The sequence below is a fragment of the Rhinatrema bivittatum genome, chromosome 1 (genome assembly GCF_901001135.1).
Source record: "Rhinatrema bivittatum chromosome 1, aRhiBiv1.1, whole genome shotgun sequence".
In the NCBI taxonomy this organism is placed as follows: Eukaryota; Metazoa; Chordata; class Amphibia; order Gymnophiona; family Rhinatrematidae; genus Rhinatrema; species Rhinatrema bivittatum.
The window spans coordinates 822668177-822791567 of record NC_042615.1 but is presented as its reverse complement, the minus strand read 5'-3'; the positions used below and the strand labels follow the sequence as shown (position 1 = coordinate 822791567).

General features: G+C 45.5%; 1 protein-coding gene across 1 annotated transcript; it reads left to right on the top strand.

Annotated features, from left to right (window-relative positions):
* The first annotated feature begins 40924 nt into the window (after window positions 1-40924).
* Window positions 40925-101916, top strand: LOC115079061 (CMRF35-like molecule 8). Its single transcript, XM_029582074.1, has 8 exons — window positions 40925-41613; window positions 51348-51680; window positions 60900-61220; window positions 66412-66550; window positions 83583-83695; window positions 89190-89242; window positions 96903-97052; window positions 100909-101916. The coding sequence occupies exons 1-8, from the start codon at window positions 41571-41573 to the stop codon at window positions 101050-101052; spliced, it is 1296 nt and encodes a 431-aa protein (XP_029437934.1). The 5' UTR covers window positions 40925-41570; the 3' UTR covers window positions 101053-101916.
* Window positions 101917-123391: the final 21475 nt, after the last annotated feature.

The window sequence follows — 123391 nt, the reverse complement described above, 5'->3', positions numbered from 1 at the left end:
TAAATAAATAAAATAAATAAATGCTGTAAACAAAACACCTGGGGATGCTTTTTATTCCCTACATAATGTGATACACTGACAGAAAAGATATAGAAACACTAGGGATGGTCTCTCTCTTCCCTGCACCATGTGAAACAGTGGGATAGAAGGCAGAGAAATGCCTGAGGATGATCTTTATTCCTGCAGTGTCTGATACAGTGAGATAGAAGGGATAGAAATGCCTGGGGATGGTCTTTATTCCCTGCAGTGTGTGATACAGTGAGATAGAAGGGATAGAAATGCCCGGGGATGATCTTTATTCCCTGCAGTGTGTGATACAGTGAGATAGAAGGGATAAAAATGCCTGGGGATGGTCTTTATTCCCTGCAGTGTGTGATGCAGTGAGATAGAAGGGATAGAAATGCCTGGGGATGATCTTTATTCCCTGCAGTGTGTGATACAGTGAGATAGAAGGGATAAAAATGCCTGGGGATGGTCTTTATTCCCTGCAGTGTGTGATGCAGTGAGACAGAAGGGATATAAATGCCTGGGGTTGATCTTTATTCCCTGCAGTGTGTGATACAGTGAGATAGAAGGGGTAGATACAGTGACATAGATGCAGTGAGATAGAAGGGATAGAAATGCCTGGGGATGATGTTTATTCCCTGCAGTGTGTGATACAGTGAGATAGAAGGGATAGAAATGCCCGGGGATGGTCTTTATTCCCTGCAGTGTGTGATACAGTGAGATTGAAGGGATAGAAATGCCTGGGGATGGTCTTTATTCCCTGCAGTGTGTGATACAGTGAGTTGACAGGGATAGAAATGCTGGGGATGATCTTTATTCCCTGCAGTGTGTGATACAGTGAGATGGAAGGGATAGAAACGCCTGGGGATGGTCTTTATTCCCTGCAGCCTGTGATACAGTGAGATAGAAATGTCCAGAGATGGTCTTTACTCCCTGCAGTGTGTGATACAGTGAGATAGAAGGAATAGAAATGCTTGGGGATGGTCTTTATTTCCTGTACCATGTGATACAATGAGATAGAAGGGATAGAAATGTCCGGGGGTGATCTTTATTCCCTGCAGTGTGTGATGCAGTGAGATAGAAGGGATAGAAACGCCTGGGGATGGTCTTTATTCCCTGCAGTGTGTGATACAGTGAGATAGAAGGGATAGAAATGCCCGGGGATGGTCTTTATTCCCTGCAGTGTGTGAGACAGTGAGATAGAAGGAATAGAAATGCCTGGGGATGGTCTTTATTTCCTGTACCATGTGATACAATGAGATAGAAGGGATAGAAATGTCCGGGGGTGATCTTTATTCCCTGCAGTGTGTGATGCAGTGAGATAGAAGGGATAGAAACGCCTGGGGATGGTCTTTATTCCCTGCACCATGTGATACAATGAGATAGAAGGGATAGAAATATCCGGGGGTGATCTTTATTCCCTGCAGTGTGTGATACTGTGAGATAGAAGGGATATAAGTCCCTGGGGATGGTCTTTATTCCCTGCAGTGTGTGATGCAGTGAGATAGAAGGGATAGAAATGCCTGGGGATGGTCTTTATTCCCTGCAGTGTGTGATACAGTGAGATAGAAGGGATAGAAATGCCTGGGGATGGTCTTTATTCCCTGCACCATGTGATACAATGAGATAGAAGGGATAGAAATATCCGGGGGTGATCTTTATTCCCTGCAGTGTGTGATACTGTGAGATAGAAGGGATATAAGTCCCTGGGGATGGTCTTTATTCCCTGCAGTGTGTGATGCAGTGAGATAGAAGGGATAGAAATGCCTGGGGATGGTCTTTATTCCCTGCACTCTGTGAAAGGGTGAGATACTGTAGAAATGTCTTTGTGTGTTATTGCCTGAATGTTTTGCTTGTCAATGTTGCTTATGCTTCAGTCACAGATTAATGAAGAAAGTGGTATCTTTTGATGCAATTTACATGTTCCTTAATGAAATAAAGAAATTAACTATAAGGGGTTCTCACTATATTTCAAAGCAAACTTTCCATCAAAGATAAATAGTTTAAAGCATTGCTAAGCTTCTGAAATTTACCTTGCTGGTTTCTTCCAGTCCTTGGAGATTCTGGGTTGATTTTCTCCCTCGGTGCCTCTGTGACCCTTAGGGCAGCGTAGGTGACCTGCATGTCCTCCTGCAGCACTGAAGAACCTTCCATGCAATTATTCACAGATTAGAAACATGAACCGTGCCTGGGACTTAGAAATCCATCTGTCCTATGAATACCAAACCAGCGTTTGAGCTCATTTACCTGTTGAGTCAGTTTGTGAGGGTTTGGAATTCTTTGAATGGTCCGTTTCTAATCTTATTTCAGAGTAAGTCACCGCTTCAGCCATTGTGTTTGCCTCTCGATCTGCAACCAGTTCTTTGGGTGAGGTAAAAATACTTTGGAGGTGGACAGGAAGTCTGATGAACTATGCAACGAGATCAAGAAGGAAAGAAAGCACCAATGAACGGTCCGAATGAGCAGTGTCATGAAAAACCTCAAGTCCTGCAATACCCTCAGATCTGGATGTGTCTGCTTTATAACTGCTTTTAATTAAGCAGCCCATGGCCACAAAATGTCTGGTTCTCAGAATAGCAAAATTTACAAATTAACTCCATTTTTCTATCAAAGTGTATGCAAATATTTCATTATGGGTAACGTGAAAATGAAATTTGTCTTGGGCTGTTCATGCCAGTTGTTCTTGGTGCCTCTTTTGTTGCCTTGGGTTCTCTTGCCACTTCTGGTGCTGCTTTATCTCTCTCACAGGGGCCAATGCACAACAGTGCACTCAGCTGAGCGCACTATTCAACTCATGGTCGGACACGCGTTTTTGCAAGTTGATGAGGCTATTAGCCACCCCACATGCAAAGAATGACTGTCTAATCCACAAATTTTTACGCACAGAATTAACGTCTGCCCAGAGCAGGCATTAATGTCTGAGCACCCTAATAGGTTGCACAGAAAAGCGGAAAATCCTGTTTTTCTGTACATTCTCTGATTTAATATTGTGGTGGCATTAAGTTGGAGGAACGAAAAGTTTAAAAGATTTAAAAAAAATTAGAAAATAAAAAAAGAGTGCTGGCGATCAGGTTAGGGAAACGGATGCTCAGTTAACCAACGTCCGTTTCCGAACCCGTGGTTGTGTGTTGGTTAGGAAAACAGGCGCCGATAAATCCAGCATCTGTTTTCTTAACCCATGGACAGCCGACCTCTCCTGGGTGCCCGCTGCCAAGGAGGCGCTAGGGGCACGCAATCGTCCCTAGCGCCTCCTTGATCACGTGACCCCTAATTTAAATATTGCATTGCACCCCCAGGAGAGGTGCCTGTGCGCGCATAAGGAAAGCGGGTGCTGAACACTCAGTGCCCGCTTTCAGCGTATTTTTTTTTTTTTGCATCGGGCCCACGGTGCCTTGAGATGTTGATGCCTATTTTGGGGCTGTTTTCCTTCTGTTTTGGTGCCTTGGGCTATTCAGGCCATTCTTGGAGTCACTTTGCAGTGCTTTTGCCGTCATGGAGTACTCTTCCCTCTACTGCTGATGCGTGCCCACAAGTCTCATTAAACTTGGATAGAAAACCCAACTGCTAGAGCTCACAATAGGATGTATTCCTTCCCCCGTTGACTTTAATGGGAAATGAATAAGCAAACGAAAAACAAAAAGAAATGACAATTTGAGACCTGAACTGAAGATATTGAATCGCCAGGTCAAGTAGTTACAGAGTAAAGGTCTATTTAGTCTGCCTGGCAAGGTGTTGACTCTCCGTACAGGATATCCTTATGGTAAGGAGGCCACATCCAAATCGTAAAAGCAGGTGATGACAAGACATCCCTCTCACAACTTGATTTGTTCATTCTTTCTTGTAGCACACGAGGGACTGCCCATGCCCTATCCTAAACTACCTAATGTTCTTGAACCAGTCCATACGAACTTGGTAACTCACCGGCAGCATTCCTAACGCTTCAGACCACTGAGGGATGTCTGAGAAGGGAAAAGCACTGGTTGGCGTATACTGTTAAAGGCATGTCTGTCAGGACAAACCTCCAGTGCTACTGGGCCATGTTTGTCGCTTTCTGATTCAGCCTTCAGATAGAAGCTTCACTCACGCATTGCTCACTTCATGAAATATGAAATACAGCAAACCAGCACCCCGTAACGGTATTATTTATTATGAATTCCACAGGCGAGATGATAAATCCATGTAGACTGGTGCAAGAATGAAATGTCGGTTTTTTACTAAATGGAAATGATTAATGGCCCATTCTGTGCTTGCACTTGCATTTTCGAGATGCTGGAAGTGTCAGTGAGAAGGGAAACGTGATGCCGTCTGTTTACATGAGATACAGTATTCCTGCTCTTGTTGAAGTCATTATAGAAAGTAGTACATTGGGCTACGAGACAGATAGGTGAAATGGTTACTCTTGGGTCCCTTCCCTATCTGCTTTATCTATTCTCTGGCTTGAGGCATTTTTAATGCCATTAAAAATATTTACTTATGTTTCTAGTTTGTGCTTTTGATCCTACGAGCTCTCACCTTGTCCACATGGCCTGCCCTATGGAGGCGCCACAGGACATTTTTGTTAATGTAAGCATTCCCAGGGCTTGGAAAGGTTGGGAGGCACTGTCCGAAGGTCATCTTAGCAAGAGCTGCGGCTACCTTTGAAGCAGGTAAGGCTGACGTCGATGTTCATTTACTCCAGCCATCTGGACTGCAGACCCCCAAGGACCTCCGGGAGTAACTAACTTACCCGCGACTCACGACTCTTCTCAGGAGTGGAGGAGAATGACAGATGAAAGGGAAACACCACTTTTGTGGCTGTAAGGGACAGCAGAATAAATCAGGGCAAAAAAAGAATCAACTATTTAACGATAAGAACAGTAAGGCTGGGCCAAAAGTCCTAACCTTCTTGTATTGACTCTTTTTAGTGTTTTGTTTTAAACGTTACATGTTGATGTTCTGTAAGGTGTTCTCCGTGTGCTTTAATTGTAAACCGCCTGGGTGTCATTGGCAGTAGGTAAGCTCTCTTCAAATTTAAAGAAATGAATTGAATTAAATGAACTTTAGGTGCCCAAAACGTAGGCTGGGCCAGGAGTGGGGTCAGCTTGTGGGACTTAGGTAAGGCCCCTTAGCTCTTATTTTCAGCGCTGGGTTTGCTGCCTATACTCATCTACTTATTTATGTATTTATGTATTTATTTATTGGGAACATTTCTTGCCTGCTAGCCTGAAAAGTGCTTGCTTCTAGTGGATAACACGTTAAGTGGGCAAGTAAAGGGCAATTTTCATACTGCCCAGCTTATTGCACAGGTACTTTAACACCAATTTTCAAAATAAGATCCCTCAGGCATGGTGAGAATAAACGGGTAAGGGAACCGCACCCAGGGCAGGCAATTTTCCAATACCCAATTCTGCAGGTTAAAAAAAACCCCCAAAAACTGGAACAGCTTTGAAAATTCACCTTCCCAATAGCAGACCTCAATTTAGGAGCCTCATTTATAGACATCTAAAGGTTAGGTGAATTTTCAGCCAAAACTTAGCTGCCTAGGTCAGCTGTCAGCTTTCTTTGAATATTGGCCATAAAGTATACCAAAGGTTTCCAAAAGATCTGACTTTTATAATGTCACTTTCATTCTCTTTCCCTCCTTTTCCTTCTTAAATCCTTCATCCTTCTCCACCTCTTCTTTTTCTCTTCCATATTCTCGTTTACTCTTTTTCTCTTTCCTGTTTCCTTTTACGGATACACTTACCCACACATGGGGAGGGAAACCTTGTTCAAGGTATGCAGAATACGCAGAGATCCGTCTGTAGCCTGCTGAATGGCTCGGGGGTTTTCCGACTGCTAGGTCGGTGCATCTGGAACTTGATCTCAGCCGGCTCCTCCGAGCAAGGAGATATTCTCCTTAGCAGACTCTGCAGGATGCTCGGCTGCCGGAATACTCCAAGAAGCAGGCTTCACAGTCCACATCGTTAGAAACAGGGCCTGATTTATTTACACTTCATCAATTCAATGAAAAGTGCTCGCCACAGGGAGCAGTGAGGCCCGCTGCCCTCCCCTTAAGGTTCTTTGCGCCTTAATTTTGAATTGTGACTTACAGAACGACTGTTGATAAAGTTCAGTTTCTGCCAGATATGCTGCTGGAAGGGAGTACTTCATCATTATCAGACTCTCACTAGTTAACCAATCCGCTCATGAAAATGGAACTTCGCTCCCCCAATATTCTCCTCATTCACTAGTTATCTACACTAATAAGTGAACTGGCTCTAGACCAGACTCGGACATGAATCACTGTAATTAATTTATTTGCCCCCTTAGGGCCTTTCTTCTTCCAGCTGACTCAGATTCCAAGTTCATGGTCCTTGTTTTATGTAACTTTTACTTTTTCACTTTGGTACTTTTTTACTTTTTTGCTTCCTCTGATTATAAAGAGTTGTTACTATGTTATATGTATCTATCCCCTGTTCGATGTAAACTGACCTGATATGGTATTCTTCCTTGAAGGTCGGTATAGAAAAATGTTAAATAAATAAATAAATAAATCATCTGCTAGTTCAGCTTATCTTGTGTGTCAGCTAAAGCTGTGCCAGTGGACCTTGTTCCATGCAGTGATGGTGCTGGAGTGAGGAGTGAGCTACTTCAGCAGAGGCTACTCAGGATTTCCGGAAGAGCTAGCCTTCTGGTTATCCCTCTGTTCTCGCAGTGCCAGGCTTGATTTTCATTGATGTTAGAATCAAGCTAGCAGCTGGGGCTTTGCAGTCTTCACGTTCTGCGATAACAAAAACTTCCCAGTGAAAATGCAGACGCTCGCATAGCCGGGTCTTTCTGGCAGGCCCACAGGAGACCTAGGAGACCACCCGGTCGGGCAATGGCCAAGCTACTGTCGCTGCTGTTTCGATTATTACAGACTCCTGTGTTTAGGCGAGTGCTGGGAGGAACTAAGTGGGAATCTTACATGCACCTCTGCTTCAGATGATGAAGTGCAAATGAGGAAGACATAAAATTGTCCCGAGCAAGGAGAACTCTTGCAGGTGGTCACACTGTGGCTGGCAGCTGGGATGTAGCCTTAGTGTGGACAGAATAACTGGGCAGACATGATGGGCCAGCATGATGCTCTGTTTCTACCATCGTTTCCTATGCCACTATGTGTTACTAAAGGATGTCGCCACCAAAGCGATGAGCAACAGAATGTGTGGAAGGATCAAATCATCATTCATAACCGCTTTATTTAAGAAGATCGAAAAGATATCAGCATAAAGCCCAAACGTTTGACAAGGGTAGAAGGTCCCCTGACACGGGTCGTGTTTCATAGGAACTGCGTCAGGAGGGAACCCAAACTCAGGAAATGCTCTAAACTCTTAATGATTAAGCAAGCATCATTTCAAATTATTCAAACCGGGCATACACTGTTAATGTGGAAATAACCTTGCTTCAAGCAACTGATGTACCGTTCTAGCCTTCGAACCGGGCCCTGCACAGCTGTGCTGATGCAGCCAGAAACGGGATTCCTTAACTCTTCCAGGCCAGGACAGGGATCTATCAGGCTTTCACCTGGCACATATTAATGTTCACACTCAATCCTGGGGTTCTTTCTCTGGGAGTAATCCCTGGATATCTTTTAGGGACTATTTCACACGTCCTTTTAGTGACTGGACCCAGCCACCAGGGATCTCACCACAGGGCTTTACGAGACTTAGCATTCTCACAGAGGCTACCGATTGGTTGTTTCTTTTACAGGTTCAGTGCATCGCTAAATACTGCAGCAATACAATGGACTGCAAACAAGGTAAATATGCATAATACAATTTAACACAGCCAGGGCTCATCTTCCCGAAGTTTAGTGCAACTGAAATGTGCATGTGAGACTGAAAGCTACGCAAAGCAGTGAGAGACACTTTCAGCTGATTGTAAAGGATTAAAACAGACGCAAGTTCCAGCCGAGGCATCTCCCTCTACTGAAGCTGTGAGTGCATCTTCTATCAGTCTGCCTGTACGCCTGGCCCGCAGAGGTTTTCTGAAATATAATAAGCATTACTGCAATGGAAAATTAATACTCATAAGGCAGAAACGAGCAGGGTAAAAATAAACTGCAGGAGACCACAAGAGCCGAGCCCCCAGCTCTCCCGTGGTGTGAAGTGCTATAGCATGAGAGGATGTGAATGACCACAGAGATTTTCCACTCCTCTCTGGACACTGAATACAAGTCATCAACAAACAACTAACTGATTATTTAGATGATCATCAAACACTCTTTCCATCCCAATATGGGTTCAGAAAGTACCACAGCACGGAAACTCTTTTGATATCACTTTCTGAGGTGCTACTAAAAGCTTTAGATGCTGGCAAATCATACCTCATCACCCTTCTTGATATATCAGCTGCTTTCGACACGGTAAACCACAACACTCTTATTACCCGTCTATCTGAAATAGGTATCTCGGGATCGGCTTTACTATGGTTTCAGTCATTCCTGAGCAATAGAACATACAGCGTTAGATGTGGACGAAGTGAATCCAAGCCAAGAAACCTCTCTCAAGGAGTCCCCCAAGGATCTTCTCTCTCCTCCACATTGTTCAATGTTTACCTTACACTGCTATGCCGGTTACTCTCTAAATTGGGTCTTCAACACTTCATCTACGCAGATGATGTTCAAATACTCATACCTATAACCAGCACAATCACAAATGCACTGAGTACCTGGAAGGTAGCTTTATTAGAAATTAAAACAATCCTCACAGACAACCAATTGGCTATAAATACCAATAAAACTGAACTTATCATAATTTCACCTCCAAAAAATACAATACTGATCAACTCTGATATTTCTCAAAACAACTCCACTATTTCACAACAAGTACGCAGCCTTGGTATCATCATTGACAGCAATCTCACGTTTAAAAAATTCATCGCGGATACGGTAAAAAATGGTTTCTTTAAGCTATACACGCTTAAACGTATTAAATCTCTATTATACCAATATGATTTCCGCACAGGTTTACAAGCAACTATTTTATCAAAGATTGATTACTGCAATGCTCTGTTACTGGGTCTACCCAAAGCCACCATTCAACCTTTGCAAATGCTGCAAAATGCAGCTGCCCGCATTATCACCGACACAAGCCGTCATGATCACATCACTCCAGCTCTTCAGTCTTTGCACTGGCTACCCGTGGCTTACAGGATAATTTATAAATCTATGTCGCTGATACACAAAGCCATTCAAAACAGAGAAATGCTCTGGTTCACAGATCAACTACAATTCAAAACGTCTTCCCGCCCAACGAGATTCCAGAATTTAGCCAAACTAAATATCCCAGCACCCAATCTGACTAAACTCTCTAGTACAAAAGAACGATCTTTCATCATTGCTGGATCAACAATATGGAACACCATGCCCTCTGAATTACGCCAGGAACTCTGTCACAAAAAATTTAAACAAAACCTTAAAACCTGGCTATTTAAAAAAGCCTACTATCAATGATCTGAATCCTCAACTACTCTTCCTAACTGCCACAATCTCTCATATATTGCTGATATTCTATTAATACAAAGTTATATACTGTATTGTTTTCGTTTAGTTACCTTGTTATATTGTAAAGCGCAATGCTGAATTACTGTTTGAATGTAAACCGAGGTGATGTTATTTACGTACCCCGGTATAGAAAAATCTATAAATAAATAAATAAATAAATAAATAATAAGTCAGAGGTTCTCATCTCTGGTCCCCGAGGGTCTCAAACAGGTCTGGAATTCAAGATGACTCCAGTAAGCGAACATACAGGTTTCTTTTCTAAATTAATGCAAGCCTCGCTGATGGACCCTCGTTGGAGATATTTTGAAAACAAGAGCTGTTCGTGGGCCTTTCAGCACAGGCATTGACATCACCCTCCACTCCTCCCTTCCCAGGTAATCACTGTTTCTTTATTCTCAGATACTGCCTTATCCATCGTGCTTACACCATGATCTAGAGCAGCGATTTTCAACTGGTGTGTCCCACTGCCCCAGTTGCGCTTCCCTGCCCCCATGGGCCAATGGCAAGCCTCCTCTATTCTTCCTGCCAGTGGGAGTAGGAAGAAGGGAGGAAGCCTCTGATTGGCCAGTGAGGCAGGAAGAAGGGACAAAGCATAGGCTGGGGTGGGGGGTTGGGAGGAGTGGCAGTGTCGAAGCGAGGCCGCCATGGGAGCTCATCCCTGTGGCGTTGAAGAAGCCCGACCTGATGAAGCAAGGCTGCAACGGGAGCTCATCCCAATGGTGGCAAAGAAGAAACTCGACCCCAACGAATCAAGGCTGCCATGGGATCCCATCCCCGTGGTGGCGAAGAGGAAGCCTGACCCTGGCCAAGCAAGGCTGCCACGGAAGCCCATCCCCATGCTGGCAAAAAAGAAGTCCCACTGGAGTAAAGCTGCGGAGGAACTGGAGCGGTTTGGCGGTGAGGCCCAGTGCATGCATGTGAGAATGGGAGCCTGGGTGTGGGTGTGAATGGGAGCCTGGGTGAGGGCTGGTGTGTGTGGGTGTGTAATGGTGCCTGGATGAGGGCTGGTGTGTGTGAGTGTGAATGGGTGCCTGGGTGAGGGCTGGTGTGAGTGGGTGTGTGCTGGTGTGTGTGGATGTGAATGGGTGCCTGGGTGAGGAGTGATATGTGTGGGTGTGAATGGGAGCCTGGGTGAGGAGTGATAAGTGAGGGTGTGAATGGGAGCCTGGGTGAGGAGTGATAAGTGTGGGTGTGAATGGGAGCCTGGGTGAGAGCTGGTGTGTATGGGAATGAACAGGTGCCTGTGGTGTGTGCTGGTGTGAGTGGGTACGTGCTGATATGTGTGGGTGTGAATGGGTGTGTGCTGGTGTGTGTGGGTGTGAATGGGTGTGTGCTGGTGTGTGTGGGTGTAAATGGGTGCGAGAGCATTTGTGTGTGATTTTGAGCTTCTTTATAAGAGAGAGCATGTATGTGATTGAGAGAGAGACTGGTCTGGGAGGTGATGTGTTTCTGGGTGAGAGAGAGAGACTGGTCAGGAAGATGACTGATGTGAGAGAGACACCGAGACTGGTCGTGGGTCTAATTGTGTGTGTGTGTGTGTGTGTGAGTGTCTGGTTGTGGGCCCTAAGGAAGAGGCCTGTGAGGACAGAGCTTCAGCAGCCCTTGCTGCTTCTGGTGAGTGCTTTTGGCCTGCAAGAGAAAGGAGTAGGAGAGTTGCTGGAGAGGGTAAGTAAAGGTGGCTTTTTAAGTTTATTTTTCTTGATTGACTGCCATTTTAATTATTGAGTATTATATAATCTGTCTGTTTTGAAATATTTAATTGGTATTTGGACAATTTTTAAATACATTTTATGAGTTTTTAATTATTGGATGTTATTCTGTTCATCAGCTGTTTTGAAACATTTATTTGTACAGTTTTACAATTATTTCTGTGTGGGACTCTATAGCAGCTTGGCTTATTTTGTTTTCCTAATAGGAAGTACATTGGTGTTTAGGGCCTGCTTTAATATTTGTAGTGTTGCCTTTTCATAGATAGGGTTGTTACTGTTAGAGTGCATGCTATAATGCAGGTGTAACTTTGTGCAGATTAGTTTGTGTGCATTACTGCAGATCCTGGGACTGTGTTAGGTGCTATATTTGTTTCCATTTCACTGCATGCAGAGTGGCTGTTTTGGTTTTCCATTCCAGTTTCTGTCTCCATATTTATAATGTGTAGTCTTTCTGAACTTGGTGAAGGTCAGTTCTGTGTGTGTGACCGAGGTGAGGTATTTAACTAGCATGTAGGCAATTGTATCAATCTTATTTGTTGTGTTTTCTTAATAGGACATGCATTAGTGGTAAATTACTGTCTTTTCATAAGGAAGGCTATTTTGCCTGGTAGTAAACCGGTGCGATATGTATTGTATACAGGAACATCGGTATAGAAAAAATAAAAATAAATAAATAAATAAATAAATAGTAAAGGGAGTTTGTTTTGCTTTTACTGAGATGACATCAGAACCAGAATATCTTTTTTGTATGGTGAGTTGTATGGGTAATGACCTAGTTCTGTTCTGACCCACTGTTGGGGGTCGAGGGGGTTCCCGTGGATGCAGGGTGTATGTTTACATATAGCCCCATGACGGTCACATGATCAGTATGTCACACATGTGAGAACCATCTGTCAGGTGTGTTCCGGCCGAAAAAAGGTTGAGAACCACTGATCTAGAGCAAAGTTTCCCAAATCCTGTCCTCTGGGTTCCCCAACAGGTCTGCTTTTCAGGGTGTACCAAAATAAACAAATTAATCTGCTTACTAAGCAAATGCATATAAAAAGTATCATAAAAATTCATTGTGGATATCCTAAATCAGGATCTGTTGGAGGTCCTTGGACTGACCTTGGGAGACATTGAACTGGGGGAACCGCATCTGGGTGCTAGAGGCAAACTCATGCAATGTGCCTAGACCGTCTCTGGCCTCTGTCAGCACAAATAGCATAAAGATTGTGTCTGTATCCTTTGGGTGATGTGGCCTCCAGAACTGCACACTGTTCCAGATGAGGTCTCATCAGTGACTTATACAAGATGTATTACATCTCCTTTTTCATGCTGCTTATAACTTTCAGTGCACTCTAGCATACCACTGGTTTTCCTGCTGTTTTAATACAGTGTCTGACAGCACTGAGGACATTAGACAGGATTAATCTGGAGTCTTTTGATGATTATTGCATCGACAGCCCCCATCATGTACTTACCCTCCTGCCTCCTGGGTTTCCGCACTGCACATTCACGACTCTGCACCTTTTTGCATTAAATCTTAGCTGCCACTGGCTTTGCTAGGTTTCTTCTGTTTGATTCACTAGCTCTGGAATGTGAACCCTGTGGCTGATCTCAGCATCATCTTATCAAATATCACCTTCCGTTCTAGCCCCCATACAATATCACTGTGCGAGGCTCTATCACGAGGGAAGACACATGACGTACATGGATAAGCCTGGGCATCGGACGAGTGCCTAGGTGGTCTCAAAAGGTTATGCACACCGGTGATGAGAGCCAAAGAATGATAGAGCGCATAGGAGGAGGTCTTGCAGGTAGAAAATAAAAGGAGCTAATAATGCTTCTATAAGGAACATTAGTGAGACCTCATCTGGCCATATAAGCAGAAGGAATCAGCAGCACAGAGGCAATGAATTTGAAATCTTGATTGTGGAGTGAAAATGAATTTTCTCCAAATTGTTTAAATGTGCTACATCCTCAATTCATAGTTACCCCTAATACTTGTATTATCCGAAAAAGTAAATAACAGATTCACATTAACTGTTCAAGTCTTATCATGATTTTGTAGACCTCTATCATATCCCCCTAAGTCACCTCTTCTCCAAGCTGAACAGCCCTAATCTCTTTAACGTTTCCCCTTAGGGCAGCCGTTCCATCCCCTTTATCATTTAAGTTGGACCAGGCTGGCACAGGATAAGAGTGTGAGCCCAGATGGGATCTGGAGGCCCCCATGTTTCCAGAAACAAGGAGCTCCTGACAATCTCTGAAGATTGCAGGTACACTGTACTGAGGTAAGGCAATCTAGCATTGAGTATGAGAATAAAACTTGAAATTGCATTTGAAAAGGCTGAAGTCAATGTGGTTTTCTGCTCCAGCCCTGGTCATTTGCTCAGTCACCCTCAGAGTGGTGTAGTGTTCTTTATCCCGGTCCCTGATTACCCACATTTGAAGGTTGTAGACCGTGATTTATCCGGGTCCCTGTTTTCTCAGATTTAGGTGGTGATACTGATCTTAACTTTGGTGTCTGATTTCTCAGATTTGAGGGGTGTAGTATTCTTTATTCCGATCCTTGATTTCTCAGATTTGAGGGAAATAGTGCTCTTTATCCCAGTCCCTGATTTCTCAGATTTGAGGGGTGTAGTGTTCTTTATCCCGGTCCCTGATTTCTAAGATTTGAGGGAAATAGTGTTCTTTATCCGGTCCCTGATTTCTCAGATTTGAGGGAAGTAGTGTTCTTTATCCGGTCCCTGGTTTCTAAGATTTGAGGGAAATAGTGTTCTTTATCCGGTCCCTGATTTCTCAGATTTGAGGGGAGTAGTGTTCTTTATCCGGTCCCTGATTTCTCAGATTTGAGGGGAGTAGTGTTCTTTATCCCGGTCCCTGATTTCTAAGATTTGAGGGAAATAGTGTTCTTTATCCGGTTCCTGATTTCTCAGATTTCAGGGGTGTAGTGTTCTTTATCCCGGTCCCTGATTTCTAAGATTTGATTGAAATAGTGTTCTTTATCCCGGTCCCTGATTTCTAAGATTTGAGGGAAATAGTGTTCTTTATCCGGTCCCTGATTTCTCAGATTTGAGGGGAGTAGTGTTCTTTATCCGGTCCCTGATTTCTCAGATTTGAGGGGAGTAGTGTTCTTTATCCCGGTCCCTGATTTCTCAGATTTGAGGGGAGTAGTGTTCTTTACCCCGGTCCCTGATTTCTCAGATTTGAAGGGAGTAGTGTTCTTTATCCCGGTCCCTGATTTCTCAGATTTGAGGGGTGTAGTGTTCTTTATCCCAGTCCCTGATTTCTCAGATTTGAGGGGAGTAGTGTTCTTTATCCGGTCCCTGATTTCTCAGATTTGAGGGGAGTAGTGTTCTTTATCCCAGTCCCTGAGTTCTCAGATTTGAGGGGAGTAGTGTTCTTTATCCCAGTCCCTGAGTTCTCAGATTTGAGGGGTGTAGTGTTCTTTATCCGGTCCCTGATTTCTCAGATTTGAGGGAAATAGTGTTCTTTATCCCGGTCCCTGATTTCTCAGATTTGAGGGAAATAGTGTTCTTTATCCCGGTCCCTGATTTCTCAGATTTGAGGGGAGTAGTGTTCTTTATCCCGGTCCCTGATTTCTCAGATTTGAGGGGAGTAGTGTTCTTTCTTTATCCCAGTCCCTGATTTCTCAGATTTGAGGGGTGTAGTGTATTTTTATCCCGGTCCCTGATTTCTCAGATTTAAGGATGCAGTGTTCTTTATCCCTGCCCTGATCTCAGATTTTAGGGGTGGTAGTTTTCTTAATTTTGGTCTCTGATTTCTCAGATTTGAGGGGTGTATTGTTCTTTATCCAGGTCCTGATTTCTCAGATTTGAGGAGTGTAGTGTTTTTTATCCCGGACCCTGATTTCTCAGATTTGAGGGGTGTAGTGTTTTTTATCCTGATCCCTCATTTCTCAGATTTGAGGGGTGTCAGGTTCTTTATCCCAGTCCTTGATTTCTCAGATTTGAGGGGTGGTAGTTTTCTTAATTTTGGTCTGATTTCTCAGATTTGAGGGGTGTAGTGTTCTTTATCCAGGTCCCTGATTTCTCAGATTTGAGGGGTGTGGTGTTTTTTATCCCGGACCCTGATTTCTCAGATTTGAGGGGAGTAGTGTTCTTTATCCCAGTCCCTGATTTCTCAGATTTGAGGGGTGTAGTGTATTTTTATCCCGGTCCCTGATTTCTCAGATTTAAGGATGCAGTGTTCTTTATCCCTGCCCTGATCTCAGATTTTAGGGGTGGTAGTTTTCTTAATTTTGGTCTCTGATTTCTCAGATTTGAGGGGTGTCAGGTTCTTTATCCCAGTCCTTGATTTCTCAGATTTGAGGGGTGGTAGTTTTCTTAATTTTGGTCTCTGATTTCTCAGATTTGAGGGGTGTAGTATTCTTTATCCTGAGCCCTGATTTCTCCGATTTGAGGGGTGTAGCATTCTTTATTCTGGTCCCTAATTTCTCAGATTTGAGGGGTGCAGTGTTTTTCATCCAGGGCTCTGATTTACCACATTTCAGGGGTGCAGTGTTTTTGATCCAGGTCTGTGTTTCTTATTTATTGATTGATTGTGATTTGTTACCCACCTTTTTAAAGTGAATTGTTCCCAAGGCAGCAAAAAGTGTATAAACACCCCCAATTTTGGTCTCTGATTTCTCAGTGAATTGTTCCCAAGGCAGCAAAAAGTGTATAAAAACCCCCAATTTTGGTCTCTGATTTCTCAGATTTGAGGAGTGTAGTGTTTTTTATCCCGGACCCTGATTTCTCAGATTTGAGGAGTGTAGTGTATTTTTATCCCGGTCCCTGATTTCTCAGATTTAAGGATGCAGTGTTCTTTATCCCTGCCCTGATCTCAGATTTTAGGGGTGGTAGTTTTCTTAATTTTGGTCTCTGTTTTCTCAGATTTGAGGGGTGTATTGTTCTTTATCCAGGTCCTGATTACTCAGATTTGAGGAGTGTAGTGTTCTTTATCCGGTCCCTGATTTCTCAGATTTGAGGGGAGTAGTGTTCTTTATCCCAGTCCCTGAGTTCTCAGATTTGAGGGGAGTAGTGTTCTTTATCCCAGTCCCTGAGTTCTCAGATTTGAGGGGTGTAGTGTTCTTTATCCGGTCCCTGATTTCTCAGATTTGAGGGAAATAGTGTTCTTTATCCCGGTCCCTGATTTCTCAGATTTGAGGGAAATAGTGTTCTTTATCCCGGTCCCTGATTTCTCAGATTTGAGGGGAGTAGTGTTCTTTATCCCGGTCCCTGATTTCTCAGATTTGAGGGGAGTAGTGTTCTTTATCCCAGTCCCTGATTTCTCAGATTTGAGGGGTGTAGTGTATTTTTATCCCGGTCCCTGATTTCTCAGATTTAAGGATGCAGTGTTCTTTATCCCTGCCCTGATCTCAGATTTTAGGGGTGGTAGTTTTCTTAATTTTGGTCTCTGATTTCTCAGATTTGAGGGGTGTATTGTTCTTTATCCAGGTCCTGATTTCTCAGATTTGAGGAGTGTAGTGTTTTTTATCCCGGACCCTGATTTCTCAGATTTGAGGGGTGTAGTGTTTTTTTATCCTGATCCCTCATTTCTCAGATTTGAGGGGTGTCAGGTTCTTTATCCCAGTCCTTGATTTCTCAGATTTGAGGGGTGGTAGTTTTCTTAATTTTGGTCTCTGATTTCTCAGATTTGAGGGGTGTAGTGTTCTTTATCCAGGTCCCTGATTTCTCAGATTTGAGGGGTGTGGTGTTTTTTATCCCGGACCCTGATTTCTCAGATTTGAGGGGAGTAGTGTTCTTTATCCCAGTCCCTGATTTCTCAGATTTGAGGGGTGGAAGTTTTCTTAATTTTGGTCTCTGATTTCTCAGATTTGAGGGGTGTGGTGTTCTTTATCCAGGTCCCTGATTTCTCAGATTTGAGGGGTGTCGGGTTCTTTATCCCAGTCCTTGATTTCTCAGATTTGAGGGATTTCTCAGATTTGAGTCCTTGATTTCTCAGATTTGAGGGATGTAGTATTCTTTATCCTAGGCCCTGATTTCTATGATTTAATGATGTAGTGTTCTATATCCCTGCCCCTGGTCTCAGATTTGAGGGATGTAGTATTCTTTATCCTAGGCCCTGATTTCTAAGATTTGAGGGGTTTAGTGTTCTTTATCCAGGACTTTGATTTCTCAGGTTTGAGGAGTATCCTGAGCCCTGATTTCTCCGATTTGAGGGGTGTAGCATTCTTTATTCTGGTCCCTAATTTCTCAGATTTGAGGGGTGCAGTGTTTTTCATCCAGGGCTCTGATTTACCACATTTCAGGGGTGCAGTGTTCTTGATCCAGGTTTGTGTTTCTTATTTATTGATTGATTGTGATTTGTTACCCATCTTTTTAAAGTGAATTGTTCCCAAGGCAGCAAAAAGTGTATAAACACCCCCCAATTATCAAACAATAAATAAACACATCAAATAATCAAACAACAGCAATACACAAACTACAAAAATAACATAATCCCACATACCTTACCTAACGTAATCAAAACATTGAGACATGAGTCTCATCTACCTGTCCTATTCACCTTGTCAATACGCCATAAAAGATCACACAAGATCAAATAAGAGCATTTCCACTCCATAATATATGGGGAGGACAACAATCCAAGTCATTTGTGTGGGTAAAATACTGTTTACCCACATAAATGGCTATTTCTATGATTGCCCACCTTATAAACTTTCCTGTGTATGTCAGTAGTGTAGATACTTTTACCTGGGCATTTTTCTAGGCATTACCAGGGCAGACACTTACATAGGTTCTTTTGAATAATCAAAACTTCCTCTAACAGAGTTTTCCTGCTTGCTGTATGTGCAGAACCAGGCTAGAGGCCTGGTCCGCCTTAAATCCCACAGAGGGAGAGAAAGCTCTGGGGGGGCAGGACCCTGTGAGGCAGGGGAGAGTCTGGAGGGCAGGAAAGCCCGGAGTGGGTTCGGAAGGCCCCTACATCTCCAGGAGAGGCAACTCCTGTAAATCCGTGCTGACCCAAAGCCCAGGGAACGGGGTTGGAGCTCATTCTATTGTGTTGGAGTGCTGCGAGCGGAATAAACTTTTATCTGGCATTAGAAAAGGATGGAGTCCATTGTGGCTTTGTGCCTCCAGCCTGGGAAACTCTGCTCGGTTTCCCACACTACCCATGTATGGCTCTCTGAACCAAGCACCTGCATACAAAACAAAAGCAGGTACACATGTGTGTGGACATTTCTCCTAGGGGGGGAAATCAAAGCAAAACTTACCCATTGGGTTTTGCTTTGATTATTCCGGTAAACTCCACTAGTAAAACTACCCGAGAAGTTAGCTGGAATGTGGGCAGTTTATCTACCCCAGTATTTGCCAACCAGCGTGCCATGGGACACCGACTGATGCGCCACAGAAAATTCACCACTGCCTGATGCTCGGATCCAGATCAGCATCTGGGCTCTGCCCACAGCATCTCACAGCAGCAAGAGATACCAGGAAGGATGTGCTTTCTTTAGAAAGAACTGGGTAAAAACACAAGGAATCTGTGTATTTTTGTTTCATTTGTGAACCCCTGAAATAAATGGAGGGGTTCCCAAGAATGAGACAAAAATGTCTGTCTCATTTGTTTGTTTCTCATTCAAGTCTAGGGCTCATTGAAGTGTATGGCTGTGTACTGCTGAACAAAAAAACAAAACTGATAACTAGAGCAACCAACGTTTGCTTGTGTAACCTCACAGCCTTGTCAGAGCTGAGGTTGGACAAGTTGGCAAGGAAACCACACAAAGGACTAATAACAGTGCAACATCCTTTTACTTAGCCTATAGCTGCTATCGAGATCAAGTGACACTGCCCTCCCCCCACCCCTTCTGTAACCTCTCAGCATCTGCAAGGAGCTCTGGGTTTCCTCTCTACACTTGGAAGAGAAGAATGCATTTGGAGAAGCCTTCTCAGTTTAAAAAAAAAAGTTAGAAAATCTTCAGGAATCGGTACTAGTAAAGGGCTGCTTCTGTCTCACTCACTCACTCTGCCAGAAGGACACTATTGATGTTTTTTATATTTCTCTTCCCTGGGGAAGGGTCAGGGTAGGAAACAGTGGGGAGTTTATAGCAGTGCTAGTGATATTTTTGTCACTGTCTGCCTGGACACCAGAGAGGTAAGAGCACTCTGACAGACTAAAGATAAGAAGAATTCTTTCCAAGCTGCCAGTCTTTTTGGTTCTGTTAGTGTTTAACATTTTTTTAGGTGTGGATTGGAAAAGGAGTGAATCAGTACTTATATCCTTACCACAGTGAAGGCACTGAGCAAAACATGGGTCATCCCTCACTTTAAGAACATAAGAACACAAGAACATAAGAACATGCCATACTGGGTCAGACCAAGGGTCCATCAAGCCCAGCATCCTGCTTCCAACAGTGGCCGATCCAGGACACAAGAACCTGGCAAGTACCCAAAAACTAAGTCTATTCCATGTAACCATTGCTAATGGCAGTGGCTATTCTCTAAGTGAACTTAATAGCAGGTAATGGACTTCTCCTCCAAGAACTTATCCAATCCTTTTTTAAACACAGCTATACTAACTGCACTAACCACATCCTCTGGCAACACATTCCAGAGTTTAATTGTGCGTTGAGTAAAAAAGAACTTTCTCCGATTAGTTTTAATGTGCCCCATGCTAACTTCATGGAGTGCCCCCTAGTCTTTCTACTATCCGAAAGAGTAAATAACCGATTCACATCTACCCGTTCTAGACCTCTCATGATTTTAAACACCTCTATCATATCCCCCCACAGCCGTCTCTTCTCCAAGCTGAAAAGTCCTAACCTCTTTAGTCTTTCCTCATAGGGGAGCTGTTCCATTCCCCTTATCATTTTGGTAGCCCTTCTCTGTACTTTAAAGTGACTCTGGATCAAGGATGTTTCCAACAGTGTCTTCCGTGTCTTGCGCTGCAGATGGGAGAGAGAACCAGGGGGCGCTCTCCAGCGCGGGATGAGATGTGTGCCCTTGCGGTGAAACGTCCTTACCCTGAGCCTTGACCAGACCTGCTCACTTCCTTGAGACCACCAACGCAATGGTGGTCTCTGAATGGTCCTCCAACCATTCCAAGCCCTTTCGGACTGCCACTAGGGAATGGCGGGAAGCAACAGGCCAGGTAGAGAACAAGGCAGGCAAAGACCTCGGACGTGGCGAAGCAGATGAAGACATCAGACATGGTAATGCAGATGAAGACTCAGGACGTTTCAGGGCAGACGAAGGCTCAGGACGTTGTAGGGCAGATGAAGACTCAAGCATGGCAAGGTACGGACAGGCAAGGCAAGGCAGGACAGGGCTAGGCATGGCAAGACATGCATGGCTAGACAAGACATGACACGGCAAGACTAAAACCAATGGTTAAAAGTCCAGAACCTCCAGGCAGGCAATGTCCATTCAGGCGCCCTACTCAGCCCAGCCGGGCAGAGACGCGGACCACACGAGAAGGCATCAGAGCCACGGAAATCCATGGACAGGAATGGACAGGCAACCCGGTCCCTCAGGCGCCCTACACAGTCCAGCCGGACTGGTTGTGGACCACACTGCAGGACAGGACCTGTCCAAGGAAGGACACATCAGACAAGAACATCAAGGCAAGGCAGACTTCAGGGTTACAGACATCAAGGCAGACTGACGAGGGAAGAGATGACTCCTCGGCACCGTCTGATGGAAAGGCCCAGCAGTGCCCTACACACCCCAGCTGGGGTAGTTGCAGACCACTGGGCTACTACGCGCCTTACCAGCTCAGCCAGGCTGGTCACGGACGACGAGGGATGGGTCAGGCGGAGCTGAAGACATCTGGAACAGACGGACATCTAGACATCAGGAATGGGTGGACAACTGGACATCATGGACGGGCAGACAACTGAAATCATGGAACATCAAGGAAATGCAGACACCAGAACATGGAACGAAGACTCGGGAACCCACACAGAACAGAGTGCCTAGGAGAAGCAGCCGTGGAGTCCTAAGGAGGACTTACTCCTTGCAAAGGCAATGAAGGACTGACCTGAGGAGCCTTTTGAAGGCTGAAGAGGCGGATCTGGGAAGTGACATCATCCAGGGCCCACTCCCTCACTGGCCCTACAAGAAGTGCACAGAGAGGGCCCCACACCTTAGGAAAGGCAGGAAGAGGAAGTCTGCAGGACCCTGGACAGTGGCCCTGCAGATGACATTGAAGCAGGGGAGGAGCCGGAGCTGGGCCGTGCAGGCCCTAATGTGGGAGGTGGCTTCCCTGCCACACAGGAAGAACCGAGGGCGGCTCCAGCTGCGAAGAGACACCGAGGACTGTGGCCTCCAGGCCACGAGATAACTAATGTCGGCGGTGGCCTCCGGGCTGCGAAGAGGCACTGAAGTCTGCGGCTCCTTGTCGCATGGAAGGAGACAGGCTCAGCCTCGGATAGCCACAGGAGCAGCAAGATAGTGGCCCCAGGACTGCGGAAGCCGGATCGGAGTGGCTCCATGCCACAAAGAAGATCCCCGGCACGGTTCCTGCTGCGCCGGTACGATTGCGGTCTCCTGCCACTGCAGAAAATCCCGGCACGGCTCCTGCCATGCCGGCCAGACGACATCGGAGGTCGGGCCAGGCTGGCCGAAGAAAAATTTGAGAGAGCCTGCTCGCGGCCCCGCCATGAGCAGGAATGTAACACCGTGGTCCCTTCTCTACATCCTGGGGGGGGCTGATGCTGGCACTGGAGACAAGGTTGAGGGTGGCCCCTGTGGAAAAATGCGGTCCGGAACGGGCTCCTGCTACTGAATCTTGTTGTCTTCGGCCGGCGCCATTTTCCAAAATGGCGCCGAAAAATGGCGGCGGCCATAGACGAACACGATTGGACGGCAGGAGGTCCTTCCGGACCCCCACTGGACTTTTGGCAAGTCTTGTGGGGGTCAGGAGGCCCCCCCAAGCTGGCCAAAAGTTCCTGGAGGTCCAGCGGGGGTCAGGGAGCGATTTCCCGCCGCAAATCGTTTTTGTACGGAAAATGGCGCCGGCAGGAGATCGACTGCAGGAGGTCGTTCAGCGAAGGTTCCGGCGCCTCGCTGAACGACCTCCTGCAGTCGATCTCCTGCCGGCGCCATTTTCCGTACAAAAACGATTCGCGGCGGGAAATCGCTCCCTGACCCCCGCTGGACCTCCAGGAACTTTTGGCCAGCTTGGGGGGGGGCCTCCTGACCCCCACAAGACTTGCCAAAAGTCCAGCGGGGGTCCTGAAGGACCTCCTGCCGTCCAATCGTGTTCGTCTATGGCCGCTGCCATTTTTCGGCGCCATTTTGGAAAATGGCGCCGGCCGAAGACAACAAGATTCAGTAGCAGGAGCCCGTTCCGGACCGCCGCTGGACCCGCAGGTTATTTAAGTCATTTGGGGGGGGGTTCGGGAGGGTGGGGGATTTAATTTAAAGGGTCGGGGGTGGGTTTTAGGGGGTTTTAATGTGCCGGTTTTGCGATTTTACGTTTTTTCGATTTTTTACGATTTTTCACGATTTTTCACGATATTTTACCCCCCCAAACGGCAACAATACGATTCCCTCCCCCTCCCAGCCGAAATCGATCGTTAAGACGATCGAGGACACGATTCACATCTCTATTACTCACGCTCTCAACCTGTGCTGCCTGCTCTTCCAGGAGTTTGCTTTCATCACCATCAATATCATCTAGCTTCCCCATCACCACACTGGATGCTAAGATGCTACTGACTAATCGTCCCAAATTTTCCTCGGCTATTAGCTGTTCAATTTCTGGTTCAGGGATCTAGTGGTCAAGGTTTCAGGACTGCAGGCACCTTTGGAAATGCCTTGGCCAGGGGGGGTAGCTGGTGGGTGCATACGTTCCTGCAGAGTTTGCAGGTGTAAACTCCCCACAGGGAAGTATACTTGGTAAGTTACAGATAAAGACCCCATGAATAGTTCTCCAGGACAGCCCCTCCTCCATCTATATTTCCCGGACAGGGAAAGGGGGGACATTTTGAATGGGCCTTTCTTGGCAGGCAAACGATCTCTCTGAAAAGTGTCCCCTTCATGTTTTGTTTATCAGGATTCAGATTACCTCAGTAGCATGGGGCACTGCAGGCTTTCAGGTCCCTTTCTTCCTGACCCTCTGTGCAACAGATGCCCTAAGTGTTATTCCCAGAGACAGAAAGGGGCCTATGCCATAATCTTTAGCATGAAACAATTTTGTTCATTTAAGAAGCAGATTTTATCTTCTTGCAGCTCCTGCCAGCACCCAATCCTCCACTGAGTCACTTTCTGTGGGCAGAATTCTTACCCAATGTCTGCAAGTTAAAATAATCTCATCTTTTTCACTGGTGGGGGGGGGGGGTGGTGTCTCCCCCATCCGGCCGTTCTGGGCAGGGTTTGCCAACCCAAACTCCAACAGCTCCTGAACAACCAAGAAGCCGACCACAAAGAAAAGAGAAAAAAGGAAGAACACTTGAATGTGTATGGAAATTAAGCACAGGGCTCCACAGTAAACACACCCAGTCTCTCTCTCACCTCTCCCATAAACGTTAGCGAGAGAGAGAATAAAGAAATCCCTGGCCGCCCTCCCTCCAGTAAAACTACTAATAAAATTATTTGATAGAATTCTTCAATCAATCCTCTTACATGGGAGTGAGGTCTGGGGTCTCTCATCAACCCCAAACTATACAGAATGGGAAAGAACCCGCAATAGAAACCCCATATCCCCAGTTCTGCAATCAGACACCCTGTGTCCACAGAAACGCTGCTAAGAATAGGTGCAGAACCCTGCAGAAGAAGGATATTTCCCTTTTTCATTATTCAAATAATAATATTCAAATTCGGGTGCAACCACACTAACAGGACACAAACTCCCTCCACTTCCAGGCTCTCTGTGAAGTAACACAAAACCCTGGAAAAAACACACTCAGCACCAATATAGAAAAACCTACTGTAGCCAACAGCACTAACTCACAGCAGAAGCAGCTCTGCAAATGTTACTCCAGGCCTTAGAACACCAATGCACCTCCCATTAACAGATATAGGGGTAGATTTTAAAAGAAGCGCGATCAGCCTACTTTTGCTTGCGCATCAGACTCAAGCAAAAGTACGCTGGATTTTAGTGGATACGCGCGGAGCCGCGCGTATCCACTAAAATCCTGGATCGGCGCGCGCAAGGCTATCGATTTTGTATAGCCTGCGCGCGCCGAGCCGCGCTGCCTCCCCCCGTTCCCTCCAAGGCCGCTCCGAAATCGGAGTGGCCTCGGAGGGAACTTTCCTTTGCCCTCCCCTCACCTTACCCTCCCTTCCCCTACCTAACCCACCCACCCGGCCCTGTCTACACCCCCCCCTTACCTTTGTCGGGGGATTTACGCCTCCCGGAGGGAGACGTAAATCCCCGCGCGCCAGCGGGCCTGCTGCGCGCCGGGCCGCGACCTGGGGGCGGGTACGGAGGGCGCGGCCACGCCCCCGGGCCGTAGCCACGCCCCCGTACCCGCCCCCAAAACGCTGCCGACACGCCCCCGGAACGCCGCGACGACCGGGCCCGCCCCCCGACACGCCCCCCTCCGAGAACCCCGGGACTTACGCGAGTCCCGGGGCTCTGCGTGCGCCGGGAGGCCTATGTAAAATAGGCTTCCCGGCGCGCAGGGCCCTGCTCGCGTAAATCCGCCCGGTTTTGGGCGGATTTACGCGAGCAGGGCTCTGAAAATCCGCCCCATAGATTGGAAAATAGAACAAGCTGAACTGCTACAGATCCCCGCACAAAAACTACAAGCTAGTAGAATATTTCCCCTCAGTCACAGATTCAATACACAGATACTCTCCAAATACAGACGAAGTGACTAAAATTAGAAATAGAAGTAAGCAAACACAAACTAAACCGGAAGCCCCTGGAAGCCAGACTGTGTGCAATGCCACACCAGAGAAATAGAAACAGAAATGCATTTCCTCCTGGGCTGTGCGAGACAAAGTTATCAGAGATGCAGATTTCTCAAAGCTGACAGAGAGAGTCCAACACTTCCCACAAAAGAATGATTAGGAAAACGTCTCCATAATCCTGGGGGCAAATAGAGACACAGCAGCAAGTGCAACAGAATTAGTGGGCTCCTTCCACCAGGTCAGAAATGAAACCTGACCAGGGGCAATGCAAACCAGCACCAGAGGCTGAAATTCTCCTTTCTGTAATCTGCAATTTTATTTTACTGTTGTTAGCATTATTATCTATCTTTTTTTCTTCTTTTACTTTAAGCATTTAAAACATAAGAACATGCCATACTGGGTCAGACCAAGGGACCATCAAGCCCAGCATCCTGTTTCCAACAGTGGCCAATCCAGGCCATAAGAACCTGGCAAGTTCCCAAAAACTAAATCTATTCCTTGCTACTGATGCTAGTAATAGCAGTGGCTATTTTCTAAGTCAACTTAATTAATAGCAGGTAATGGACTTCTCCTCCAAGAACTTATCCAAATCTTTTTTAAACCCAGTTACACTAACTGCACTAACCACATCCTCTGGCAACAAATTCCAGAGTTTAATTGTGCGTTGAGTGAAAAAGAACTTTCTCCGATTAGTTTTGAATGTGCCACATGCTAACTTCATGGAGTGCCCCCTAGTCTTTCTATTATTCAAAAGTGTAAATAACCGATTCACATCTACCCGTTCTAGACCTCTCATGATTTTAAACATCTCTATCATATCCCCCCTCAGCAGTCTCTTCACCAAGCTGAAAATCCCTAATCTCTTTAGCCTTTCCTCATAGGGAAGATGTTCCATCCCCTTTATCATTTTGGTAGCCCTTCTCTAAACCTTCTCCAGTGCAACTATATATTTTTTTGAGATGTGGTGACCAGAATTGTACACAGAACTCAAGGTGTGGTCTCACCATGGAGCGATACAGAGACATTATGACATTTTCCGTTTTATTCACCATTCCCTTCCTAATAATTCCTAACATTCTGTTTGCTGTTTTGACTGCTGAAGCACACTGAGCCAATGATTTCAATGTACAAACCACTATAACACCTAGATCTTTTTCTTAGGTGGTAGTTCCCAATATGGAACATAATATTGTGTTATTACGGCATGGATTATTTTTCCCCATATACATCACTTTGCACTTGTCCACATTAAATTTTATCTGCCATCTTGATGCCCAATCTTCCAGTCTTGCAAGGTCCTCCTTAAGTTTACTGCAACCTGCTTGTGATTTAACTACTCTAAATAATTTTGTATCATCTGCAAATTTGACTGCCTCCTTTCCAGGTCATTTATAAATATATTGAAAAGCTCTGATTCAAGTACAGATCACTGAGGCACTCCACTGTTTACGCTTTTCCACTGAGAAAATTGACCATTTAATCCTACTCTCTGTTTCCTGACTTTTAACCAGTTTGTAATCCATGAGAGGACACCAACTCCTATCCCATGACTTTTTAGTTTTCTTAAAAGCCTCTCATGTAGGACTTTGTCAACGGCCTTCTGAAAATCCAAATACACTACATCTACTGGTTCACCTTAATCCATATGTTTATTAACCCCTTCAAAAAAATGAAGCAGATTTGTGAGGAAAAACTTGATTTGGGTAAATCCATGCTGACTGTGAACCAGTAAACCATATCTTTCTATATGCTCTGTGATTTTGATCTTCAGAATAGTTTCCACTTTCCACTATTTTTCCTGGCACTGAAGTCAGGTTCACTGATCTATAGTTTCCTGGATCACCCCTGGAGCCCTTTTTAAATATTGGGGTTACATTGGCCACCCTTCAGACTTCAGGTACAATGGATGATATTAATGATAGATTACAAATTTTAACTAATAGATCTGAAATTTCATTTTTTAGTTGCTTCAGAACCCTGGGTATATACCATCTGGTCCAGGTGATTTGCTACTCTTTTGTTTGTCAATCTGGCCTAGGGATGTGAATCATTTTTTGACGATTTAAAATATCGTCCGATATATTTTAAATCGTCAAAAATCGTTAGAGGCGATATTTAATAGGAATTCCCCCGATTTATCGTCAAAAATCGTAAATCGGAGGAAGGGGGAGGGGAAGGGGGAGGGCGGGAAAACCGGCACACTAAAACAACCCTAAAACCCACCCCGACCCTTTAAAATAAATCCCCTCACCCTCCCGAACCTCCCCAAAATGCCTTAAATTACCTGGGGTCCAGTGGGGGGGTCCCGGTGTGATCTTTTACTCTCGGGCCTCTGGTGCATTGTAGAAATGGCGCCGGCACTACCTTTGCCCTGTCATATGACAGGGCAAAGGTAGCGCCGGTACCATTTTGTTTTTTGTCCCCCGACGTCAGGAGCGTAGGAGATCACTCCCGGACCCCCGCAGGACAAAATGGCGCCGGCCATACGCCGGCCATACGCCGTATGGCCGGCGCCATTTTGTACGGCAAAATGATTCGAGTGCAGGAGGTCGTTCCTGGACCCCCGCTGGACTTTTGGCAAGTCTTGTGGAGGTCAGGAGGCCCCCCCAAACTGGCCAAAAGTCCCTGGGGGTCCAGCGGGTGTCCGGGAGCGATCTCCTACGCTCCTGACGTCGTTTTGCCGTACAAAATGGCGCCGGCCATACGCCGTATGGCCGGCGCCATTTTGTACGGCAAAATGATTCGAGTGCAGGAGGTCATTCCCGGACCCCGCTGGACTTTTGGCAAGTCTTGTGGGGGTCAGGAGGCCCCCCCAAGCTGGCCAAAAGTCCCTGGGGGTCCAGCGGGGGTCCGGGAGCGATCTCCTATGCTCCTGATGTCGTTTTGCCGTACAAAATGGCACCAGCCATGGTCGGCGCCATTTTGTACGGCAAAACGATTCGAGTGCAGGAGGTCATTCCCGGACCCCGCTGGACTTTTGGCAAGTCTTGTGGGGGTCAGGAGGCCCCCCCCTCAAGCTGGCCAAAAGTCCCTGGGGGTCCAGCGGGGGTTCGGGAGCGATCTCCTACGCTCCTGACGTCGGGGGACAAAAAACAAAATGGCGCCGGCGCCATTTCTACAACGCACCTGAGGCCTGAGAGTAAAAGATCATACCGGGACCCCCCATCTGGACCCCAGGTAATTTAAGGCATTTTGGGGGGGTTCTGGAGGGTGGGGGATTTATTTTAAAGGGTCAGGGTGGGTTTTAGGGATGTTTTAGTGTGCCGGTTTTCCCGCCCTCCCCCGATTTACGATTTACACGATATTTAAAAAAACAAAACCGCGACGATCCGATTCCCTCCCCCCCCCCAGCCGAAATCGATCGTTAAGACGATCGATCACACGATTCACATCTCTAATCTGGCCTACTACATCTTCTAGGTTCACAGCGATTTGGGGAAAATAATCAAAAGTGGATGCATTTGTGCAAACTGCATGAGTACGTTTACCCCTGGGATTTGCACCAGTAATGAAAGAAATACTTACACTAGTAGTCCTGTTTTGATTATTACTAAATAAAAAAATATGCTCAGAGATCCATGGTTTCTTTGTAGGTATTCTTTTCATGCAAAACAATACCTGTAAATTTGAACTAATCAAATCTATGTTTATTGTTCCTTTCCTGAGGAATGCCTTTGCAGTCCCCCTCATGCATATATAATGCCCCCTTGATCACTTAACCTTGCAGGGTATTCCTGGGTCTGGGGCTGACCTGGCAGGAGCACTTTTTACAGCAGACATCATCATCCTCATGTTCTTGGCACTTGGTGCCTCCATCTGACAAAGAAAGTATTAGTGGGTAGGATTTCCCTCCCTTCACTGCAGGAAAACAAATGGGTCTGTGAACAAGGCTAGCAGTATGTAGAAATATATGCAGGTTTATTAGACTATATAGGTATATACATTTCTACTTGATTATGTACATCACTAATAGGTGTCAATCAGCATATTTATCTACTCATGGTTAATAGTGTCAGGCCACACAACTATGTACATTTCTACAAGATAACAAGAACATTTAATATTTGGCAATTTGGGTGGCTGGCCCTCACAGTATACCACCATATAGAATAGAAGGGAGCTCTTGACTTCCCACTTAATCAAGTGTTATTTTTATCCTTCCCCTTTTTTCCCCAAGTCTTACCATGTGAAAAAATGTAACTGGGCTGGTGGATAGTGTTAACATGGGGGGGGGGGGGGGGGTCCATTGTATCTAAAATGCTGCCTTCTCCTCAATGCAGCTTCTGCTTCACAGAAAGGTCCATGCCAATGCTTGGGATCTGAGTTCACCTCCTGGTCTGTTGCTAGGGTCCATACTCTCCTGGGGACCTAACTCCACCTCCTGGAATGTTGCTGGGGTCAACACCCTCCTGGGGGACTGATCACTCAGCCACTGGTGTCCACACCCTCCTGGGAGACCATTGGATCTGCCACTGGGGGGTCCCTTTGCTCAAGGGGGACTCAGTGTCACTTCCTGATGTGCTTCTGGGGTTCCCTTCCTCCTGGGGGACCACTCGATCTGCTACTGGGGTCTATACACTCCCAGAGACCACTCGATCTGCTGCTGGGTTAAATATCCTCCTGGGGGACCACTTGATCTGTTCCTGGGGTCCCCTTCCTCCTGGGTGACCACTCTACCTCTGGATCTACCACTGTCCTTCAGGTCTTCTCCCTTGGTAGGAGGGTTTTCCCTGGCTTGGGTTTACACATCCACTAGGCTTATGGCCAGTCATTTGCTATTACCCAGCCTGGATGGGTCTCTTTTTCTCAGTCAAAAGGCCAAGACCGAGGTAGGAAAGAAAATTTGTGTACACCCTTCAATCCTGCCTGGTTTTTCTTTCAGTTGTCTGAGAACTGAATATCTAACGGTCTGACTGAGAATACTTTTGCTTCCTAGGACTCTTTTTCAGTACATTTTTCTCACAAATCCCTCTCTCAATCAAAATTCTCCAATATACGACTTTTCCTGTCATAGTTCTGTAATGTTGGATTTTGCTATCCTTTGATTTAAAGTGACATTTCACTGCAAGTTACCAACAGTAGTCCAGGGGGCTGTGACATCCAAATCTCTGACTCATCTATTCATTTAAGCACCTTCACAGTAAGGGGTCTAGCAACCTTTTCAATCTCATTCTGGGCTGGCAGCTCATGTTACGTAGCTGCATTGTACTTTTTTATTCTCTGCTGTAGTTCACATAAATGGTAGCATGCACTTTAACCTCCATCTCCCTTGAGAGGTAGATTTTATATACTTCTACCTACAAACAGGGGGAGCAATTTTTCAAGCTTGGTTTCTGTGGGGAAAATATTTTTTTCATTTTTTACTCACCAAAAGGGCTCTAAAAATGACCTAATTATGCATTACTTTGGAAACATCTGTACAAACTGTCAGGCTAATAATATTCTTGAATCTGAATCTGACAGAGGCAGACAGATGATTATTTATTTAGTGCAAGGTTTTATTAGTTGTCTTCTTAGAGAGAGATCAGGGGTTATTGAAGGTTTTAGAACAAGATGATAGCGAAGGCAGAATAGTGTCAAAGATCAGGATTAGGATGGAGGGAGGCATGATGACAGATCGGAAGCAGAACACATAACGGTCGATTTTAAAACCCACATGCGCGCGTTCATGTGCACATGGTTTTCAGCACGCGTGCATGGATGCGCCAATTTTATAACATACGCATATTGCCAAGCACATGATATAAAATATGAAACATTCATGCACACGCATGCTTGATTTTATAATTGGCATGTGCATGTATGGGTGAGTGTAAACTCTAGTGCGCAACTGGGGGATTTTGTAATCCAATGTGTGGTGACGCAACTAGACCTTCCCCACTTCCCTCCCAGTTCACTCCAATTAAGGGGCAGACAGGGAGGGAACTTCCCTATACCACTACATAACCTGGAGTGAAGGCCTGCACCAAACAACATACAAATAAATAAAATAAAAATAAATAAATAAATAAATTTAGTCCCAAACACCTCATCTGTTTATCTATAAGATCCAATCTTTGACCTCAGTGGTGTTACATCCCTTAATTCTCAGACCTCATACGCCATCCCCATGCTGTCCTCACACTACCATGTTTTCCTTGCACTTTCCATTTGTCATCCCCTCTCCATCCTTCCAGCAGCATAGGGCGGGTCTGGGGAAAGTAAAGCACATTTGGAGATTTTATTTTACAACCACTGTGTGTACTTTACAGAGCCTGCTGTGCCTGTGGGCTGTGTCACCATTTTGTGTAAGAAGAGCTATATACGATGGGGGCATTTACATGTCTGAAAGAATTCCATTCAATAGTCTGGGTGGGATGGGTTTTGTTTTGGCACAGAGAAGTGTAGTGAAATGTCTTCATCCTGAAAGGTCAATGGGCAGTGCACAGTTGTATAATAGCATCTCGTTTCCATGGTCTTCATTTTTCAGGGCCTCTCTCAAAAGCATGAACCTTAGTGAGTTAGCACCTGCTGCAAAGGTGATAATACATAATGTGCCTTTAGTAAATGCTTGGTAAATGGCCTGGAGGGTGAGCATACTCTCTTATTTACCTTACCCCTGCTAAACCCTCATTTGAATAAGATGTCCCTTCATTTGCAGATGTGAACTTGCTAATTTTAGCAATTTTATTAGCCTCCTATCTATTTTAGTGTGTTTAGCACACAAGGGTCTTAAAATGTGAACTAAAGTTTATTACATAGGCCCCAATATCATCTAATAATAACTATTGCAGTAAATAGTAGGGGTGTGCATTCGTATTGAACATAAATGTAAAACGCTACTTTTTTTTTTTTTTTTTTAATTAAAAAAGTGATAAGACATAAACGATCGGATTTCCAACTTATTCAACATAGCTATGTTGAATAAGTTGGAAATCGCGATTGTTGATCCAAAATAAAAATTTAAACCCCTCACCTTCCTTAATCCCCCCCCAAAGACTTACCACAACTCCCTGGTGATCCAGCGAGGAGTGAGGACGCCATTTCTGAAAGCCTTTCCGAGGAGCACGTGACGTCGGCGTCACGTGATTCCCCGCGGGTTCGCACCGGAACGCTCATTCGGCCCAAAAGGAACTTTTGGCCAGCTTGAGGGGGTCAGGAGGCCCCCCCAAGCTGGCCAAAAGTTCCTTTTGGGCCGAACGAGGGTGCCGGAGGGAACTCGCGGGGAATCACGTGACGCCGCGTCACGCCGACATCACGTGATTCCCCGCGGGGTCGCTTCCGGGATCCTCGTTCGGCCTAAAAGGAACTTTTGGCCAGCTTGGGGGGGCCTCCTGACACCCCCAAGCTGGCCAAAAGTTCCTTTTGGGCCGAACGAGGATCCCGGAAGCGACCCCGCGGGGAATCACGTGACGTCGGCGCGTCGCAGTGACGCGGCGTCACGTGATTCCCCGCGAGTTCCCTCCGGCACCCTCGTTCGGCCCAAAAGGAACTTTTGGCCAGCTTGGGGGTATCAGGAGGCCCCCCCAAGCTGGCCAAAAGTTCCTTTTGGGCCAAACGAGCGTTCCGGCGCGAACCCGCGGGGAATCACGTGACGCCGCGTCACTCCAACGTGACGCCGACGTCACGTGCTCCTTGCAAAGTTGGTCAGAAATGGCGTCCTGACCCCGCTGGACCACCAGGGAGTTGTGGTAAGTCTTGGGGGGGGGGATTAAGGAGGGTGAGGGGTTAAAATTTTTATTTGCACATATGGACATATACTCAACTCATTGAATTCTGTTTATGTCCATATTGACCGCAAATGGGACCCCCTTTGGACATATGGACATATGAACTTAAACTTTTGCTCTGCACATCCCTAGTAAATAGGAACATGTAGTGTAGTTGCCATGCCAGTCCACTTGGATATGTAGAAATATGGGTCCAAGGGGGGCGCTATCGAGCAGCGCTGCAAAATGGCGCTTGAACAGCCTGCTCCACGATCCCTCTAAGCTACTTCAGCAAATGCAATAGCGATTTCGGCCCTGATCACCCTCGGCTTGCTCAATAATGATGTGGGAGCTGCTCAGGATGACCACTCGCAAGCGAACAACCGATTTAAAGCAGTTCTCATTTAGTAAAATTCCCCATAAGGTATCAGCATACAGAAATGAACAAACATCTTGTGTTCCCTTTGTGCCATTACAGTCACCCTCCCCCACTTTCACTATTACTACTACCACTACTTATCACGACTATAGTGCTACTTGACATACACAATGCTGTACAAAAGACATACAAGATAGACCTTTCTCCATGACACGATTCACATCCCTAGAGCAAGTTGGAGAAAGGTAAGGATTTGTATTTATTCATTTATTTATGAGCAGTTCATATTCCACCTCTTCCCAAAGATGTTCTCAGGAAGGATTACAATAAATTTGCGTGCACAGAACAATCGAATCAGAATTTGCAATTAGCACAGCATTGGGATCCAGCATAAGAGAACGCCTTTGTGAACAGTTTGAAAACCCAATTGTGTTCCTGTTGTGTATAAGTAAGTCCCTTGTCGGGGTTCAGGTGATTCGGCTGGGAAGATGTGGCCTTAGCTTTCTTTCCTTGAGCCAGGTACCCTGGCTCAAGGCGTAGAGGTAGTCTCACTTTGTTCCAAATTTTTGATGTGAAACCCTTGAAAGCGTGAGTCTTGTGTACGACAATCTGGCAACAATAGCAGAGGAGAGGAAAGAAGAAGCCATTTTGGTGGACCGGAGTTCCCCTGAGAGGGTGTAAGGGGAGAGAAATTGAGAGAGGTTTTCAGGGGCCTTTTTATTCAAGCATAGGAGAAGAAAAAGAGTTTTAAATTTTATCCTGATTTCTACTGGGAGCCAGTGAAGTGATGCAGAATAGGCATAAGAGTTGGAGAGGTTATCAGCACGGGTGCTAAAGTCCCCAAAATAGGAAAAGGGGAAGATGGTTCAAGGAAGAAGGAAATCAAAATCAGTGAAAAAACAAGCAGGGGGATAAGAACATAAGAAAATGCCATACTGGGTCAGACCAAGGGTCCATCAAGCCCAGCATCCTGTTTCCAACAGTGGCCAATCCAGGCCATAAGAACTAAGTCTATTTCATGTTACCGTTGCTAATGGCCATTGGACCATGGATTTATCAGGGAGTCAATAAATGACAGCTACCTGGACAGCTGGTGGGGGTGAATAGGTGGGAGTGGGCCTCAAAGGAAGAAAAAATGTAGGATTGAGGTAGAAGAGCGGGTTGAAACCTACAGAAGAGGAAGAGCAGAAGTAGAGCTCCACCACTGCAGCCTATGAAATGTGTATGGGAGAAAAGATAACCTCTATGACAGAGAGCAGCAACTGAAGAAGAGTCTTTAGGGGAAAGCCAGGTATTCATCAAGGCAAGAATATTAAGAGTATGAGCGTTAACGTGGTCATGAATGTAGGCAAGCTTGTTGGGAATAGAACAGGCATTCCACAGGGAGAGAAGAGAGAGGGGAGAGAGGGATAGGGATGAGATTGGAGGGGTAACAGTTTGATATGTGTAAATCCTATTTTTCAATGCTCACCTTTTCTACCTTGGTGAGCCTTCGGGCTAACTCCTCTATGGTGAGGAACAGTCTCTCTGGGCTGGGGGCAGGATACTCTGCATGCCAAACTGGGCTGAATATACTCTCACTCAAAAATTCCAATGTCTGCTCCAAATGTATGCTCCAAACAAAAAGACAGATTGATTGTAAAAGTCCCAAATAAAACAATGCAGAACCAAAAATAGCAAAAAAAGTATCAAACACTGTCCACATAAAATCAAGAAGATTCCCAGTTCACTTAATAATTCCATTCTTCAGCCTACCCAAGCCCACTCTATATACTCTGTTTTGGGTACTCACAAATATCCTAATCAGTTTAAGGAAGATTGCTGCCTGACTTCTAGCAATGAATTCCTCCAAGGCCCCGTTGCGATCACAGGGGTGCAGTCACTTGCTCTGGAGAGATGTGAGCCCTTGGACCATGGTGCGGCTCAGGGGAGAGCCCCAAGGCACACACCGTGGGAGGTGAGAGTGTCCAAGCACAGGCTGGAGCTGGAACAAGGCTGGATGTGGAACATCACAGGAACTGGTACAAGGCAGGCTCAGACCTCCTCTGGTCCTACACACACACAGGTGAGAACCATCAACGCAATGCTGGTCTCAAGAGTAGCCCTCCAGCCACTCGGTAGCCCTTCCAGACCCATCGCTTGGGAACAACAAGTGTGTGAGTCCAGACGAAGGCAGAAGGCAGGAACATGACAAGACATGGAACTGAGCAAAGACTCAAGGAACTTGGAAGACTCAGGTTCAGATTCAGGATTCAGGCACTAGTACAGGATGAGTACTGAACCGCAGGGTACCCTCTACAGCCGCCTGTGGCTGGTCGTGGACCACGCTGAAAGCAAAGCAGACTCCAGATAAGAAAATGGTCTGGAAACATGATGAAGATTCAGGAGAGGCTTGCACAGAGGTGCGCCCTACACAGCCACCTGTGGCTGATCGCTGACCACGCTGAAGCAAAGCAGGCTCTGGTTTGAGTCTAGGGCATGGACAGAAGCACGAACAATGACCTCTGAAGACCAGGAACAGGATTCAAGGATTCAAGACTCAGGATTCAAGGATTCAAGACTCAGGATTCAGAATTCGGATTCATGAACAGACCTCTGCGTTAAAAGCAAGGGCATTCCAGAGACTTGCGCTGCAGACATGAAGACAGGCCTTGTGCCATGAAGCGACTTACACAACCCCCCATGGGCTGTTCATGGATCACGATGGTGGAACGCCAGGAAAAGTGGACAAGAAGGAAACCTGGAAGCAGGACAAAGAGCCAGAGGCTGGAACATCAGGACCCGAACTGGAACATCAGGAGCAAGGAACATCAGGAACAAGGAACATCAGGAACATGGAACAGGTGATGAAGGAGGTCCGACGAGGAACAAGACCAGGAACATCCAAAGAACATCCAATGAAGAGCCATTTAGACATGAGAAGACCATGGAGGACCTTGACCGGAGAAGAAACCACTGGCAACTGTGAAGATCCAATGCAAAAGCTCTGAGGAAGGAGAAGAGAGCCCTTTTATAGGGCTGAAGGTGAAGCAGGAAGATGACATCATCCGTCGGAGCTGCGGGGCTTTCCCTGCCACTGGCCCTTTAAAGGTAAAGCAGAGGCACATGTGCGTGCCTAGAGGAGCCTGATGCAGGACAGAAGAGGAGCAGCAGCATCAGTTCCAACAGCGGCACCTGGGCTGCGAGGATGGAGAGTTTGACAGCGGATCCTTGCCATGGAGCACGACGACAGCGGTGGCACTTTGCATGAAGAGAGGCGGGTAACAATGGCTTTCACGCTGCAAGAAGCAAGGCAGAGTTGGTGGCATCCCAGGCTGCAAAGAAGATGTAGGAGCAGGCACACAGCTGTGGAGGCCAGGCGTCCCAGGCTGCGAGGAGCAGCAGGAGTAGCGGCTCCCCTGCTGGAAGAGGCAGCATCGGCGGCGGCTCCACGCTGTGAGGAAGTGACAATGGTGGTGTCGGGCAGGAAGTGGCTGCTCGCGAGATGAGCTCCGAGAGTTATGACCGTAACAGGCCCATGGCAAGTTTCTGCTAGGAACAGTTTGTCTCTTGGTTCTGAAGATTCCCACCACAATTAGTAAACTCTTCTTCTCAAGGGTCTCTTCTCAATTCTCAGACACACAGCTTTTCTTCTCCCTCAAGATTTCTGAGACTCGAAGAGTATCCCCACCTGAATCCTACTTCTTCCACTCTTGGAGGGGTAACAGGTACATCCTTCTTTTTGATCTGTGATTCTGGAAAAGTCACAGCCCCACGTGTAAACAAAGTTTTTATATCTTACTCTAACATGTTCCCAAAGAGATTATCACTCACATAGATACCTATCACACCCTCTGCCCTCAGAATGAACCTCTTTCACTGGACCCTTCCCCACAACCCCAATATACAACCTTTATAGGTCTTCCCTTAGGAGGAAATCACAACTTTAATATTATTGTGATGGTTGAATCTAGATATTGGTTCCAGAGGCCAGATCTCAAATTTCTAATTTTAGATGGAACACTGTTATTATGCCAAAAGATGTAAATTCCAGAGTTTCCAATGGGGATTCTCTTTTAAGGCTCTTCACATTGCTATTGGTTATTTCTATATTAATGTCTTTGCATACAGCGTAGATGATAACAGCATAGATGAGCATCAAAGTCATTACTCAATGAAACACATGAGAGTTTTGGGTGGCTTCCAACATTACTCTACTGATAAGGTGCAAAGTGATGAGTTAAAGTATTTTCAGCTGATGTAGACTATTTTAAGATGATAAAAGTGATTTTTATCAGGTTTGTAACTTCTTATAGTCTTTTATAAAGTATAGGATATTAAAGCCAATGGATTCAGTTCTTGATTTTTTCCCTCCCATTGGATAAGGCAAGTTTATTTATTTATTTAAAATGTTTTATATACCGACATTCATCCAGGATATCATATCGGTTCACATTGTAACGCAAAAACAAACGCACGGCATGGCGCTTTACATTGAACAGTAAAAACATGATAACAAGGCATTAACGAGAGGGGGGAACAATAACATGGGAAGTTTTGCAATAAAATTATAAACAAAGTTTGCAATTATATACATATGTACAAAAGAAAGAAAACTATGAGGTTAATTTTAATCAGGCTAGGAGATAAGATGGGGAAGAGAAGGGAGGAGAGCGAGGAAAGAGGGGGGGCAGAGAGAAAGAAAAGAAGGTGGCGGAGAAAGGGGGAGGGGAGAGAGGGGCGGTAGTATGGGAAACAGGGGAGGAGTGTGGGGAGTGGGGACAGTGGTGAGGTATAGTGAAAAATTAAGTGTATGCTTTTGCAAAGAGCCAGGTCTTGAGCTTCCGCTTGAAAGATTTGAGGCATTCTTCTTGCCGTAGTTCAACAGGCATTTTGTTCCAGAGGGTCGGCCCGGCTATCGATAGTGCACGGGCTCTTGTGGAAGTGAGTTTATAGAGTTTAGGAGAGGGGATAGGCATGGTTGCGAGATGTGCTAGTCTGGTGGGCTTATTAGACTGGTGTAAACAGAAGGATTCATTGAACCAGTTCATTTCGGGATTGTATAGGGCTTTGTGGATGAGAGAGAGAGCCTTATATTGTATGTGGGAGGCAATTGGAAGCCAATGTAGGTCTTTTAGAACAGGTGTAATATGGTCATGTCTACGTAAATTGGTCAAGATCCGGGCTGTGGTGTTTTGAAGATTTGAATGGAAAGTTGATGGCTTCCCTCCCAATACAGGTGAAGTTTCAAAGATGGGATTTAAATTACACAATCATTTACCTCCTACCTCCTCAACGATGGCTCCTCTAACTCCTCAATCTTCTCACCTGAATGACACAAATTCTTCCCATTTCCTTTTCAGTATCAGGCTGATACCTTTTACTCCTCCAAATCTCCATTGGCTCTGGATGGGGGCTCATCTCCTCTCCCTTTCCTTCTTCCTCTCAATAGGTGGCTGGAAGTCATCCTTCTCCTTGGATCTTGATGATCATGGATTCCTCTTACATGAAGGGAACCATTCCCTTTAGATTACAGAGCAAACTTAAATTAGCTTAACTGAGTCTCAAGTTACTGGGTACTCCAAATTAAAAATGGATTGGAAGGGTTAAAAGAAACTCCCATCTAAATAATAAACTCCATGGAGGCATCAACTCAATTTATAGAGAAATCAGAGAACTGCCAAGACTTGCTGTCTCTATAAAAACTAAAAGGAATCCACAAAGTAAAATAGTGCTCAGGCTATATAAGGCAGTGAGACCCATCCATTTACAGCTTCCACATGGGGGAGCTGTAAACCCACAGCATTAACACTATGTCTCTCCTCACCCAAATGCTGGTTCCTGTCTATACTCTAGTAGGGGAGTAACAGGGCCCCTACATAACACATCTTCTGCCCATTAAACCTTGCACAACTCTGTGGCACACAGGGGCCACATATGCACCATCAGGGTGAAAGCTGCCTTGGAAGACCAGAATTGGGACTGATATCCCCAGCTTAGAGAAGGAAGAGAAGCAGAAGGATATGGAGAAAAGAGATGTTGGTGAGACCATGAAGAATATGGAAAAAAGAGATGTTGGTGGGACCATGTTGCGATGCTGTCAGGGAGACTGACTTGATGAGAAAAAGAAAACTTTGAAGCTCAGTAGGAGCTTGGTCACCTTCACAGGAGTCTGATCACCTTTTTAAGCCTGCTTGTAACTTTTTGTTGTGATTCTGCCCTCATGGGCAGCCTCTTACCTTCTTTCTGCTTGCCCCGCGGCCTGGAGGCCACAGTTCTTGGTCTTCCTTGCGGCTGGAGCCGCTCCTCAGTCTACAACTTGAGAGCTGCCAACAATGCTGGGACTGTTCCTCGGCCCCACCCTGCTCTTTGGCATAAGCAGCAGCATGGCCGCTGGCCATGGAATTGCACAACTTCATGCTTCCTGTTCCTAAGGCGCGGGCTGCTTCTCTTCACAAGATTTAAAGGGCCCATGGCCGGATATGCCCTGGGCCCCACCTGATGACTGTTTCCTGTCCCAGCCCTATAAAAGGATTTCTCCAACACTTCTGCCCTGCCTTGCATTGGAGTTCTTCGCTCCTGGAAGTCTCATCTTCCAGCGCTCTGTCAGGTCTTCGTTCTTCGTTGGAGCTCCGTATCTCATCGTGCTTCCTGAGTCTTCGTTGCTTCCTCTGGTTTCCTGATGTTCCATGTCTTCATGTTCCGAGGTTCCTAGTCCAGGCTTCCTGATGTTCCACTTCCTGATGTTCCACTTCCTGATGTTCCAAGGTTCCGCTCCTCTTTCGCTCATTCTGAGTCCTCCTGACCCTCCAGCTCCTGTGGTTCTCCAGATGACACCTGGCCTTGTCATTGGAGTTTTGTCTCAGCTGCATTCCCTTCCTGCGCTTGTCCCACTCTCCGCATGGTCCGTGACCAGGTTGTGTAGGGCGCGCAGTGGGACAGGGTGGTCCGCAACCAATCCTGCGGGTGGACTGTGTAAGGCGCCCTGAGAGACAGTGCAATATCTGAACCTTCCAAGCTTCTCATATCGTCCAAGAGTCTTCCAAGTTAATCGTCTCGTCGAGAGTCTTCCAAGATCCTCATCGACTTCCAGAGTCTTCTCATCTCGTCTCGAGTCCCCTGTGTCACAAGGCCTCTGTCTGCCCTCATCCTCAGTCTGGCCTGCTGCTTCTTGCTGATACCTAGCGGCAGGTCCGAAAGGACTGGGAACGATTGGAGGACTGTTCAATAACCAACATAATGTTGTTGGCTTCCAGAAGCATGCAGGTCCAGCAGAGGGTCAGACTTTGTCTTCGCCCATGCTGGGACCCGCCTCGCCAAACCTCAGTGCTGTCTTGGATTTGTCTGGGGTTGTGCCGAGGCCCAAGGGCACACATTCTCCTCAAGTTGGGATTGCTCTTCTAGCGTTCCCGAACATAACACTTTTCCAGGATGACAGGTCATTGCCTCTACCTATTGCAATACATTTCAATGACAGCATGTTCTCCTGGTAACCCCACCTTACCCCTCCCACCCTCACTCCTTGGAGGAGGCAGGGGTACACACAAATACCAAGGAAGGGTGGCATTGTGCCAGATACTTGAAGCAGATGTCATGATGGGCATCCTTAGCATTCACTTGGAACAGAATTGGAAGCACCTGGTCTGAATGAATCTGTCCAAGTGTCCATTCGGAACTAAACAGGCAAGAGACCCCTGTGTATGATTCAAAGAAAACATTCAAAAATAATTCAGTCACACCCCAAAGAAATGCAAGAGGCACTTCTCTTTTTTGAGTTTTAGGAAAATTGTGGTTTTGTAATATAAGATAGAGAAATAGGGAAGTGAGTCAGTAAAAAAAGGAGACTCACTGAGAAGTGCAGTAAACAACAGGGTAAAAATGTACCGAGATCCAAGAGAGATTAACCAGCAGTGACCACCTGAGACCCTGAAGAGCACAGAACTTTCTGGGAGAGATTAACCAGCAGTGACCCATCTGAGATCCAAAGAGCACAGAGCTTTATGAGGGAGATTAACCAGTAGTGACCACCTGAGATCCTACAGAGCACAGAGCTTTCTATGGAGATTAACCAGCAGTGACCACCTGAGACCCTACAGAGCACAGAGCTTTCTATGGATATTAACCAGCAGTGACCACCTGAGACCCTACAGAACACAGAGCTTTCTATGGAGATTAACCAGCAGTGACCACCTGAGACCCTACAGAGCACAGAGCTTTCTATGGAGATTAACCAGCAGTGACCACCTGAGACCCTACAGAACACAGAGCTTTCTATGGAGATTAACCAGCAGTGACCACCTGAGACCCTACAGAGCACAGAGCTTTCTATGGAGATTAACCAGCAGTGACCACCTGAGACCCTACAGAGCACAGAGCTTTCTGGGGAGATTAACCAGCAGTGACCACCTGAGACCCTACAGAGCACAGAGATTTCTGGGGGTGATTAACAGACAGAAAGCAGTCAACAGATGTTTTAAAAAACAAGGGATTCAAATAATGAAGATTTTCCCGGTATGCAGTTTGATAATCCTTCTGCCAGGTGAGAGTTTAATATGTTCTTTGTTTATAGACAAAAAAGGGTTGAGGTTCCAATTCCATCCCTTCAAATGGATTTAGGTTTCTGCCACCCCTAGGCACTTTTGATCTTGTTCCACCCTCTTCCAGAGAGCAGGAAGCAGAAGGTCTCATGTACAGGCCCACTCTTTCCTGCAGCAGCTCAGGGGTAGATTTTGTAGCCAGAATTAGATAATTCTGAATCATGTTGGTGAAAGTTTCCAAATTTTATATTACAGTATAAAATATAAAGTAGTTTTCCAGACTTGTGTATAATTTATTCTGAGATTGATATTCAAAAGCCATTTAGTCAAATAACTGAAAAGGTATCAGGCTGAAAAGGTACTAATGGGCCTTACTGCACACTAACAACCAGTTAGTGCACACTATCTCCACATTAGCGCGCAGTACACCGACCGAGATTGTGCACACTAGCTAGATGTTAATGCGCATTAAGGCCCATTAGTGCACACTAACAGTTTAGTTCGTATGCCCTAATAGAACCTACAGTGCACTAAGTATTCAGTAGTGCACTGTAACTAATGTTAGTGTGCACTAAAAAATGCTACTTAAAAATGAAAAAGTATCAATTCATGAGGAGTTCGTTAGCTAGAGAAACAGTGCACACTAATTGGTATTACTGCGCACTAAGATATATGCAGTGCACAGTAACTCCGTTACTGTGCACTAACACGAAATATAAATTTTGCCGAAAATTCGGCAAAAATCACTTTGTATATCGGTGCTACCAAATCATGACGAATTAGACAATATCGTTGACATTGCCTGATTTATGAAAAACGAATGCACATCCCTAAATTAGTTTCTACCATTTTGCCTGTCACAGACTTCAGACTCACGGGTCTGTAATTTGACCTGTATCAGCTCTTGATCCCTTTTTAAAAATTGGTGTTATGCTGGCAACCCTCCAGTCTTCAGGTACCATAGATGATTTTATTGATCACAGATATCTTGGGGAGGGCAATGGGCGGATCAGGGTGGGGCTACTTATCCAGTTATTTTAAATGGCTAAGTGCTAATATTTGGTTTTATCTGGTTAAGTTAACCAGATAACTTAGACGTGCCATAGAACAGGTCTAATTTAGCTGGATTTAAATCATCTGGCTAAGTAGCATGCTGCTGAATATCCCCTTTAATTTAGTTGGATAAGACTTATCCGGCTAACTTAAATAAACGTTTAATTTTGAATATTGGGATGGGGTAGTGTTGTTGCTTTAGGACTCTTGTGAGGTATTTTATTTATTTATTTATTTAACAGGTTTTTCTATACCGACATTAGTAGGTACATCATGTCGGTTTACATTAAAACTTCAGATGGAAAAATACAAAGACAGGGAGCGGGTGAAGAGGGACAACAAGTGGAACTTAAGCAACAACAGTGTTGCAGTTAGCGAAGGCTATATATGAGAGCCTGAAAGAATCAACTAGATAGGTAACATGTTAACATAATAACATAACATGATCACAGATAACTTAGTGGGCAGGAATTGGCGGTAAGATGGTGAGGCAAAATGGAGTCATGGTGAATTGCGTGAGTCTAGTCAGGGTAAGCCTGGTGGAAGAGCCAGGTCGAGCATTTTCTTGAATTTGAAGGGGCAGGGTTCTAGGCGGAGATTAGTGGGTAAGGCATTCCAATGATTGGGACCAGCAATTGATAGTGCGCGGTCCCTAGTTGAAGTGAGGTGGGCGCTTTTGAGAGGTGGGATGTGCAAGTGCCTTTGAGGTTTGCTCTGGTTGGGCGGGAGGAGTGTGTGAGGCAAAGGGGTTCTTTGAGCCAGAATGAATTGTTTTTAGATATGGATTTGTGAATGATAGTGAAGGTCATGAGTAGGATGCGGGATAGGATGGGGAGCCAGTGGAGGTCTTTTATTGTGGGGGTAATATGGTCGGATTTACGTGCGTTCTTGATGGTTCTAGCGGTGGCATTCTGGAGCATTTGTAAGGGTTTGATAGTGGAGTAGGGGAGGCCTAAATACAATGAGTTGCAATAGTCAGTTTGGATGAGAGGGTGGCTTGGATGACCGTTCTAAGATCGTGGGTGTGAAGTAGGGGTTTTAGTTTTTTTATAATATTGAGCTTGTAGAATCCTTCTTTTAGGACAGAGTTGATATGTTTTTTTAGGTTTAGGTGTTGATCAAGTTAGTACTGCTGTGCTATGGCAGGTTAGCTACACAGGGGCTGAGCATTTTTATTCCAGGATTTTGTATATTTCACAATGTGCCTGGTAGCGGAGGAAGTTTGTGTTTCTGTTACTTGGATGACCCCATCATTGTGTCGTATGGTGAGGTACAGGAGACAATATGCTGCTCCTTCCCCACTGACAGAAGAGGTGGTCTGTGGACACTGAGGATCTATTTACCGATCTGGATTTCAGCCAGGGTACAGTATGTTGGGTCTGATCCCTGGAAGTGCAATTCTTAACCCTTGCCTTATGGCAAATGGCTTCTTTCTGCAGCTGGTTAAGGTGTTACACATACACAGGCAACATAACGAGGTGACCCTGGAAGTGCTTTTTAATCAGGAGAGTGGGGCCCACTCTCTGTATCTCTAGGCCACTTCTTCTTGGTCCCTGTTTGCATCTCTTGGTGCTTGATGATCTTCTCTCTTTCCAGACATGGCACAGAAGAGTCAACTAGTACTGGCATTTCTATTAGTTATGCTGTTTTTGTCATTTTCTCCTTTATCACTATATCTAGCATCAAGAATTTAATTGCTGCAAATAAGTATAATTATAATCTATGATTTATGCAAAAAGTGTATGTAAGGTAGAGATGACATTAACTGTAAAAACATCAGTGGGAATGTGGGCAGAGCTGGTTTGGCCCACCCTAACCAAGAAGGCATTATATTAATATATTACCCCTGAGAGGGAGCCGGAGGGTCCTGGTTGAGAATTGAAGACTCTTTTTTTTTTTTAATCTTTTCATGGGAGTGGTCAGCCAAAGTCTGGGCAGAGAGAGAAGGGGGGGAGTGAGGCGAAGGAAGTCTGAGGAAGGAAGTGGGTATTGCAAAGAGACGGCAAGGGTTGGATGCAAGAGAATGTGTCCGATGGACGCTCTGTTGGTACCATGTATTCTGGTTTCTTGGTGTGGTGTGGCTGGCTATTCCTGCACCATACCTCCTTGATATGCCGCTCCTGTCATCTCATTTGCCCTTTGTAAAGTCATGTTGCCTAGGGCTCTATAATGTATTTGTTTCCAGGTAAGGTTGCTATTGCTTTAGCCGCTACTGAAGTTACTCCCCCCCACACACACACACACTTTTATGATATGGGATTAACTGTGAGGGGAGCGGTCAGCGTTTCAATGAGCTCTTTCAGTATCCTTGGCCTTTGTCCACTAAGCACCGGCTCCTTGTCTAGCCTCATTTGTGTAAGCACTTCCTCCACGGCCTAACTATTTAACTCGTTTTGGGCTCCTGGCCGCCTCCTCCCTCTTTTGTAAATACTGAGCAAAGGCTTCTCAGCCTGTGCTTGTGCTGACCCCTCCTCCTCGCCAAGGCCACTCTTCACCTTAATCTTAACTATTCCCCCTCCAGCTTTCTGTTTCCTCCTCACACACCCAGCACAATTACTTAATAAATCACGGCAGCTAGGAACCAAAATGATCCATCCAATCTGCCCAGTAAGTTCCTTAGGGTGGTGACTGCCACTCCGCGCAGGTCACCCCCGTGCCTGTAATGTTTTATCTTCTCTCCTTATAGAGGGGGCCCACATTCTCCTTTTGGGGGCCTTTGCTCATCCACCTGCTCTTCCTGCCTCCCTCTCTGTGTGTGGGGGGGAGGGGGGCAGGATGTATTATTTAGGACTCTCAGTCATGATCTCCCCCTCCTGCAGCTCTCCAATCATTCATTTATCCACCCTCCCCCCCCCCCCCCCCACACTTCATAACCTCCTCTCCACCACTCGCCACCTCCTCTCCCGCAATATTCTCTCTCCTCGCAACCAGCTGGACCAGGGGTATAGGGGCTGCAGCAGAAGAGGTTTCTCCTTGTGACACCTGAAACAGGAGATTCAGTGTGCGCTTTTCAGTATCCAGATAGCGCTAAACGAATATCGCTCACCCGTAAAACAAATACACGCCACAATCCTGACAAACAAGAAAAGACAACACCCGGTATATAGGGTGAAACGATTGAGCCTAAAACGTAATAAAGATATTCCGCTATGTGTGGGGGCTTATATCTCGTAATACTTGATCAATTCTAATTCTATTCTTGTTCAATTTTTGTTAAATTATTGTTAAATTATGTTCATATTGTTAATGTTCATATTGTTAAATTATGTTCATATTGTTCGCTGTAATTTCCAACTGCTGGTTCGCTGTAAACCGAAGCGATATGTACTTGTACATGATCTTCGGTATAAAAAAATGTCTTTAAATAAATAAATAAATATCAAATGTATATGGGTGTGAGTACAGTGACCGTCATGCAGCGCCCTTAGGTGCTTGTGGCTTTTTTGCTGTAGCCTTTCGGAGCGCTGGGGCTTTCTAATCATAGGTCACGTACTCCACAGTTCATGTATGCTAAAAAAAAAAAAAAAAAAGAGCTATCAAAGTTCATATGTTCTCCTGGCAGGAGCTACCATGTAATGCACTTATCTCTGAATGAATCATCCACAATGCAGCGATGCCTGCTCCGTCCAAATGTAGTCTGCGGTGGGTAAATGTGATAGTGAGCGTGCGGTCAGTTTACTAACGGGCTCGAGCCTCTGTGTACGTTCATGAGACCTTTCGACAGGTAGCTCGCAGCACCATGAACGTACACAGAGGCTCGAGCCCGTTAGTAAACTGACCGCACGCTCACTATCACATTTATCCACCGCATAGCCCCCGAAAAACTGGCCCAAACTCCCCCTGCGCGCTGCCGAGCCTATGTTGAGTAGGCTCGGCAGCGCGCGCAAGCCCCGAGACGCGCGTAAGTCCCGGGTGCTCTCCTGGGGGGCGCTTTGGGGGGCGTGTCGCGACCGGCGCGTCATCGGGCGGGGGCGTCATCGGGGGGCGTGTCGGGGGCGTGACACGGCCGGCGCGTCATTCGGGGGCGTTGCGGGGGCGTGGCCGCGGCCTCCGGACCAGCCCCCGGACCGGAACATGGCACGCAGCAGCCGGCCCGGCGCACGCAAAGTTCCGCCTGCTTTGAGCAGGCGTAACTTGTTCAACAAAGGTAGGGAGGGGGTGTAGATAGGGCCGGGGGGGTGGGTTAGGTAGGGGAAGGGAGGGGAAGGTGGGGGGAAGCCGAAGGAAAGTTCCCTCCGAGGCTGCTCCGATTTCGGAGCTGCCTCGGAGGGAAAGGGCAGGGCGCACAGGGCTCGGCGCACGCAAGGTGCACAAATGTGCAACCCCTTGCGCGCGCTGACCCTGGATTTTATAAGATACGCGCGTATCTTATAAAATCCAGCGTACTTTTGTTCGCGCCTGGTGCGCGAATAAAAGTACGCGCTCGTGTAGATTTATAAAATCTACCTCATTATGGGGCGGATTTTCAGAGCCCTGCTTGCGTAAATCCGCCCAAAACCGGGCAGATTTACGCGAGCAGGGCCCTGCGCGCCGGGAAGCCTATTTTACATAGGCCTCCCGGCGCGCGCAGAGCCCCGGGACTCGCGTAAGTCCCGGGGTTTTCGGAGGGGGCGTGTCGGGGGGCGTGTCGGGGGCGGGCCCGAACCGCGCCGCGTTTTCGGGGCGTGTCGGGAGCGTTCCTGGGGCGGGCCCGGGGGCGTGGCTGCGGCCCGGGGCGGCCCGGGGGCGTGGCCGCGCCCTCCGGACCCGCCCCCAGGTCGCGTCCCGGCGCGCAGGAGGCCCACTGACGCGCGGGGATTTACGCCTCCCTCCGGGAGGCGTAAATCCCCGATAAAGGTAAGGGGGGGGTTTAGACAGGGCCGGGCGGGTGGGTTAGGTAGGGGAAGGGAGGGGAAAGTGAGGGGAGGGCAAAGGAAAGTTCCCTCCAAGGCCGCTCCGATTTCGGAGCGGCCTTGGAGGGAATGGGGGTAGGCTGCGCGGCTCGGCGCGCGCCGGCTATACAAAATCCATAGCCTTGCGCGCGCCGATCCAGGTTTTTAGCAGATACGCGCGGCTCCGCACGTATCTACTAAAATCCAGCGTACTTTTGTTTGCGCCTGGAGCGCAAACAAAAGTAGGCTATTCGCGCTCCTTTTAAAATCCGCCCCTATGTGTAGAAAACATGATTGGTGCATTTACACGCTGTTTCTGCATATAAATGCACAGAGCAAATGCACAGAGCAATGGACATATGCACAGAGCATATGTCCATTGCATGAAAATCCAGAGCAACTTGTGTTAGGAGTATAATTTCAGACTCCTACCTCCTGTTGCACTTTAGTCTTAACTTGAGCACTGGATACTATACTCAGGATTTATGCAAAGAAAATATAATTGATTTCTTTTATTATAATTTTTAGTGATACTCCTTTTAATGTTATATTTTGTATTTTTAAGATGTGTTTTGATCTATAGTTTTATTTGTGTTTTAAGATGTGCTTTGATCCATAGCTTTTGTATTTTAACTTATGCTGGGACTGATTTTATATTTTAAATGAATTTGTTTTAAAAGTTATCCTCATTTTATATGCAAATGTAGTAACCAACATTTGATTTATGTTGTAAACCGAGGTGATATGTATTGACACGAATGCCGGTATACAAAAATCATTAAATAAATAATCTGTACAGTTACAGCATGGTTTCTGTGCACAGAATATATGATTTAAGTGCACAAAAATGGTTTCATCACAGAAAGCATTGTTGTGCACATAAATCATATTTTATGCATAGAAATCATTTCTTTAATCAGAAAACAAACTAGGGAACGACTAGTTTCCAATTTATCAGAATAGTATTTTTATTGGTAACGTCAAGCAGGAAGCAACCAAATTGCTCACAAACCACCCTGAACAATAATGACAGTAAACAAAGAAATTCAATGAACATTAGAGCAAGGAAAACCTCTGGTGTGCCACCACCTGACCCACCTTTTCCGCAATTTCCCCCCATAAACCCTAAGACCCATCCTCCCTACCACCCCTACCCCCCCAACCAACATCCACTCCACAAGCATCCACACACACACACACCCTATGAACCCCCCCCCCCCTTGAACTGCCCAGTCAGACGTGTACCCATTCGCCCGTAAGTCATCCTGCATAGTTTTAGGCATTATCAACACAAAGGCTGCCCAGCAAGCACAATAAACTTTATCCGGGCTGCGACGGCCCAACAAAAAGTCCATTCGTTCCAGTTGTACCATTTCAGCCATGCGCCGGACCCAAGCTGTATACATGGGTGCGCTGTCCGGAACCAGCCAATCGCTCAAGATAGTTCGGCACGCCTGCATGACTGCCACTCTCTCAAATTTCAGTTTGGAGCATCTGTCCAGTAAGGAGTGCGGCAGGGAGCTTGTCACAAGCACCCAATTTAGAACGCCAACAAATAACTAGCTGCTGAAGTTAAATATTATGTTGCCAAATTCTCACTGAATTTATGCTGTTAATCTTTATTATATTGAAACAATTTTTTTAAATTAATGTATAAGGACTTTCAAAGTATTTGATGTACACAGAAGCTTATCAGCCAGTTGTTTCAGTCACCAGTATTTTTATCTCTTTTTTATATTATTAAAATAATATTTGTTCCTTCTGATTATATTAATAAATCACTTGAATATGATCACTTTAATATGCTGCAGAACAATTCTGTCATTGTGGAGTTGATATGCCAGACAAGTGAACGTTGCCTAAATGGAACTTATCGGAGTTCAAGAAATGTCGAACAACCTGATTTTGACAAATGAATTCAAAGCATGGCAACTTGAATTTAACTAAATAGCCCAATGGGTAAAGTTTTTCAGAATGAAGCTAACTTCATGTGTTCAAATTTCAGAACGGAAAATTCTCACACATTCAATGATTTTTTAAACTTATCCCGACATCTAAATGAGAACCGGCACTTATCTGACAACTTGTTTCATATTTTCACTATTCCAAAACAAGTCTGTGCCATCGTAACACTGCTGAATCTCTGTCAGCCGCTGCCAACGTTAACGTTTCACAAATCAGCTGCATCAGAAATATTCGATGTTGGCATGTTCTTCTGTTCTTTCCATCCTAGTCTTCCCTTTCTTGTAGTGTAACTGGTGTTTTCTAAAAAAATACATTTCTGTGTGAATTTTGTCTGTATCTTCCTCTTCTGATGAACTTCCTGAGGATGTATTAAAGGCAACGTGCCTTTTCTTATCTTTGGGCTGCATCCAACTATAGATCCTTCCTCATTTATAATCTTCCTCATCCCTAGAGAATTTGGACAATTTGTAATCTCTTAAATCCTTCTTGAAATTTTCTACTGATTTTTGTAATTCCGCAGAGCTGTTATCAAAATTATCAACATCCATTTCGGTTTTTAAAGCAATTAGCTTCTTATCTAACTGTCAGGCTGATTCTGAAAAACGCGTAGGAGAGCCGGCAAATGCACGCTCTCCCGGCGCGCGCACAGGCCACTCTCCTGGGCGCGCGATTCAGGAGGGTGGCCTATGCAAATTAGGGCCCGCAGTAAAAGGAGGCGCTAGAGACACTAGCATGTCCCTAGCACCTCCTTTTTGACAGGAGCAGCGGCTGTCAGCGGATTTGACAGCCGACGCTCAATTTTGCCAGCGTCGGTTCTCAAACCTAATGACAGCCATGGGTTCGGAAAACGGACGCCGGCATAATTGAGCATCTGTCTTGTGACCCGCGAGCCGATTTAAATTTTTTTTTTTTTAATTTTTACTTTTTTTTTAACTTTTGGGGCCTCTGACTTAATATTGCCATGATATTAAGTCGGAGGGTGCACAGAAAAGCAGTTTTTACTGCCTTTTTGTACACTTTCCCAGTGCCGGCAGAAATTAACGCCAGCCTTTGGGAAGGCGTTAATTTCTGAAAGTAAAATGTGCGGCTTGACAGCACATTTTACTTTCTGTATCACGCGGGAATAACTAATAGGGCCATCAACATGCATTTGCATGTTGAGGGCGCTATTAGGTTCGGGGGGGTTGGATGCGCGTTTTCGTCCAAATTCAGGTTAACTGTGCGCTCCATGGCTGCGCCGGTGGAGCGCACTGTACTGTATCGGCTTGTGTGCTCTTAATTGGTTGCATAAATTTTGGGTGGATTCTATGAATGGCACCATAAGGTCCAAAGTATGTTTGACAGAGTCTATCACTGTTCATTATGAAGTGACATTAGGCATTTAAATCTCTACATCACAACGTTAGTAAATGTCAGTACGTGAGTATTGATTGGTCACATTTCAAGAGAGTTTGTAGTTTAAAAGAAGCAGCCACATTTCAAAGTTTTTATTGAGCCCGAATATCAAAACAGAAGGTTGAGAGAGCACAATGAGCAAAAACCGACAGAAGATTGCAAAACTGAACGACTTGTAAGATGATGAATAATACACATTATGTTATCTTGTAGAATCCACCCTGATGCAGCGTCTTGCGAAACGTTAACATTGGCAGCGGCTGACAGTGATTCAGCAGTGTTAGGACGGCACAGATTTGTTTTGGAAAAGTGAAAATATGAAACAAGTTTTCAGATAAGTGCCGGTTCTCATTTAGAGTAAATGCCACTTCATAACTGCCCTCTCCACGTCTAGTTATTTTCTTATTGCAAATGAAAATGATTTCTTTATTAATTACCCTTTCTTTTTACAGCAGGCTTATGGGGGCTGAGCGGCCCGAGGGAAGCGAGGGGTCTCGTTGGAGGATCCCTCTCTCTGCACTGCCAGTATGAGAAAGGCTATGAGACTAACAACAAGTATTGGTGTCGGGGAGAAACGTTCAGTTCCTGTCAGACCCTTATTAAGACCCTTATTAAGACAAATTCTAAGATGGAGAGCAAGCTCTCCATCAGGGACAACGTCACAGCGCTCACGTTCACAGTGACTATGGAGGAGCTCACTCAAGGGGACAGCGGGACGTACTGGTGTGGAACAGATGAGTGGTTTAGGGATTCTAATTACCCTGTGATAGTGACTGTTCTTCCAGGTAAGCCCAGACCCCCAGTATCTCATGCTAATTATCATTGCTAATCATGTGTATGGTGCATACCAGATGTAGCCTGTGCTGTATAGTCATAATGCCCAATTCCTATTCCTTAGAGCTTACAGTGTAGCAATACAGACAAAGAAGGCGTACAACAAGAAACAAATGGAAGGCTTAGAGCTATGAAATGAGCATCGTGAAATATGAAGTCGGAATCATTAGCTGGTTAAGGGGAACTCTCGTTATGCACGTTGTTACTTGTTAGTCTTTTCTTAATTAGTGTAACTTGGCCTAGAATCTCTACCCCAGTTCTATTTAAAGTAAACTGAGAAATGCTCTCCCAGTTTAGAGCTGAGATTGTGGCATGCGTGTGAAGCATTAAGGTTCAGATATTAAAGGCAAGCTCCCGGGCTGGATGATGCATGTGTGTCACATTGCAGGGAGAGGGGGATCCAAAGGCGAGGCTTCAGTAGCACTCACTCCTCATCCACTCCTACGCCAGGGGGAGAACTGGTGCCATTGGGCTGAAGAAGACTGGGCCGCTATCGGTATGAAGTGCACCTCCTGTAGGATTCAGAATTTACTGATTTTGCCCAGAAATTACCAGGAAATGAATTTATGTAGGAGTCTGCTCTGTCGCATTTTTTCTGAGCAGTTTTATCCAGATCCCTTTCCTTAGGAACAGAGAAGAGAATTCCTTTTGTGAGAGTGAAGGGGAGGTGAGCAGGTGACAGGCCGTGTTCAGTTCATTATGGGGTAGATTTTCAGCGGCTCCAGCGGTCCTAAGGTAGCCAGCTACTTTTCTTCTAAAAATTCTCCTAATCCAGCTATCTGTAAGCTTCTATTTTTGCTACTCAGGATTAAATAGCTAAGTCTTCTGCCAACCCTAGCAAAACTACTTTTTGAGCAGCTAAATCAAGTTTCCCAGTGAATGCAGGTGGCTAGATTCAGTCCCTTAGCAGGTCTCAAATTTTCACCCTATGAGTTTGCCTAACTCCCAGACCCAGCTCTTCTGTTGGGCAAGCAAGGCATTCACCTAGAGTGCAACGGTTTTGGGAGCAGCAGCCGGGACTTTGCTATGTGAGTTCATTTTGCAATGAATGAGCTTGTAAGGATCTATTGGCCAGTGCCTGAATCTCAGCCCTTTGCTTCCTGTCCCAGCCCTCCCCATTCCAGCGACTATGGAGGGGAACAGAAAGTAATAGGGATGTGAATCGTTTTTGGACGATTTAAAATATCGTCCGATATATTTTAAATCGTCAAAAATCGTTAGAGCCGCGATACAATAACAATTCCCCCGATTTATCGTCAAAAAATCGTAAATCGGGGGAAGGGGGAGGGCGGGAAAACCGGCACACTAAAACAACCCTAAAACCCACCCCGACCCTTTAAAATAAATCCCCCACCCTCCCAAACCCCCCCAAAATGCCTTAAATTACCTGGGGTCCAGAGGAAGGGTCCCGGTGTGATCTTTTACTCTCGGACCTCCGTTGCGTTGTAGAAATGGCGCCGGCGCTACCTTTGCCTTGTCATATGACAGGTCAAAGGTAGCGCCGGCGCCATTTTGTTTTTTGTCCCCCGACGTCAGGAGCGTAGGAGATCGCTCCCAGACCCCCGCTGGACCCCCAGGGACTTTTGGCCAGCTTGGGGGGGCCTCCTGACCCCCACAAGACTTGCCAAAAGTCCAGCGGGGGTCCGGGAACGACTTCCTGCACGCGAATCGTTTTTCCGTACGGACGAGGATTGCGAGAAATTGCAAGAGTACCTTGCAAAACTGGAAGACTGGACATGCAAATGGCAAATGAAATTTAATGTGGACAAATGCAAAGGAATGAACTTAGGGAAGATTAACCCAAACTATAGCTACATAATGCAAGGTTCCATATTAGGAGTCACCTCTCAGGAAAAGGATTTAGGTATCATCATTGTTAATATGTTGAAATCTCCTGCTCAGTGTGCAGCATCAGCCAAGAAAGCAAATAGAATACTAGGAATTATTAGGAAAGGAAAGGAGAATAAAACAGATAATATCCTAATGCCTCTGTATCGCTCCTTGGTGCAACCTCATCTTGAGTATTGTGTGCAGTTCTGATCACCACATCTCAAGAAAGATATAGGAGAATTAGAAAAGATACAGAGAAGCTAAAATATAAAGGGGATGGAACAATTCCCCTATGAGGAAGGCTAAAGAGTTTAGGACTCTTCAGCTTGGAGAAGAGACAGCTAAGATGAAATATGATAGAGGTCTATAAATTAATGAGTGGGATGGAACGAGTAAACGTCAATCAGTTGTTTACTCTTTCAAAACATAAAAAGACTATAATATATGCAATGAAGTTACTCAATAGCACATTTAAACAAAAATCAAATATTTTTTTACTCAATACATAATTAATCTTTGGAATTCATTGCCAGAAGATGTGGTGGAAGCTGTTAGCATAGCTGGGTTTAAAAAAGGTATTTGGACAAGTTCCTGGAAGAAAAATCCATAAACCATTATTAAGGTGGACTTGAGGAAATCCACTGTTTATCCCTCGAATAAACAGCATAGAATCTATCGAACTTTTATGATCCTGTTAGGTACTTGTGTCAGAGTTCCTGGACAATTCTGGTGTAATTCTGTGCTCGGGTATTTCCAAGAAAGTCCTTGACAAGGTTTTTGAATGACAACCAAGCATTCTTTTGGAGTTCTGACATTGTCCTGATGAAATGTTCATCTTTAATGAGCTGCCGAATCTGTGGACCATCAAACACACTGGCACACTTTGCAATAAACAGCCTATTACCATAAAACACGCCCCTTTTCCTATTGCATGTGATATTTAGTGCATTTTGATAAATCCCGGCCTAAGATAGGCTTAGAGAAAAAACTTGACGTGATAGAAAAAAAACTAACTGCGTTTTTAAAATCAGCAGGCCTATTTAAGTGTAAAACAGCTGAAAAATCGAACTGAACAGGAATTATGTTAAAAATTGTTCCCCAGTGTTATGTTCAAACTTTTTGTTATTGAAGCAATACAAAATAGCATGAAATGACCTTTAAAGTACAGAGTTTCTTCTTATGCACTATTGCCAATACAAAGTCAACATATTTCCAACCCAACCCTAAGAGGACACATTAATCAGTAATAAACTGGCATTCCCGCTCTAGACAACTAAGTTCATAAATAAATAAGTGTTTATTCAGAAATGAACTGACTCATCACCCCACTTCACATTTAATATTCTGAAATTTGTCTAAAAAAACCAGTAACTAATGCCTCTGTATCGCTGCATGGTGAGACTGCACCTTGAATACTGTGTACAATTCTGGTCACCGCATCTTAAAAAAGATATAATTGCAATGGAGAAGGTACAGAGAAGGGCTACCAAAATGATAAAGGGGAATGGAACAGCTCCCCTATGAGGAAAGGCTGAAGAGGTTAGGGCTGTTCAGCTTGGAGAAGAGATGGCTGAGGGGGGATATGATAGAGGTCTTTAAGATCATGAGAGGCCTTGAATGAGTAGATATGAATTGGTTGTTTACACTTTCAGATAATAGAAGGACTAGGGGGCATTCCATGAAGTTTGCAAGTAGCACATTTAAGACTAATCGGAGAAAATTCTTTTTCACTCAATGCACAGTTAAGCTCTGGAATTTGTTGCCGGAGGATGTGGTTAGTGCAATTAGTGTAGCTGGGTTCAAAAAAGGTTTGGATAAGTTCTTGAAGGAGAAGTCCATTAACTGTTATTAATCAAGTTTACTTAGGGGCGGATTTTAAGAGCCATGCTCGCCTAAATCCGCTCAAATCCGGGCGGATTTAGGCGAGCAGGGCCCTGCGCACCGGTGAGCCTATTTTACATAGGCTCACCGGCGCGCGCAGACCCCGGGACTCGCGTAAGTCCCGGGGTTCTCCGAGGGGGGCGTGTTGGGGGCGGGCCCGGTCGTCGCGGCGTTTAGGGGGCGTGCCGGGAGCGTTTCCGGGGCGGGTCTGGGGGCGTGGTTACGGCCCGGGGCGGCCCGGGGGCGTGGCCGCGCCCTCCGGACCCGCCCCCAGGTCACGTCCCAGCGCGCTAGCGGCCTGCTGGCGCGCGGGGATTTACGCCTCCTGGAGGGAGGCGTAAATCCCCCAACAAAGGTAAGGGGGGGGCTTAGACAGGGCCGGGTGGGTGGGTTAGGTAGGGGAAGGGAGGGGAAGGTGAGGGGAGGGCAAAAGGAAGTTCCCTCCGAGGCCGCTCCGATTTTGGAGCGGCCTCGGAGGGAACGGGTGTAGGCTGCGCGGCTCGGCACACGCCGGCTATACAGAATTCATAGCCTTGCGCGCGCCGATCCAGGATTTTAGCGGATACGCGCGGCTCCGCGCGTATCTACTAAAATCCCGCGTACTTTTGCTTGCGCCTGATTCGCCAGCAAAAGTACGCCTATTCGCGTTTTTTGAAAATCTACCCCTTAGGGAATAGCCACTGCTATTACTAGCAACAGCAGCATGGGATAGACTTAGTTTTTGGGTATTTGCCAGGTTCTTGTGGCCTGGTTTGGCCTCTTTTGGAAACAGGATGTTGGGCTTGATGGACCCTTGGTCTGACCCAGCATGGCATGTTCTTATGTTCTTATGTTCTTATAATGACTTTCATCTCCTCACTGTGTACATCTTCAGAAAACAGAACATGTGGCAGGATATTGCATGGTTCAGATTCTTTATTTATAGGGAAATGAGAGGACTGGCCATGGGTTGAGTCATAGGCTTGCCTACTTATCTTACGGAAACAAGGTTTGGACATCTTATATTAAGTTGCTGAAGCAAGCTATCATGAGATTTTGAGCGATCAGTGACGGCTCTTTCTGTCACAAGGCTTGTGTGTCCATAATTCCTTTGAGTTGTAGTCTTGTTACTGACAAGCACTGCAAGCCCCAGGGGTAAGTGTGACAAAAATGGTCCTTTAACATCAGAGCGTCTAGCAAAGGAGTTTAAACTTCACACTTTGAGACCTTACATGCAAGTGCTTTAAGCTTTGCAAAATGTGCTTACACTTGAAAAAATGGTAAATAGCCCGTGCAATCACAGTTTAAAATGTGCATGTGCTATTTGCTGTTTTTCATGTCCTAATGACTGTGGGCAGGGTCTCCTGTGCTGGGCAAGGTCTCCTCCCCATGACTGTTCCAAATACTCTCCTGTAATGTTTGCATTGGTAGTGATTCTCCTGCTCTCCCTGCGCTGCTCTGTTAAAGAAGAACAGCCCTCATCCCAGACTGCAATCACAGGCTGGGAAGGGAAACAGTGTAGGGGCCCCCCTTACATTCCCCACTATTAAACATATCCTCAGGCAGGGGTCTTTCAGGAATAAGGGGTGATTCAGTATTTTTCATCTGATGGAGGACCCCTCTTGGATGTGCGAGAGAGACCCCTGCAGGAACAGTAGTCGGAGTCTGGAAGGAGATTGAGCCAGAGGGGCTTGGTAAGGAGCTAGATCAGAAAACCCCCTCCCTAATTTTTGTGTAGGGAGAAAAATGTATTAGGAACTTTTGCAAAGGGGTGGGAGAAAGCTGAAGCTCTTGCGAAGGAGGCAGTGCTGGGGCATGAGAGAGCCCTGTCCTTGGAAGAAGTGCGTATTCCAGTGGGCATCCAAAGGGGCAATTTCATCTCCTACTGCTATTTATTTATTGAAAAATAAATATTGATATTCCACCTATAGCAGACCAGCCATGATTGCATACAAACACCTGCAAGGGAAACAACAAAATGACATCAAAATACCAACGATGCGATGTTATCCCAGCAACACAACCTCGGCCCAATGTCATTTTTCCATCTCCCTAGGCTGTTGATAACTGACATTTTAAAAGGCTTTCTGAAAAGGTGATGCCTTCGGCCCTTTACCAAAATTACTACGGCTACCTATCCTTTCTAAAGCACTACCAGACCCACACAGCCCTGCACAGATGCAGACACGAGGCAGTAGGGATGTGCAGAGCAAAATTTTATGTTCATATTTTTTATGTCCGAAAGGGGGTCCCACTTGCGGCCAATATGGACATAAAAAAAATCCAATGAGTTGGGTATATGTACATATGTGCAAAAAAAAAATTTAAACCCCCTCACCCTCCTTAATCCCCCCCCCCAGACTTACCACAACTCCCTGGTGATGGAGCAAGGAGTGAGGACGTCATTTCTGCAATCCTTGGCGAGAAGCATGTGACGTCGGTGGCACGTCGAGTGACGCGGCGTCACGTGATTCCCGGCTCGTTCGCGCCGGACGGCTCGTTCGGCCCAAAAAGAACTTTTGGCCAGCTTGGGGGGGTCAGGAGGCCCCCCCAAGCTGGATTGCAGAAATGACGTCCTCACTCCTTGCTCCATCACCAGGGAGTTGTGGTAAGTCGGGGGGGGGGGGGTTAACGAGGGTGAGGGGGTTTATATTTTTATTTTGGCTCAACAATCGCGATTTCCCACATATCGAACATATCTATGTTCGATATGTGGGAAATCCGATCGTTTATGTCGAATCAATTTTTTAAGTAAAAAAAAAATATGAGTTGCGTTTTACTAATGCGGTCAATCCGAATGCACACCCCTACGAGGCAGTCCCTGCTCCAGGGAGCTTACAATCTAGTCAAGAAGACAAATATACATGACAAACAGGAGCCCGTGGGAAATGCATGTGTTACGGAGGGATGGTGGGGTGCATTGAATTTAGGGGGGTCGCACATTTCCCCAGGCTGCTTTTCTATGTCCCAGACCTTTCCTTCACGAGATCCCCTGCAGACGCCCAGGTTCATCCCATGGAGGGAGGGAGGGAGGGGGGGAGTGCACTCATCAAAATCACACTCACCCCACCCTGTGTTGTCACTGCTCAGCGGGATCCACAGTGGGGAAAGTCTGCCACCTGGAGTGCTAATAGCAAATAACCACGGAGTCCAAGAATGGTGTTTGAAAATGTAAGATCCAGGCCAGCATGGAAAACATCAGAAAAAGCATCAGAAAGATCATAATCTTTCTGTCCAGGATAAATCCCCAAGATGTTCTTCTCCAAACTAAACCAGTGGCAGTTTCTAAAATCCCTCCCCTTGGAGGGTAGGATAATCTATTTAAGGTTCCAGCATGAAACAAGAACTGGAAAGATGGCAAAACCCCTTGCTTAAAAAATAGATCTTTCAAAATACATAAGAACATAAGATTTGGCATATTGGGTCAGGTCAAAGGCACATGAAGCCCAGTATCCTGTTTCCACCAGAGGCCAATCCAAGACACAAGAACCTGACAATTAACCAAACACTAAGAAGATCCCATGATACTGATGCAATTAATAGCAGTGGCTATTCCCTAAGTAAACTTGATTAATAGCAGTTAATGGACTTCTCCTCCAAGAACTTATCCAAACCTTTTTTGAACTCAGCTACACTAACTGCACTAACCACATCCTCTGGCAACAAATTCCAGAGCTTTATTGTGCATTGAGTGAAAAAGAATTTTTTCCGATTAGACTTAAATGTGCTACTTGCTAACTTCATGGAATGCCCCCTAGTCCTTCTATTATTCGAAAGTGTAAATAACCGAGTCACATCTACCCGTTCTAGACCTCTCATGATTTTAAACAGCTCTATCATATCCCCCCTCAGTCGTCTCTTCTCCAAGCTGAAAAGTCCTAACCTCTTCAGCCTTTCCTCATAGGGGAGCTGTTCCATTCCCCTTATCAATTTGGTTGCCCTTCTCTGTACCTTCTCCATCGCAATTATATCTTTCTTGAGATGCGGTGACCAGAATTGTACACAGTATTCAAGGTGCAGTCTCACCATGGAGCGATCCAGAGGCATTATTTACTGTGTAAGTTTTTTTAGACAAATCTCAGAATATTAAATGTGAAGTGGGGTCATGAGTCAGTTCATTTCTGAGTCACTTATTTATTTATGAACTTAGTTGTCTAGAGCGGGAATGCCGGTTTATTACTGATTAATGTGTCCTCTTAGGGTTGGGTTGGAAATATGTTGACTTTACATTGGCAATAGTGCATAAGAAGAAACTCTGTACTTTAAAGGTCATTTCATGCTATTTTGTATTGTTTCAATAAAAAAAGTTTGAACATAACACTGGGGAACAATTTTTAACATAATTCCTGTTGAGTTCGATTTTTCAGCTGTTTTAGACTTAAATAGGCCTGCTGATTTCAAAAATGCAGTTAGGAGTGGATTTTAAAAGGGTTACGCGCGTAACCCTTAACCCCCTCCCCGCGTGCTCTGAGCCTATTTTGCATAGGCTCGGCAGTGCGCGGCAGTGCACGCATGTTCTAAAATCGGGTGTACATTTGTGTGCACCGGGTAGCGCGCACAAATGTACCCCCTGCGCGTTATTTTAAAAATCTGCCCCTTAGTTTTCTTCTATCACGTAAAGTTTTTCTCTCAGCCTATCTTAGGCCTGGATTTATCAAAATGCACTAAATATCGCATGCAATAGGAAACGGGGCGTGTTTTATGGTAATAGGTAATACATTTGTTTATTGCAAAGTGCGCCAGTGTGTTTGACGGTCCACAGATTCGGCAGCTCATTAATTTCATCGGGACAATGTCAGAACTCCAAAAGAATGCTTGGTTGTCATTCAAAAACCTTGTCAAGGACTTTCTGGGAAATTCACAAGCACAGAATTACACCAAAATTGTCCAGAAACTCTTGGAGAGCTTCAAAATGCTTTATTGCAACATGAGCCTCAAGGTGCATTTTCTGCACAGCCATCTTGCTGTCTTCCCGAAAAAGCTTGGTGCAGTCAGTGCTGAGCAAGGTGAATGATTCCACCAACATTTGAAGGTCATGGAGGCACGGTATCAAGGTACATGGGATGTACATATGATGGCTGACTATTGTTGGAGCATCAGGCGAGTTTGTCCACAGATTGAACACTGCCAGAAAAATCTATGTGTAAATTTTTACCATAATATGTAGGTTTGGTAGCAGAACTTTACTACTTGTACACAATTTGACTTACAGTAACAATATATAGCCTTTGTATGAATAAAATAACTCTAAATAAACAGTATATTCAGGTAATTCTTTCTTTTATTTCCTTTGTATGCACATTTTGTATGATTTTTGGGACAAAGGCAGGGTATACTTTACCTTAAAAAGTTGATTTGATAGAGAAAAACAGGGGTCGTTTTTGCATTCAGATGTCAAAAGTTAGTCAAAAACAAGTCTCTGATCCAACTCCATGAAAATTGTGTTCCCCAGAGTAATGTGTCGTCCTGTCTCCTTACAGCTGGCTCATGGGGGCTGAGCGGCCCGAGGGAAGTGTGGGGTCCGGTTGGCGGATCCCTCTCGCTGCAGTGCCACTATCAGAAAGGAAACGACACCAGGAACAAGTACTGGTGCAGGGGACAGAATTGGAGCTCCTGTGATGTCCTTGCTGAGACAGAGTCTGAGATGAAGGGTAGAATTTCCATCAAGGTCGATCACACAAAGTGCTCATTCACAGTGACCATGAAGCAACTCACCGAGGCAGACAGCGGGAAGTACTGGTGTGGGACAGAGGGGCAGCTCTGGGATTCCGGAGACCCTGTGACAGTGATTGTTCTTCCAGGTAAGTCAAGATGCAAACATTTGATGCTACTAATGATACGTGCATGCCAGCAAAGAGAGACATCTAAGGATGTCTCCCTTCCCCTTCCCCTTCCTGATCCAGACCCACGTCAGTATTCTGATGTAGAAACAAAATAATATAATTGGAATGAACAGGTTGGGTGCAATTATTCAAAAGCAAACTGGGCCACTATCACTATGAAGGACAATTCCTGCAAACTCTGCCTTTACTGATTTTGAAAACACCAAGAAACAGGGTAATTATTACCATCATCGACCTGCCCAATTCCTATTTTTTTTAGAGAGATTGCCTGATTCTTGCAGACTTAACCAATTAAATAAGTGATCTAGGAACCTACATTTTCTACCTGCTTTAAATTTTACCCCAGCTGTACTGGATAATCAACACTGAGGCGAACATTAAACCCCTCTGCTTTCATTCCTGCCAATCAGAATATCAGTGCTAGAACTTGATACATCCTATGTGAACACCCAGATGAGGAGAATACACTAGAACATAAGAACATGCCATATTGGGTCAGACCAAGGGTCCATCAAGCCCAGCATCCTGTTTCCAACAGTGGCCAATCCAGGCCATACGAACTTGGCAAGTACCCAAAAACTAAGTCTATTCCATGTTTCCATTGCTAATGGCAGTGGCTATTCTCTAAGTCAACTTAATAGCAGGTAATGGACTTCTCTTCCAAGAACTTATCCAATCCTTTTTTAAACACAGCTATACTAACTGCACTAACCACATCCTCTGGCAACAAATTCCAGAGTTTAATTGTGCGTTGAGTAAAAAAGAACTTTCTCCAATTAGTTTTAAATGTGCCCCATGCTAACTTCATGGAGTGCCCCCTAGTCTTTCTATTACCCGAAAGAGTAAATAACCGATTCACATCTACCCGTTCTAGACCTCTCATGATTTTAAACATCTCTATCATATTCCCCCTCAGCCATCTCTTCTCCAAGCTGAAAAGTCCTAACCTCTTTAGTCTTTCCTCATAGGGGAGCTGTTCCATTTCCCTTATCATTTTGGTAGCCCTTCTCTGTACCTTCTCCATCGCAATTATATCTTTTTTGAGATGCAGCGACCAGAATTGTACACAGTATTCAAGGTGCGGTCTCACCATTGAGCGATACAGAGGCATTATGACATTTTCTGTTTTATTTACCATTCCCTTTCTAATAATTCCCAACATTCTGTTTGCTTTTTTGATTCCCAAAGCACACTGAACCGATGATTTCAATGTGTTATCCATTATGATGCCTAGATCTCTTTCTTGGGTTGTAGCACCTAATATGGAACCTAACATTGTGTAACTATAGCATGGGTTATTTTTCCCTATACTTATCCACTTTAAATTTCATCTGCCATTTTGATGCCCAATTTTCCAGTCTCACAAGTTCTTCCTGCAATTTATCACAATCTGTTTGCGATTTAACTACTCTGAACAATTTTGTATCATCTGAAAATTTGATTATCTCACTCGTCGTATTTCTTTCCAGATCATTTATACATATATTGTAAAGTAAGGGTCCCAATACAGATCCCTGAGGCACTTCACTGCCCACTCCTTCCACTGAGAAAATTGTCCATTTAATCCTACTCTCTGTTTCCTGTCTTTTAGCCAGTTTGCAATCCACAAAAGGACATCACCACCTATCCCATGAATTTTTACTTTTCCTGGAAGCCTCTCATGAGGAACTTGGTCAAACGCCTTCTGAAAATCCAAGTATACTACATCTACCGGTTCACCTTTATCCACATGTTTATTAACTCCTTCAAAAAAGTGAAGCAGATTTGTGAGGCAAGACTTGCCCTGGGTAAAGCCATGCTGACTTTGTTCCATTAAACCATGTATTTCTATATGTTCTGTGATTTTGATGTTTAGAACACTTTCCACTATTTTTCCCGGCACTGAAGTCAGGCTAACCGGTCTGTAGTTTCCCAGATCGCCCCTGGAGCCCTTTTTAAATATTGGGGTTACATTTGCTATCCTCCAGTCTTCAGGTACAATGGATGATTTTAATGATAAGTTACAAATTTTTACTAATAGGTCTGAAATTTCATTTTTTAGTTCCTTCAGAACTCTGGGGTGTATACCATCCGGTCCAGGTGATTTACTACTCTTCAGTTTGTCAATCAGGCCTACCACATCTTCTAGGTTCACCGTAGTATACCCCTATCACTATAGTCTTCCCCGACACACAAGGGATTTCTACCCATAAAGATTCAGTTTTGCATTTAATCTCATGCAGGATGTTTATCCTGTTGGACTCTATGCCATCCCGGACATAAAGCGCCACACCGCCTCCTGGGTGCTCCTCTCTCTCATTGCGATATAATTTGTACCCCTGTATAGCACTGTCCCATTGGTTGTCCTCCTTCCACCATGTCTCTGAGATGCCAATTAAGTCTATGTCATCATTCACTTGTCTGGACTGAGTATTACAGGAATGAAAATTAGCAGCTAAGAACCAATTTTCCTTTTGCAAAGACTCATGACTTTTATGAAGAGGTAAAGTACTGAGATTGCTGTGCTCATGTACTTGTACACATACAAATAAAGGCCAGCAAACAAATTGTAGGTGAGAGCTTTAAACTGGTCTAACTTAATACATTTGTGATGAGTTTTTGAGAAGGATGCTCCCTTTATCAGCTCAGTGACTTTGGGTTTAGATAGCACTGTGTCAGATATCATTAGGCTGTCTGCATATGCCAGGAAATGAAGATTACATTACAATTACTGTTCAGTAAAGTGAGAGAGTGGGGGGCTGAGGGTTGGGGGTTGGGCCAGATGACAGAGACAGTAAAACCTTACAGATCCAAGGGGTCTATGCTTGGCTACAGGTGAGGATGTCAGTATCTTTCTTGTTTATTCCAAAATATTTGATAACCTTGTTTGTATTCTTGTGTAATTCTGAAGTTGCCTACAGAGGACGTGTCATTGTTGATCACTGTAATGCTTCTTTTTTACTTTTTGACCAGTTGATCCAATGTAGCATTCCTTGTCACATTTCTTACAATGAATCATGTATGCTACGTTCATACGGGAGAATAAATGTGAATCTTTTATGCTGCATCTCCTTCTGCAGCTATTCATGTGGAAAAGACATTCAACATAGTTTCCTGTCAAGCTTGTAAGGCTGATAACTGGGAGATAACATTTTAGCGCAGTGTGTGGGATTTGGGTAAGGAAGGGTGATGACCAGCGCTAGAGCATGTAGGTGGGTAACAGCTGGGAACGTCCCACAGATAAATCTGTGTAGGCAAGGGCAATTGGTCCATATCTGCTGGAATCTACTGTTTTGCCTTATCACACCTATAGCACTCATACACCTCCTTTTTGCCCGCGCACATAACACATTCATTCACATTTCATTGCTCGTGTTCTTTATGCCATGCAGAATGAACAACTGACCAACTGTTAACTTAGATACCTACTTATCAAATAAAGACATGCTTCAATACACGTGGTAATTCACTTTCAAAGTTATTCCATGGGAGCTTTCAAGCATGCTGAGACATATAAAGAGCGAGGGACACATTATAAAGCCCCTTTAATTTGCATTGAACAGAGTGGTGTGTTTATATATAGTGTGTCTATTTCAGATATACAATATATATAAGACATGTATAATTGTTGCTCTCAATACCCAGTTCAAACTGCAATTTAAACATCCAAGGTAATTCCAAAATGTCTAACTGGAAATTAGTATTTTCCCTTCCACTGTGCGCGCCATTACATTCTTTTCAATTCTTGGATCTTGAATTCCAAAGCTCCTAATATGAAAGGGTTTACTCTGCACCATTTGCAGTTCTGTGCTAGATGGATGGATGCCCACAAATAATTCTTCAGTGTGTGTTTGCGGAATAACAAAAAGATACAGGGATTATAAAATCTAGGTCGGGGGGGGGGGAGCTGAAAGGTTTTGGAGATGGTCAAGCAGACTTTCAGGAGGCAAGCTGTCTGTGAGCTGCTCGCTGTCTCTTTCCAACAGGCAAACATTTAGAAAAAGGGAGTTTGTGTTGAGTTGAACAGACTCCCACTGAGACAAATTCTGTATCTGCTGTATCAGCACTCCAGGCCAAATCTTGGAAAGCTCCTTCATTCTTCCTCCCAGACCTAAAGACAACTTTCTGTCCCTCTAGAACAGAGCTTTCCAAACTTTTCATGTTGGTGACACACTTTTTAGAAAAACATAATTTCACGACACGGTAATTCAGTCTACTAGTAAACCAGAGGTTAAAGGTTAAATGAACGAAACATATTTCGACAATTTATGTATGTTTCCTTAAATATATACATAAATAAAATGTTTCACGACACAACCTATCTCATGAAAACCTTAAATTTATATTAAAAATATATATTCCAAGATTCATGTTATTGTTATAATTTATGAGAAACAATAATAAAACAAATTGTCTGTCCCCCACACCCTCATCTCTCTCCTCCCCCCAGCACATGTCTGGCCCCCACACACTCATATCTCTCCCCCTCAAGCACATGTCTGTCCCCCCAGCACGTTTGCCCCCCACTCACTCATCTCTCTCCCCCCAGCACATGTCTGGCCCCCACACTCATGTACCTCGTCTTTTTGATTGTTGCCAGTTAAGTGCTTCACTCCCTTCCATGATCACCAGACACTGCTGCTTGCAGTCAGTACTCCTCATGGCCAGGCCTCATCGGCAGCAGCAGCCAATGCAAGGATGGCTGGGCTCGTTCCACCCACCAAGCCCCCCAAAAAAACGCGATTGACAGCAAAAATCACCCAATAATAAGCAACCCATAAACTGAAAAAAAAAAGTGAATCTCTAGAAAAAAAAAAAGCCCAAACTCGCATCAGAGTTGACCGGGCTTGCGCGACACACCTGCACACTGCAGGCGACACACTAACGTGTCCCGACACACAGTTTGGAAAGCTCTGCTCTAGAAGATATAATTCTCCCCTGGCTAGCGCCTACCATTCTGTCTCTACAACACAGGGTTGAACTAGACTAGAATGTACCATCTCTGCTCTGGGGGTGGACTTGAATGTATATTTTAGTAAACAACCACAGCGCGGGTTGCTTTTATAATTGTAGATATTGTCCTGCCAGACACAGAACATTAGGCTGCCCCGAGAAGAGAGGTGACAGTGAATACATGCAACTAACGCTGAGCTGTTCTGTGTTCATGCAGGTTCTTCTACCATGACCCCAGCCGTGACGTCAATGGCAACAGTTCCAGGGTGCATAGATACAGGGAATGGGACTGTATCAGAAGAGGAGGGATCCACTCTGTCCACCCCCTCTGGCACGAACAACACACATTTAGAAGGGTGAGCTGTACCTTCTCAAATCAACATAGAAATCTTCAGACCAGAATCTTATCTCCAGAGCGTTTTGGTGGGTGAGCCGAAACAGTAACAGCATTCAAATGTTACAAGCCACAAGAGGTGACAGTAGAGTGTCTGACAAAGCACAATGCCTGCACATTATTAAAAGACATGAACACTCACTGCACATTTCAGACCGGAGGGTGACAGTGAGTGCACTATGGCTTCCTGATGGTGAATGTCGTCTCTCTCAGACTGGTGAGAAGTCAGAGCGAGTGCCATGGTTCTCACACTTCTCCATAGGGATCCTCAGTCAGCTGAGGGTTTCAGGATATCCACAATGAATGTGCATGAGATGTTTATTTGTAGAGAATGAAGGCAATGAAGCAAATCTATTTCTTGCATATTCATGATGGCTATTCTGATAACCCATCTGATTGTGGGCTCACCAGACAGATAGGTTTGGGAATTAATGTGCAAGCACAAACAGTAAGCAGATGGAAGCAGCTGGCATCACTGAAACACCCAGAGCACATGTGTATGTAGTATCCAGGATTCTCTGCAGGGAGATCTGTTTCATCAGCAGGTACAGAATCCACACAAGAGGGAGCGATACTGGACCTCGTGCATACCAATGGAGACAGTGTTCCTGATGTGATCCGGTGATCACTGGATGCTGAGGTTCAGTATTAGAGTACAGGGGATGACAGTTCATTTTAAGTCCTGGGTTCTCGACTTCAGGAAAGCTAACTTTGTTAAAATGGGGAAGCTCTTCAAGGAATCATTAGTTGCATGGAAAAATCTAGGGGAAGTAGGAGAGCAGTGGGCAAAACTAAAATGAGATATTATAAGAGCAACTTACCCTTTTGTTATAAAAGTAAATAAAGTATCTTGTTATAAAAGTAAAAAAAGTATCTTGTTACAATGTAAAAATAGGGCAGTTCCGGCTCTATTCAACCTGTTATCTGGAAACCGATGTGATATCTCGATCGAATGTCGGTATACAAAAGAAATAAATAATAATAATAATAATAATAAAGGAAAGAGGAAAAAATAGGCCACTATGTTTCCCTAAAGAAGTAGATGAGAATATTAGGAAAAGAAGGTTAGCATTCATAAAATACAAGAGATTAGGGGTGTGAATTAATTTGAAACAAAGTAGGAAATAATATTTCCTATTTCATTTTATTTCAGTATTTAAAAAATTGATTTAAAAAAAACCCCCACTACATTTTGTGTGTTTTTTGCATATCTGGTTTGTTTTTGTCCAAAAAAGCAATTATTTGTTAAAACAAAATGCTCAAACTCCCATCCCAACCCTTCCACTTTATTAAAATATTCACCCCTAGCAGCTGACCTCCCGTCACCCACCATAGCCCATCCTCCTGTGGCCTCCAGGGCTCACCAAAATGTCCCTGGTGGTCTAGTGGGGATCTAGGAACTACCTCCTGCTTCAGAGCCCAGCAGCTGCATTATTCAAAATGGCACAGACTGCCCTTTTCCACTATCATGTGAGAGGGGCCACCGGTGCCATTGGGCAGTCCCTTTCACATGATGGGTCAAAGGGCTTGCCAATGCCATTTTAAAAATGGTGCTCACTGCTCATTGGCCCTATCATGTCACAGGGGCTACCAATGGCACTAATAACACCTATCACATGATGGGACAAAGGATGGTTTAAGGTTCAAGGTTTATTGTTCTTTATATACTGTTGTCTCAGCATAGCCTTCACAGCGGTTTACAATTCAGTGAAGAAATTACAATCGGTTATAAAAATATAAAATAAAATAGAAATTAAAATCACTAAAATCTATTAGTAGTTAAAGTATAAAATATAACTGTTAAACCTATAAAATAATAAAAATAAAACATAGATATATGGTCCACACAGTTTTGAATAATGGCAACTTCCAGGCGGGGGAGTGGGTCACTTTTGTTCCCTCACTAGACCGCCAGAGATATTTTGGTGAGTCCTGGGGAGCTCGGGAGGGTGGGACTAGAATGGCTGAGGGGGGTCAGCTGCTGGGGAGATAAATATTTTAATAAAGGGGAAGGGTCGGGGGCAACTTCTGTGAGTATTTCTTTTTTTAAATAACAAAAATTAAAAAAAAACCCCACAATATGGGGAAACTTGAAATAGCACATTTGTGAAACAACCTGCCAGAAAAAATGATTTTTTTTTTTGGGGGGGGGGGGTTTACACCCTTACAAAAGATTCAGAAAGAGCAAGGTAGGTGACAATATCTAGAAAAGCTAAGAGAAACAGGGAAATTAATCAGAAGTTTATAAATGCAAATATGGTAAAACTGGAGAGGGGAAAGATTTTTTTATAGATATGTTAGTGATAGGAGGAAGTTAAAAAATGTCATTGTGAGATTAAGAGGTAAAAGGGAGGAATACATAGAAGCTGATAAGGAAAATGCAAAATTGTTTAATCTGTTCAGTGTTCACTGTGGAGGGTTGGGAGCAGGATCACACAAAACAAACAGAAATAGGGTTGGAAGTGATATAAACCTCAATCAGTTTTCAGTACAGTGTTTTTGTGAGGCACTAACTAAACTTAAAAGTAGTTAAGGCGAAGAGGCCACAGGCTAGAGAGCATAATTCTGAGGGTACTAAGGGCACTTAAAGAAGTCCTGGCTGACCTTTTCAATGCTTCTTTAGAGTCAGGGTAGGTCCAGAGGACTGAAGACAGGCAGATGCAGTTCCTATTCATAAAAGTGAAAATAAGGAGGAGGCTGGGAATCCAATGGATTACAAGATCTGAGGCAGCATGGCTTTATCAGCGGGAGATCTTGTCAGGTGAATCTGATCAACTTCTTAGATTGGATGAGCACAGAGTTGATTCAGGAGAGAGTGCTAGATGTAGCGTACTTGGATTTCAGTAAGGCCTTTGACATGGATCCACATAGGTGACTTATAAATAAAACTGATCACCCTTGGTATGGACTCAATAGTGACTAGATGCATTAGAAACTGGCTGCGTGAAAGGTGACAAAAAGTAGAGGTTAAACGAGTTTACTCTGAGGAAGGTGAAATTAGATTACTAGGGGTATGCCACAGGGATCAGTCCTTGGATCGATTCTTTTCAACATTTTCATAAGTGATATTGTGGAGGAACTATTGGCAAAGGTTTGTCTTTATGCAGATGATTCCAAAATCTGTAACAAGGTAGACAAACTGGAAGGTATGGAAAACAAGAAGAAGGATTTAGTGAAGTTCAAGGAATGTATTAGAGGCTGGCATCTAAGATTTATGCTTAAAAAAAAAATTGCAGTCATCCATTTGTCAAGCAGAAGCCCAAGAAAGTGGTAGAGTATAGTGAGGTGAAATGCTTTTAAGCACAAAAGAAGAGCGGCAGCTGAGGTGATATCAGATGATCTTAAGGTGGCCATAAACCTGGGTAAGGTGACATCAAAAGCCAGAAAGATGCTTGGCTATCTAGGAACAGGAATGCTCATCAGAAAAAGGGAGGTGATATTGCCCCTGTATAGGTCCCTGGTGTACAATTCTGGAGACCGCACCTTCAAAAGGACATAAACAGGATGGAGTCGGTCCAGAGGGAGGCTACTAAAATGGTCAGTGGTCTTTGTTCTAAAGCATATGGGGATAGACTTAAACATCTAAACAAGTACACCCTGGAGGAAAGGCGAGATAGAGGAGACATGATAGAGACATTTAGATACCACCAAGATTTCCATGCACAAGAGGTAAGCTTCTTTCAAAGGATAGAAGTCCTAGAACAATGGATCATGAGATGAGGGTGAAAGTGGACGCAGACTCAGGAATAATCTAAGGAAATATTTCTTTACAGAGAGGGTGGTGGATGTGTGGAACAGCCTCCCAGTGGAGGTGATGGAGACAATATCTGAATTCAGAATGCATGGGAGAAGCAGAGGGGATCTCTGAGGGAGTGGTAGGGATTATAGAAGTGGTGTGGATGGGCAGACTCGATAAGCTATATGCCTCATTGCTTTTAGTGCTATTAGACGTTGCCTCCATGTTTGACTCAGCTGGTCAGTCAATGCTGCTAAATCGCCTGTGTTCAGTTGTGATTGAGGAGGGAGAGAGCGATGGTTTCACTCCTTTTTATAGGGACAAGTTTTTCAAGTAGGTTTAGGATAAAATTGTTTGGGCTGGAAGACTATAGTATATTGGCAGATGTCCCCCTGGGATCTGCCATTTCTTCTGTCCTGTTTAATTTGTATTTGCAACTTTGTTGAAAGCCATGGGCATCAGGTATCAAATATATGCTCATGATGCCATGATGCTTCTATGTTTAGGCAGAAATTGTTACAAAATTACCCCCAAAAAAAGTCAACCCGGACACCACAACAATGAACCAGTTCATCAAACTCAATAACAAAACTTTCTGAAATGTCATTAGAAATAAAAATTACCAATTAGTAAAAGCCATAAAGCATCCATTGCTGCCGGATGAATTTCAGTGCACAGAGGCACTGTTGGTCACTCTTCCGGGTGATGATTTATGGGGTGACCTGGATCAGGGAATGAGGTCACTGTTCACGTTACTTGACCTCTCTCTATCATTTTACACCTTGAACTGCACTCTGAATGAACTGAGATCCCTGGGCATTAAGTTTCAGCATGGGATTGGTTTTTTTTTTTTAACAGGGAAATAGAAATAGGTAAAAGTGGATAACATTTTCTCAGATAAATGGAGGCTGGAGTATGGTGTACTGCACGGATCTTCATTGTCCCCACTGCTGTATATCTGTACCCCCTGGGAAATATAATCAAGAAATGTGATTGTCTCTTCCTTTCCATTCACTGGCAGCAGACTTCCTCCAAACAAGGAATGATGACCCTTCCTGGACTAATGTTCCCTCCAGATGGTCTGTCCACAGTGCCAGAGAGATCGGACAAGTCCCTCTAGCAATTCCACAAAACCCAGGGATGAACAACACATAAGGATGCCCTCCCTGAGCTCTACACTCAACATTTTACTCTGCCCAAAATTCTCTCAAAATCCCCCAAATCTCCCTAGTGCTCGTGGACGCACCCTTTTGTACCATCACCAAATCCATCCGCCTTTGGAGGAAGGAATCTCCTTTCAATCACCACCCAAACTCACACCTACTTGTACCTTCCATTGCTGGAAAGTGCTCCATAGTAAACACAGCTAGCAATTAAAATGTAATCCTGCAAAGTCAGAGATCCTTTGGATAAGAAAATTAGATGAATAGTTCTAAGTTTGATACCCCTCCAGAGATCAATGGGATTTATTTATTTATTTATTTATTTATTTATTTATTTAGAATTTTTCTATACCGACATTCTTGAACAAAGATATCAAATCATATCGGTTTACAATTGAACAGAACAGTCGCGGCTATGGCGTTACATCGAACGTAGAACATTGAGCAATAAACATAGAACAGGTCAACAATTCAACAATAACAAATAGTGAAATGCTTCGTCAGTGAATAACATAATATATAGAGTAGCAACAACTGGGACGGCTGTGTGTGTAATGTCAAAATATGTTTAATGAAGTGTCGTTATGCAGCTGCATAGTGGATAAGGCGTAGCGCGATCATAAGGCATAAGGTAGCAATGAGAATATGGCTGTGTGGTGGAGGGAAGGAGGAGTATGTAGAAAGGAAGGATGTGAGGCGTTGAATCAAGATTGGCAGGATATAATACGGAAGTAATGGGTGATTAAGTCTCCTTAAGTATCCTTAAGGATCGAGTGATAAGGATAATAACCTTCTCACAGTAACAGGTGCACAGTTTGGAAATTTGGCTTGACATGAACCCAAATATGGAACAATATATAAACACAAACCTGTGTGTGTTTTATTTTAACAATAATAATAGAAGGACTAGGGGGCATGAAGTTAGCCAGTAGCACATTTAAGACTAATCAGAGAAAATTATTTTTCACTAAACGCACAATAAAGCTCTGGAATTTGTTGCCAGAGGATTTTATTTATTTATTTATTTAGGGTTTTTATATACCGACATTCTTGATATAAAATATCGAATCAGGTCGGTTTCCATAGAGCAAAACTGTCGCTGGTAAGGCGTTACATTAAACATTAAACATTAAGTATTGAACATTAAACAAGGGTAAGGTGTTACATTAAACAGAGTTTAGAACAAAAGAATGTAAATCGGTAAATATTAAATATAAAATATAAAATAGATGGCAAAAATTCGTCAAATAACATGAGTAAATGATAAGACTAACTACATATGATTGGTAAGTAAGGTTGGAATGTACTGGTAAGGGTATACAGGTGACTGTGGCATATTATTATGGGCAGCGCCCACCTAAATCTTATCTCGCAACTCTGCCTTCACACATCAAAAAGACCTATCAGATATAATTACAAAGGTTCTTTATATGCGCCCCCGATCAAAACTTCACTAACTAAACGAGCACTCTCAACAGCCGGGCCCACCCTCTGGAACTCTTTACCGCCAGATCTTCGACTAGAAACCTGCCATCTAACTTTCAAGAAAAATCTAAAAACGTGGCTCTTCCGGCAAGCCTTTCCGGAATCGCAGGAACACTCTGACACCGGTCAAAGAGCAAAATAGTTCAATATAAAGCCCACGACCACCCATATACCCTCAGGACCCGAACTCGCCCTATCTGGACAGTCCACTTGCTATGAAAGACCCTTTCTTGATACATTAGCTCACTAGTTTTTGCTCTTCCCATGTTTATGCCCAGGATGTGGTTAGTGCAGTTAGTGTAGCTGGCTTCAAAAAAGGTTTGGATAAGTTCTTGGAGGAGAAGTCCATTAACGGCTATTAATCAAGTTTAGAGAGTAGCCGCTGCTATTAATTGCATCAGTAGCTTGGGATTTTCTTAGTATTTGGGTAATTGCCAGGTTCTTGTGGCCTGGTTTGTCCTCTGTTGGAAACAGGATGCTGGGTTTGATGGTCCCTTGGTCTGACCCAGCATGGCAATTTCTTATATTCTTATGTTCTTAACTTTATCAAAAACTCATTAAAATTGTTATCAAACAACATTACATAGAATAATGTACATGATCCATATAAATCATTCATTCTTCACATCCATTCTCAATACAAAACAGGTACATAATCCCACATACAAATGTTAAATACATATACAAAACAGTATATTAAAACAGTTGATTAAACACTCCCCCAAATACCTTTATTTCAAATTTTCTCTTATATATTCAAGGTGGTGTGATCCTTCCATATCTTATCTTCAATTCATATATTCAATTTTTTCAATTATTCTTATAGAATATTCTTTGAGAAGCTGTCATGTAACAGAATAATGCAGTCATCGGTGATCTCATATATTGCCTACTGTAATGTGTTATATGTAAGTTGGTCAAACAAGATTATTTGGAGTTTGAAATATGCAAGTTACAGCTACACATTAAAGAGTGGTAGAGGCACAGTAACACCATTGTTTAGAGGTTTTGCATTGGCTCCCAGTAGCCGTGAGATTTTAATGTTAACTCATAAGCTGCTGCATGCATTAGGATCGGGTTCCACGGCAGAGTGTGTTATCGGGTATATTCCTTCCTGCTCACAGACATCAGCACACATAGGCCTCCTGATTTCTCCATCACCAGCAGCCGTGAGAATGAGTACTTGTGCTTTTTTCAGGCGTTGCACCTCACTTCTAGATGAAATTGCTGAAAGACATCTGTGTAGAAAATAACAAAGTTGCTTTTAGATGGCAGGTTAAAACCTGGTTTTGTAATCTATGATATATTATGCAGGGACAACAGTCAAAGTACCCTTTTTGATACAAACCATGCAAGTAACTTTTATCCATGGGATTTGCATAAATCATCCAACTGAAAGCACAAAGGTCATTTTGCTTTGATTATTGCCTCCCCCAGAAATGTGTAGCTGCTTGCTCTTGTAACGGTCTCTAAAAGTCAGGAAGGAGGCCCAGACAACTGATTCGTAAAGATAGACTTTTATTGCCAGCAAGATGCAGCTAAGGCAAAGGCTCAGTACAACTGCATGCCCCTCCCCTTCAGGAGCAGACTCTTATGCACTTTACAGTTCTTATCTTTTACACATGCGTTCTACTAACTGCTGAACAAACATTTTACAAACTGCTGAACAAGCATTTGCTAGCGTGGTTTTCTAGTAGGTGTAGCTTATAATCAGACTATTGTTTCGTCATTTAATTGACATGTTAGACATTTTATAGCGATGATCGTATTAATACAATACAACTTATTAGAATTAGAAAATGGTGGTGCGTTCCACTGAATGTCAGTACGTAAGCACGTAATTGCATAGTGCATGTCATTGCGTTTCAAATGTTAATACATTCAATATGGCTGTGCGTTTCACTGCTGGCGTGGTTAGTCAGAGATCTTCAGTTATCTCGTACATCGGTCGTCCATAAAATTGAACTCCTTCATTCCCCCCTTTGATACTTCAACTTCTTTTTGAAGGCGCAAGTATCACCTTAATCCGTGAGGGAGCTGAAATGACAAACAACAGTTAGTACCATAGTACTGGGTACCGGCCCTAAATTGTTTGCCAGGTCGATGGTGTCTTCACCGGTTTGAGACGGATGGACCCTATTGGCTTCACCCCCCTTTGTAGCCGGACTTTACCTTAGCAAACATGGTGGCCTTATATGTTAGTTATTTTAAAGGTTAGTGTCATAGTAAACAGAGGATTCATCTTCTGAGTCCGAAGATTCATAGGAAGGAAATGATGAGATTGAGGCATACTGGTTCAGCATCATGATTTGGGCTGCGGCACGTCGATCAGCAATCTTCTCCATCATGGTTGACAGGCTCCTGAGTAAGAGAGGGAAGCACAAAGGAAGGAGAGCACAAGAGAGCAAGAAAAATAATAAAGGAAATAAGAGTTCCTTGAGTCCAGGAATAGATGAGAGCCAGGAAGGCAGTGAGGCGGTCCAGTCAAGAGCTCCGGACCAAGTCTGCACAGGAACATGAGCTAGTCACACCATACGGTCTGTAATTTCCTCGATAACCTTGCTCTTATCATCAATCTGTAAACAACAGTTAGAGAGGTTAAATTTCCCACATACACCACCCTCCTGTGCGAGGAGATAGTCCAGAGCCAGTCGGTTCTGGTATACAGCAGTAATTAACTTGGTATTTTGTTTAGCGAGAATATTAAGTGCCAATGCTGAATCATTAGTAAGGAACTCAAGAACTGCTTGTAGTCGGATGATGCGATTATTCATATAGACTGGAGTTCGATATCCAAATGAGCCATCCTCTGCCCAAGTACCTGGCCCATAGTATTCTATAATACATTCAGGTGGCCATTCTTGATCAGACCAATCTCCGATGGAAACTTTATGTCGTCTTCGTCGTCTACTTGGTTTCATGGGACTATAGACAGGCACACCTAGAGTCTCTCCTGCAGTGACTGGTAACAGGAAGAAGCTAGGGCGTATTGTAGCTAGGAAACAGGTGCCATACCATTGAGGAGGTAGTTGTTCATAAGCTCGCCGTCCACATACAAAGTAATATCCATCGGGGGCTATGAATGAAGTTGTTTGTTGACCAGCTGCTTTCCAAGTAGCATTCAAAGTAGACTCGGTCCAGAATGGGGTAGGTATGGTCTGATTCTCTGTTTGCCACCATGAATGATTGTTATTGGTAACGGTGAGGACTCCTGTGCATGGTGAATTTCCGACAGGCACCGTATATAACTTGGAGAATTGCCGTGATAAACATTGTCTTCCGATGACATCTGTCTGAAGAGCCCATTCATAGGGATTGTGGTTTCGGTTATATGTTGTGGAAGTGTTCATAGCGTCCAAGTCAACCTGGAAGATCTCTTTGGCTTCCCATGGCCATTGTTCTCCAATGTTGGTGCCACCACAGACAAAACAGTTTTGTACTTTCAGAGACAATGCTATGTTTTCGGCTAGGTTTATAAACATATTTTTGGCTTGATGGGAGATGGCATGCTTCTTAAGTTCCTCATTGAGCTGGGAGATTTCATCGAAGAAGGATTGATATCCCACCACGGTGGTTTGGTGAACGATGGGAAGCGGTTTTTCACATCGCTGAGTAATGGTAAGGTATGTCATGGGATCTCCTCCTGTTCCATCAATCCCAAAACTCCAGGTATCTTGCCAAGGGGATCCCTCAGTCCGGACTGGCCATTCTAGAGTAATAATGTTCCTGGTTCCTTTGCGTAGTCTGCCCATCCCAGGGCAGCCAGGGTATCCTCCTCCAGTGTAGTCACACACCAAATTCCAACCGGAAAGCTCTTTATCCCCGGCACATGGCAGCCAATGGGAGGGATTGCTAGAGCGATCATAAGGACAAAGATATTTGTGATTAAAAGTGTAGGCTCTCTTCCATGCTTGAGATCCACAATGCACCGCACTTGGATGTCTGTCGATGGCAGCGCATGCATCAAAGGTAAGGAAGACAGTGGGTGGTCCCCCCATCAGGACTTTCGTTGAGTTGATGTAGTATAGGATTCCTTTTCCTTCTGGTATAATATCAGAAGTATAAGCTTTTGGCAGTCCAGTGGTGAGCGTTATATTATAGTACTTGGGTGTAGTAGGTGAATGACAGATGAGTTTGTTGTTTAGGATACATCGATGAAAAGACTGATGTCCTTGGGTGGTATTTAAGGCACAAGCAGGTTTCTTTACACATGATGGTGGCGGTTGAGATTGATGAATGATTGTGAATACCAGCTGGTACCCATCTTCAGTCGTGGTGCGCACTTGTTTGATATATTCTGTGCAATTCTGGCTGAGTGAAGTGTGGAAGGATGCTGGTACTGTAACTAGGAGAGTCATTAGGAACCATAGGATTCTCTGATAATGGCGTAGATGAGCCATAGTTGAGCAGAGACGATGATGTAGATGATATTGATGAACCATTTCCAATCGCTGTTAGAAGGGCATATGACAGTTAGAGCGGTAACTAGGAGAGCACTGACGGCCCACTTCCAGAGTATTGAAATCATGTGCTATAATGCCTGTGAAGGAGGAGAGAAATAAACAGGTTATTAATGCTCTTAGGACTGCATTAATCTTTTACTGTATGTTAGCCCTTGCTGTATTTCTAGTAAATCTCAAAGTATTGTCACCAGTCCTGGACACCTGCCAAGTGTTAGTGGCTGGTTTGACGCGGGTCCAGTGGATCCAGGTGGGGCATCCAGATACCTTAACAGTGGTGGGTGTGGTTAACAGCACAGTGAATGGTCCCTTCCATCGAGGTTTAAGGAAGTCAGACTCATCCCACTCCATGACCCACACAGAGTCTTCCACCTGGAATTGATGTATAGGATTGATTAAGATCAGTGGCTCTGTCTCACAGGTATACTTGCGAATTGCTTCCACGGTATCATATAATCCTTTTATCTGTTTGCTGAGTGCCATTTCCCCTTGAACCTGTAAGGATTCAGGGAACGAGGGCAGTGGGGGTGGTCTTGCGTACATCATTTCATACGGAGTTAGACCTGATTGTCGTGGGGTACATCTAATGTGGAGCAGTGCTAATGGTAACATTTTGGGCCATTTGGTTTTTGTTTCCTGACATAGTTTGGCTAATTGACTTTTCAAAGTTCTGTTAGCTCGTTCAATGGTTCCACTGCTTTGAGGTCTCCATGTGCAATGTAGGTGCCATTTAAGGCCCAGAATTTTGGTGAGGTGCTGAGTCACCTCGCTGGTGAAAGCTGGACCATTGTCTGAATTGATCTGTCTTGGCAGTCCATATCGTGGTAAAATCTGATTCAGAAGTAGAGAAACGACCTCCTTTGCAGTTTCTGTTCACGTCGGCACAGCTTCGATCCATCCGGTGTAAGTACATACTGCTACCAACATAGCTTTGTAACCTTGTGCAGGGGTCATGTGAGTGAAATCAATTTGACAGACTTGAAATGGTATAGTCCCTCGAAGGACATGCCCTGGGGCAGGACCAGGTCCGTTGCGAGGATTATTCTTTGCACACGTAACACATTGATTAATTGCATGTTTGGTCAGTTGTGTGATTCGATTAATATAATATGTTTTTGCCAGTAACTTTGCCAATGAATCACGTCCAAGGTGCGTATTGCTGTGTGCTTCTCTTACTATTGTCCAAGCAATAGTATCAGGTATCCATATTCGTCCGTCTGGTATAATCCACCATCCGTTTTGTTGATGGAAATTTTCAGCCTGGGCCCAATCATTTTCTTCTGTTGAGTAGGTAGGTATTTCAGTTGGAAACTGCAAAAGGGGGCATATGGTCATTTTTGTTTGATATAAGTCCTGGGCTCCAGCTTTGGCAGCAGAGTCAGCTTTCTGGTTTCCCCGAGCGATAGGATCAGACTTTCCAATATGGGCTTTGCAGTGCATCACGGCTACTTTATGTGGTAACCATACTGATTTTAATAGTTCATGAATTTCTGGCGCATTTGTCAATTGTTTTCCTTCGGCAGTGAGAAATCCTCTTTCTTTGTACAGGGCTCCGTGCACTTGAATAGTTAGAAAGGCATATTTAGAGTCCGTGTAGATATTTACGGTTTGTCCTTCTGCCAACTGCAGAGCCCGAGTAAGAGCAATTAGTTCAGCTTTTTGTGCAGACGTTCCTGGGGGTAAGGGTCCAGCTTCAATAATCTCGTCTTCAGTAACTACTGCGTAACCAGCCACTCGTATTCCATTGATGACCTGACTACTTCCATCAGTAAATAAAGTCCATGCACCTTGCCAAGGTTGATCTCTTAAATCAGGTCGACTGGAGTGTACTGTAGCCATAACTTTGTCACAATTATGGTTAACTGCCTCAGGGGCTGGCAGTAAGGTGGCTGGATTCAAGGTTTTGCTGTCTTGTATTTTAATTTCGGGTGTTTCACACAGTAAGGCTTGATACTTAACGAGACGTGAATTAGTCATCCATTTTGGCCCGTGAGTTTCAAGTAGTCCTTGAATAGTATGAGGAGTTGTTACTTGCAGAGTTTGTCCAAATGTTAATTTAACGGCTTCAGGTATCAATAAGCATGCGGCAGCAATGCTTCGAAGGCAACCAGGCCATCCTTTTACGACATTGTCCATTCCTTTTGACAGATATGCAACAGGTCGTTCCCAGGATCCAAAGGTTTGAGTCAAAACCCCAATGGCCATTCCTTTTTTCTCATCTATGAACAGATGAAATGGTTTCATTACATCAGGTAATCCTAAAGCAGGGGGTGAGATCAAGGCTTCTTTCAGTTGTTGTAAATGTGCTAGCTCATGACCTTCCCACTGAAAAGGTTGAGATTCTGCTTCCTTTCCACGCAATTTGTCATACAATGGTTGGGCAATAATCGCAAAGTTGGCAGTCCAAAGTCGGCAGTACCCAGTAGCTCCTAGGAATGCTTGAAGTTCTTTTTTGCAGGTAGGTGTAGGCTGGTTTCTGATTGAACTTGTACGGGAGAACCCAAGGCACCGCATGCCTTCACGAATTCGAAAGCCCATGTATTCTACTTCCAATTCACAGATTTGTGCTTTCTTTTTGCTCGCCCGGTACCCTTTCGAGTACAAAGTCTGTAATAAGTGAAAAGTTGCTTTTGCGCATTCAAGGTATGTGTCCCTGAATAATAGTAGATCATCAACATACTGTATTACTGGCCCATGTATTTTCTGGTAGGTTTTCAAATCTTTGGCCAGCTGTTCCCCAAAAAGCGTAGGTGAATGCTTGAATCCTTGGGGCAAACGAGTCCATGTATACTGCTGTTTAATTCCAGTATGAGCATTTTCCCATGTGAAGGCAAAAGTTTTCTGACATTCCTCTGCCACAGGAACAGAGAAGAAAGCATCTTTGAGATCAATAACACTGTACCATTTGGACTTTGGGGTGACTTGAGCTAGGATAGAGTACGGATTAGGTACAAGGGCCACCAGATCCGCCACTTGGCTATTTACTTTTCGTAGATCTTGTACAGGTCGGTAATCATTAGTTCCTGGTTTCTTGACTGGTAACAAGGGAGTGTTCCAAGCAGAACGGACTCGTCGCAGGATGCCTAAGTCAAATAGTCTTTGTAGATGTATCTGTATTCCTTGCCTGGCCATGTATGGAATGGGGTATTGGGTTTGATTAATGACCTGTGCATTCTCTCTTAGTTCTATCCAAACGGGATCAGCCTCGGTTGCCAGTCCTCCTGGATTATTTTCAGACCATACTGAAGGTACACTGTCCATTAAATACCTTCGCTTTGCATTAAGAGGGGTATCTTCCTCATATCGGTGTTCAATGATTTTTTCGATGACAGGGAGATGTAGTCTCCATTCTTCCTGCTTCCACGGTATCACTCTGAGGGTAGTTTTTCTCCTCAAACACTGTGCTTAGTTCTGAATGATCTCTGCCCCCAGGAACAGCACTATACAATGTGGGATGAGGACACGGGGTGTATGGTGCACTATTTACCTGCAGTTAAGGTGGGCAATAATCAAGGCCCCCATTTCCATAGGTGAAACCTTCATTTACTTGTGGAAATGCCTTTAATTATTGCCCTCTTTATGCATTTTAGGGTTTTTCTTGTTATCATGAAATTTTATGCTGTGTTTATTAAGTTACTTCATTTCCTGATTTTATAATTTGCTTTATATTTTAATGTTTCAATGGATGTTTTCTTATCTCGCTGTCATACACATTTTTATGTTACGAGCACGGAGGCGTGATCTTTTCTGGAACAGGAGATGAGAGCCCTTGGACCTGGATCAGGCGATGAGAGCCTTGCACGACTCAGGGAGAAGCCCCAAGACCCATCGCGGAAGGTGAGCTGGTATGAGCACGGGTAACAAGGAGCAAGACGAGGGTGGAGTGAAGACAAGGAGATGAGAGGTCTGACCCTCTATTGGACCTGCATGCCCCAGGATGACCATCAAGGCAATGATAATCAATGAACAGTCCTCCAACTGTTCCAAGCCCTTTCGGACCTGCTGCTGGGAAATGGCAATAGGCGGCAGGCCGGACAGAGGATGAGGGCAGACGGAGTCCTTGGAACATGGAATACTTTGGACGAAGACTCAGGCAAGGACGTGGATACGAAGGCAAGGATCAAGACACTGTAGACGTAGGCTCAAGGCAAAGAATCAAGGCATAGGATCAAAGTGATGGGTTGAGACTGCAATGCAGCATGCCCTACACAGTCCACCCACGGGACTGGTCGTGGGCCACGCTGGGTTCAAAGCAGACTCTAGGAGAGATAATGGAGGTTGAAGCTGGAACATGGCGAAGATACTGAAGAGGCCTGCACTGGGGCGCGCCCTACACAGTCCACCCGCAGGATTGGTTGCGGACCATGCTGGAGCGGAGCAGGTTTGAACAGAGTCTTTAGCATGGATGGATGCAAATGCAAGGAACTCTGAAGACTGGGACAAGATTCAAGCACAGGATTCAAAATTCTCAAGGATTCAAAGACAACTCAGGATTCAAGACTTCAGGAGACAAGCAGAAGTCTTCTGGAGGCTTGCACTGCACAGGAAAAGATGGCCTTGTACCGAGAGGCACCCTACACAGCCTGCCCATGGGCTGGTCATGGACCACGACAATGGCATGCCGGGAAAGTAGACATCAAGGAACCAAGGCATGGAGGCAGAGGCAAAGGCAAAGACATCAAGAAGGACATCGGACATCAGGAGGTACAAACAAAGGACATCAGGAACATGAAGACATGAAGGACATCAGGAACATGAAGACGAAGCCGTCAAAGCAGGAGAAGACCACGGAGGACCTGGACCGAAGAGAAGACACAGACGACTGTGGAACCCGATCCGAAGGCCAGGAGTGACTGAAGAGAGACTCTTAAACAGTGCTGAAGCAGGAAGTTGCCATCAGGTGGGACCCGGGGCATATCCGGCCACAGGCCCTTTAAACACAGTGAAGAGGCACGCGCTAGTGCCTAGAGGCAGGCAGAAACAGGAAGCAGCACCATGGACAGCAGCACCCTGCCATGCAGGAGCAGACAGACTAGGCAGGCTTCGGGGTGGCCTCCAGGCCGCAAGAAAGAAGTGAGGACACGCAGGCTTGCTGCAGGCACCAGCAGGGATAGCCTCCCTGCCTGTCAAAGACCCTGGCAGCGGCGAGGACGGCTCTCTGCCATCTGAGGACCTTTCTCACTCTCTCACACCAGACAGTGCAGGGAGGATGTGCTGGTGTAACTAATACACAGCCTCTCACTCTCTCACACTACACAATGCAGGTGGATGTGCTGGTGTAACTAATACACAGCCTCTCACTCTCTCACACTACACAGTGCAGGTGGATGTGCTGGTGTAACATATAAATGTATATATCTATACCTAATGTTATCCTCTCCCTTCTTCTCTTCTCCCAGTTCTATTACCTTGTTATTTGTAACTGCTTCCTTCCACACTATTAGGTTATTCAATTGTTCATTGTACACCCCTGTTATATGTAAACTGGCATGATGTGATTGTATCATGAATGCCAGTATATAAAAATTTTAAATAAATAAATAATACACAGCCTCTCACTCTCTCACACTACACAGTCCAGGGGGGATGTGCTAGTGTAACTAATACACAGTTTCTCACTCTCTCACACCAGACAGTGCAGGGAGGATGTGCTGGTGTAACTAATACACAGCCTCTCACTCTCTCACACTACACAGTACAGGTGGATGTGCTGGTGTAACTAATACACAGCCTCTCACTCTCTCACACTACACAGTACAGGTGGATGTGCTGGTGTAACTAATACACAGCCTCTCACTCTCTCACACTACACAGTACAGGTGGATGTGCTGGTGTAACTAATACACAGCCTCTCACTCTCTTACACTACACAGTGCAGGGGGGGGGTGCTGGTGTAACTAATACACAGCCTCTCACTCTCTCACACTGCACAATGCAGGTGGATGTGCTGGTGTAACTAATACACAGTGTCTCACTCTCTCACACTACACAGTGCAGGGGGATGTGCTGGTGTAACTAATACACAGCCTCTCACTCTCTCACACTGCACAATGCAGGGGGGATGTGCTGGTGTAACTAATACACAGCGTCTCGTTCTCTCACACTACAGAGGAAGTAGAACAGAAATCAATTTGCTTCTTTCTCTTTCAGGACTTCTGGTTCCATGGATATTTTCTATATTCTGATTCCAGTCATCCTTCTGCTGCTGTTTCTCTTTGCCCTGGCTATTGTGATTTTAATAAGGATTCATAGGAGAAAGAAAGGTAAGAAAAGATTGAATTATATTCGTTAAGTAGTTGTGAAGGTCGATATTCAAACGGGCTGTCTGGCTGACTTGTGGCGTTGTCTGGACAAACGCCAGCATTTAAAAGATTTTCCCTGCTGAGTGGTGAAATTTTGTCCAGAAGCTTCCTCCAGTAATTCAGTGTGACCTTTTACAGAATTACCTTTCTGTGATGCAGATAATCTTGCATGCCTATTTCATGCTTGTGCTTCAGTTTACCTAGCCTGAGTTGAGACCTTCCCAGGGGTGGGTTGGGGAGGGGTTTCACTTATCCACTTATTTTTGTAATTTCAAAGTAGGCAGATACAATTTTCTGAAACAATTCTCTGCACAATTTAGCAGTTGTAATTATGTATAAATTATTTTGTTTGGGAGAATTTTCAAAAATTGGAATAACTAGAGATGTGCATCATTTTTTGTGTTCGTGTCATGTTTCATTTTTCGGATGCCATGGAAAATGTCGGGTTTTTTCGGTTTGGTTCTTTTTTTGGGAAAAAAAATTGATTTTTAGTTAGTGCGCGCTAACTTCATCATTAGTGCGCGCTAACTCCCTTTAGTGCACACTAACAAAAACCATTAGATTTTGTTACTTTTTGTTAGTTTTTGTACGTGCGCACTAACGGGAGATAGTGTGCACTGACTCCCGTTAGTGCGCACTAATTGGAAAAACACATTTTGCAAAAAAAACCGGGAAAATCCCGATCTTTTTCGGGCTCCTTGAAACATGCCAAATTGGACAATTTCGTTGAAATTTTCCAATTCGGCAAAAACGAATACACATCTCTAATAACAATGCATTTATTTGCCATATAATTTATGTGGACAGTTACATAATTGCACAAAATTGTGCTGGTAATTAAAAAAGTAATAGATTTCACTGGAGTCAAACTGTTGTTAAACTCTGATACATCTGGCCCTCAGTGTTTTCAGAATCTAAAGGAGGTGATATTTTCCTCCTCTGTTGCCTCTCCCTCCCCTTTTGGTGTCTCATGCTCTCCTCTTTCTCATCTCAGTCTTGGAAGTTCCCTGTATGCACCCAGATCAGCCCAGACTCCTGGGTTTTGCCTCCCTGCCAGCAGATGGAGACAGAGAAAGTTTCACTGATGCTGCCACTGAACATCATGTGCCACCTGCAGATCCTCCGTATTTCTCTTTCTCCAGCCGATGGTTGATGGTGCAAAATCAGCAGCTGTGAAGTTGTGTCAGGATTTCTTTTGTTTTGAGCCTTCTTCCTGGGGTTGGGTTGGATCCTGGTGGGTCCTTCCCTGTCTGGTTGAGGCAGATGAGTGGGGGATTTGTGACCCTTTAGTAGGCTCAGACCAGGTGCCTATGGGGTGTAAATCTGATGGTCCAGATCCCTTCCCTTCACAAAGCCGCTCCATTGGCTGCAGGCTGGGGACTGATTCCCCTTTTTGAAGCTGAATGCTTCACTGGTTCTTTTTTTTCCAGGGTTGCTAGCTTTATAAAGTTTACAAAAAAAAAATGTACTGAGTGGCAATTTCTCCTCCTCAGTGGCTCAGTTTGGGGGAAAATAAGGTGCATAGGTTGCCTGAGGACAAGCCTAAGGGTGAGCAGTTCTTTCAGGTGAGGTCTCGTTTTCTAGATATCAAGCGGTTCTGTCCAACCAGAGGCTTTTCGGTATTGCAAAAGCAGTTCTTGTCTTGGGACCATGCCTGGGGTCTGTCTTTTCGTTGGGGTAGGAGGCCTTTCTATGATACCGCTGCCAGTAGTGCAGTGGGATTTAAATCAACCCAATGAAATGAAGATGGTCTCCACTGTCGTTCCTTCTATAGGGGGAGGATTAATACAGTTTTACAGAGAGAGGATCAGTGGGTCCTCGTGGTGATAAGAGATGGTTACGTATTTGAGTTTGCAAGGCCCGTTTGAGATTTGTTCTTGGTTTCCTCTTATGAGTCATTCAGCAAGCAGCTTGCAGTTCGGGAAACTGTGCATCGGTTGCAGCAGTTAGGGGCGTTGGTTCATGACACTCAAGATGAGCAACAGATGGGAATATATTCAATTTACTTCATCACCTCAAAGAAAAGAGGTACTTTCCAGCTGATTCTGGACTTAAAGAAGGTGAATGCTGTGCTCAGAATTCCATGTTTTCGCATGGAGACCCTCAGATCTGATATTAAAGCGGTTCGCATGGGCGAGGTTTTGGCCTCATTGGATCTATCAGAGGCCTATCTGTATATTGCCAGGATCATCAGAGATTTTTGCAGTTTATGCTACTCAATCAGCATTTTCAGTTTTAGGCTCTTCCCTTTGGATTGGCCACAGTACTTTCACCAAGGTAATGGTGGTGGTTGCAGTGGTGTTGTGCATCCTTATCTGGACAACTGGCTAATCAAAGCAAAATTTGAGGCTCTCTGTTGAGAGTCATGCAGAAGGTGGTCCACTTGCTCAAATTGCTCGGTTGGGTGGTAAACCTGGCAAAAAGTCATTTGGTCCCTTCTCAGTCTCTGGAGTGTCTAGGTGTCAGGTTCAACACGCAGCAGGACAAGTTGTTCTTGACGGAGGAACAGGCTCAGAAACTGCAGAGGCAGGTTCAGCATTTGCTGTCCTTGCCAGTTCCTGGAGTTTGGGATTATTTGCAGGTCTGAATTCAAGGGCTTCTACCCTAGAACTGATTCCATGGGCAGTTGCTCCTATGAGACCTTTGCAAGGAGCTCTTTTGGCACGCTGGGATCTAATCTCAGAGGAGTTTTTCCTTTCCCTGCCTCTCAAGGGCATGCCACAAGACAGTCTGTCTTGGTGGCTGCCAGATTCCAATTTGCTGCGTGGCATGCTTTGAAAGTTCCCAATTGGGTATTGCTTGTCAGCACCAGTCCACTCAAGGTTTCTGGGATAGGCAAGAGTCATCCTGGTCTATCAATTGTTTGGAGACCAGGGCAGTGTGACTGGCTTGGTGGGCCTTCCTGCCTCTGATCAGTGGTTGGTCTGTAAGGATGCTGTCCGACAATGCAACTATGGTAGCTTATATCAATCGTCAGGGTGGGACCAAGAGTTGAGCGGTGGCCTAAGAGGCTCAGTTGATTCAATGGGTGGAGCAACATTTGAAATGCATAGTGGCTTCACACATAGTAAGTGTGGAAAACGTGAAAGCAGATTTTCTGAGTCACAAGATGTCAGATCCTGATGAATGGGAGTTGTTGAAGGTAGCAATGCAGGAGATGGGGGATCCTCATGAAGATCTTATGACAACTTATCAGAATGCCAAAGTGTTTCAGTTTTTCAGCCAGAGAAGAGAGTTCAGAGCCGAGGGCATAGATGCTCTGGTACTGCCCTGGCCTCTGGGAATGCTGCTTTATGCATTTCTGCCATAGTCCCTTGTTGGAAAGGTCTTGCATCGGATAGAACAACATCAAGGCAAGGTGGTCTTGGTGGCTCCGGAGTGGCTGTGATGTCTGTAGTTCGTGGATCTGGTCAATCTAGCCATGGACAGGCCAATTTGATTCAGTCACATTTCGGATCCTCTTCGCCAAGGGCCCCTATTTTCAGACCAGACTGCTCACTTTTGTCTAGCAGCATGGCTTTTGAATGGAGGCAATTGAGGCACAAGGGAAATCCTGAGACAGTGGTGACAACACTCTTGCAGGCTGTAAGAAAGTCTACTTCACTCTCGTATGTCAAGATCTGGAAGTTTTTCTAGACATGATGTGATGCTCGTGGGATGCGTCCTCTGGAAGCTGTGGTGGTGGACAACTTGTCCTTTTTGCAGGAAGGTTTAGTTAAAGGTTTGATGCTACACTCCCTTAAGGTTCAGGTGGTGGCTTTAGGTTCACTTAAGGGCAAGATTGAAGGTGTTTCCTTGTTGGCTCATCCCGATATTGTGTGTGTTTTTTTGCGGGGTGTGAAGAATTTACATCTTCTGGTGCAGCGTGTGTGTTTACCCTGGAGTCTTAATCTAGTCCTTAAGGGTTTATGTAGGGCACCCTTTGAACCACTCAGAAGGACAACTCTTAAGGATTTGACACTCAAAGCCATGTTTTTGGTTGCCATCTGTTCAGCTAGAAGAGTTTCCAAGTTACAGGCTTTGTCTTGCTGTGATCCATTTCTAAGGATTTCTGACTGTGTGTCCCTGCATACGGTACCTTCTTTTTTACTGAAGGTCATTTCCACTTTTCATGTGAATCAGACAGAGGAGCTTCCAGTCTTTCCAGAGGTGGATGCTTCCACTCTTCATGCGAGGGAGCTTAAGTTGTTGGATGTCCGCAAGGTGCTGATAAAGGTACCTAATGATTTTCGAAGGTCTGACCATCTTTTTGTCCTCTGGAGTGGACTGAGGAGAGGGCTTCAAGCTTAAAAGGCTACCATTGCATGATGGCTGAAGGAAACTATTGGGTCAGCTTACATGTGCAAGGGTTGACCGGTTCCTGAGGGGTTGCATGCTCATTCGACATTCACTCAGGCTGCTTTGTGGTTGGCGGCCCATCTAGTTTCTCCACTAGAAATTTGCAGGGCGGCGACTTGGAAGTTGTTGCATACTTTTGCAAGGCATTATCATCTGGATGTGGGTGATGTAGGTCATCCATCTTTTCGACAAGAGTGTTTTGCGAATGGGACTCTCCAGGTCCCACCCAGTGTAGGAGGCTTTGGTACATCCCAGGAGTCTGGACTGATTGGGGTACCTACAGGGAAAGGAAAATTGGTTCTTATCTGCTAACCTTCATTCTTGTAGTACCACAGATTAGTCCGGAACCTGCCTGATCTGTTGAAGACGAGATTCATCCACTCAGACTATTTTCTAGTTGTATATAATGCAGACCGTTTAAAAAAAAAAAGAAAGGAAGAAGAAAACTTGAAAACAAGAAGAGTATTTTTGGTATTTGGAAATTGTTTTTGAAGAGTTTCTTTCTTAAGCTTTGATACAGTTTAAAACTGAGGAGCTGCAGGTTAAGTGGCAGCATCAGTAACATTTTCTCTGTCTCCATCTGCTGGCAGGGAGGGAAAACCCAGGTGTCTGTACTGATCTGTGGTACTATAGGAATGAAAATTAGCTGGTAAGGACCAATTTTCCTGTCTCTGTCCCCCACTGTCTCATATGCCCCATATCCCATAGGACTGTCTTCTGAACGCAAGCACTCCTCATTGATCATTTATGTGGTTGATTCTGTAGAGCTGGCTTCTGCTGCATTGCTCCATCACGCCCGCTGTCAGAGACAATATGCGGGGCTCGATGAAGCATTGGTCTGACCCAGCAGAGCAAAGTCCTGGAGAAAACCAGAATCCCTGCAAACTCCAACATCATTTGATCTAGCATAAACATCATTTGATCCAGCATAAACATTATATAAATATGATATTGTACATGAGTGTTTTGGACTATTTCAGTGACTCATTTAATCCTCTGTCTCCGATGAATTCCCTCTTATTTGCTGTATCCCGATTCCCCAGTGATTGCTTATTTTGGTTTCTGTACAATTTGGGTCTGAATGTTGATACACAGTATTATTATCCAATTGTTTCAGCCATGAAAGAGAACAGGACAGGCGGTAATGAGAACGTCGCCTACTCTGGCCCGGTAAGAAGATCACAGAGCAGCGGTGGGTGGGCCTGGTCTTCATTGAACAGGCAACATTTTGCTTCCATCTATACTTATCTGCACAACTCCAAGTCTGTCACTGCAAACCTATGCAGTGTACTCTTTCCCTCAGCTTGCGCTAGGATAGCAAAGCAGGGCTCCAGCCAAGAGTGGTGGGGACCGAGCTGTGAAACTCCAGTGTTGACCGCCATGTACAGCAGAGACTGTGAGTAAGAAGAGGACCCCTTTCAAGGCAGGACTCGTAAATCCAGCCTAACACAGAACATTTCTGAAATCCAACATCAGGATATTAATACTAAGGAACTTATGTGTTTGTATCAGAATAATTATTAGTATCCTACATTTATAGGCCTAGAATTGTACATGAATTCTGAGCTTCCTAAATACTCAAATATTGAGAGATACGGTATTTGGCCCATGGCATTTTTTCTCATACTGAAAAATAAAAATATGGATTTAGGAGGAGGAAGTGACGTCATCCATGCAGACAGCAGCCTGAATCTATGGCTCCTCTGCTCCGAAACGGCATCTAATAACATCGGGCACTCCCACGGCGCTGAATCGGGACCAAACCGCATACAGAGCACCCCAGCACCTCTCTGATGTCGAGTCGGAAAAACCCGCTCGATTTTAAAAAGTATTCCTACTATAAACTAGCGCTGTCTGAGGACTCGCTGGAAGACAACATGGCGGCCGGCAGCGTGGACGCGGCGGAATCGCCGGGGGAGATCGCAGAGGACCAGCTGGATACCTCCGAATTGCCTACCCGGGCGGACATGAAGCGGTGGTTCGCGGATCTTAAACACGAATTAGCAACTAACACAGCTGACCTGCGAGCATCGATAGAAGATATTAAAGGGGACCTGGCTGAGAACGGGAGGCGCCTGTTTGAGGTGGAGACCAGAGCGGAGGCAAACAGCGAGGAAGTGAAGGTAAACCGCGAGAACCTTACCCTAATCCAATCCGAAGTGGACCGTTTACAAGAAAAGGTTGAGGACCTAGAGAATAGGTCCCGCCAGAACAATCTCCGTTTTCGGGGCGTGCCTGAACTCGCGGACTATACCGATTGTGGGGCTGTAGTCAAACAGATTTGTGCCATGCTCCTGACTGCTGGAGAGCCGGACCAGCCCCCACACGAGGCAGCGGAGGTCCAGCTGGTTCGGGCGCACTGGGTGCTGGGCCCGAGGATTAACAATTTGCCCAAGGATTTTATTGCCTGCTTTCCAGGACTATGTATTAAAGGAGAAGATTGCAGGCATTGCCCGGCGACAAAACAAGTGGCAATGGCAAGGCCACGAGGTCATGATTTTTATAGACCTTTCCCCGGTGACCATTAAAAAAAGGCGGGACTTTAAGCCTGTCACCGAGCTTTTGAGAAGGGAAGAAATCCGCTACCGATGGCTATTTCCGTTTGGGCTGTCTTTCTCAGTGAAAGGAGAAGCGCATCGAGTGAAAACCCCGGTGGAGGCCTCGCAGGTGTTACAGGCAGCGGGCTTTGGAGCGATTGCGGAGCTGCCTGCGGCTCCTAAGCCACCTGTGCGCAAGGAAGATCCGCCCAGGTGGCAAAGGGTTAACCGAGGGGATAAGAGGCTCTGGAGACATCCGGATCACGGCCCGCAGGGCTGAGCTTGTCTGCACCCTAGTTGCTGGTTGCTCTGAGTTTGGACAGGGCGGCTACTCTTCTTTTGTGCTGCGTCGAGAAGGCGCAGACTCTGCTGGAATTCACTAGCCCTGTTTGGCTGCAGGACCTTTGGAATGTTTATCCTCCGTTTCACTTTGGCATGTCCTGCTCTATATTTTTATAATGTTGGTCCTTATAAGTTTAATCGCTACTTTGATATGATCAGCGGGAGTGCTGGAATGTTTACTGATGTTTAACTAAAAGGTTTAAAGCTGTTGGAGGGGGAAGGCTGTTGCTGGAATGATTGTATCCTCCCAGATTTACAGGGTATGGGCCTCTGCGGAGGACCATACCGCTTGGGGGGTGGGGGCGCGGGGAGGGGGACTAGAGGTGGGTCTGCACTTTGTTTGCTTTAGGGGTGGGGGAATGCCAGATGTTTGTTTGGGGGACAGGAAGGGTGTCAACTGTTGTTTAGCTTTCGACAGCCTCCATTCAGATAGCTAGCCTGTCTTTCTCATGACGACCATAAATATTCAAACCTTAAATGTTAAGGGACTCAATACCCCCTTAAAACGCCAATCCCTTTTTTCAGATTTGACTCAACACCACACTATGATAGCGTTTTTACAAGAAACACATCTGAAAAAACGCTACGAACGCTTACTACGTAATAACACTTATCCGGGACAATATTGGGCTGCGCGGCCACTAGCCCATAAATATTTGGGGGTGGGCATCCTTATTCATAAAGATTTGCATTATGAACTTCTTGGTTGTTACTCAGACCCAGAGGGACGCTATGTTTTAGTCAATGTAGTCATTGCAGGAGTCAAGTACTCCTTACTTAGTGTCTATGCTCCTAATGAAGCTCAGGACATTTTCCTGGCTCGTTTGTCGCAGTTTCTTGATCAGAGCGCAGAGGGCCACCTTCTTATCGGAGGGGATTTTAATTTAACCACGAACCCTAGACTAGACAATTCTAATAGCCGCACTTCCAACAAGCGGAGGGAGCGCCAGGGCTTCCATAGCTTCTTAAGGCGTTATAGCCTGATTGATACGTGGCGGGTGTGGCATCCCAAGCAGAGACAGTATACCTTTTATTCCAGGGCCCATAAAACGTATTCTAGAATTGATTACCTACTGGTTGATAAGGGATGCGCTAATCAGGTTGCTCATCCTGCTATCGGGGCTGCCACCTGGTCTGACCACGGCCCGGTGTCTTTACAACTGGCTGTCATGGCGGCTGACCCTGGACAACGTTACTGGAAGCTAAATGATAGCTTGTTGGAGGACGAGGGCTTCTGTGCTCTTCTGTACTCCGATCTTCAGGAATACTTGCTAATTAATGATAGCCCAGATATTGCCCCGACTACGTTATGGGACTGTCTCAAAGCCGTGATACGGGGCAAACTTATAGCTAAAGGAGCCTCTCTTAAGAAGCAAAAGCAGAAGGATAAGCTGGAGACTATACAACAGCTTCAGCAATTGGGCCTTATTCATGCTCAAACGGGGGATGCCCGCGTTTTGCTCCAGATGGACCAACTGCGTATGCACCTGGTGTCCATCGAGGCGGCGCAGATAGCCTATCAGCTAACCCGGGTCAAACAACTCTTTTATGAAGGGGGGAATAAGGCGGGAAGACACCTGGCCCGTAAACTGAAGGCTAGGCAACTTCAATGCCATATAGTGAAGGTAAAGGACGAGAGAGGGGATATTATTACCTCTACTCCTACTATTAGACAGCGCTTTATGCGATTCTACTCTGACTTATACGCCTCCAATGCTAACATTAGCCAGGAAGCAATAGTGGAATATTTGCAGACTATCCCGCTACCACAGGTGTCCCCTGAGGACCAAAAGTTCTTATCACGCGACATTACGGCAGCGGAAGTATTGTGGGCGATCAAATCCTTAAAAGCAGGCAAGTCTCCGGGTTTGGATGGGTTCACTGCTGTTTTCTATAAAAAATTTGCTCATGTTTTGGTAGCCCCCCTAGTAAAATTATTTAATTCGCTTCAAACCCAGCACTCTCTTTCTAGGGAGGCTAATTTGGCTGGAGTGACGTTGATAGGTAAGCCCGGGCGTGACCCTACGGTTTGCGGCTCTTACCGCCCCATTTCCCTGCTAAACCTGGACTTGAAACTCTTAGCGAAAATCCTTGCCCAAAGGCTAAACACCTTTTTGCCTGCTTTGGTTCATTCCGAACAGGCTGGTTTTATACCAGGCCGGATGGCATCCGATAATGTTCGGAAGGCTGTTGATGCTATGTGGTGGGCTAGCACTCAGAAGATTCCCATGGCCTTGCTGGCAGTGGATGCTGAAAAGGCCTTTGACTACGTGCACTGGCCTTTTCTATTCCAAACCCTTCAAAAGTATAATTTTGGGGACAAATTTTTGAGGTGGATTCATAAATTATATGAGGGGCCGACAGCCTGCTTAAAAATTAATGGGGGTTACTCTCCCTCTTTTGCTGTCCAACGGGGAACCCGGCAAGGTTGTCCCTTATCCCCCCTCCTTTTTGCACTTTTTCTGGAACCCTTTACTTATCGCATACGGCATAATAATAACATAGCAGGGGTTCGGGCCGGGGAGTTCTCATCCAAACTGTCCCTTTTTGCAGACGATTTACTGTTTACTATTACCGACCCCTTGTTTTCCTTACAGACAATTACGAGGGAACTTCAAGCTTTCAGTGCAGTCTCCGGTTTCACCATTAATTGGGATAAGTCTGAACTTTTTAATGTCAACCTGGCCCCAGAGATGGAAACACAGATTACACACCAATTCCCTTTTCGATGGGCTAAGACTAAGTTAAAATATTTGGGTATCTACCTGGGCCTGGGCTCTGATTTGTTTCAACTAAATTACCCGCCGTTGCTCGCTAAAATATACCAGGAGCTGGAGGAATGGGACCGCTATCATATCTCCTGGCTGGGGAGGCTGGCGGTCCTAAAAATGAACATTTTACCTCGCTTATTGTATTTGTTTCAAACTTTGCCACTGGTAATCCCTGGCACACTTCTAGCAAAGTGGCAAAAGTGGCTGAATAAATACCTCTGGAAGGGGAGGAGACCCAGGATAGCTCGGGAAACTCTGTATCTCCCGCGACTGCAGGGGGGTATGGGTATGCCTGATCTTGCTAAGTACCGTGGGGCTGCTCAGCTCAAAGCGGCGGTTGATTGGCATTGTGTTCAGCGTAGTAAGCCGTGGGCGCAACTAGAACAGGCGATACTTGGGTCTCTGCCCCTGGGGGCTCTGTTGTGGCAACCGAGGTCTTCCTGGCTTCCTGAGGTGCAGCTGCCAGGTTCTGTGGAGGCAACCCTTGCCTCCTGGTCTCAATGGAGGAAGGCGTTGGTGGGCACACAATCTGTTTTCCATAGTACATACTTATTTCACCACTCCGCTTTCCGGCCGGCGGGACACCCTCGGGTTTTCTCTCATTGGATTACTCAGTTTGCCCATATCTGGGAGCCAGGGGGGCTGATCCCATTTGCATTACTTAGGGATCAGTTTCATTTGCCCAGGAGGGATCAGTTCAAATATTTGCAAGTTAGACATTATTGTCTACAGCACCAGGTGGCAGGCGACTTGTCAAAGGGCATACCTACCTTTGAAAGTATGTGCCACCACGCGGACCGCGTTGATAAACATATTTCTAATCTCTATAGTCTACTATCTGGTCGATTTAATCTATCAGCACCCCATATACAGGCATGGCAACTGGATCTGCAATGTGCCTGGGTTGAGGAAGATTGGTTGCGGGTGTTCCAGGGGCTGCGGAAAGGTCTAATTTCCGCCCTGCACATCGAGAATGGTTATAAACTGTTTTTCAGGTGGTATATTACTCCGACCCGCCTGCAACACATTACCCCGCACTCTGACGGTCTTTGCTGGAAGCGTTGTGGGGAAAGGGGAACCTTTTTCCACCTTTGGTGGACGTGTTCTGAGATACAGAAACTGTGGACCATGGTATCTGAATGGATTGCTCGAGTACTAAGAATACAGTTCCAGTTGACTCCGGCGCAAGCTTTGCTTAATAACGACAGGACAGACGGCTATAAATATCATGACTATTTTATTAAATATGTGGTTACAGCAACGAGATGTTCGATAGCTCAGCTTTGGAAGGATCCACGAGTCCCAACGCTGCAGATGATCCAGGCTTCTGTTCAACATATCCATAGTTTGGGACGAATCACGGCTTACAAAAATAACTCACTCCATACCTTTCACAGGACATGGGGCCTATATGAACGCTGGCAACATTGCTTCCTCTGAATGGTTTATTGTACTCTGCAGGAGAGTGGAGTCTGAAGTCATGTCTAGTGTTGAGTTCGGCCTTTCACCTGTCCTATACATGCATTTTATTGTGGTCATCTGTGCATTGTCCTCTTTATTTTGTATCTGGCTGTACACCTCTAAAGGGGGAGGGGGGATTTGGGAATCTTATTCATATAAACTGGCGTTTAATGTTCGCTGGTTCCTTCACAATTTTCATGTACTTGTTTGCATTGATTTCTGTTAGCAAATTGTGTCTAGGATGTATGACATTGCCAATAAAAATTTAAAATGAAAAAAAATAAAAAATAAAAAAAAAAATAAAAATATGGATTTAGGCCCATCTGAAGGGCTTCTCAGTGCTGACCCTGAGAAATTTACTGCTGTGATACTTATTCTGAACATCCCCTCCCAGAACAGAGGCCGTGGTGCCATTTGTTTATGTGAAACCAACAGGCAGATACTAACGGGGAGGGTAGGAGAGAGAAGTCTGGCTGCTGGTCGTTTGGGTCAGATGTACTTTTGTGTTTATGGGGTTAAAGCTCAATATATTCGGCCTCTGGTGACTTCTCTGACTGAGAGTTTCCAAGGAGAAGAGATGCTATGGTTGTCACACACAATGAGTGCAAGAGAACGAAGATGAGTAAAGAATACACTACGCATACTTACCTAGAGTAATGTAGAAGGCAATTTTCCCTTCAACAACGAGCCTGGAGTCTGCGCAGGGAGACTGATCATTACCCCCTTTATGCTTCTGTGCTGTGGCATGGATATTTACAGACACAGGCTCATCGAAACATGACGATACAGCAATAATAACCACTGAGTGATCAGAATAAGCCTTTTCTTCAATAAAAGAAGCCCATGAACCTCAGATTCGGGGGGAGGGGGGGATGGGGGCTGCTGGAGGGGGTCATGGGCCAGGGGAGCACTTTTTTCATAGAAGGGAAGGGGTGGACTGTCGACATGCGGTTGCACTGTGGTTTTTTTTTGGCTTTTTGAGAGGCCAGAGATGCTTCAGAAGGCAGTAGGATGAAAGCAGTGCAGGCGGGGTCTCTGAAGACTTGTGGAGTGATTTCTGAGGTATCTTGGGGGGTGTTTTGGGCTACTTGACATTTTTAAGCAATGGCGGCCCTAGCCGAGCTGAGCTGCCATCACCCAATTAGGCCCAGTTTCGTGGCACAATTTGTTTGTCGCACCTTTGTGCCATAATAAAAATTGTGCTGTGATACTGTGAAATTTTGGGGGGGAGGGCTCAGTACATGGGGACTACCCCTTCTCCATGATATTGGGCCCCTCCTGAAATAAAAAAAAAAACTGTGGCTTTGTAAATCTCCCCCTTAAATTGTCATCCCAGCTGATACGCTGAGAAAGCAATAAGTTTGCATCCACCACTTTAAAAATATAAACCAAAGTCATTAATGATGTTGATTTGTTGATGCTGATCTAGTTGGTCACGGGACTTTGTCCTGGATCTTGACAGATATCTTAAGAAGAGGGAACAAAACTCCAGTGGATGGGGTCCATGGGCCCCTAACTCCACAGACGCTCGGGCTCCCATTCTCAGGATCAGTGCTATTCTGGTCTTGACTAGCGGAATTGCAAGCTTACTGCCACAGCGAATTCATGCGAGAACATTTCAAAAGGAAAGACATGAAGCATCTTCACAATCACATAGGCTGTGATCCAGTTTCACAGAACACATAACATATCCCGTTTATTTATGGGCATCTTTTTCAGCCACCCAGTGATACGGCGGAATCTGCTTTCTATTCTGTTGTAAGGAAGCCAGCAGACACTGGTCCAGATGGACTCTACGCCAACGCCATGCCCGTTCCAGTTTCAGAAAACCCCAAGACCCGCCATGAGGAGACGCAAAGTCAACGAGAGGTATGAGGGGAAATGATTACTACACAGACACCACCGGAGATGGTTTCACTCAAAACCGGGCACTTGTTAAAGGGTTTTTGGTTTTTTTTTAATTTAGCATTTGAAATAAATTTACAATTAAATAAATTATAAGTAATCACAGTCTTGCATCATTTACCAAGTGTTATTTATCTAAATCAGAAACAGGCTAATGCCCACCTTAAAGGCTGATGTAGCAATCCTCTGGGTTTCCTGCAGGTTCTTGGCCTTGTCCATGCACACTATTCCTGCGTGGAAAGGAGTGAGTTTTGCAAAATGTTTCCAAACAGGCCCTATGCATGTAAAAAGGCTCAAAAGTCTGAAGTTATAGCATCCTTGCATGTTTTGGGCTCTTTTGTGTATTTTTCCACGTCTAGTGCATCGTCTGTGAAACAGTTTGAAGGGTATTGCATCGCCCTCACAGATCATAACGAGTCCTCTATAAGGTTAGAATTTGGAAGAAGAGGGATATAAATATATTTTTTTTAAATAAATGAAAGGAAAAGACGTCCCCTCCCAAAAAAGAATGGGGATGACATCCTCATGAAGTAGAGTTAATGACAATAACAGTTAAGGGCTTCCCGTTCCAGCAGTACTGGATATGTGCAGAGAAAAGACCTAACCCAGTCACCCACTGGGGTAATCGGGAGGAAAATCTTCCTCCTAAGTTCGGGCCATGTCAGGGAAAATTCAAACTGGCGGACCACCGAAGGAAACCCCTGTTTTCAAAATATAATTTGAGTGCTTTGTTTCTCTCGGCCTCCAAACTGAAGGGCACCCAAAGAGCGGCCCTTGAATGCCTTACAAAAATGCGGCCAAGACCGGGCAGCCAATGGGTGTGAAAGTATCCATCCAACCTTCTCCAGGATTTACCTCCCTTTGAAGGGGTGCTGGACAGAAGACATTTGAAATCCCAGGCATCTATTTCAACACAGACCCTCAGAACTGGGCATTTGATAAAGTTTCCGTACATGAAGGTGAGAGTTGGCTTGAAGACTAGAGCTACCCAAAGGTGCATGGTCCATGTATCACAGAGGGACAGGAAGCTGCCTCGCACCAATAAGTTCTTTGACAGAAGGTTGACTATGTGCCCCAAAAGAACTTGAAATTTGGTTATTACACGAGGAAGCCAACATTCGTTCAATGCGCTGAATCTGTGTTTAGCTTTTGTATTCTGGGAATCACAGTTCTTCTGACATCCAAGAGCTAAGCCAGACTAAGGGCCTCGGTCACAAAGCTTTTCCCCATAGATACAAAATGAGAGAAGGACCTTAGAGACCCGGGCCCTAGCACTCAGTGCTTAAAAGCAGCTGGACTGGTCGCATGCTTTGTATCAACCGTCATTGCTTCTCTCCCAGGTAGAGAGAATCATCTGCTGCACAGGAGCGGGGGCAGGGTAATGAACAGAGAGGCTGGGAAGGGTCCTGGGGTTATAGGGGGTAAGCACAGGCTAGAAATCAGAGAAGGAAAAGGTATGCAAATAATGACAAAGGTTAAGCAGAGATTGGTGATTAGAGAAGGAGGGATAAGAGCAATTAAATGGCAGAGAGAGAACAGTGATCAGAAAGGATAGGAATAGGCAAGTTGTGTACATATTCAGATTTAAGTGATAGACTGTGTCACTCAGAGTTGCTCAGGCTCTGTGTTGTCCCTGCTTTTGCCACAACTACCTGCACTCTATCTCACCTGTACCTGTACTCTATCCCACCTGTACCTGCCAATCCTCAGGCTGTGTTATATCCCACACTATACCTGCCACTCCTCAGGCTCTGTTATATCCCACCCTACACCTGCCACTCCTCAGGCTCTGTTATATCCCACCCTACACCTGCCACTCCTCAGGCTCTGTTATATCCCACCCTACACCTGCCACTCCTCAGGCTCTGTTATATCCCACCCTATATCTGCCACTCCTCAGGCTCTGTTATATCCCATCCTGTACCTGCCACTCCTCAGGCTCTGTTATATCCCACCTGTACCTGCCACTCCTCAGGCTCTGCTATATCCCACCTGTACCTTAAACTCCTCAGGCACTGTTATATCCCAACTGTACCTGCCGCTCCTCAGGCTCTGTTATATCCCACCCTACACCTGCCGCTCCTCAGGCTCTGTTATATCCCACCCTACACCTGCCACTCCTCAGGCTCTGTTATATCCCACCCTACACCTGCCACTGCTCAGGCTCTGTTATATCCCACCCTACACCTGCCACTCCTCAGGCTCTGTTATATCCCACCCTACACCTGCCACTCCTCAGGCTCTGTTATATCCCACCCTATACCTGCCACTCCTCAGGCTCTGTTATATCCCACCCTACACCTGCCACTCCTCAGGCTCTGTTATATCCCACCCTACACCTGCCACTCCTCAGGCTCTGTTATATCCCACCCTACACCTGCCACTCCTCAGGCTCTGTTATATCCCACCCTACACCTGCCACTCCTCAGGCTCTGTTATATCCCACCCTATACCTGCCACTCCTCAGGCTCTGTTATATCCCACCCTACACCTGCCACTCCTTAGGCTCTGTTATATCCCACCCTACACCTGCCACTCCTCAGGCTCTGTTATATCCCACCCTACACCTGCCACTCCTCAGGCTCTGTTATATCCCACCCTACACCTGCCACTCCTCAGGCTCTGTTATATCCCACACTATACCTCCCATTCCTGAGGCTCTGTTATATCCCACCTGTACCTGCCACTGCTCAGGCTCTGTTATATCCCACCCTACACCTGCCACGCCTCAGGTTCTGTTATATCCCACCAAATACCTGCCACTCCTCAGGCTCTGTTATATCCCTCCCTATATCTGCCAGTCCTCGGGATCTATTATATCCCATCCTGTACCTGCCACTCCTCAGGCTCTGTTGTATCCCACCCTACACCTGCCACTCCTCAGGCTCAGTTATATCCCACACTATACCTACCACTCCTCAGGCTCAGTTATATCCCACACTATACCTACCACTCCTCAGGCTCTGTTATATACCACCCTATACCTGCCACTCCTCAGGCTCTGTTATATGCCACCTACACCTGCCACTCCTCAGGCTCTGTTATATCCCACCCTATACCTGCCACTCCTCGGACTCTGTTATATCCCACCTGTACCTGCCACTCCTCAGGCTCTGTTATATCCCACCCTACACCTGCCACTCCTCAGGCTCTGTTATATCCCACCCTATACCTACCACTCCTTGGACCCTGTTATATCCCGGCTCTGTGTGCAGTTTCTCAGGGTCTGTTGTATCCCTGTTATACTGCAGTTCATAAGGGTGTGTTATGGTCCGCTTATACTGCAGCTCCTCACTATATCTCGGTTCTGTGTGCAGTTTCTCATGCTCTGCTGTATCCTGGCTCCTCAGCCTGTTATATAACCTGCCTGTACCTGCTGTCTTTCTGTTATATCCCAGCTCTGCGTGCTGTTTCTCAGGCTCTGTTATATTTCAGCTCTGCATGCAGTTTCTCAGTCTCTGGTCTATCCTGGCTCTATCCACAGCTCCTCAGCCTGTTACATAACCTGCCTGTACCTGCTGTCTTTCTGGTATACCCCAGCTCTGCGTGCAATTTCTCAGGGTCTGTTGTACCCCTGTTATACTGCAGTTCATAAGGGTGTATTATGGTCTGCTTATACTGCAGCTCCTCACTATATCTCGGCTCTGCATGCAGTTTCTCAGGCTCTGCTCTATCCTGGCTATACCTACAGCTCCTCAGCCTGTTACATGATCTGCCTGTACCTGCTGTTCTTCAGACTTGGATGTGTCCCTTCTATACTGATCTAGTCCCTGTTGTTGTTACTATGCCTCATTCTTAATTAATGATGTTTTTCTTTTAGGTAACTCCTAGAAGAACCGAAGATGTTTGTTATTCAACTCTGTTGTTTCCAGTCAATCCTCACCTAGAAAATATGAACAATGCAAGATCCCCACAGGCAAAAACCCCAGGAGAAGTGACTTACTCTGAGCTTCAACTGGATTAAACTAAACAGTGGTCACAGGATTACTCTTTCCCACTGGAGAGAGGGGGATAGTGATGTAATCCATGGATCTCTACTGGGACCACTCTTGTATAGTTTAGGTTATTTTTATTAAAAATGCATAACCCACTTCATCGCAAGTTTTGAAGATGAAAAACATTTTACATAAATTTTTTAAAAAAACAGAACAAAAACAAACAGGCAAAAACGCTTTCTGAAGATTTAACAATTATCTCTTTTCGCCATCAGAAGAACTTTTGAGAATGCAAAAGCCTCCTTAAAAAGAAGGGATTTCAGATCCTTTTTAAAGGATTTTTCATGTGAAAAACCTGAAATGAGACAGGACGTGAATTCCAATAAATTGCTCCCTCTACAGAAAAAGCCCTTTCTCTGTTATTCTGTCATCATGCAAGTTTTATAGCGGGAGCCCCTAGAAGGTTTCTGTCGGCTGAGCAAAGAGAGCGAGTAGGGCTATAAATTCTTAGCGGTGAACTGAGCCAACGATCATAATCAATGTGAGTGTATTTGTACAGTATGCTAATGAAGAGTGGAGGAGAGGGGCGGTATACATAGGTAAACACCATAGCAAAGGGGATAGCGCTAGAAAGGTTCATGGATCCAATTTCAAAAGATTCAATAATCAGACTTGAAGTCAATACATCCTTCCTTTATTAAGTGATACTTTTGCAGAGAGGTCTTTGGGACCCCCGACACGGACCGTGTTTCGCCACTAGGGATGCGTCGGGAGGGACAGAGCCCAATGGTAAAGCTGGAAGAAAATAATTAAAACCATGCTCTGATCAGGAACCATAGATGTTACGAGCGCGCGCGGGCGCGGTCGTCGTAAGCGGGTGGTGAGCCCTTGGGCCACGGCAGGACTCAAGGAGGAGCCCCAAGCCACACCGTGGGAGGTGAGCTGAGCAGGCATGGTGAGCCAGGCAGGCAGGAACAGAAGCAGGGAGTCCGACCCTCAGCCGGACCTGCATGCCCATGGTAGCCAACACGGGGAAGTTGACTAATGAACGGTCCTCCGACTGTTCCCGGCCCTTTCGGACCTGCCGCAGGGAACGGCAATGGGCAGCAGGCCGGACAGAGGCGAGGGCAGAGAGTCCTTAAACAGAAGACATCAGACGGGGCAGAAGCAGGCTGAAGCAAGACGGAGACATCAGGACAAGGGCTGAAGCGAGACACAGGAAAGATCCAGGCGAGCAGGAACTCCGATGCTGGGATACTCACATCCGAAGCCCCCTCGGCTGGCAGAAGCTCAAGAGCCCGTGGGACGAATCCCTCCTGTTGGCCACTCCAGGGCCCAACAGGACAGAAGGCTCAGGAACCAGACGAGGACGTAGGTCAAGGCAGAGACAGGAAGACATCCGGGCAAGGGCTGAAGCAGATACTGTAGACAAGGCTGGACGGGAACATTGCACTGTCCATCAGGGCGCCCTACTCAGCCCACCCGTGGGACTGAGTCGCAGACCACCCTGTCCCAGATGCGCCCTACACAGCCCAGGAAGGCTGGTCGCGGACCATGCTGAGAAGGAGGGTGCGGGGAAGACCCAGGCAAACAGGAACTCCGATGCTGGGATACTGACATCCGAAGTCCTTACGGCTGGCAGGAACAGGAGCATACATCTAGGCAGGGACACAGGACAGGAACCCATCAAGGCATAGGCGAAACCAGGGGACCTGGATCGGCAAGGTTACAGACGACTGTAGAGCCCGATCCAAAGGCCCTTTGCAAGTGAACAGAAAGTCCTTAAATACTGGAGGTAGAAGGCAACTCCCTGGGAGGAGCTTGCCAGGACCGCCCACCGCTGGTCCTATAAGTCAGGTGGAGAGCTGCGGGCCAGCCCCTAGGGAAGGGCGTCGCCAAACAGGAAGTCCAAACGCTGGCATGCAAGCCACAGGCACAGCTAGGCCTCTCAGGCCCTGGAGCAAGTCCCGGATGGAACACAGGCGAGGCCGAGGCTTCAGAGCGGCCTCCAGAGGAAGGTAAGAGACCTCCTGTAGCGCAGCAACAGGGGGGATCGCAACAATAGAAGTATCAAAGACACCAACAGTACAAATAATTGATTGGCGGCATGAGACATACATATAAATGAGGATGGGAACATGAAAAATGAGTGACTAACATAAGTAAATAATAATGGTTAAATCATAAGTAAATGAACATAACACAACCAATAAAAAATGTTTTAAATGTGGTAAATCATAAGGAGGAGAAAAGGAGAGGAAGAGAACAGGGGAGGGGAAAAGGATGGGAGAAGGGATGGGGAAAAGGGTGGAGGGAAAGGGAGAGGGGGGGAGGAAGAGAGGAAGGGAGAAGGGGAAGGAAAGGGGAAAGAAGGAAAGAACAAAAGGGGAAGAAGGAAAAAACAACAATTGAAAACATTTGTACAGTATGCGCCATTACATTCATAGCCAATGGAGCTGAGAGAGAATAGGTGTCATGTGCTCGTTCATTTTTGTGCCACTTAGAATAGGACCTGGTGGGAATAAAGCAGATGTTGGGAGACCCTTCCATGGCAATTAGAGACTGCAGTACAGTACGAACATCATCGGGCTCCAGCAAGTAAGGGCATAGACTTCTTACCAAACACAGCTTGTAAAATGAGGCTTTGACCACTACTTTTCAATGTGAGTTGAGTGACAGCTTCTCGTCTCTGATGACCCCTAGACTACGGGCTTGCGAGCACCCTGAGATACAAATATCCTGGAGATGAAAACCAGATGGAACATTGCCCGGTGGGAGCTCACTCAAGATAAGAACCTTACTTTTTCCAGTATTTAAGAGGAGCTAGTTTTATTCGTTAACGTCCTGGAAAAGGCAGTAAAGAAGTGATCAAATTTGTAGATGAAACAAAATTATTCAAAGTAGTTAAAACCTGAACAGACTGCATGGCATTGCAGGAGGACCCCGTGAGATGGGGAAGTGGTCGGCATTTGAAAGGCAGAAGAAATTTAATGTGGACAAATGCAAAATGATGCACATAGGGAAACATTATCCTAATTATAGGCTCACAAAGCGGGGCTCCATGTTAGCAGTTACCAGGCAAGAAAGGGCCTTGGATTCATTGTACACAATAAATCAAAATCCTCAGCTCAGCGTGACCAGAAGTCAAAAAAGAAATAAGAATTAGGAACGATCCAAAAGGAATGGAAAATAAAATGGAAGATACCATCATGCATCTGCACTGATCCACGGCGCGACGAAGCCTTGAGCTTTATGTACAGTTCTAATCACCCCAATCTCAAAAATGGGAGGCTCCCCGGGTTAGGGCTCCTCAGCTTAGAGGAGAGACAAGTGAGAGGAGATATGACTGAGGTCTACAACATCATGAGTGGCCACGGCTCCACCGAAGCCTCAGTCTCCACCTACTTCCTGGAAGGGTCCTATAAGAAGGCCTCACTCCATTCCTCCAGCATCTTCGCATCTATCCAGATGCTCCTGAAGAGTTCTCTTCAGTCCTGACGCCTGTTCCAGTCCGGAGGTCTGTGAGTCCAGATCCTGATGTCTGTTCCAAGTCCGGATGTCCGTGAGTCCAGATCCTGATGTCTGTTCCAAGCCCGGATGTCAGTGAGTCCGTCCTGCAGTCTGTCCCAAGATGTTCCATTCCAGATGTCCATGTTCCAAGATGTTCCTAGTTCCAAGATGTCTGTGAATCCAAGTCCAGTAATGTCCCTTGTTCCCTTCCTGATGTTGTCCCGGCCCTAATGCTCCAGGTCCTGAAGTATCCATTCCTCTGGAGAGTCCTTGTGTCTAAAATTCCGAGGTTCCGGTCCTCAATTTCCTAAGTCCCAACTCCGGAGGCCCTGAGGGATTGCTCCGCTCCTGCGCTATTTGACTTCCCGAGCTCGCCCCGCTCCCCTCTTGGTCCGTGACCAGCCTCCTGGCTGTGTAGGGCACGTAGGGGACAGTGTGGTCTGGACCAGCCGCAAGTGCTTTCTAGGGCGCTTGAGGGTCTTGCTCATCCCTGCCTGTGCCCTTGTTCTAGGTTCTTCATCTGAGTTTACAGTGTGGATCGCGACCAGCCCTGCATGCTGTGTAGGGCGCCTGACGGACTCACCTTCCTCTTTCAAGCTCCAAGTCTCCATGTTTCCAAGTCTATGTCCCAAGTCTCCACGTTTCCAAGTCTATGTCCAAGTTCCAAGCCTCCACGTCTACCTAGCTTCACAGCCCCATGTCTTCCAAGTCTCCACGTCTACGTCCATCTCCAAGTCTCCATGTCTATTTCCAAGTCTTCCATGCTCCATCCAGCTCTGCTCCTGTGTCGCCCAATTCTGCACACACACCTCAACCTGAGCCGCTCCGTGACCCAAGGGCTCCACTCTCCTATGAGCCAAGTGATGCTCGCCGAGCCCACACCATTGGCTCCCAAAGGCTGCGCTCGCAACACAAACAGTATTAGGACTAAGAGACATGGCACGATATGGAAGCACATTTAAAATACATAGAAGTAGTATTTATTTCAGGTAATGCAAAATTAAACTGTAGATTATGCTGTCGATTAATTGTGGTCAAATCATTAGTGTAGCTGAGTTTTAAAAAGGTTTCTAAAACATTTGGTGAGCAGCTCCATTATCAACCATTGGCCAGGTAGATTTGGGGAATGCAAGCCCGTAGTCCTGTGAGCTGGGAGTGTGTAGCAGAGACCAGAGCTCCCCATTGGGATCTGCTGGGTGCTTTTCCCCATTGACTTAGATGAGTCACTGTCAGAGACAAGATGCTGAGCTTGATGGACTATTGCTCACACTCAGCAGGGTACTTATTAGTTCTCTACACTACATTAATTTTATTAATAGAAGATAGGTTCAAATACTTCCTTCAGGTACCTAATGTAAGAACTCACAGTCACTGAGTCTCCTGCCCTCACACTCCCTGCAAACACTTACTGTAAGAGCTCACATTCACTGAGTCTCCTGCCCTCACACTCCCTGCAGACACTTACTGTAAGAGCTCACATTCACTGAGTCTCCTGCTCTCACACTCCCTGCAAACACTTACTGTAAGAGCTCACATTCACTGAGTCTCCTGCCCTCACACTCCCTGCAGACACTTACTGTAAGAGCTCACATTCACTGAGTCTCCTGCCCTCACACTCCCTGCAGACACTTACTGTAAGAGCTCACAGTCACTGAGTCTCCTGCCTCACACTCCCTGCAGACACTTACTGTAAGAGCTCACAGTCACTGAGTCTCCTGCCCTCACACTCCCTGCAGACACTTACTATAAGTGCTCACAGTCACTGAGTCTCCTGCCCTCACACTCCCTGCAGACACTTACTGTAAGAGCTCACAGTCACTGAGTCTCCTGCCCTCACACTCCCTGCAGACACTTACTGTAAGAGCTCACAGTCACTGAGTCTCCTGCTCTCACACTCGCTGCAGACACTTACTGTAAGAGCTCACAGTCACTGAGTCTCCTGCCCTCACACTCCCTGCAGACACTTACTGTAAGAGCTCACAGTCACTGAGTCTCCTGCCCTCACACTCCCTGCAGACACTTACTGTAAGAGCTCACAGTCACTGAGTCTCCTGCCCTCACACTCCCTGCAGACACTTACTGTAAGAGCTCACAGTCACTGAGTCTCCTGCCCTCACACTCCCTGCAGACTCTTACTGTAAGAGCTCACAGTCACTGAGTCTCCTGCACTCACACTCCCTGCAGACACTTTCAGTAAGAGCTCACTGAGTCTCCTGCCCTCACACTCCCTGCAGACACTTACTGTAAGAGCTCAGAGTCACTGCGTCTCCTGCCCTTACACTCTCTGCAGACACTTACTGTAAGAGATCACATTCACTGTCTCCTGCCCTCACACTCCCTGAGACACTTACTGCAAGAGCTCACAGTCACTGAGTCTCCTGCCCTCACACTCCCTGCAGACACTTACTGTAAGAGCTCACATACATTTAGCCTCTTGCCTCACACTCCAGACTCTTACTGTAAGAGCTCATAGTCACTGAGTCTCCTGCCCTCACACTCCCTGCAGACACTTACTGTAAGAGCTCACAGTCACTGAGTCTCCTGCCCTCACACTCCCTGCAGACTCTTACTGTAAGAGCTCACAGTCACTGAGTCTCCTGCACTCACACTCCCTGCAGACACTTTCAGTAAGAGCTCACTGAGTCTCCTGCCCTCACACTCCCTGCAGACACTTACTGTAAGAGCTCAGAGTCACTGAGTCTCCTGCCCTTACACTCCCTGCAGACACTTACTGTAAGAGCTCACAGTCACTGAGTCTCCTGCCCTCACACTCCCTGCAAACACTTACTGTAAGAGCTCACATTCACTGAGTCTCCTGCCCTCACACTCCCTGAGACACTTACTGCAAGAGCTCACAGTCACTGAGTCTCCTGCCCTCACACTCCCTGCAGTCACTTACTGTAAGAGCTCACAGTCACCGAGTCTCCTGCCCTCACAATCCCTGCAGACACTTACTGTAAGAGCTCACAGTCACTGAGTCTCCTGCCCTCACACTCCCTGCAGACACTTACTGTAAGAGCTCACAGTCACTGAGTCTCCTGCCCTCACACTCCCTGCAGACACTTACTGTAAGAGCTCACAGTCACTGAGTCTCCTGCCCTCACACTCCCTGCAGACTCTTACTGTAAGAGCTCACAGTCACTGAGTCTCCTGCACTCACACTCCCTGCAGACACTTTCGGTAAGAGCTCACTGAGTCTCCTGCCCTCACACTCCCTGCAGACACTTACTGTAAGAGCTCATAGTCACTGCGTCTCCTGCCCTTACACTCTCTGCAGACACTTACTGTAAGAGATCACATTCACTGTCTCCTGCCCTCACACTCCCTGAGACACTTACTGCAAGAGCTCACAGTCACTGAGTCTCCTGCCCTCACACTCCCTGCAGACACTTACTGTAAGAGCTCACATACATTTAGCCTCTTGCCTCACACTCCAGACTCTTACTGTAAGAGCTCATAGTCACTGAGTCTCCTGCCCTCACACTCCCTGCAGACACTTACTGTAAGAGCTCACAGTCACTGAGTCTCCTGCCCTCACACTCCCTGCAGACACTTACTGTAAGAGCTCACAGTCACTGAGTCTCCTGCCCTCACACTCCCTGCAGACTCTTACTGTAAGTGCTCACAGTCACTGAGTCTCCTGCACTCACACTCCCTGCAGACACTTTCAGTAAGAGCTCACTGAGTCTCCTGCCCTCACACTCCCTGCAAACACTTACTGTAAGAGCTCACATTCACTGAGTCTCCTGCCCTCACACTCCCTGAGACACTTACTGCAAGAGCTCACAGTCACTGAGTCTCCTGCCCTCACACTCCCTGCAGTCACTTACTGTAAGAGCTCACAGTCACCGAGTCTCCTGCCCTCACACTCCCTGCAGACACTTACTGTAAGAGCTCACAGTCACTGAGTCTCCTGCCCTCACACTCCCTGAGACACTTACTGTAAGAGCTCACAGTCACTGAGTCTCCTGCTCTCACACTCCCTGCACTTACTGTAAGAGCTCACAGTCACTGAGTCGCCTGCTCTCACACTCCCTGCACTTACTGTAAGAGCTTACAGTCACTGATCCTCCTCCCCTCACACACCCTGAACTTAGTGTAAGAGCTCTTAACTACAGGATGCTTTTGCACATTTTTTTAAATTTTCAATTATGTTGAAATTGGCATATGCATCCTTTGTTAATTTTAAGCTATTTTTTATGATGATATATGTTTATCAATTAAATTGAATTGATTGATTTAAATGCATAGGATTTGTTTTGCATATTTAAAACTTCCGTTGTTTTTTATTGTTTTTGCTTTAAATTTATATTATATATTTTTTTAAATTATTTTGATATATTTTTATGTTGCTTATATTTAATTGTACCTTGAAATGTGTTCTCTGCATGTTAATTTTTTTAGACATGTTTAACACTCTCATTTTCATTATTGTTAATAAAACTCCAGCTTCTTGATTTCAGAATTGTGATGTCTTTAATTCAAGATAAGATTTCAGATGAAAGTTAGCATTTCTTCAAGGTTCACACGAAATGGCCACTGCTTGAATCTGTCCGTCATCATAGGTTTGCAAATGGGACAGACGCGTGTGTGTGGGTTTGCGTGCGAGAACCCCAAACGCAGCAGGTTGTCATGTGGAAGTCTTTTAATCCTGATTTACAGTCAGTAAAACGCAGGGCACTGTCAGTAATAACCACAGCAACAGGAATCCTCTGCTTAGAGTACATTCTTCTGGTTTTTATTCAAAAAACTTGTATCTTTCCTCAATGGCTTGAGTGCAATGAAAAGGTCTCCTCGTGTTGGTAAATTTCTACTCAAGGGCTTTCATTTCACCTAAGACAGTTTTTCAGAGAGGACAGCAGTGAATGGGAGACGTTACATCTGGTTCTGATAAGCTGCAAAAAAAACAGCCCTTTATCTATAAACTTTCCACCCCGTGACATGTAAAAATGTGAAGAATCATATTGTGGAAACAGAACTGCTGGCAGTGTCAGTTAGGAAATTTACGAGCTTCCGTGAGCAGAGCACTTTACAATCATCCGGAGGTGCATCGTGCACTTATCTGTAGAAACTCAACATGCGCTTACTTATTTATTTAAAGGCATTTACTGCCCGCCCTGCCTACGTTCAGGGCGGGGCACAATATGAACATGCACAGTCAGGTGAATGGGGAGAGGGGGAACAGGACAGTGCATAATTCTTCCAAAAGGGGACAGCAGCGTAAAGGCATCGAGGAGGCACTGTCTGCGCAGCGACTTCCAGCTCCAAATTTATTTATTTATTTAAAATTTTTATATACCGACATTCATCCAGGATATCATATCGGTTCACATTGTAACGCAAAAACAAGCGCACGGAATGGCGCTTTACATTGAACAGTAAAAACATGATAACAAGGCATTAACGAGAGGGGGGAACAATAATATGGGAGGTTTTGCAATAAAATTATAAACAAGAATTGCAATTATATACATATGTACAAAAGAAAGAAAGCTATGAGGTTAATTTTAATCAGGCTAGGAGATAAGATGGGGAAGAGAAGGGAGGAGAGCGAGGAAAGAGGGGGCAGAGAGAAAGAAAAGAAGGTGGCGGGGAAAAGGGGAGGGGAGAGAGGGGTGGTAGAATGGGAAACAGGGGAGGAGTGTGGAGAGTGGGAACAGTGGTGAGGTATAGTGAAAAATTAAGTGTATGCTTTTGCAAAGAGCCAGGTCTTGAGCTTCCGCTTGAAAGATTTGAGGCATTCTTCTTGCCGTAGTTCAACAGGCATTTTGTTCCAGAGGGTCGGCCCGGCTATCGATAGTGCACGGGCTCTTGTGGAAGTGAGTTTATAGAGTTTAGGAGAGGGGATAGGCATGGTTGCTAGATGTGCTAGTCTGGTGGGCTTATTAGACTGGTGTAAACGGAAGGATTCATTGAACCAGTTCATTTCGGGATTGTATAGGGCTTTGTGGATGAGAGAGAGAGCCTTATATTGTATGCGGGAGGCTATTGGAAGCCAATGTAGGTCTTTTAGAACAGGTGTAATATGGTCATGTCTACGTAAATTGGTCAAGATCCGGGCTGTGGTGTTTTGTAAGATTTGAATGGGATGGATGGCATTATTAGGTAGGCCGAGGAGTAGGGAATTGCAGTAGTCTGTTTTGGCGAAGATTGTGGTTTGGAGAACTGTACGGAGATCGGGGGGATGTAATAAGGGTTTGAGTTTTTTTAGTGTGTGGAGTTTAAAGAAGCCGTCTTTTAGAATGTTATTTATGAATTTTTTTAGTGTGACGTGACCATCAAGAATGATACCCAGATCACGGACTTGTTGAGCAAATTGGAACTGAGGAAAAGGGGGGAGGATCGGTTGGCTTTGGGGTGAGATGAGCATAATTTCAGTTTTATTGGTATTAAGAGCAAGGTGGATGGAGGAAAGGAGATTGTTAATGGAATGGAGGGTTTCATTCCAGAAGTCCATGGTTTTTGCTAGGGAGTCAGTGATGGGTATAAGCAGCTGAACATCATCAGCATATATGTAATGAGGGAGGTTTAGACTGGAGAGGAAGTGACAGAGGGGCAGAATGTAAATATTGAATAGGGTTGAGGATAGGGAGGATCCCTGAGGGACACCTCGGTTGAGGGGGATGGCCTTGGATACGTGATTTCCTAGCTGGATTTTGTAATCTCTATTACTAAGGTAGGAGTTGAACCAATTGTGGGCAACACCTGTAATACCGATTTCAGTTAGCCGCTGTAGGAGAATGGGATGGCTAACGGTGTCGAATGCGGAGGAGATGTCAAGGAAGGCAAGAATGTATGATTGCCCTTTCTCAAATCCTTTGATAATGTGGTCTGTCAGGGAAAGTAAAAGAGTTTCAGTGCTATGAGATTTTCGAAAACCGTATTGTGCGGAGGCCAGGATATGATTTTCTTCTAGGTATTCTGTGAGTTGTTTGTTGACAGTTTTTTCAAGTAGTTTAGAGATGAATGGAAGATTGGATATGGGGCGATAATTAGCTGGATCAGAAGGGTCAAGTTTGGGCTTCTTTAGAATAGGTTTGACTATTGCCTGCTTCAGGGGGAGCGGCACCTGTCCAGAGCTAATGGATAGGTTGATGATTTTTGTTAAAGGTTTGGCAATGATGTTGGGTATTGTAAGAAGATGTTTAGTGGGTATGGTATCAGATGGGTGGGTGGAAGGTTTGGCTTTCTTGATAAAGGTTTCTATTTCTAATGTTGAAGTGCAGTCTAGGGAGGAGAGGGCATTGGTGTAATTGCTGGTTTTTGTTTGATTGATGTCAGATTCGAAGTGGTTGGTAGGATTGGCAGAGGAGGAGAACTTGGATAGCAAATTGTCCACTTTGGTTTGGAAGAATGTGGCAAGTTCTTCACATTTGGATTTGGCTACTACATCAGGGATGTGAGGGGTAGCTGTTTTAGTGAGAGAATTCACGTAATCGTATAATACTTTAGGGTTATATTGGAATTGATGAATTTTGTTGGCATAGAAGTCTCGCTTTGTCTTGTTAAGTTTGTCACTATAGAGATTTAGGGAGGATTTAAATTGTGCCAGGTGCGTTTGTGAGGGATCCTTGCGCCAGATCTTTTCAGATTTCCGAAGGAGTTGTTTGAGATTTTTTATCTCTTGGGAATACCATGGTTTCTTACTCTTGTTGTTTTGTGGGCAGACACTTTTGGATTGTAGGGGACAGGTGGTGTTGGCTATACTATTGGTGATGTCAAACCATGATGTAAGCGCTGTGTCTGCATTGGTGAGCTCTAGGTGGTCAAGTTTGTTGGCGAGAGCCGATATAAGGTCGTCTCTTGTGCAATTTTTTCTGTAGTGAATGGTTATGTTTGTGTTGTCATGGCAGGTGGGTGTCTTAATGGAAAGAGAGGTTTCAATGAGGTGATGATCTGACCAGGGGATGGGTGTGTGGGAAGGGTGATCAGTTTGTATGAGGGCATTGGTGAATAGAAGGTCGAGGGTATGGCCCGCCTTGTGGGTAGGAAAATGGATAGATTGCTTATATCCTAAAGCATTTAGTGAATCAAGAAAAGCGTCACAAGAAGGGGTGCGAGGGGAGCTATCAACATGCAAGTTGAAATCTCCAAGTATGATGGCTGGAATGTCAATGGAGATATTTGTTGCAATGTATTCTATAAGGGTTGAGGGGTTGTTATGTAGGGTACCTGGGGGGGCGTATATGAGACATAATTGTAAAGAGGGGGATTTGAAAAGGCCTATTTCAATTTTCGGAGGGGGCGGAGTAGAGTGGAGAATCATGTTGAACTTTTTCTTTATGATTAAGAGTAAACCTCCTCCTTTCTTTTTTGGCCTGGGGATGGAGAATGTATCATATGTTTCGGAAGGAAGCTGATTAAGGAGGACAGAGTCGGTATCCTTTAGCCAGGTCTCTGTTAAGGCACAAATATCTGGGTTTTGGTCGGAGAGTAGGTTGCAGAGAAGGGGTATCTTTTTGTTTAGAGATTGGACATTGAGGAGGACAAGAGATAGTGCAGTAAGACCAATAATTTGGGTAAGAGGGGGGGCGATCATGGAAGGGAGAATAGTTTTTATATGAGAGTGGTGTCGTGGGTATAGGGGGATGATGGGTCTGCGTTTGTTATAGTTGAGGATGGAGATCTGGTGCTGATGCATTTTGTATGATGGGGTGTTGGGAGGAGGTGTGAGAAAGGAAGAAGGAAACAAGAAAAAGAAAGGATAATGAGGGATAATTGGGTGATTGGTGCAGCTGAGTTGTGGTGATGGAGAGAGTCACAATAATAGGTAAAAAACTTCAATTTTGAGTACAGTGAGAGGAGCACAATAATAGGCAATTTTCCTCTGAAAATAAAGCTGATAACACAGCCAGTTATCAGGCTTAACAGCTGGACGGCTTACATCGGTGACCAGAACCCTGGCCTGCTCTCAACATTTAGGGGCGGATTTTAAAAGGGTTGCTCGCGTAAGTCCCGGGGCTTGGAAAAATGGGTGGGGAGTGGGCGGGGCCTGGGGCGGGGCAGGGCAGGGGCGGGACCGAGGCCTCTGGCACAGTGGTCATGCCAGGGGCTCGTGCGCCAGCACTCGTCCGGCACACGCAACCTACGGCCGCCTGCAGGCAGGCGTAAATAAAGAAATAAAGGTAAGGAGGGGATTTAGGTAGAGCTGGGGGGCGGGTTAGATAGGGAAAGGGCGGGGAAGGTGGGGGGAGGGGCGGAAGGAAAGTTCTCTTTGAGGCCACTCCAATTTCGGAGCGACCTCGGAGGGAATGGGGAAAGCCATCGGGGCTCCCCTAGGGCTCGGTGTGCTAGGTGCACAAGTGTGCACCCCCTTGCACGCGCCGACCCCGGATTTTATAACATGTGTGCGGCTGCGCGCACATGTTATTAAATTGGGTATAGATTTGTGCACACCGGGTTGCGGGCACGAATCTACGCCCACGTATATGTCTGAAAATCTGGCCCTTAGGACATTAACTGCCAGAGAAAAAGAGAGTTCCCTGTACGTACCTGGATCAGTCCAGACCCCTGGGTTTGGCCCCCCCCTCTAGCAGATGGAGACAGAAGTTTACCAAACAAAACTCCGCCTCATATAGGCTGGTGCCACCTACAGTCCGGCAGTATTCTTCTGTCTCCAGCAGGTGGAGGAGGTGCCAAACCTACAGTCTGTGCTAGGGCCTAGTTTGTGTGAGATAGGATAGTTAGGTACAGTTAAGGAATAAAGAGGGAAGAGAAAGAAAGCTAAGGACCGCAGTGTTTGCCTGCAGGTCATAGCCTCCCAGGGGGTGGTGAGGTCCTGTGGGGACCACCCCTCCCTGGTTTCAGAGGCAGCTGTGGAGATCACTTCGGGTGAAACCGGGGAGCCCGGCTCACTCCCCCCAGTTTGATCCAGGACCAGGAGGCTTGTTGTCAGGTATTTAAAATAAATAAAAATAAAAGACACATTTTACAAAGTATATTTATTTTTTTTTATTTATTTAAGGTTTTTATATACCGGCATTCATGATACAATCACATCTTGCTGGTTTACAGTTGAACAAGGGGGTGCAAAATAAATAAAGTAAAAATAAAACTGGAACCTGTGCAGTGGAAAATTGAAGTTACAATGAACAAGGGAAAATCGAACTGGGAAAAGAGAAAAAACTGTAGTAGTAATTTAACAACATATAGAGTTATTTACAAAGAACTGGTGTGGCTGCATTATAGATGTTGTTGAGGTGGAATTTAGGAGTCCGGAAAAGCTTGTTTAAACAGCCAAGTCTTAAGTCTTTTTCAGAAGGTTGGGATATTTTTCGTTGGGGCTCGACTCTCCCTTCTCTCCGGTGGTGTTGGGGGCTCTTCGTGCTCAGTTTCGCCGTGTTTTTTGTACAAATTTGAGTAGTTTGTTTTTGTGGCGGCATGCCACGTGGGGCCACGTGTAGGGCCTGCGGTGCCGCAAGGCCGCGATTGTCACGCTATGGGATCTGCGCTAATTGCCTTCTGGGGGGAGAGGTAGCCTCCACGACCCGGGGCAGGGTCTTCCTTAGGGTCCAAACTGTGATGGGCACCTTTGGGGAGCTGCAGCCCCCGGCTTCCGGTCCATTCCTGTGAAGCGCGGGAACGGGCGCCATTTTAGGTGAGATTGGGTCAGTGCCTCTGGGAGCGAGCGCCATCTTGCCTCTGATAGTGCCAATGGCCTCCACGGCGCAAACAGCACTTGGGGAGGAGAACCCCCCACTGCCATTGTCACCGCAGCGAAGGGTCCCTGAGGGGGACAAAGCTGCGGGGCCTGGCTTGCCCACTGATGCGGACCCCAATACTGATGGTGACGGTATGTCCTCGGATTCTTCTTTCTTCTCTGTCTTTGTTTTATTGATGCAGAAGGCCTTTAAGGCCCGGAAGATGGGAAAGAAGAGGCCGCACAGTCATGTTTCTTTGCTGGAGTCCCAGAAGCGAGCCAGGCCCGACCAGGAATCGGGTCCCTCGGGGGGACAGCGTTCTTTTCGCGCAAAGGCACTGGTGGGGGATCCAGATACCTCTTCCGGTATGGCTGACCAGGATGACCAAGATTTGCCCGTCCCACCATCGCGGGGGGTGGAAGGGGATGCCAAGCTTTTGCAGAAAGGTCTGCGGGCATCCCATGGGGCTGTTTTGCAGGGATGAACTGGGTCTGCTCATTCCAGCTATCCTTGGAGAATTAGGTATCCAGCTGCCCCAGGAAGATTCTCGGTTAGGGGCTACAGATCCCGTAGTGCTAGGCCTCTGGGGTCTGCCCTCAGCTTTCCCTTTCCATTTTTCAACAATGGATTTCCTATTCAAGGAATTGGATACTCCGGATTTGGGCCTTAAAGTGGCAAAGGCGATGGATAAGCTCTATCTCCTGTTGGAGGAAGCTTTGGAGCTACTAAGAGTTCCTAAAGTGGATGCTGCGGTGGCGGCGGTCACGAAGAAAACAATCATCCCAGTTACCGGGGGACGGCCCTTAAGGATTTGCAGGATCGTAAGCTGGAAGTTCAGCTCAAGAAGATCTTTGAAGTTTCCGCAGATGGGATTAGAACAGCTGTATGTAGTCATTTTTCCTTGCGCACAGGTCTTCGTTGGGTCCAACAGCTCCTAGCCAACGACTCGCTTTTGCAAGAGGAAGCGCTCCAAGTGGGACGCCTTGAGGTGGTGATTGCCTACAGTGTGGTTGCCTTTTATGACTTGCTCTGCACATTGGCCAGATCCATGGTGTTGGCAGTGTCAGCATGCCGTTTATTGTGGCTCCATAACTGGGCCACGGATGTGTCTTCAAAATCTCAGCTGGGATCTTTACCTTTTAAGGGCAAGCTGCTTTTTGGCAAGGAGCTGGAAGATCTGATCCAGTCTTTAGGCAAAAATAAGGTGCATCGGTTGCCAGAAGATAGACCGAGAGAGGGTCTTTTGTTTCCAGATCTAGATTTTGTGGAGGTCAGAGACCTTGGACGTCCTGTGGGTCCGTTTCTTCCTTTTGCCACAATGCCAGCAGGTAGCAGACATACTCTCAGTCCTTTCACGGGGGCTATTTCGGTAGACTTGGCTCCACCCAGAACGTGCCAGGCGGCAAGCCCTCACAATGATGTGCAGCCGGTCCATTCCTCGGTTCCAGTAGTGGGAGGTCGTCTGACCCTATTTTACAAGGAATGGGCCAAAATCACGTCAGATCAGTGGGTTCTCACTGTGATAAGACACGGTTACGCATTAAATTTTGCACGCCAACCCTGCCAACAATTCCTGGTGTCACCCTGCAGTCTTGCAGCAAAACACGGGGCAGTCAAGGAGACTCTATAGCGTCTTCTCAACCTCAGCACCATTGTTCCGGTGCCCTCTGCAGAGCTTCAAAGAGGCCGTTACTCTATTTACTTCATAGTGCCCAAGAAAGAGGGAACCTTCCGACCCATCCTCGATTTGAAAAGGGTCAACAGATCTCTGTGGATTCCTCGGTTCTGTATGGAGATGTTACGCTCAGTAATTGCATCAGTCCAACCAGGGGAGTTCCTGGCATCCCTAGATCTCACCGAAGCATATTTACACATCGGGATCTGGGCAGATCATCAAAGGTTTCTAAGGCTCTCCATGTTGGGGCAGCATTATCAGTTTCAGGCGCTGCCATTCGGACGAGCCACTGCTCCCAGGACGTTCACCAAGATTATGGTGGTGGTGGCTGCTCAGTTGTGCAGGGAAGGATTGTTAGTACATCCATACCTGGATGATTGGCTGATTCACGTGAAGTCGAAAGTGCTCTGCCAGAAGGCGATTCACCAGGTACTTCAGTTGTTGAGATCACTGGGCTGGGTAGTCAACGAGGCCAAGAGCCATCTGGTACCCTCTCAGTCACTGGAATTTTTGGGAGCTTTGTTTGATACGCGTCAAGGGACAGTGTCCCTCATGGAGGAACGTATGCTCAAACTCCAAGGACAAGTACGCGCCTTGTTATCCAAACGTGTTCCGAAGGTCTGGGATTATCTACAGGTCCTGGGCTCTATGACTTCGACGCTGGAATTGGTTCCATGGGCTTTTGCTCATATGAAGCCTTTACAATCATCTTGCTGTCCTGATGGACTCCAGTTTCGGAACAATTCCATCTTGCTCTACCTCTGACGGAGAATGTTCGGTTCAGCCCAGGGGAACTCCCCAACTTGCGGTGGGGAGTTCCCCTGGTAGTTCAGATATCAGCTTGTCTGGTTGGGGAGCAGTGTGTTTGAGAAAATTGGTACAGGGGCTATGGTCCCTGGAGGAAGCTTGTTGGTCCATCAATCGTCTGGAGACCAGAGCAGTCCGATTGGCACTACAGGCATTCTTTCAGCTTCTCAAGGGCAAGGCAGTCAGAATCCTTTCTGACCGCCTTGCCCTTGAGAATGTGTGGTCGCATTGTCAACCGTCAAGATGGAACCAGAAGTCGACCGGTAGCATTGGAAGCTCGTCCCTTGATTGCATGGGCAGAACAGAACTTGTCCTGCATAGTGGCTTCTCACATTGCCGGAGTGGAGAATGTTCAGGCGGATTTCTTCAGTCACCATCTTCTTGACCCAGGAGAATTGGAATTGGCGGATGATGTCTTTCAGTTCATTTGTGCCCAGTGGGGCACCCCCGGGATGGATCTCATGGTGACGTTCAAGAACGCCAAGGCTCCTCGTTTCTTTGCAGGGACACGGGGGCAGAGGGTGTGGATGCCCTGGTCCTTCCCTGGCTGATTGTTGTTCTGCTTTATGTATTCCTACATTGGCCTCTCATAGGCAGGGTCATTCACTGAATAGTTTCATCCAACAGAGGTGGTTTTAATAGCTCCCGAGTGGCCAAGGCGTCCCTGGTTTGCGGATCTGGTGAATCTGGTGGCAGCGTCTCCTTTGTGCTTCCCGGACAGGCCGAATCTGCTTCATCAGGAACCTGTCTTTTTCGACCAGGTCAAGTGCTTCTGTCTAGTGGCATGGCTTTTGAGAGGAAGAGGCTGAAGTCCTGGGGGTACTCGGATGCTGTGGTGACTATGCTGTTGCGCTCCCATAAAGTCTCTATTTCTCTATCTTATGTAAGGGTCTGGAAGGTCTTTGAGGCCTAGTGTCTCGACAGAGCTATTGTTCCTACCCTAGCGACAGTTACGGAAATTTTGAACTTTCTTCAGGCTGGTTTAGTGAAGGGATTGTCGTGTAGTTCCTTGCATGTACAGGTGGCGGCGCTCAGTTCCTTACGTGGTAACATCCAGGGAGCATCCTTGGCGAATCACCCTGATGTCTCTCGTTTCCTTCGGGGGCGAAGCATTTGCGTCCTCCGGTGCGACAGCCCTGCCCCTCTTGGAATTTGAATCTGGTTCTTAAGGCTTTGTGTAGAGCACCTTTTGATCCATTGTGTAGAGCAACCTTGAAGGACCTTTGAAGGTGGTGTTCTTGGTGGCTATTGCATCGGCACGCTAGCTGTTTGAGCTTCAGGCTCTGTCTTGTAGAGAGCCCTTTTTTCGAATCTCTGAGTTTGGGGTTTCTCTGCATACTGGTCCCTCATTCCTACCTAAGCTGGTGTCTTCCTTCCATTTAAATAAGTCGGTCAAGCTACCATCATTTTCGGATCTGGATAGGTCAGACCCCTTCTCTAAGGATCTCCGGAAGCTCGATGTTTGTAGAGCATTACTGCGCTACTTGGAGGTAACCAATGCATTAAGATTATAGGATCACCTTTTGTGCTATGGAGTGGTCCCCGAAGGGGCAATATGGCTTCCAAGACTACCTTCACTCAGTTGTTAAAGGAGTCCATCAATTCTGCATATTTGTTGGACGGTAGATCTTCGCCCAAAGATCTGCAGGCTCATTCCACTTGTTCTCAGGCCGCATCCTGGGCGGAATGTCAACAGATTTCCCCGGAAGAGATTTGCAGGGCGGCTACGTGGAAGTCCTTGCATACTTTCACAAGACATTATCGCTTGGATGTTCGGGCTCCAAGTTCCGGTGGATTTGGAGAGGGAGTGCTTAGAGCGGGCCTCTCTGGATCCCATCCCAATTAAGGTAAGCTCTGCTACAATCCAGGAGTCTGGACTGATCCGGGTACGTACAGGGAAAGGAAAATCGGTTCTTACCTGATAATTTTCGTTCCTATAGTACCACGGATCAGTCCAGAGTCTTACCCATTTTTTTCCTTGAAAGGGAATGGAGAGTCCTCTCTCTTTACTGATATTTCTCTACAGATTGATTCAACATTGTTATTCTTAAATGGCACAGGTTCTGTATCCATTTGGGAGTTGTTGTGCCAGTTTGCGGTTGTTAGGTTACTGTATATAGTTAGTTTGTGTTTTTTTGATCCATTCTGCTTTGACATTGCATAATACTGCCAGACTGTAGGTGGCACCAGCCTAGATGAGGCGGCGTTTTGTTTGGTAAACTTCTGTCTCCATCTGCTAGCGGGGGGGGGGGGGGGGGGGGCAAACCCAGGAGTCTGGACTGATCCGTGGTACTACAGGAACGAAAATTATCAGGTAAGAACCAATTTTCCTTTTATGACAGAACACATACTAAAAGGTATTTTGAATGACTTATTTAGATTGGCCTCCCCCCTTCATATACAGTGTAGCCATTACCTTGAAAACTGCGCCATCATGAAAAGACGCCAACAAAAATAAACCCGAATGGAATTTAAAAGGAATCATAGGAGAAAACCCATACCTCTAATGTTCCTACAGCTAATACCATCACAGATATTATTAAAAGGACTCAAAAAAAGGCAATCATGAAGGGCAAGCTATACAAAGGCTTGCCGTTCAATCACATGGCGGAGAGCTTGTGATTGCAAAGACTGCCATTGGAAGGTAAAGCAATGTTCTCAACACTGAAAAATTACACAGATTGTACCACCCCGATTTAGAAAACCATGGAAACTATTCCAAAGAACTAAATCACAGAACATATAGATAGCCATGATTTAATGGGACACAGCCAGCATGGATTTACCCAAGGGACGTCTTGCCTCACAAATTTGCTTCATTTTTTGAATGGGTGAATAAACATGTGGATAAAGGTGAACCGGTAGATGTAGTGTACTTGGATTTTCAGAAGGCATTTGACAAAGTCCCTCATGAGAGGCTTTTAGGAAAACTAAAAAGTCATGGGATAGGAGACGATGTCCTTTCATGGATTACAAACTTGTTAAAAGACAGGAAACAGAGAGTAGGATTAAATGGTCAATATTCTCAGTGGAAAAGGGTAAACAGTGGAGTGCCTCAGGGATCTGTATTTGGACCGGTGCTTTTTAATTTATTTATAAATGATCTGGAAACAGGTACAACAAGTGAGGTAATCAAATTTGCAGATGACACAGAATTATTCAGAGTAGTTAAATCACAAGTAGATCATGATAAATTGCACAAGGAATTTGCGAGATTGGAAGACTGGATATCCAAATGGCAGATGAAATTTAATATGGACAAGGTGATGCTTTAGTTACATGATGTTAGGTTCCATATTATGAGTTATACACAAAAATATCTAGGTGTCATAGTGGATAATACATTGAAATCATTGGCTCAGGGTGCTGTGGCAGTCAGAAAAGCAAACAAATTATTAGAAATTATTAGGAAGAGAATGGTGAATAAAACAAAGAATGTCATAATGCCTCTGTATTGCTGCATGGTGAGAGCACTCCTTGTATCCTGTGTGCAATTCTAGTCACTGCATGTCAAAAACGATATAGTTACATTGGAAAAGGTACAGAGAAGGGCAACCAAAATGATGAAATGGATGGAACAGCTCCCCTATGAGGAAAGGCTGAAGAGGTTAGGGCTGTTCAGCTTGGAGAAGAGATGGCTGAGGGGACATATGATAGAGAGGACTATAATGAGTTAATGAGGATCTGTTACAGACAATAAAAGGACTTGGGGCACTCCATGAGGTTAACAAGTAGCACATTTAAAACAAATCATAGACAATTATTTTTCACTCAATGCACAATTAAGCTTTGGAATTCATTACTGGTGGATGTGGTTAAGGCAGTTAGCATAGCTGGTTTTAAAAAAGGTTTGGAGAATTTCCTGGAGGAGTCCATAAACTGCTCTTTATTAAGTAGACTTAGGAAATAGGCACTACTGGGATTAGTAGCATGAGATTTCTTTATGGTTTGGTTACTTGCCAGGTACTTGTCACCTGGACTGGTCACAGTTGTCCCCTCGACCACATGCTGGGCTTGATGGACCTTCAGTCTGGTAACGACTTACATTCTTAATTACAGCAGAGTCTCAAGGCAAAGCCATGTCTCAGTCAAGGGGAGAAGATGAAGAGTATGAGAGATAAAGAGTTCATGAATGTAGGCAAACTTGTTGGAAATAGATCAGGCATTCCACAGAGTACATGAGTAAGGAAGAAAAGAGGAAGGGAGCAGGGGAATAGGGGTAAGATTGGAGGGGTAATGGTGTGATATGCACAGATGGGGTGAAAGTTTCCTGGAGAGGAGGAAGAGAAGCAGGAGAATACAGAGAGGAGAGGTGGAGGTGAGACGACCATAAGGAGACTGAGATGCTCGTAGGGATAGTGGAGATGGCTGGATAAGGAAAACACATCTTTGATGCTCAAGAGCAGTGGACTGGGCAGAAGACAGAATGGAAGATGAGGCGAAGAATGTAGAGAATGGGAATAATGGACTTGATGTTAGTAATGGTTTGCGGCAGGAAGATTTGTGTCAGGAAGAGATGTAGTGAAGTCATATGAAAGAAAGAGAGGTTGAAATCTACTGACCTGTGGTAACGCTACGGCCTGCACCTCCTGGCCAGCTGGTGGAAACCCACTTGAGTTGGCGTGTCCTCTGAGGCAGCTGGGAAAAGTATGCAGACGTACTCTAACCTCCCTAGTACCTGGCCGGCTGCACGAGGAGCAGGGGTTTGGGAGCAGCTGAGGCCTGAGGTGCCTCGTGATAGCTTCTGAAATCATCCACCGAGACAGCTGGGGAAGGTTTGCAGATGTACTGCAGCCTCCCTGCTACCAGTAAATAATTAATTTTACGTAAACAGTACTCTCTCACCAAGAGAAAGGGATCTGATAAGAGCCTGGTGATAAGAAGCTGGCAGAACACGGCTGTTTATTAGCAGAGGAAGCTCAAGACCATCTCAATCTGCAAACCTAACTCCAAATAAAATGAGGTGGGGAAAGGAAGGCCACCCTCCCTCTTCGGGAATAACGAAAAAATGCCAATCCTTGCATGCTTACAGGCGGAAGAATTAATAAAAGACACTGCTGGCTTCTTGTCAAGCTCTCCTTTTTGTTCTTCATACCTAAAGCTTTCCTGCAGCCCATGCTCGTTTGGTCAGTTTTTAAAATTATAATTTTTGGGAGAGCGAGGGAGGGGGCTTCCTCTTGCTGCCACAGAGCTGCGCGCTCAGGTGTGTGTCGCATGCGTGCCGAGAAATATAATTTACAATGAGAGAGAGAATCCAAGGAAGCCTGGAGTCTTATCAGAGAGGACCCCCTGGTTACAAGGAAAAGAAGGGCACATCTGGAAGCAGCTGGGGGCTGGGCTAGTTCACCAGCGCTGATGTATTTACTTCTAATTTATTAACCTCTACTGCTTCCAAGCTTGCAGCAATTTACAGTCCAAAAACACAAAATAAATTATAAAATCAGACTAGCAATGGCTTAGTATAACATATCTCTAAAACAATTTTAGATATTTCAATAAAGGATACAGTTAAAACACCGTAATTGCTCGCAGCCACCTCTCACGTCTGTAGCATCCCAAGATTCAGCTCCCACAGACGAAAGATCGCCACACTCAACCTAGCCATCAAGTAATGCAGGCAACGTGACTAGGCCTTTGGGTGCTTATCTGCCCTCAGACCTTGTAATTCATTTGTGGCTTCAGAGAAGCATCATAAAAAAACAGGTGACTTATTCAGAGAGCACCTCCCTTAGATTC

Coding starts and splice junctions, on each gene's coding strand:
- LOC115079061 (XM_029582074.1), top strand. CDS start 41,571: ATGAAGATTTTCCCGGTATGCAGTTTGATAATCCTTCTGCCAG. Junction 41,614..51,347: donor TTTGATAATCCTTCTGCCAG/GTGAGAGTTTAA, acceptor TTCTTTTTACAG/CAGGCTTATGGGGGCTGAGC. Junction 61,221..66,411: donor GACAGTGATTGTTCTTCCAG/GTAAGTCAAGAT, acceptor GTGTTCATGCAG/GTTCTTCTACCATGACCCCA.